Source organism: Petromyzon marinus, chromosome 51, assembly GCF_048934315.1.
Source record: "Petromyzon marinus isolate PM22_M1 ecotype Great Lakes invasive population chromosome 51, UKy_Petmar_22M1.pri1.0, whole genome shotgun sequence".
Classification (NCBI taxonomy): Eukaryota; Metazoa; Chordata; class Hyperoartia; order Petromyzontiformes; family Petromyzontidae; genus Petromyzon; species Petromyzon marinus.
In genome coordinates, this window is record NC_133717.1 from 802,064 (window position 1) to 945,436 (window position 143,373).

The 143,373-nt window shown below is 52.4% G+C and overlaps 3 protein-coding genes across 7 annotated transcripts; 1 reads left to right on the plus strand and 2 right to left on the minus strand.

Annotated features, from left to right (window-relative positions):
- Positions 1-27,460: 27,460 nt before the first annotated feature.
- TMEM181 (transmembrane protein 181) lies at positions 27,461-49,127 on the minus strand. 3 transcript variants are annotated; one of them, XM_032973363.2, is made up of 18 exons: positions 48,973-49,127; positions 48,349-48,453; positions 45,282-45,385; positions 44,446-44,513; positions 43,979-44,072; positions 43,154-43,272; positions 42,435-42,557; positions 40,498-40,578; positions 39,883-39,982; positions 39,106-39,236; positions 38,883-38,974; positions 38,189-38,246; positions 37,510-37,612; positions 33,716-33,767; positions 33,477-33,559; positions 32,329-32,418; positions 31,677-31,743; positions 27,461-31,104 (listed from the first exon to the last, which is right to left on the minus strand). In XM_032973363.2, exons 2-18 carry the CDS (start codon positions 48,360-48,362, stop codon positions 31,026-31,028), a joined length of 1,458 nt encoding a protein of 485 aa, XP_032829254.1. In that variant the 5' UTR covers positions 48,363-48,453; positions 48,973-49,127; the 3' UTR covers positions 27,461-31,025. The 3 variants fall into 3 exon arrangements, with proteins under 3 accessions (XP_032829254.1, XP_032829256.1, XP_032829258.1); XM_032973365.2 differs by having other exon boundaries at positions 48,957-49,127; XM_032973367.2 differs by having other exon boundaries at positions 42,435-42,554; positions 48,973-49,125.
- A 3,058-nt stretch (positions 49,128-52,185) lies between these two features.
- Positions 52,186-101,075, minus strand: TULP4 (TUB like protein 4). 3 transcript variants are annotated; one of them, XR_012947216.1, is made up of 18 exons: positions 100,780-101,075; positions 80,360-80,613; positions 79,403-79,531; positions 75,320-75,484; positions 75,009-75,192; positions 72,867-73,004; positions 72,094-72,272; positions 71,285-71,509; positions 69,402-69,636; positions 68,535-68,679; positions 68,172-68,316; positions 67,417-67,513; positions 66,776-66,919; positions 61,712-66,142; positions 60,420-60,800; positions 59,977-60,212; positions 55,308-59,415; positions 52,186-55,216 (listed from the first exon to the last, which is right to left on the minus strand). XR_012947216.1 is itself a non-coding variant. In XM_076074895.1 (17 exons), exons 2-17 carry the CDS (start codon positions 80,609-80,611, stop codon positions 59,299-59,301), a joined length of 7,200 nt encoding a protein of 2,399 aa, XP_075931010.1. In that variant the 5' UTR covers positions 80,612-80,613; positions 100,780-101,075; the 3' UTR covers positions 52,186-59,298. The 3 variants fall into 3 exon arrangements, 2 of the variants coding, with proteins under 2 accessions (XP_075931010.1, XP_075931009.1); XM_076074895.1 differs by having other exon boundaries at positions 52,186-59,415; positions 67,417-67,510; XM_076074894.1 differs by having other exon boundaries at positions 52,186-59,415.
- A 76-nt stretch (positions 101,076-101,151) lies between these two features.
- Positions 101,152-120,906, plus strand: LOC116953358 (uncharacterized). Its single transcript, XM_032973498.2, has 2 exons — positions 101,152-101,467; positions 115,766-120,906. The coding sequence occupies exon 2, from the start codon at positions 118,626-118,628 to the stop codon at positions 120,015-120,017; it is 1,392 nt and encodes a 463-aa protein (XP_032829389.2). The 5' UTR covers positions 101,152-101,467; positions 115,766-118,625; the 3' UTR covers positions 120,018-120,906.
- The last annotated feature ends 22,467 nt before the right edge of the window (positions 120,907-143,373 follow it).

The window sequence follows — 143,373 nt, forward strand, 5'->3', positions numbered from 1 at the left end:
TATGGTAACGAGAACTCGACTTCTATGGTAACGAGAACTCGGCTTCTATGGTAATGAGAACTCGGCTTCTATGGTAACCAGTACTGGGCTTCTATGGTAACCAGAACTCAGCTTCTATAGTAACGAGAACTCGGCTTCTATGGTAACGAGAACTCTGCTTCTATGGTAATGAGAACTCGGCTTCTATGGCAACCAGAACTCGGCTTCTATGGTAATGAGAAGTGGGCTTCTATGGTAACAAGAACTCGGCTTCTATGGTAACGAGAACTCGGCTTCTATGGCAACAAGAACTGGGCTTCTATGGTAATGAGAACTCGGCTTCTATGGTAAAGAGAACTCGACTTCTATGGTAACGAGAACTCGGCTTCTATGGTAACGAGAACTCGGCTTCTATGGTAACGAGAACTCGGCTTCTATGCTAACCAGAACTCGGCTTCTATGGTAACCAGAACTGGGCTTCTATGGTAACGAGAACTCGGCTTCTATGGTAATGAGAACTCGGCTTCTATGGTAACGAGAACTCGGCTTCTATGGTAACGAGAACTCGGCTTCTATGGTAACGAGAACTCGGCTTCTATGGTAACGAGAACTCGGCTTCTATGGTAACCAGAACTCGGCTTCTATGGTAATGAGTACTCGGCTTCTATGGCAACGAGAACTGGGCTTCTATGGTAACGACAACTCGGCTTCTATGGTAACGAGAACTCGGCTTCTATGGTAACGAGAACTCGGCTTCTATGGTAATGAGAACTGGGCTTCTATGGTAACGAGAACTCGGCTTCTATGGTAACGAGAACTCGGCTTCTATGGTCATGAGAACTCGGCTTCTATGGTAACCAGTACTCGGCTTCTATGGTAACCAGAACTCGGCTTCCTTGGTAACGAGAACTCGGCTTCTATGGTAATGAGAACTCGGCTTCTATCGTAACAAGAACTCGGCGTCTATGGTAACGAGAACTCGGCTTCTATGGCAACGAGAACTGGGCATCTATGGTAACGAGAACTCGGCTTCTATGGTAACGAGAACTCGACTTCTATGGTAACGAGAACTCGGCTTCTATGGTAATGAGAACTCGGCTTCTATGGTAACCAGTACTGGGCTTCTATGGTAACCAGAACTCAGCTTCTATAGTAACGAGAACTCGGCTTCTATGGTAACGAGAACTCTGCTTCTATGGTAATGAGAACTCGGCTTCTATGGCAACCAGAACTCGGCTTCTATGGTAATGAGAAGTGGGCTTCTATGGTAACAAGAACTCGGCTTCTATGGTAACGAGAACTCGGCTTCTATGGCAACAAGAACTGGGCTTCTATGGTAATGAGAACTCGGCTTCTATGGTAAAGAGAACTCGACTTCTATGGTAACGAGAACTCGGCTTCTATGGTAACGAGAACTCGGCTTCTATGGTAACGAGAACTCGGCTTCTATGCTAACCAGAACTCGGCTTCTATGGTAACCAGAACTGGGCTTCTATGGTAACGAGAACTCGGCTTCTATGGTAATGAGAACTCGGCTTCTATGGTAACGAGAACTCGGCTTCTATGGTAACGAGAACTCGGCTTCTATGGTAACCAGAACTCGGCTTCTATGGTAATGAGTACTCGGCTTCTATGGCAACGAGAACTGGGCTTCTATGGTAACGACAACTCGGCTTCTATGGTAACGAGAACTCGACTTCTATGGTAGCGAGAACTCGGCTTCTATGGTAACGAGAACTCTGCTTCTATGGTAACGAGAACTCGGCTTCTATGGTAATGAGAACTCGGCTTTTATGGTAACGAGAACTCGGCTTCTATGGTAACGAGAACTCGGCTTCTATGGTAAAAGAAACTCGGCTTCTTTGGTAACGAGAACTCGGCTTCTATGGTAACGATAACTCGGCTTCTATGGTAACAAGAACTCGGCTTCTATGGTAACGAAAACTCAGCTTCTATGGCAACGAGAACTGGGCTTCTATGGTAACGAGAACTCGGCTTCTATGGTAAAGAGAACTCGACTTCTATGGTAACGAGAACTCGGCTTCTATGGTAATGAGAACTCGGCTTCTATGGTAACCAGTACTGGGCTTCTATGGTAACCAGAACTCAGCTTCTATGGTAACGAGAACTCGGCATCTATGGTAACGAGAACTCTGCTTCTATGGTAACGAGAACTCGTCTTCTATGGTAACCAGAACTCGGCTTCTTTGGTAACGAGAACTCGGCTTCTATGGTAATGAGAACTGGGCTTCTATGGTAACAAGAACTCGGCTTCTATCGTAACGAGAACTCGGCTTCTATGGCAACGAGAACTGGGCTTCTATGGTAATGATAACTCGGCTTCTATGGTAACGAGAACTCGACCTCTATGGTAACGAGAACTCAGCTTCTATGGTAACGAGAACTCGGCTTCTATGGTAACGAGAACTCGGCTTCTATGGTAACGAGAACTCTGCTTCTATGGTAACGAGAACTCGGCTTCTATGGTAACCAGAACTCGGCTTCTATGGTAATGAGAACTGGGCTTCTATGGTAATGAGAACTCGGCTTATATGGTAATGAGAACTCGCCTTATATGGTAATGAGAACTCGGCTTCTATGGTAACGAAAACTCGGCTTCTATGGCAACGAGAACTGGGCTTCTATGGTAACGAGAACTCGGCTTCTATGGTAACGAGAACTCGACTTCTATGGTAATGAGAACTCGGCTTCTATGGTAATGAGAACTCGGCTTCTATGGTGACCAGTACTGGGCTTCTATGGTAACGAGAACTCTGCTTCTATGGTAACGAGAACTCGGTTTCTATGGCAACCAGAACTCGGCTTCTATGGTAATGAGAAGTGGGCTTCTATGGTAACAAGAACTCGGCTTCTATGGTAACGAGAACTCCGCTTCTATGGCAACAAGAACTGGGCTTCTATGGTAACGAGAACTCGGCTTCTATGGTAACGAGAACTCGACTTCTATGGTAACGAGAACTCGGCTTCTATGGTAACGAGAACTCGGCTTCTATGGTTACGAGAACTCGGCTTCTATGCTAACCAGAACTCGGCTTCTATGGTAACCAGAACTGGGCTTCTATGGTAACGAGAACTCGGCTTCTATGGTAATGAGAACTCGGCTTCTATGGTAACGAGAACTCGGCTTCTATGGTAACGAGAACTCGGCTTCTATGGTAAGGAGAACTCTGCTTCTATGGTAACGAGAACTCGGCTTCTATGGTAATGAGAACTCGGCTTTTATGGTAACGAGAACTCGGCTTCTATGGTAACGAGAACTCGGCTTCTATGGTAACAAGAACTCGGCTTCTATGGTAACGAAAACTCGGCTTCTATGGCAACGAGAACTGGGCTTCTATGGTAACGAGAACTCGGCTTCTATGGTAAAGAGAACTCGACTTCTATGGTAACGAGAACTCGGCTTCTATGGTAATGAGAACTCGGCTTCTATGGTAACCAGTACTGGGCTTCTATGGTAACCAGAACTCGGCTTCTATGCTAACCAGAACTCAGCTTCTATGGTAACGAGAACTCGGCTTCTATGGTAATGAGAACTCGGCTTCTATGGTAACGAGAACTCGGCTTCTATGGTAACGAGAACTCGGCTTCTATGCTAACCAGAACTCAGCTTCTATGGTAACGAGAACTCGGCTTCTTTGGGAACGAGAACTCGGCTTCTATGGTAACGAGAATTCGGCTTCTATGGCAACCAGACCTCGGCTTCTATGGTAACGAGAACTCGGCTTCTATTGCAACGAGAACTGGGCTTCTATGGCAACGAGAACTGGGCTTCTATGGTAATGACAACTCGGCTTCTATGGTAACGAGATCTCGACTTCTGTGGTAATGAGAACTCGGCTTCTATGGTAACGAGAACTCTGCTTCTATGGTAACGAGAACTCGGCTTCTATGGTCATGAGAACTCGGCTTTTATGGTAACGAGAACTCGGCTTCTATGGTAACGAGAACTCGGCTTCTATGGTAAAAGAAACTCGGCTTCTTTGGTAACGAGAACTCGGCTTCTATGGTAACGAGAACTCGGCTTCTATGGTAACAAGAACTCGGCTTCTATGGTAACGAAAACTCGGCTTCTATGGCAACGAGAACTGGGCTTCTATGGTAACGAGAACTCGGCTTCTATGGTAAAGAGAACTCGACTTCTATGGTAACGAGAACTCGGCTTCTATGGTAATGAGAACTCGGCTTCTATGGTAACCAGTACTGCGCTTCTATGGTAACCAGAACTCAGCTTCTATGGTAACGAGAACTCGTCTTCTATGGTAACCAGAACTCGGCTTCTTTGGTAACGAGAACTCGGCTTCTATGGTAATGAGAACTGGGCTTCTATGGTAACAAGAACTCGGCTTCTATGGTAACGAGAATTCGGCTTCTATGGCAACGAGAACTGGGCTTCTATGGTAATGATAACTCGGCTTCTATGGTAACGAGAACTCAGCTTCTATGGTAACGAGAACTCGGCTTCTATGGTAATGAGAACTCGGCTTCTATGGTAACGAGAACTCGGCTTCTATGGTAACGAGAACTCGGCTTCTATGCTAACCAGAACTCAGCTTCTATGGTAACGAGAACTCGGCTTCTTTGGGAACGAGAACTCGGCTTCTATGGTAACGAGAATTCGGCTTCTATGGTAACCAGACCTCGGCTTCTATGGTAATGAGAACTGGGCTTCTATGGTAACGAGAACTCGGATTCTATGGTAACGAGAACTCGGCTTCTATGGTAACGAGAACTCGGCTTCTATGGTAACGAGAACTCGGCTTCTATGGTAACGAGAACTCGGCTTCTATGGTAATGAGAACTGGGCTTCTATGGTAACGAGAACTCGGCTTCTATGGTAACGAGAACTCGGCTTCTATGGTAATGAGAACTCGGCTTCTATGGTAACCAGTACTCGGCTTCTATGGTAACCAGAACTCGGCTTCTTTGGTAACGAGAACTCGGCTTCTATGGTAATGAGAACTCGGCTTCTATCGTAACAAGAACTCGGCTTCTATGGTAACGAGAACTCGGCTTCTATGGCAACGAGAACTGGGCATCTATGGTAACGAGAACTCGGCTTCTATGGTAACGAGAACTCGACTTCTATGGTAACGAGAACTCGGCTTCTATGGTAATGAGAACTCGGCTTCTATGGTAACCAGTACTGGGCTTCTATGGTAACCAGAACTCAGCTTCTATGGTAACGAGAACTCGGCTTCTATGGTAACGAGAACTCTGCTTCTATGGTAATGAGAACTCGGCTTCTATGGCAACCAGAACTCGGCTTCTATGGTAATGAGAAGTGGGCTTCTATGGTAACAAGAACTCGGCTTCTATGGTAACGAGAACTCGGCTTCTATGGCAACAAGAACTGGGCTTCTATGGTAATGAGAACTCGGCTTCTATGGTAACGAGAACTCGACTTCTATGGTAACGAGAACTCGGCTTCTATGGTAACGAGAACTCGGCTTCTATGGTAACGAGAACTCGGCTTCTATGCTAACCAGAACTAGGCTTCTATGGTAACCAGAACTGGGCTTCTATGGTAACGAGAACTCGGCTTCTATGGTAATGAGAACTCGGCTTCTATGGTAACGAGAACTCGGCTTCTATGGTAACGAGAACTCGGCTTCTATGGTAACCAGAACTCGGCTTCTATGGTAATGAGTACTCGGCTTCTATGGCAACGAGAACTGGGCTTCTATGGTAACGACAACTCGGCTTCTATGGTAACGAGAACTCGACTTCTATGGTAGCGAGAACTCGGCTTCTATGGTAACGAGAACTCTGCTTCTATGGTAACGAGAACTCGGCTTCTATGGTAATGAGAACTCGGCTTTTATGGTAACGAGAACTCGGCTTCTATGGTAACGAGAACTCGGCTTCTATGGTAAAAGAAACTCGGCTTCTTTGGTAACGAGAACTCGGCTTCTATGGTAACGAGAACTCGGCTTCTATGGTAACAAGAACTCGGCTTCTATGGTAACGAAAACTCAGCTTCTATGGCAACGAGAACTGGGCTTCTATGGTAACGAGAACTCGGCTTCTATGGTAAAGAGAACTCGACTTCTATGGTAACGAGAACTCGGCTTCTATGGTAATGAGAACTCGGCTTCTATGGTAACCAGTACTGGGCTTCTATGGTAACCAGAACTCAGCTTCTATGGTAACGAGAACTCGGCATCTATGGTAACGAGAACTCTGCTTCTATGGTAACGAGAACTCGTCTTCTATGGTAACCAGAACTCGGCTTCTTTGGTAACGAGAACTCGGCTTCTATGGTAATGAGAACTGGGCTTCTATGGTAACAAGAACTCGGCTTCTATGGTAACGAGAATTCGGCTTCTATGGCAACGAGAACTGGGCTTCTATGGTAATGATAACTCGGCTTCTATGGTAACGAGAACTCGACCTCTATGGTAACGAGAACTCAGCTTCTATGGTAACGAGAACTCGGCTTCTATGGTAATGAGAACTCGGCTTCTATGGTAACGAGAACTCGGCTTCTATGGTAACGAGAACTCGGCTTCTATGCTAACCAGAACTCAGCTTCTATGGTAACGAGAACTCGGCTTCTTTGGGAACGAGAACTCGGCTTCTATGGTAACGAGAATTCGGCTTCTATGGTAACCAGACCTCGGCTTCTATGGTAATGAGAACTGGGCTTCTATGGTAACGAGAACTCGGATTCTATGGTAACGAGAACTCGGCTTCTATGGTAACGAGAACTCGGCTTCTATGGTAACGAGAACTCGGCTTCTATGGTAATGAGAACTCGGCTTCTATGGTAACCAGTACTGGGCTTCTATGGTAACGAGAACTCTGCTTCTATGGTAACGAGAACTTGGTTTCTATGGCAACCAGAACTCGGCTTCTATGGTAATGAGAAGTGGGCTTCTATGGTAACAAGAACTCGGCTTCTATGGTAACGAGAACTCCGCTTCTATGGCAACAAGAACTGGGCTTCTATGGTAACGAGAACTCGGCTTCTATGGTAACGAGAACTCAACTTCTATGGTAACGAGAACTCGGCTTCTATGGTAACGAGAACTCGGCTTCTATGGTTACGAGAACTCGGCTTCTATGCTAACCAGAACTCGGCTTCTATGGTAACCAGAACTGGGCTTCTATGGTAACGAGAACTCGGCTTCTATGGTAATGAGAACTCGGCTTCTATGGTAACGAGAACTCGGCTTCTATGGTAACGAGAACTCGGCTTCTATGGTAACGAGAACTCTGCTTCTATGGTAACGAGAACTCGGCTTCTATGGTAATGAGAACTCGGCTTTTATGGTAACGAGAACTCGGCTTCTATGGTAACGAGAACTCGGCTTCTATGGTAACAAGAACTCGGCTTCTATGGTAACGAAAACTCGGCTTCTATGGCAACGAGAACTGGGCTTCTATGGTAACGAGAACTCGGCTTCTATGGTAAAGAGAACTCGACTTCTATGGTAACGAGAACTCGGCTTCTATGGTAATGAGAACTCGGCTTCTATGGTAACCAGTACTGGGCTTCTATGGTAACCAGAACTCGGCTTCTATGCTAACCAGAACTCAGCTTCTATGGTAACGAGAACTCGGCTTCTATGGTAATGAGAACTCGGCTTCTATGGTAACGAGAACTCGGCTTCTATGGTAACGAGAACTCGGCTTCTATGCTAACCAGAACTTAGCTTCTATGGTAACGAGAACTCGGCTTCTTTGGGAACGAGAACTCGGCTTCTATGGTAACGAGAATTCGGCTTCTATGGTAACCAGACCTCGGCTTCTATGGTAACGAGAACTCGGCTTCTATGGCAACGAGAACTGGGCTTCTATGGTAACGAGAACTCGGCTTCTATGGTAACAAGAACTCGACTTCTATGGTAACGAGAACTCGGCTTCTATGGTAACGAGAACTCGGTTTCTATGGTAACGAGAACTCGGCTTCTATGCTAACCAGAACTCGGCTTCTATGGTAACCAGAACTGGGCTTCTATGGTAACGAGAACTCGGCTTCTATGGTAATGAGAACTCGGCTTCTATGGTAACGAGAACTCGGCTTCTATGGTAACGAGAACTCGGCTTCTATGGTAACCAGAACTCGGCTTCTATGGTAATGAGTACTCGGCTTCTATGGCAACGAGAACTGGGCTTCTATGGTAATGACAACTCGGCTTCTATGGTAACGAGAACTCGACTTCTATGGTAACGAGAACTCGGCTTCTATGGTAACGAGAACTCTGCTTCTATGGTAACGAGAACTCGGCTTCTATGGTAATGAGAACTCGGCTTTTATGGTAACGAGAACTCGGCTTCTATGGTAACGAGAACTCGGCTTCTATGGTAAAAGAAACTCGGCTTCTTTGGTAACGAGAACTTGGCTTCTATGGTAACGAGAACTCGGCTTCTATGGTAACAAGAACTCGGCTTCTATGGTAACGAAAACTCGGCTTCTATGGCAACGAGAACTGGGCTTCTATGGTAACGAGAACTCGGCTTCTATGGTAAAGAGAACTCGACTTCTATGGTAACGAGAACTCGGCTTCTATGGTAATGAGAACTCGGCTTCTATGGTAACCAGTATTGGGCTTCTATGGTAACCAGAACTCAGCTTCTATGGTAACGAGAACTCGGCATCTATGGTAACGAGAACTCTGCTTCTATGGTAACGAGAACTCGTCTTCTATGGTAACCAGAACTCGGCTTCTTTGGTAACGACAACTCGGCTTCTATGGTAATGAGAACTGGGCTTCTATGGTAACAAGAACTCGGCTTCTATGGTAACGAGAATTCGGCTTCTATGGCAACGAGAACTGGGCTTCTATGGTAATGATAACTCGGCTTCTATGGTAACGAGAACTCGACCTCTATGGTAACGAGAACTCAGCTTCTATGGTAACGAGAACTCGGCTTCTATGGTAATGAGAACTCGGCTTCTATGGTAACGAGAACTCGGCTTCTATGGTAACGAGAACTCGGCTTCTATGCTAACCAGAACTCAGCTTCTATGGTAACGAGAACTCGGCTTCTTTGGGAACGAGAACTCGGCTTCTATGGTAACGAGAATTCGGCTTCTATGGTAACCAGACCTCGGCTTCTATGGTAACGAGAACTCGGCTTCTATGGCAACGAGAACTGGGCTTCTATGGTAACGAGAACTCGGCTTCTATGGTAACGAGAACTCGACTTCTATGGTAACGAATACTCGGCTTCTATGGTAACGAGAACTCGGCTTCTATGGTAACGAGAACACGGCTTCTATGCTAACCAGAACTCGGCTTCTATGGCTAGGAGAACTCGGCTTCATTGGTAACGAGAACTCGGCTTCTATGGTAACGAGAACTCGGCTTCTATGGTAATGAGAACTGGGCTTCTATGGTAACGAGAACTCGGATTCTATGGTAACGAGAACTCGGCTTCTATGGTAACGAGAACTCGGCTTCTATGGTAACGAGAACTCGGCTTCTATGGTAACGAGAACTCGGCTTCTATGGTAATGAGAACTGGGCTTCTATGGTAACGAGAACTCGGCTTCTATGGTAACGAGAACTCGGCTTCTATGGTAATGAGAACTCGGCTTCTATGGTAACCAGTACTCGGCTTCTATGGTAACCAGAACTCGGCTTCTTTGGTAACGAGAACTCGGCTTCTATGGTAATGAGAACTCGGCTTCTATCGTAACAAGAACTCGGCTTCTATGGTAACGAGAACTCGGCTTCTATGGCAACGAGAACTGGGCATCTATGGTAACGAGAACTCGGCTTCTATGGTAACGAGAACTCGACTTCTATGGTAACGAGAACTCGGCTTCTATGGTAATGAGAACTCGGCTTCTATGGTAACCAGTACTGGGCTTCTATGGTAACCAGAACTCAGCTTCTATGGTAACGAGAACTCGGCTTCTATGGTAACGAGAACTCTGCTTCTATGGTAATGAGAACTCGGCTTCTATGGCAACCAGAACTCGGCTTCTATGGTAATGAGAAGTGGGCTTCTATGGTAACAAGAACTCGGCTTCTATGGTAACGAGAACTCGGCTTCTATGGCAACAAGAACTGGGCTTCTATGGTAATGAGAACTCGGCTTCTATGGTAACGAGAACTCGACTTCTATGGTAACGAGAACTCGGCTTCTATGGTAACGAGAACTCGGCTTCTATGGTAACGAGAACTCGGCTTCTATGCTAACCAAAACTCGGCTTCTATGGTAACCAGAACTGGGCTTCTATGGTAACGAGAACTCGGCTTCTATGGTAATGAGAACTCGGCTTCTATGGTAACGAGAACTCGGCTTCTATGGTAACGAAAACTCGGCTTCTATGGCAACGAGAACTGGGCTTCTATGGTAACGAGAACTCGGCTTCTATGGTAAAGAGAACTCGACTTCTATGGTAACGAGAACTCGGCTTCTATGGTAATGAGAACTCGGCTTCTATGGTAACCAGTATTGGGCTTCTATGGTAACCAGAACTCAGCTTCTATGGTAACGAGAACTCGGCATCTATGGTAACGAGAACTCTGCTTCTATGGTAACGAGAACTCGTCTTCTATGGTAACCAGAACTCGGCTTCTTTGGTAACGACAACTCAGCTTCTATGGTAATGAGAACTGGGCTTCTATGGTAACAAGAACTCGGCTTCTATGGTAACGAGAATTCGGCTTCTATGGCAACGAGAACTGGGCTTCTATGGTAATGATAACTCGGCTTCTATGGTAACGAGAACTCGACCTCTATGGTAACGAGAACTCAGCTTCTATGGTAACGAGAACTCGGCTTCTATGGTAATGAGAACTCGGCTTCTATGGTAACGAGAACTCGGCTTCTATGGTAACGAGAACTCGGCTTCTATGCTAATCAGAACTCAGCTTCTATGGTAACGAGAACTCGGCTTCTTTGGGAACGAGAACTCGGCTTCTATGGTAACGAGAATTCGGCTTCTATGGTAACCAGACCTCGGCTTCTATGGTAACGAGAACTCGGCTTCTATGGCAACGAGAACTGGGCTTCTATGGTAACGAGAACTCGGCTTCTATGGTAACGAGAACTCGACTTCTATGGTAACGAATACTCGGCTTCTATGGTAACGAGAACTCGGCTTCTATGGTAACGAGAACACGGCTTCTATGCTAACCAGAACTCGGCTTCTTTGGCTAGGAGAACTCGGCTTCATTGGTAACGAGAACTCGGCTTCTATGATAACGAGAACTCGGCTTCTATGGTAATGAGAACTGGGCTTCTATGGTAACGAGAACTCGGATTCTATGGTAACGAGAACTCGGCTTCTATGGTAACGAGAACTCGGCTTCTATGGTAACGAGAACTCGGCTTCTATGGTAACGAGAACTCGGCTTCTATGGTAATGAGAACTGGGCTTCTATGGTAACGAGAACTCGGCTTCTATGGTAACGAGAACTCGGCTTCTATGGTAATGAGAACTCGGCTTCTATGGTAACCAGTACTCGGCTTCTATGGTAACCAGAACTAGGCTTCTTTGGTAACGAGAACTCGGCTTCTATGGTAATGAGAACTCGGCTTCTATCGTAACAAGAACTCGGCTTCTATGGTAACGAGAACTCGGCTTCTATGGCAACGAGAACTGGGCATCTATGGTAACGAGAACTCGGCTTCTATGGTAACGAGAACTCGACTTCTATGGTAACGAGAACTCGGCTTCTATGGTAATGAGAACTCGGCTTCTATGGTAACCAGTACTGGGCTTCTATGGTAACCAGAACTCAGCTTCTATGGTAACGAGAACTCGGCTTCTATGGTAACGAGAACTCTGCTTCTATGGTAATGAGAACTCGGCTTCTATGGCAACCAGAACTCGGCTTCTATGGTAATGAGAAGTGGGCTTCTATGGTAACAAGAACTCGGCTTCTATGGTAACGAGAACTCGGCTTCTATGGCAACAAGAACTGGGCTTCTATGGTAATGAGAACTCGGCTTCTATGGTAACGAGAACTCGACTTCTATGGTAACGAGAACTCGGCTTCTATGGTAACGAGAACTCGGCTTCTATGGTAACGAGAACTCGGCTTCTATGCTAACCAAAACTCGGCTTCTATGGTAACCAGAACTGGGCTTCTATGGTAACGAAAACTCGGCTTCTATGGTAATGAGAACTCGGCTTCTATGGTAACGAGAACTCGGCTTCTATGGTAACGAGAACTCGGCTTCTATGGTAACCAGAACTCGGCTTCTATGGTAATGAGTACTCGGCTTCTATGGCAACGAGAACTGGGCTTCTATGGTAACAACAACTCGGCTTCTATGGTAACGAGAACTCGACTTCTATGGTCGCGAGAACTCGGCTTCTATGGTAACGAGAACTCTGCTTCTATGGTAACGAGAACTCGGCTTCTATGGTAATGAGAACTCGGCTTTTATGGTAACGAGAACTCGGCTTCTATGGTAACGAGAACTCGGCTTCTATGGTAAAAGAAACTCGGCTTCTTTGGTAACGAGAACTCGGCTTCTATGGTAACGAGAACTCGGCTTCTATGGTAACAAGAACTCGGCTTCTATGGTAACGAAAACTCAGCTTCTATGGCAACGAGAACTGGGCTTCTATGGTAACGAGAACTCGGCTTCTATGGTAAAGAGAACTCGACTTCTATGGTAACGAGAACTCGGCTTCTATGGTAATGAGAACTCGGCTTCTATGGTAACCAGTACTGGGCTTCTATGGTAACCAGAACTCAGCTTCTATGGTAACGAGAACTCGGCATCTATGGTAACGAGAACTCTGCTTCTATGGTAACGAGAACTCGTCTTCTATGGTAACCAGAACTCGGCTTCTTTGGTAACGAGAACTCGGCTTCTATGGTAATGAGAACTGGACTTCTATGGTAACAAGAACTCGGCTTCTATGGTAACGAGAACTCGGCTTCTATGGCAACGGGAGCTGGGCTTCTATGGTAATGATAACTCGGCTTCTATGGTAACGAGAACTCGACCTCTATGGTAACGAGAACTCAGCTTCTATGGTAACGAGAACTCGGCTTTTATGGTAACGAGAACTCGGCTTCTATGGCAACGAGAACTCTGCTTCTATGGTAACGAGAACTCGGCTTCTATGGTAACCAGAACTCGGCTTCTATGGTAATGAGAACTGGGCTTCTATGGTAATGAGAACTCGGCTTATATGGTAATGAGAACTCGCCTTATATGGTAATGAGAACTCGGCTTCTATGGTAACGAAAACTCGGCTTCTATGGCAACGAGAACTGGGCTTCTATGGTAACGAGAACTCGGCTTCTATGGTAACGAGAACTCGACTTCTATGGTAACGAGAACTCGGCTTCTATGGTAATGAGAACTCGGCTTCTATGGTAACCAGTACTGGGCTTCTATGGTAACGAGAACTCTGCTTCTATGGTAACGAGAACTCGGTCTCTATGGCAACCAGAACTCGGCTTCTATGGTAATGAGAAGTGGGCTTCTATGGTAACAAGAACTCGGCTTCTATGGTAACGAGAACTCCGCTTCTATGGCAACAAGAACTGGGCTTCTATGGTAACGAGAACTCGGCTTCTATGGTAACGAGAACTCGACTTCTATGGTAACGAGAACTCGGCTTCTATGGTAACGAGAACTCGGCTTCTATGGTAACGAGAACTCGGCTTCTATGCTAACCAGAACTCGGCTTCTATGGTAACCAGAACTGGGCTTCTATGGTAACGAGAACTCGGCTTCTATGGTAATGAGAACTCGGCTTCTATGGTAACGAGAACTCGGCTTCTATGGTAATGAGAACTCGGCTTCTATGGTAACCAGAACTCGGCTTCTATGGTAATGAGTACTCGGCTTCTATGGTAATGAGAACTCGGCTTCTATGGTAACCAGTACTGGGCTTCTATGGTAACCAGAACTCAGCTTCTATGGTAACGAGAACTCGGCATCTATGGTAACGAGAACTCTGCTTCTATGGTAACGAGAACTCGTCTTCTATGGTAACCAGAACTCGGCTTCTTTGGTAACGAGAACTCGGCTTCTATGGTAATGAGAACTGGACTTCTATGGTAACAAGAACTCGGCTTCTATGGTAACGAGAACTCGGCTTCTATGGCAACGGGAACTGGGCTTCTATGGTAATGATAACTCGGCTTCTATGGTAACGAGAACTCGACCTCTATGGTGACGAGAACTCAGCTTCTATGGTAACGAGAACTCGGCTTCTATGGTAACGAGAACTCGGCTTCTATGGTAACGAGAACTCTGCTTCTATGGTAACGAGAACTCGGCTTCTATGGTAACCAGAACTCGGCTTCTATGGTAATGAGAACTGGGCTTCTATGGTAATGAGAACTCGGCTTATATGGTAACGAAAACTCGGCTTCTATGGCAACGAGAACTGGGCTTCTATGGTAACGAGAACTCGGCTTCTATGGTAACGATAACTCGACTTCTATGGTAACGAGAACTCGGCTTCTATGGTAATGAGAACTCGGCTTCTATGGTAACGAGAACTCTGCTTCTATGGTAACGAGAACTCGGCTTCTATGGTAACCAGAACTCGGCTTCTATGGTAATGAGAACTCGCCTTATATGGTAATGAGAACTCGGCTTCTATGGTAACGAAAACTCGGCTTCTATGGCAACGAGAACTGGGCTTCTATGGTAACGAGAACTCGGCTTCTATGGTAACGATAACTCGACTTCTATGGTAACGAGAACTCGGCTTCTATGGTAATGAGAACTCGGCTTCTATGGTAACCAGTACTGGGCTTCTATGGTAACGAGAACTCTGCTTCTATGGTAACGAGAACTCGGTTTCTATGGCAACCAGAACTCGGCTTCTATGGTAATGAGAAGTGGGCTTCTATGGTAACAAGAACTCGGCTTCTATGGTAACGAGAACTCCGCTTCTATGGCAACAAGAACTGGGCTTCTATGGTAACGAGAACTCGGCTTCTATGGTAACGAGAACTCGACTTCTATGGTAACGAGAACTCGGCTTCTATGGTAACGAGAACTCGGCTTCTATGGTAACGAGAACTCGGCTTCTATGCTAACCAGAACTCGGCTTCTATGGTAACCAGAACTGGGCTTCTATGGTAACGAGAACTCGGCTTCTATGGTAATGAGAACTCGGCTTCTATGGTAACGAGAACTCGGCTTCTATGGTAATGAGAACTCGGCTTCTATGGTAACCAGAACTCGGCTTCTATGGTAATGAGTACTCGGCTTCTATGGCAACGAGAACTGGGCTTCTATGGTAACGAGAACTCGGTTTCTATGGTAATGAGAACTCGGCTTTTATGGTAACGAGAACTCGGCTTCTATGGTAACGAGAACTCGGCTTCTATGGTAACGAGAACTCGGCTTCTATGGTAACGAGAACTCGGCTTCTATGGTAACGAGAACTGGGCTTCTATGCTAACGAGAACTCGGCTTCTATGGTAACGAGAACTCGGCTTCTATGGTAACGAGAACTCGGCTTCTATGGTAACGAGAACTGGACTTCTATGCTAAGGAGAACTCGGCTTCTATGGCAACGAGAACTGGGCTTCTATGTTAATGAGAACTCGGCTTCTATGGTAACGAGAACTCGGCTTCTATGGTAATGAGAACTCTGCTTCTATGGTAACGAGAACTGGGCTTCTATGGTAACGAGAACTCGGCTTCTATGGTAACTAGAAATCGGCTTCCATGATAACTAGAACTCGGCTTCTTTCGTAACGAGAACTCGGCTTCTATGGTAACTAGAACTCGGCTTCTATGGTAACGAGAACTGGGCTTCTATGGTAACGAGAACTCGGCTTCTATGGTAATGAGAACTCGGCTTCTATGGTAACGAGAACTGGGCTTCTATGCTAACGAGAACTCGGCTCCTATGGTAACGAGAACTCGGCTTCTATGGTAACGAGAACTCGGCTTCTATGGTAACGAGAACTGGACTTCTATGCTAAGGAGAACTCGGCTTCTATGGCAACGAGAACTGGGCTTCTATGATAATGAGAACTCGGCTTCTATGGTAACGAGAACTCGGCTTCTATGGTAACGAGAACTGGGCTTCTATGGTAACGAGAACTCGGCTTCTATGGTAATGAGAACTCGGCTTCTATGGTAACGAGAACTCGGCTTCTATGGTAACGAGAACTCGGCTTCTATGGCAACGAGAATTCGGCTTCTATGGTAACGAGAACTCGGCTTCCATGGTAACGAGAACTCGGCTTCTATGGTAACGAGAACTCGGCTTCTATGGTAACCAGAACTCAGCTTCTTTGGTAACGAGAACTCGGCTTCTATGGTAATGAGAACTCGGCTTCTATGGTAACGAGAACTCGGCTTCTATGGCAACCAGAACTCGGCTTCTATTGTAACGAGAACTCGGCTTCTATGGTAACGAGAACTCGGCTTCTATGGTAACGAGAACTCGGCTTCTATGGTAACCATAACTCGGCTTCTATGGTAACGAGAACTCGGCTTCTATGGTAACGAGAACTCGGCTTCTATGGTAACGAGAACTGGGCTTCTATGCTAACGAGAACTCGGCTTCTATGGTAACGAGAACTCGGCTTCTATGGTAACGAGAACTCGGCTTCTATGGTAACGAGAACTGGACTTCTATGCTAAGGAGAACTCGGCTTCTATGGCAACGAGAACTGGGCTTCTATATTAATGAGAACTCGGCTTCTATGGTAACGAGAACTCGGCTTCTATGGTAATGAGAACTCGGCTTCTATGGTAACGAGAACTGGGCTTCTATGGTAACGAGAACTCGGCTTCTATGGTAACTAGAAATCGGCTTCCATGATAACTAGAACTCGGCTTCTTTCGTAACGAGAACTCGGCTTCTATGGTAACTAGAACTCGGCTTCTATGGTAACGAGAACTGGGCTTCTATGGTAACGAGAACTCGGCTTCTATGGTAATGAGAACTCGGCTTCTATGGTAACGAGAACTGGGCTTCTATGCTAACGAGAACTCGGCTCCTATGGTAACGAGAACTCGGCTTCTATGGTAACGAGAACTCGGCTTCTATGGTAACGAGAACTGGACTTCTATGCTAAGGAGAACTCGGCTTCTATGGCAACGAGAACTGGGCTTCTATGATAATGAGAACTCGGCTTCTATGGTAACGAGAACCCGGCTTCTATGGTAACGAGAACTGGGCTTCTATGGTAACGAGAACTCGGCTTCTATGGTAATGAGAACTCGGCTTCTATGGTAACGAGAACTCGGCTTCTATGGTAACGAGAACTCGGCTTCTATGGCAACGAGAATTCGGCTTCTATGGTAACGAGAACTCGGCTTCCATGGTAACGAGAACTCGGCTTCTATGGTAACGAGAACTCGGCTTCTATGGTAACCAGAACTCAGCTTCTTTGGTAACGAGAACTCGGCTTCTATGGTAATGAGAACTCGGCTTCTATGGTAACGAGAACTCGGCTTCTATGGCAACCAGAACTCGGCTTCTATTGTAACGAGAACTCGGCTTCTATGGTAACGAGAACTCGGCTTCTATGGTAACGAGAACTCGGCTTCTATGGTAACCATAACTCGGCTTCTTTGGAAACGAGAACTCGGCTTCTATGGTAACGAGAACTCGGCTTCTATGCTAACTAGAACTCGGCTTCTATGGTAACTAGAACTCGGCTTCTATGGTAACGAGAACTCGGCTTCTATGGTAATGAGAACTCGGCTTCTATGCTAACCAGAACTCGGCTTCTATGGTAACCAGAACTCGGCTTCTATGGTAATGAGAACTGGGCTTCTATGGTAATGAGAACTGGGCTTCTATGGTAACGAGAACTCGACTTCTATGGTAACTAGGACTCGGCTTCTATGGTAACCAGAACTCGGCTTCTATGGTAACCAAAACTCATCTTCTAGCCCAATGGATGAAAGTGGCACCGATGATAAACGCAGACACGGATAGAGAAACTTCCCAGGCAGCGAGAGGAGTGAGGCGAGGATGGGGGGGGGGGGGGTCGGATATTTCATTTCAAGCTCTAAAAAAGGTTTCTACGTTAATAATAATAAAAAAACCAATTCCATGTATTTTCTGATGAGTGTCGATAAAATACCAATTTTCTGGGTCTCAGGGAAGAGAGAGGGGGGGGGTCGCCCCTTACACCCCCGCCGGACCCGACACCGCGTTACACCACGTGACAATTTTACTTTGGCTCAGTTGAGTCGGGTGGAAGAGGGTTTACACCACACAGATTAAACCACTTAATTTCGTGACATCGCACACAAAAAGGCGAATCTTCGCTGTCCTTCCCCCGCACCTCCGATTAGCGCGGTTGGCTACGATAGAAGTTCTACATACAAGGGCTGGAAAGCCTACGCGTTGCGCTGTGTACACGAGGCTCGGCGTACGACAGGGAAGCTTCTTTGCCCGAAATCGTCGCCAATTTGATTTACACTACATATTAATATTAAAGCCACAGTGTTATTGACGAATGGGTTTGAGTTTTGTTTATTTGGGTTGTTAATCGTACCGCACTTGTTTGTGCCCCACTGCAAACTCAGCAGCAGCAGCTTCACCCCGGGTGCCCAGTGTCTCCCCCATGGGATATCAAGTGGCTACCGAGCCGCGAGTTCAATAAGGCGGCTTAGGAGACGGGGTCCGCCGCGAGGATAGCCTCGGTTATAATTGAATAATAACAATAATAATGCGTGATGCTATTACACGGCTGTGTTGCTACTGCCACTGATTGCTGTGACCTTGCGCGAGACGATGCCCGTCACTGCACCTGGGTAGCGCACGCGGCCAGAGCATCATCATTGTGAGGCGCACATTGCCGATGCGGGCTCCGTTCACAGCGGTCTGGGACGGATGGCGGCAACCCTAGGTGCGTGAGTGGGTGAGTGGGTGAGCGAACGAATGAGTGGGTGAATGAGTGGATGGGTGAGTGAGTGAGTGAGTAAATGGGTGGGTGAGTAGGTTAGTGAGTGTGTGGATGAGTGAGTGGGTGAGTGGATGGGGAGTAAAGTGAGTGGGTGAGTGAGTGTGTGGGTAGGTGAATGAGTGGGTGGATGAGTGAGTGGATGGGTGAGTGGATAGGTGGGTGAGTGAGTGGGTGAGTGAGTGGGTGGGTAGGTGAATGAGTGGGTGGATGAGTGAGTTCATGGGTGGAAGAGTGGATGGGTGGGTGAGTGAGTGGATGAGTAGGAGAGAGTGAATTAATGAGTGGGTGAGTAAATGGGCGGACTAACGAGTGGTGGGATGGGTAAGCGGGTGAGTGAGTTGTCAACTTTTACACGGACCGGCCACACCTCTCAGTCTAAGCTGTGACGCTCTACTGCTACAATGAAGTTCAACACAATGCCAGTCGCACATTTAGGTTAAAATCGATTTCTGCCACCACCCGCCACGGAATCCTTCCGGAATCATCCCGCGGCGCAGCACGCAGGGGGTCGGCCCCCTGCGCGACCACCGTCTTCAGGTGAGAAAATGATCTGCTGTTGTGGCCTTATATAGGCACAGATCATTTTCTCACCTGAAGACGGACGCTTGTGTGCGACCGAAACGTCTCATTTTCTTTTGTTATTGTTTCTATCTACGTGACTTTACCCAAAGAACCAGAGAGTATGGATTCCTGCAGTCACGAAAGCTTCTAATAAAGACTGAATGCAAGACATCTGTAGTCACACTTCTAGGATGCCGCTTTATCGACGAGGCGTCGCCCCTCGCGAGGGCCAATTGACCCGAGACCCCGGGCTTGACTAAAGCAACCCGGGCCGAGCAGGGACGATCGATGGCCACGTGTCGGGGGCCGCCTCGCCCATCAACGCCGACGCGACCTTGCCCGGTGCCAAGCCAAGGGCAGAGACCCGGTGCTCACCATCTCTCATCACCGCTCACCATCTCTCATCAACCGCTCACCGTCTCTCATCACCGCTCACCGTCTCTCATCACCGCTGACCGCCTCTCATCACCACTCACCGCCTCTCATCATCGCTCACCGTCTCTCATCACCACTCAACGTCTCTCATCACCACTCAACATCTCTCATCACCGCTCACCGCCTCTCATCACCGCTCACCACCTCTCATCACCACTCAACGTCTCTCATCACCACTCACCGTCTCTCATCACCACTCACCGCCTCTCATCACCACTCACCGCCTCTCATCATCGCTCACCGCCTCTCATCACCGCTCACCGCCTCTCATCACCACTCACCGCCTCTCATCATCGCTCACCGTCTCTCATCACCACTCAACGTCTCTCATCACCACTCAACGTCTCTCATCACCACTCACCGCCTCTCATCACCGCTCACCGCCTCTCATCACCACTCAACGTCTCTCATCACCGCTCAACGTCTCTCACCACCACTCATCGCCTCTCATCACCGCTCACCGTCTCTCATCACCACTCAACGTCTCTCATCACCACTCACCGCCTCTCATCATCGCTCACCGCCTCTCATCACTGCTCACCGCCTCTCATCACCACTCACCGCCTCTCATCATCGCTCACCGTCTCTCATCACCACTCAACGTCTCTCATCACCACTCAACGTCTCTCATCACCGCTCACCGCCTCTCATCACCGCTCACCGCCTCTCATCACCACTCAACGTCTCTCATCACCGCTCAACGTCTCTCATCACCACTCACCGTCTCTCATCACCACTCACAGGCTCTCATCACCACTCACCGCCTCTCATCATCGCTCACCGCCCCTCATCACCACTCAACGTCTCTCATCACCGCTCAACGTCTCTCATCACCGCTCAACGCCTCTCGTCACCGCTCAACGCCACCTGGCAATTCCACTTGGCAATGAGACCTGGCAATGCCACCTGGCAATGAGACCTGGCTATCCCACCTGGCAATGAGATCTGGCAATGTGACCTGGCAATGCCACCTGGCAGTCCTGGCAATGCCACCTGACAATACCATCTGGCAATGAGACCTGGCAACGAGACCTGGCAATGCCACCTGGCACGAGACCTGGCAATGAGACCTGGCAATGAGACCTGGCAATGCCACCTGGCAACGAGACCTGGCTATGCCACGTGGCAATGAGACCTGGCAATGCCACTTGGAAATGAGACCTGGCTATGCCACCTGGTAATGAGATCTGGCAATGTGACCTGGAAATGCCACCTTGCAATTAGTCCTGGCAATGCCACCTGACAATACCATCTGCCAATGAGACCTGGCAACGAGACCTGGCAATGCCACCTGGCACGAGACCTGGCAATGAGACTTGGCAATGAGACCTGGCAATGCCACCTGGCAATGAGTCCTGGCAATGTCACCTGGCAATGCCACCTGGCAATGCCTCCTGGCAATGAGTCTTGGCAATTCCACTTGGCAATGAGACCTGGCAATGCCACCTGGCAATGAAACCTGGCTATCCCACCTGGCAATGATATCTGGCAATGTGACCTGGCAATGCCACCTGGCAGTCCTGGCAATGCCACCTGACAATACCATCTGGCAATGAGACCTGGCAACGAGACCTGGCAATGCCACCTGGCACGAGACCTGGCAATGAGACCTGGCAATGAGACCTGGCAATGCCACCTGGCAACGAGACCTGGATATGCCACGTGGCAATGAGACCTGGCAATGCCACTTGGAAATGAGACCTGTCTATGCCACCTGGCAATGAGATCTGGCAATGTGACCTGGCAATGCCACCTTGCAATGAGTCCTGGCAATGCCACCTGACAATACCATCTGGCAATGAGACCTGGCAACGAGACCTGGCAATGCCACCTGGCACGAGACCTGGCAATGAGACCTGGCAATGAGACCTGGCAATGCCACCTGGCAACGAGACCTGGCAATGTCACCTGGCAATCAGACCTGGCAATGAGACCTTGCTATCTCACCTGGAAATGAGACCTGGAAATGCCACCTGGCAATGAGACCTGGCAATGAGACTTTGCCATCTCACCTGGCAACGAGACCTGGCAATGCCATCTCATAATGCCACCTGGCAATGAGACCTGGCAATACCACCTGGCAATGAGACCTGGCTATGACACCTGGCAATTAGACCTGGCAATGCCACCTGGAAATGAGACCTGGCAATGCCACCTGGCAATGAGACCTGTCAACGAGACCTGACAATGCCACCTGACAATGCTGCCTGGCAAAGAGACCTGGCAATGAGACCTGGCAATGCCACCTGGCAATGAGACCTGGCAATGGGACCTGGCAATGAGACTTGGAAATGAGACCTGGCAATGCCACCTGGCAAAGAGACCTCACAACGAGACCTGACAATGACACCTGGCAATGCCACCTGGCAATGAGACTTGGCAATGAGACCTGGCAATGAGACCTGGCAATGCCACCTGGCAATTCCACCTGGCAATGAGACCTGACTATCTCACATGGCAATGAGACCTGACAATGCCACCTGGCAATACCACCTGACAATGAGACCTGGCAATGAGACCTGGCAATGAGACCTGGCAATGCCACCTGGCAATTCCACCTGGCAATGAGACCTGACTATCTCACATGGCAATGAGACCTGACAATGCCACCTGGCAATACCACCTGACAATGAGACCTGGCAATGAGACCTGGCTATCTCACATGGCTCACCACCTCCCGTGGCTCCGCGTGGCAGGGGACACCGAGGCAGCAAGGAGGGAGTCGGGGTACGCAGCCTGGGACTGTGCTGGCGACGCTGGGAAGACGACGTGGAGTGAGGCAGCTGCTGCCCCGTGTGGCCTCGCTCCAGGCAATCCTCGCCGAGGAGCCTCCTGCAAGTCTTGAGACGCGGCTTGAGGCGTCGCCGGGTAAAACAGGCGGGAGACGAGATCCTGGTGACTGCGGCACCCCTCGTGTTTGCCGGGTGAGGCCACGCGACTCTCCTGCAGTGAACGCGACACTGTCCACGAGCCAACCGGCTGGCTCCAGTCACCCGCTCGGCCAGTTGCCTGCTTATCGCTCCCCAACATCTACTGCCGTGGTCAACTTGCATCGGGGACGTCTGCTCAGCGACAAGGAGCTGCTCCCCGCCTCCCCCCCCCCCCATGTTGGCCGCTATCTCGACCCTGCTCCGTTCAACGCGGTTCACACCGAGCACCGCACTGTGGAACCGATAATTTTTTGTATAATTTTTGTAAAAAAAAATTATTGATCCAATCACGGACGAGTGGGGGGGGCAAGCGGGATAGGCGGCTCGGAGACATTTTGGATACGTGGAGTGGGCGAATCGTTTCGTGACGCAGCATTGAGCTCGTTGCTGTTGTTTCCAGGGCCGTTGACAAGAGGCTTGGACGCAGAGACCCCGAGATGGTAACCTCGACAACCCACGGTTTGGGAGTCTCACGTCCGTCAGTCCGTGTGTGATCCAACTACCCTCGTTGCTGCCAGCACGGTCCGAGGTAACAGGCAAGTTACCTGCGCCCCACTCCACGTGCGGTCCATTCCAGCAGCAGGGACGGCTCGGATCCAGCCGGCCGCCCTGGTAAACATTGCGTGCCGCCCCCTCCACTCGCACGCAGTGGGGACGTGGAAGATCCCGTGACGTCGTGGCAAACGAGCAAGGCAGCGAGTGCCGGCGTCACGGCCCCAAACATTTTGAGAACTCACAAGGCAAGTTACTCGACTGGGATCGCACTCCTGCTGCGACAAAGAAAAAACCTGGCAGGACCCTCCTGCAAACACAAAGAGTCCTGAGACTCGGCGAAGCTTGCGTGGTAACAACGCAAGTAAGGAATCGAACCTCCCGCGGGAGCCGCCAGCGACACGTTCGGTGTTGCGACTCACAAACAGCAGCGCGGAGTGACGGGCGGAGCGGTGCTGTGCGTTGTCAATTACCGCGCGATTACCGCGCCGTCCCCACTCCCGCGCACTCTACTCAGAATGTCAAATGAGTCATCCGCTCCTCACTCGGCAGACGGAATTATGCCGGCTCTCGCTTAATATCACCCATCCACTTTAAGCGCTCGGGTCTCAACGCTTTCTCTCCACGTGCAGAGCACGGAGCTACCTTGAAGGCCCCGTCCGGAGTGCCCCGTCTGCCGAGAGACGGGGCGAGGTGGGGGTCTATGCGTGGGTGGCGCTGATGACCCTGGCTGACCCCCACCTCCACTCCATTGTCCTGCCGCAGCGTGCATCAGCGGCACGACGCATTCCCCGAGCGCCGCAAACCCTCAGCCTCGTCCGGAGGCCGCTCGCCACCCACCCACCGCATCCATCATCCCTCCAGCGCGCGGCCACCGCACGTCTCCGACGACATCCGCGAGTCACACGTGCGGATCCAGTTTCATGGCGAGCAGGCGATGCCATTCTGTTGCGCCGGACGATGCCAGCAGCGATGTCATTCAAGAGTTCGATGCCCTGCTGCTGCTGGCCACGACTAGAGGGCTTCGGCACAGAGTTCGTGTCACCGCTCCTTGTTCTCCGTTGAATGAGCACAGACCACAGTGGGTTGACTGTGCGGTCCGTAGTGCGGGTTGTGGCCACAATGGCACCAGTGGCTCGTCTTTAATGCATCTGTCTCTGTTTATACCTGTCTCTATGCATCTCTATGCGTCTCTATGTATATATGTGTCTCTATTAAGCTTACAGTCCACAGTTTTGGTTTGCACGGCCACAATTGCACTGACTGTGGACTTTGTCTCGAGTATGACATTCATGGAGACGTGCGCGCCTCGGCCTGGTGACAATTCTGGTGCGGTCGGTGCGGCTGAAAGCCGGAGCCGGTGGATCCCAGCGGTGCGGGCCCAGCCTCGTGAGCGCCAGGAGGCGCCAGGGCCGCCTAGCCGACGCCTTGTGCGAAGATTCAGCGCAGCGCGAGCCCCTCCCCCCACCTCCCGTGGGATTATTTTGTAAACACCGCGCGCAGCCACTGAACGTCCCAGGTCTCGGACCCCGTGGAATTCCCGCGGGGCCGAGGAACCCTACCGAGGCGAGAATCCCTCTCGCAATTTGTGCTCTACAATGACGGCTCCCGGGCCACGATGAGGGAATTCCCCTTGGGGGGCCGCGAGACATCGCCAGAAACCCGGGAAGATTCAACCCTCGACGTGGATATTCAACCCACGATAGCATTCCAACCCCCCCTCCCCGTCTGCGGGGATGAACACAACCCCGCGTCTCAGCTCACGCCGAGCGGCAGGGTAGTGGGCAGCGCAAGTTGTAACCCGGGTGCCTCGCAACACCTGGGGTCTCGGTTCGATTCCCGACTGAGAGGTCGGTACGTTATCGTCCCCTGTTCGGCACCAGTTTCCTCCGAGTGTGCTGGTGTCCTCCCATAGCTAAACTAAACAGTGTAACTGGTATTGGTCAAACATCCCAAGGGTGACAAATGACCTGAAAATTACTCAAATGGGATTACAAAGGCAAATACCCCCCTATAGCCTGTTAGTGTGCACCTACAGTGAAAGAAAAAAGTATTTGATCCCCTGCTGATTTTGTACGTTTGCCCACTGACAAATAAATGATCAGTCTATACTTTAATGGTACATTTATTTGAACAGTGAGAGACAGAATAACAACAAAAAATCCAGAAAAACGCATGTCAAAAATGTTATAAATTGATTTGCATTTTAATGAGGGAAATAAGTATTTGACCCCTCTGCAAAACAAAACCCTTGCTGGAAATCACAGAGGTCAGACGTTTCTTGTAATTGGCCAACAGGTTTGCACACATCTCAGGAGGGATTTTGTCGCACTCCTCTTTGCAGATCTTCTCCAAGTCATTAAGGTTTCGAGGCTGACGTTTGGCAACTCGAACCTTCAGCTCCCTCCACAGATTTTCTATGGGATCAAGGTCTGGAGACTGGCTAGGCCACTCCAGGACCTTAATGTGCTTCTTCTTGAGCCACTCCTTTGTTGCCTTGGCCGTGTGTTTTGGGTCATTGTCATGCTGGAATACCCATCCACGACCCATTTTCAATGCCCTGGCTGAGAGAAGGAGGTTCTCACCCAATATTTGACGGTACATGGCCCCGTCCATCGTCCCTTTCATGCGGTGCAGTTGTCCTGTCCCCTTAGCAGAAAAACACCCCCAAAGCATGTTTCCACCTCCATGTTTGACGGTGGGGATGGTGTTCTTGGGGTCATAGGCAGCATTCCTCCTCCAAACACGGCGAGTTGAGTTGATGCCAAAGAGCTCCATTTCGTTCTCATCTGACCACAACACTTTCACCCAGTTGTCCTCTGAATCATTCAGATGTTCATTGGCAAACTTCAGACGGGCATGTATATGTGCTTTGAGTAGGGGGGCCTTGCGGGCGCTGCAGGATTTATGTCCTTCACGGTGTAGTGTGTTACCAATTGTTTTCTTGGTGACTATGGTCCCAGCTGCCTTGAGATCATTGACAAGTTCCTCCCGTGTAGTTCTGGGCTGATTCCTCACCGTTCTCATGATCATTGCAACTCCACGAGGTGAGATCTTGCATGGAGCCCCAGGCCGAGGGAGATTGACAGTTCTTCTGTTTCTTCCATTTGCGAATAATCGCACCAACTGTTGTCACCTTCTCACCAAACTGCTTGCCAATGGTTTTGTAGCCCATTCCGGCCTTGTGTATGTCTACAATCTTGTCCCTGACATCCTTGGAGAGCTTTTTGGTCTTGGCCATGGTGGAGAGTTTGGAATCTGATTGATTGCTTCTGTGGACAGGTGTCTTTTATACAGGTGATAAGCCGAGATTAGGAGCACTCCCTTTAAGAGTGTGCTCCTAATCTCAGCTCGTTACCTGTATAAAATACACCTGGGAGCCAGAAATCGTTCTGATTGAGAGGGGGTCAAATACTTATTTCCCTCATTAAAATGCAAATCAATTTATAACATTTTTGACATGCGTTTTTCTGGATTTTGTTGTTGTTATTCTGTCTCTCACTGTTAAAATAAACCTACCATTAAAATTATAGACTGAACATTTCTTTGTCAGTGGGCAAACGTACAAAATCAGCAGATCAAATACTTTTTTCCCTCACTGTATGAAGACCCGCAGAGCACACGAGAGGGTGGGTGACCAGCACCACGCCACCCACACCGCCGCACTCTACTCAGGAAGAAGCCCGAGTCAGGAATCGAACCAAGGCACTTCTTGCTGTGAGGCACGCTGGGTGTCGCCGCTGCGCCGCTGCCTCCGTCACCTCCCCGGCCGCACCAAGTAGTCGGTGTGAAGCGGACCCCGTAGTCTCCGTAGTCCCCGTGGTCCCTGCGGTCCCCGTGGTCCCAGTGGGCCCCCTCCGGACCCCGTAGTCCCCGCGGTCCCCGCGGTCCCAGTGGGCCCCCTCCGGACCCCGTAGTCCCTGCGGTCCCCCCGGTCCCAGTGGGCCCCCTCCGGACCCCGTAGTCCCTGCGGTCCCCCCTGTCCCAGTGGGCCCTGTGGATCCCGTAGTCCCTGCGGTCCCCACGGACCTCACGGTCCCAGTAGTCCCCGTGGTCCCCACGGCCCCCGCGGTTCCTGTAATCTCCGTGGTTCCCGTCTTCCAAGTAGACCCGGTTGGCCCCGCGGCCCCCGCGGCCACTCCGGCGCACGTCAAACCCGAGTCGGAAGTGGAAAATTTGACAGCGAATTAAAAAAAAAGTGAACACGCGGTGCGGTCAATAGAGAAACCGAATCCCTTTATCACAAACACCACGACGCTAACAGAAAGACGACAGAATTGCACCCCTACGGAACACGAAAGGCGCGTCACCCAACGGCACGGCGCACCCTGCACACGAGTAGCGTAAACACAACCACGCTGGGGGACGGTGTCAAGACGTCGCCCTGACCCCCCCGGCGCGGAGACGGAACGCATCGAAGACCCAGAAACCCTCCCCACAGCCACGCACGCCGTGGACACCGACACGCGGGCCGGCGGGAAACCACACGGCCCAAAGAGCCATGCTCACAACCACGAGGGGGAAATCAAAGTGCCTGCCGCCCTCGTGTTGACACGTTGAAGCCGTTTTTAACGATGCACGGTATAGATGCCATGAGAATGGAGGTGACACTCCGGCGCTGACTCGTCCGTGCGTGTTTACCCAAACGTGGTTTTGTTGCACCCCTCGGTGCCTTCGCGGTGTCTTGGAAATGAGAAGAGCAGAGTGATGTTTGAGAGTGAGCTGTGTTTGCAGGAGAAATGCTGTGTAATCTGCCAGTGATTTTTCAGCAATAGGGTTGTTTTGGCCAATACCGGTTACATTGTACGGTCTGTTTGTTTGTATAACCATGGGATGAAACCAGAGAGACCGGAGAAAACCCACGTGGGAGAAAGTACACACACACGGAACGTACACACACAGATGACACACACACACGGAGGGTACACACACACAGAGGGGACACACACACAGAATGTAAACATACACACAGAACGTACACACAGACACAGAACGTACACACACAGACCGTAGACACACACAAAGGTACACATACACACATAACGTACTCACTCCACAAAGAACCGCGCCCCAGTAGGGAACCCAACCCCAGGGCTTGTTGCTGCGAGGTGCGAGCGTCGCTAACCAAGCCACCCAGCAGGGCCACCCTCGGAACGTGAAAGGGGACCGGGAAGCGTCAAGCCGCCGTTCCAAGGGTCAGCAGCCAGGACCGCGGTGTCCGAGGATCGATTTTCTGGCCACCTTTAGCGATTAAAATACATTAACTCATAACCACGCACATCACCGTCGCTATTAAATCAAAACCGCCCCCTCTCCACGCATTGTAATTGTACCACTCTGCTAAACACGGCAATACATGACAGGGACACGGCGAGTCGAGAAAGATTCTGGTCGAGTTTAGAGAAAATTCTATATAATTATATTTAACTACACGTGTCCCCAGGCTGCATGGCTACACCCTAGCTCCATCATCCCTCGCCCAGCCTGGCTACAGCCTCATCACCCAGCCTGGCTCCAGCCTCATCACCCAGCCTGGCTCCAGCCTCATCACCCAGCCTGGCTCCAGCCTCATCACCCAGCCTGGCTCCAGCCTCATCACCCAGCCTGGCTCCAGCCTCATCACCCAGCCACCCACACGAGGATTCCCACCTTTCCCCCAGGCGTATTTCTTCATTGGCCAAGGTGTATGAAACAGTGCAGACCATTGCTGCATGAGTAAAGTTGAACACCACTCCGTTATCAGATATTCCAAATAAATTCCTGCCACACCGCATCTGTGGTCTGGGAAGTAGCATCTGTTTAGACAGTAACTTGCAATTATGGCTAAGACAAGAGAGGGGTTAGGCTATAAATTGTAATTGTATGTACAGATTATTTACAAGAGATATAATTACACTCCAGCCTCAAAGCAAAGTGCCCAGTTCTCTCAGCCCCAGTGCCGTCTCATTTAGCGGGGATGAACAAGGGGTTGCCGTGCATGCGGGGGGGGGGGGGATGCTAGCGTTGCCAACCGGCTCTGAGCGCGAGATCCTCAGGTCATCGGTGGCCAAAAGCCGGTGATGCCACCATCACCGCCGCCACACACCTCCAATTCGTAGGGTAGGCTAAGCACGGTGTGAAAGAAGTTCAACATACATATATACAGCACCACCACCACGACATCGTGCTACCAATGCTTCCCCCCCCAACTACCACCATCGCCTCCAGGCTGAATTGCACACGACGAGCATATCTGTGGTTTTGACACACACAGCATAAATCCGTGCATTGCTACTATGATTACTACAGCGGAAATGAGACGCGCCCGCCTGCACCCAATGCGGTTCGCATTGAGTGCAGGCCACTGCTGGTTAACACCGCAGGGCGGCGCCAACCGTGAAATAATACGCGCCGTTCATGGTCACTCTCGGTGGACGTCGAAGAATTCTCCCGACGTGACGGCCGTCGTTGTGTGTGGCCGCGCATCCCGGTTCAAATTTGACTGACCAATTGCCCCGCGAATCACTTGGCTCGGGATTCCGGAGTAACAAGATCATCAAACCTTCAACCCCGACCGCAAAACCATGGGCGGCTGCGTTGGCGAAACGCAGCGGTGGTGCCTCGCCTGCGTGACGGCCGCCCCGTGCAATGAGAATGACGGCACCCCACCCCAAACGTGCCGACATAAAATGAAGCGGACAGCTACAGCAACGTGCAAGCGCGAGATCCAAGCTGATCACCCCATGCCCCACAGCAATGGTCGCCGCATGGTTCATTCTGAAGCAAATTTACTTTTGTGTTTGGCCATATCATGATCTGGCCAAATGTGTGTTCGTTAAGAACCCTCCACCACCCGACGCAAAATTAAATTGTCAAGTAGCGTACGACCATTTAACGGTGCGCCTATTATCATTACGCGCACCGGTGAGCTGAAGAGGAACCCAGTAAGTCGCACACACACGGTACACACACACACGTGGTACACACACGGTACACACCCGATATACACACACACGCAGTACACAAACGGGACACACACACACGATACACTGTGTATGCACACACACACATGGTGTATGCACACACACACGGTGTATTCTGCCACTTGGCAACCTCTAACCCACAAACGTGTTGTACGAAAGTTAACAATGAAAATGGGAAAAAAATGAATGAGCCGCGATCGCCATCTAGGTGTATGCTATGAAACAGTTTCATTCTAACAAACAGTGTTCTGACGTCACGTCCCTGGCTATGTTATTGCTGCTTACGGTTCTCACCTTGGGCGACCGCGTTGGACGACGCGCTGGGGGTGGCGTTTGCCAGAAGACAAAAGCAACGGAATCGAAGTGCGGTTACAAATCCCCACTAAGTACTGGCGGATTCAATTCACATTCACGCTCCCATCTTCCGTTTTGCGTTGCCCACGACACCACCGATGCCGCCGCCGCCTTGCAATCGCACGGTGGCCCTGCGGGGGAGGGGGGGGAGGGCGAACTTGCGTTGGGACTGCCCAGAGGGAAAAGTTCCAAGGCACAAGCACGGCACCGTCAACGTCTCGGGCCAGCACGTGCTTGCGCCCCCAAACCCGCTCTCCCTCTGCCTCCGCCCCCACGCTTTGCGGGCCCGAGGACTAGCCCCGGCTCCGCGCTCGGCCGATTCTCATCCCCCCCCCCCCCGAGTCGCTGGGCAGGCAGTTGGGCGAGCCGCTGCCCACGGCCAGGAGGAGAGGGCCTCGTGCGGTGGTGGTGGTGGCGGTGGTGGCGGAGGTGCGGGGAGTGGCGGAGGGAGGGTGGCGGGGTGGTTAGTCCGAGTCGGAACCGTCGTGGTATGAGGTCCGCATGGACCTGCCGTTCTGCAGAGGCAGCTCCTCGTGGTCCGTGCTGTGCGATAAAGGCAAAGACAAAGGTCCACCGTGTAGCTTTTAACAAACTGTTGGGGAAAGTGTTGTTCGTGAACAACCTGTGCTTATGCGGATACACAGACACACGTTATGTGTGTAGGTGCTGTTACCATTGCACATACATGCTACCACGTGTTACATGTCACCGGAGACGCATGAAATAAACATGTCACTACCAAAGTCACACATGGGACTACGGTGCACACACATACACGTTACATGTCATGAAAGAGAAAGATCCCCCGTATAGCCTTAACAGACTGTAGGAGCAAGTACTGTTAGGGAACACCTATGAAAACCGGCACGGCACACGAGAGGGTGAGTGGCCAGCACCATGCCCGGCCGCCGTTGTCTCCCCAATGACAATTATTTTACAGACCACACCAGGTACTCATACGTGTGTGTGAGTTGACATAGGGGAGGCCCAGGATAGGTTCCGATAATCGTCACTGGTGTTGGCCGTGAGCGTGCGTGTCATGTCACGACATGAGAGGCGTCGAATCTCTGCTCAGGGTGAAGGTTCGGCGCGCCGGGTGGCTGCGTATCTCTCACCCGTATATGACGTCGTCGTCCGAGTCGTTGAGCATGGAGAATGTGGGGTTGTCTTTGAGCTGGGACTCTGCGGCACAGAGACATGCACACGTCGCACCCCCCTCGGGTAAGCACGGGGCAGGGACTCGCTCGCTCGCTCGCTAGCCCGCCCGCCCACTCCCCAGCCCTGCGCGTGGCCACTGTGCATGGTTTCATGGTTCGAATCTGGCAGGCCGCCCTGGTTAATGCTGCGGTATGTATGAACCGCAATTACACTACGCGTGCTTTCTGCTTCGCTCGCATGGGCGGCCGTCGGTGTGCCCGGCGTCACGCGATCCAAACTCGCGATTTAAAAATTTACACCACAAAACGAGGCAATCGGCATCGCATGCAACGGCAACGTCGCCTCCCGCCCCCGCTCCACCCCCCGCCGCTCCACCACCACATGTTGCGTCTGTGAAACACCGTGCCACGAGAACGGATGGCGGCCAACAACCATGCGAGCTAAATTATCAATATTATCGTTATCATTCTGCCGCAGCATTTTACGCTCGCTCGTTGGACCAAACGTCCGTAAAAGTCAAGTAAGCAAAGTGGGGAGCGAGTTCCGGCTCAAAATGAGCATCGAGGCACCGGCATAGCGGCGGCGATGGCACCAGCGTGCGGTGTTTACCGTAGACCGCGTTCTTGGAGGGCGAGTAGACGAACGCCAGCGTGTAGAGGTAGAAGTTGAGAAGCCCGTAGAAGGAGAGGAACTCGGCCGGTGAGGCGGGGAGTCAGGGAGCAATCGCACGCGGAGCCGCGACCTTGCCTAGCGCCGAGTCATAAATCAAAGCGCCGTGACGTCGCGCGGTTTACGAGAGCCATCAATTCCACGACGCAAGCGGCGCCCCCTTCCGGGATAAACTTCCCCTGCACCTTTCATACCGCAGCGGTTCACACGGGGACGCTGCTCACGGTGAGATTTTCACCGCAACAAACGCCGGTGGGTCCCCGCGATGCTTGGTTGGGATTGCGCACGGCAGACTAACACTCGCTCGCTCGCGGGCTGCCGAGTCACCGCGTGCCACGCAGTGGTCAGCTGCCACTGGGGGTGCCCCCCCCCCCCGTTTAAATGCGTTGAGACGCGAGGATTCGCGAGTAGCTCATCGCGTGCAAAGCGCTCCGCAACACGTATACAAAAGGCGGCGTAGCCCAACGCACCTCGCCGCTGTCATCGTTAAGGCTGGGGCGGGCCTACTATGGAGCACTGGCGAGGGCTCACGTCCCCACCAGGGGACAGAGGAGGCTCCCCGGTGCCAGGGGACCGTCAAGGAACGAGCGCCGCACTCGGCGTCCGCGTGGGCCCCCGACCACGTGATGCTCCGCGGTCGTGAAATGAAGAGGTCGGAGTGCGGCCTTGCCGTTGCCACGAGGCGACCCGTCAAGGGACTCGCTGCGACGAACCCACGTTCGCCGCCGCCGCTGCTACTGCGCGTACAGCAGCCGTGAACGTGGGGGATCGGAGAAACCTGCACCGTCGTGCCGGGAAGACGAACCGGCGACCTCCGCACAGCGAGTCAAGCGCGCTGCTGACCGTCACAACACCACCATCGGTGGTGGCAGCAGCAGACACGTAATGTTTAGTGTGAGATATTCCTCTGTGTGCGAAAAGAACGTTAACTGGGTTGTATAACCGGTTATTTTGAAGCGCCCGAGTTCCCTTTGCAGCTGCGCGGAGCGGTGGCTCAGCAGCGATGGTGCGGCCTGACCACGTCCGCCGAGCTGCTGACTGCTGCCCTACCACCGAGGCAGCTTCAGGGCCGCCAGGCTGGAGGATATAGTTCTGGTAGTGGGTGGACAGCTGGGAGATGAAGTTGTCCTGCAGAACTTGAGATCCGAACCTCAGGAACAAGATGGTGATGCTGCGAGACACGAACAGAGGATAAGGGGTGGACATTTGTGAAAAAAGAGCTTTACAAGCTCATCCGATTCTTCCAGGAAAAAAATATTCTGATACACTGCACGCACGCACACACGCCGCGGGGTCTGAGCGGCGAGCCGGCACTGCCCGGCTTTACCTGATCACGAGCACCATCAGCGTGAGCACCGTGAGGAACTTGAGCCGCAGGTCTAGGGGAGACACGTACGGACGCACGCATAAACACATTGCCACAGACATACGTGGACAAACACAAAGATCCCCCGTATAGCTTGAACAGATTGTTGGGGCAAGTGGTGTTATCGAGCACCTACAAAAGCCGGCACAGTACACAAAGGAGTGGTAGCCAGCACCACACCTTACCGCCTTTGTCTCACCAGTGGTGATGTTTACTCACCACACCAGATATTCAATTAAGGCTGAGTCGACCTAAGGGTGGCCCAGGACCGGTTCATATATTCGTCACTGGTGTTGACCGTGAGTGGGAATCCAACTTGTGTTGCTGGGTCTGTAGCACAGTGCGCTAACTGCTATACTACCACTCTCCACTCATCCATATATGTTTTTATACAACAGACGCCATTCACCACTAAGTGACAGTGACGTCACCATGGCGCCTGTGCCAGGCAAAGTGCACGTTTGAGGCCACGTGAAGTGTCACTGACAGGAGGTCACGAGACAGACCCAGGTGCCATGGGTTGACTGAGATGACTGGCAGATGATGCACCAGCTGTGCCCCTACTGTGCCAACTTGCTGCATTTTAGCCACCCGATGCTCCGCCCGTTGTTGTGAGCATCGCAACTGCCTCCAACTGCCGAGTTGCGTCTTTCACGAGCCTGCTCCGTAGATGGCGATCTTGACACCGCTGGTACTAGTCTTCGGCAAGTCCACTCAGCTCTACATCTTCCTGCACCGCATCACTCCATCTATTTTCAGGCCTGTGTCATGCCCGTTTAGTCCCCGCTATACGGCCAAAAAGAAGCTGCATGGGAATGCAGTGGCTGGGCATGCGGGCTAAATGACCCAGCCAACGCACCCCTACCTGCCGGAGAACTTAACTGATGGAAATGTGTCCAGATCTGCTTAAACTCAGGATGGATCGTAGGTACGCCAGCCTGAATGATTCTAACCAGCACAGATGTTCCATTAGAGAGGTTCAGGTTTCGTAAACATATAGAAGGGAGGGCATGACTGTGGTTGCGAAGACCCGAAGCTTCGTGTTGGAGCAACAGACCATGTAGCTTCAACACAGCATTACCCAGCCGATGAAAAGATAATGCTGCCCGAATGATTCGGAGTGAGACCTTTGCTGTCAAACAGGAGCTGGTTATAAGCACACTGCCCAGGTATGTAAAACTCTCCACTCTCTTCACAACTGCTCCATTACCAATGGGGGTCTGTATGAATGCATGTAGAACTTCTTTCGTACCGTACGTGGCCAACTGTGCTAATCGGAGGTGCAGGGGAAGGACAACAAACAAAATACCCAAGCAGGTTCTTAGTTTTGGTGGCATGCTCCAGTTTCAGCAGCAGCACCTCAAACTCTTCCTCTGAGTGAGCAGCAATCATCAGATCATTAGCATACATATCTTGGTTGAGCAATAGGCAGCCATCCCTTGACCGCACCTGGGCATCAATCAGCCTCCCATTCTATCTGTACCAAATGGAAATTCCTCCGGTACAGCCATGGAAAGCTTCTTGAACTACGTGGTCAAAGATGATATGAAATATGGGAGCCAGAGGACATCCCTGTCGCACTGCAAGGTGTACAGGGAATGGCTCTGACTCCTGGCCATTTAGCTTTAACCGGGCCTGCCTACCATCATGAAGGCCTTTAATGATTGTGAGCAGAGAGCCAGGGAATCTGAAAGGCCTTGACCAGGTCAATAAAGCAGAGATGTAGGTCTTTTTGAAATTCTCTATACCTCTGCTGCAGCAGACGGACAGAAAATATAGCATCCGTGCAGACCGCCTTGGTCTGAAACCACATTGAAATTCTCTATGCCTCTGCTGCAGCAGCCGGACAGAAAATATAGCATCCGTGCAGACCGCCTTGGTCTGAAACCACATTGAGGCTCTGCAAGCCTCTCCTCAGTGTGCCTGGCAAGGCGATGTTGAATAATCCTTGCCAGGACCTTTCCCGGCACACTGAGAAGAGATATCCTCCTGTAGCTATTACAATCTATTCGGTCCCCCTTCTTAAAAGAGGGGGACTACCATGACATCCTTCCAATCCTGCGGAACCTGTCCTGTGCTCCAGACAGTTGTGATGATGTCATGTAGGGCAGTCTGCACACAGACACCACCCCCTCCCTCAGCATTTCACTTCAGAGAACAACTCTACCCGGCACTTTTCCTGGTTTCGACTCCGGAATGCCCCTCACACTACCTCCACAGATGGCACCTCAGCCAACTACTCAGAAGGGGTATATACTTCTGCCAATATTTGAGGCACGGCAGCCCCAGCAGGATCATCCCCACCTTGTCCATGATATTGTTCTGGGCTACAGGATTTCCCTTCACCCAATACCTCATAGAAATGCTCTGCAAATCTGTAGACCAGTTCCTGAGTGTTGGAGATCGGATCACCGTTCTTTACCTTGATGGTGATAGATGAGGTGCTGCAAGTTACTTCTGAGATGGAATAAGTGACATGTGATCGTGGGCTACTGAGGCAGATTCCATCTGCTCAGCAACCCACGCCCATGCCACTCATGGCAGTAAGGCGCCACACGGCTCTCCGAACCTCCGAGGAAGACTCTGGCTAACCTAATTCTTCGTTGGAACACCTCCTCTTTCAGCCAGAGTATCTGGGGAGGTCTGGACCACACACTCAATGCAGCAATTGCAGTTGCATGAGCCACAGTCCTGAACCTCACCCATTTCTCCTCAGCATCAGGATGTGGGGACGATGCCAACCCCAACTGCAAGCGATTTTTAAACTCCTGCTTGCAACTATCCTCAGCTAGCCGAGGCCAGGTTGCTGTGGGTTTGAATGAGGTCTTCGATGGACACCCACCATTGGAATGGAAGAATGGTAGGCGCATCTTACAAGTGTCTGCGTCATTACCCACTCTAGCATTAAAGTCACCCAACAGGATGACTCGATCCCAAGGGGCCACTTTAGCTTGCACCTGGAACAGAAGGTTATACAAGGCGTCTGACTCATGTACACGCATGTACGTACACACACACCCACATATTTACAAACAAACACACGCATGAGGCAAAAGTTTGGCCAGGACCGGCTGCCTTTGTCTCCCCAATGCTGATATTTAGCTACTGATAAGGGAGCTGGAGGGAGCGGAGCGAGGGAGGGAGGGAACAGAGCGGGGAAGGGAGCGAGGGAGGGAGCGAGGGAGAGTGAGAGGAAGGATGCGAGGGAGGGAGGGACCGAGCGAGCGAGGCAGTGAGGGAGTGAGGAAGAGAGCGAGGGAAGGAGGGTGTGAGGGAGTGAGCGAGCAAGCGAGCGAGCGAGGGAGGGAGCGAGGGAGAGAGGGAGGGAGGGAGGGAGAGTGTGAGGGAGCGAGCGAGCGAGGGAGGGCGAGTGTGAGGGAGTGAGGGAGTGAGGGAGTGAGGGAGGGAGGGCGAGTGTGAGGGAGTGAGGGAGGGAGCGAGGGAGAAAGGGAGGGAGGGAGCGAGGGAGGGCGAGTGTGAGGGAGTGAGTGAGTGAGCGGGCAAGCGAGCGAGCGAGCGAGGGAGGGAGCGAGGGAGAGAGGGAGGGAGGGAGCGAGGGAGAGAGGGAGGGAGGGCGAGTGTGAGGGAGTGAGGGAGCGAGGGAGGGAGAGTATGAGGGAGTGAGGGAGCGAGGGAGGGAGAGTGTGAGGGAGTGAGGGAGCGAGGGAGGGAGGGCGAGTGTGAGGGAGAGAGCGAGCGAGGGAGGGAGAGTGTGAGGGAGTGAGGGAGCGAGGGAGGGAGGGCGAGTGACGCACCGAAGTAGGGCATGTTGCGCAGCTCAGTGCAGGCGCGCACGATGAGGAAGACGAGGTAGAGGATGTACATGGCGCCCACAACAAAGAAGAAGATCTTCATACCCTGCGAGGCGGCAGTGCGAACCATCACAATCATGGCTCTCCAGCAGCAGCAGCAGCGTCTCCATGCATCATTAGGTTCACATGACGCTCGCTAAAGTGTTTCAACAACCGAAGCGGACGGCATGGAGTGTTTTTACAGTCCGTACACCCGCCGGCAGTATCAATCAGGGAAGTCTGCTGAATTGGAACCACAAAGTGGCAACGGGCCCCCTACTGTAAAACAACAACAGACTAACGGCCGTGAAATACTGCGGCGGCCTCCTGTACAACGACAATGGCCCTGCGCCAGGAGAACGTTGCGAAAAAAGCTGTTTGTTGAAAGAAGCGCGGTTCAGGATTATATTCTGAAATATAATTTGGAAATATGTAAATATATAAGAATGCGTAGTTCGCAGCCCTTTGTCAAACCGCTGATGCATGAAGGCTTCCTCGCATTGTGTCGGGGGATGGTCACGCGGCGGAGGGGCGGGAGGGGCGGGAGGGAGGGACGGGGGGGTGGGGTGGTGGGGGGGGGCGGGGGGGGGTTGTTGACCGTACTTCACCACGTCACTGGAACGCGGCGCATTCGGTACGATACCTCGAAGTTCCCCGTGTCGACGCGGTACTGGAATGTCGGGTCCTGCAGCTCGTTCATCCTGCATGAAGAGAGGAGCAGGCACGGCGATGTCACATGGTGTGCAGCGGGAGGTGGGGGGAGGGGTGGGGGGTGCCACGTGACTCCGCCACGTCGGTTACGCCGCCTTTCGCGCTGCCGGGCCGGCCGGCGGCGCCCGCGACGGGCGTCGTCGCTCTGCCTGGCTGTGCTGGCGTCCGGACGTTTCCGGGAAGCCGCTGTTCTGGCACGGATCCGGGTCGGTGGCGCGACGCCGCTCATTGCAGCGGTTCGTGGATCCAATCCGGCAAACCGCCACCAGTTAATGACGCCGCATCAGCCACAAAATTCTAGGCGCCCTCTGTTTCACAGCTGCCATTAAGGAGGCCACATGTGCCGGCGTCACGGTCCAAATTTTGCCAAATTAGAAAAATTACATCTCAAAGCGCTCCGATTGGGATTACGGACACACAGAAACGACATCGACCTTCACTGGCAGAAAACAAAATCTGGTTTGCAGGCCAGATACCACCGGGGTTGACCATTCAATTGGCTGAAATGTGCTGTGAGGAGCTAATCGCGTGCGACGCCCTCTGCGATGCTGGCAGCAGCGCCCGCTATGAGAGGCCGGGGCACTGGCAGGACGCGGTGGGGGGGCGCTGTAGCCGGCGCTGCTTACGTCTGCCAGATTCCAAGAGTGACGGCCGCGACCCAGAGCAGCCCCACGATGAGCAGCTTGGGCAGGTAAAAAGTGAAGAACCTGCGATTGGACTGAGAGCAAAACACAACAACAGCTCTACACACACAGTGCGGGTCGGTGCGGTACCTGCGTGTGGTTTTGTGCCAGTGAGTGTGGGTGGGTGTGGTACCTGCGTGCAGGTCGGTGCGGGTCGGTGCGTTACCTGCGTACGGATGCCATGGTAGACGCAGAGCCAAAACAGCAGCAGGGCGCTGAGAAAGGAGGCCTGGAAGATGGCGTCCAGCAGGCCCGGCACCCACGAGTTGACGAGGAACGACAGCGGGAAGATGGGGTCTGCTCGCACGCCCACACACGCCGCAGACACGTCATACCCAACACCGTTATCCGGTAATCCCATCTCATCACATCCACATACGGCATGCCTGAGCCTTTGAGCGGCAGGGTGGCAGCGCAGAAGTCAGGCTCGCAACCCACAGCGAGAAGTGCCCGGGGGTTCGATTCCCGACTTATCTGCGTAGAGCCTGTATGTTCCGCATGGGCTTCTTCCGGGTTCTCAGGCTTCCTAACCGTGGCTAAATAAATAAGCAATTCGCATTGGACGAAACATCCTAATGCTGAAAGATTACCTGCAAATTGCTCGATTGGGACGCCACACGGCAGTTTCTTTAAAAACAGCAGCGTACGCAGTCTCGAGACTCGGCGAGGCTCTCGTGAGTGTGAACGAGCAATCTAGGTGCCCTCCCACGAGCCAGAGACTTGCCGTCGCATCGGCGTAGCCGCGGCCGGAAGAAACCAAGGCCGGCATCGGCGAGAAAGGTCGGAGAAATCGCCTCTCTGCGACGTTCCGGGCTCCGCGCTTTAGGGATTTATGGCCGGGTGCCGCACGCCGACGATTAACGCAAAAACTGGGGGAGGGGGGCGGAGCGGTTAACGAGTGGAGGGGTGGTGGCGGTCCGGGGCGAGCGCCCTGGCTTCCCACCGTTGTAGAGCAGCAGCAGGGGAAGCAGAATGGCCATCCACTTCTGCTCGATGGCCCAGTCCCGCATGGAGAACTTGCGCAGGGAGTGAGCGAAGAGGCACTGCGCAGCAACACGGGGCGGTACGCGTGTTTCGGTACGTGCGCAGCAGCACACACGTATAGCAGCACACACGCACAGCAGCAGCACACACGCACAGCAGCAGCACACACGCACAGCAGCAGCACACACGCACAGCAGCACACACAGGCACAGCAGCAGCACACACGCACAGCAGCAGCACACACGCACAGCAGCAGCACACACGCACAGCAGCAACACAGACAAAGCAGTACACGCACAGCAGCACACACAGGCACAGCAGCACAAACACGCACGGCACATGCAGCAGCACACATGGACACAGCAGCTCATGCTGCAGCACACGCCAACACTAAGCAACCACTGCCATTTAAACGCAATCAGAGTTATTACCCCGACTGGACAACTGCTAATCCCGTCTCGTCGAGTCCCAGCTGTTTCATGAGCCAAGCGATTACAATAATCCTCGTGGGCGGCCGCCCCCCACCCACGCCTCCCACCACTACCTCGCCAACGTGCCACGGGCTGGCACTGACCGTAACGAGGAAGGTGAGCAGCAGGAAGACGAAGCGGAACCAGATCTCCACCTGCGTGAAGGCCGCGTTGTACACCTTGAACTGTGGGGAGAGGAGGGCAGGCGCCGTCGCAAGCGGTGTGAGCCACGTCGCCGTAAGACAATAATATTTAAGTATTATTATTTGAACAAGTAAGACCCACTAAGCTATAGAGCTCTTTTTCAGAAGTGACCTGGCCACAACTGATAGCCCAACGAAGTGACTTATCGTGTGAAAATGTACAGCAGCCAAATACTTTAAACGCGCGACGTTGCTTCTAAATGTGGAGAGAAAAACCGGAGGACCCGGAGAAAAAGCCAAAACACCATGGGGAAGAGAGAGACACGCAAACTCCAAATATAGAGGCGTCGGGGTCGGGATCAAACCCACGACATCATGCATACCGGGCAAGGAAGTTAACATGTTGCCACTGCGATGCTTGATTGTTATTGTTGGTGCGCTGGTTCACCCAAAAAGTCTCACCGAGTCTCAAGACTCTTTTTTAGGAGGGTCCTGCCAAATGTTGTTGCTGTGTGATCCCAATGGTGTAATTTGCAGGTCATGTTTCAGCATTAGGAATGTTTTGCCCCAATACCGATTACACTATATTTTTTTTAAGCTATGGGAGCAAACTGGAGAACCCAGAGGAAACACACGGAGAACAGGGGGAGAGAGAGAGAAAGAACACACAGAGACTCCACACACGCAGGAAGGTGCCCGAGTCGGGAATCGAACCCGGTCGCTTCTCGCTGTGCGGCGCGAGCATCAACCATGGGCTGCCACCCTGCTGCCCACATTTGTAAAGGCGTCCACATTAATTCCCTTAATCTGCAACGCAAACAGTGATGCGTGCCTCTCACACACGCACACACGCGCACGTGCACAGTAAGCCCCACCGCTCCCGAGCGGAGTCAGTGGCGTGGAACGCTGCACAAGCCAGGGGCTTAGCGTCGGCCGCCAGAAAACAAATTGTGAAGATCATCGCCATCTTCTTTGCATTCATATCGCGCCGCTCGCTTAAACGCCGCGGCAACTCAAAGCGCCTGAACATCTCATCACGAACGTTCGAAGGGCGCCCCCAAGTGGCAGCTGTCCCGGTGTAGCGCAAGGCGACTCGGCGACGGCCTTCGGTCTGCCAGTTGGGGGCGACGACTGCTGCTGCGCACGATCCCAGTTGTGTCGTTTTGCGGTGTAATTTTTGGCATGTCGGTAAATTCGCACCGTGGAGCCAGCATGGTAAACACTGACAGCCTCATTGTTTTGAATGAAGTCACGAGATCTTTAATGTCCGTGAAACAGATGGCGCATTGTGTGGATGTGGTTAATACGCACACGGCGGTATTAACCAAGGCAGCTTTCCAGATATTTGAACCGCAAAATTCTGCAACAGAACCGCTGGGCTGCAACACCGCCCTACTTTTATGCTCATGTTGATTTATGCCAGGCCAGGTGTGCTTTGAGCCCAAGTGAAGTGTCGAAGGCTCGCTGACAGGAGGTCATGGGACAGACCCAGGAGCCATGGGTTGATTGAGATGGCTGGTAGATGCACCAGCTGTGCACCCTACTGTGCCAACTTACTGCCTTTTAGCCAACCGACGCTCCGCTCGTCGTGAGCGTCGCTCCTCTGCCCTCCGTTGTTGCTGGAGGGCGATGGCCTCCAACTGCCCAGTAGCGTCCTTCACGAGCCTCCTCCATCGAGGCCGATCTTGACACCGCTGGTACCAGTCTTCGGCAAGTCCATTCAGCTCCACATCCTCCCATACAGCATCAGTTCATCTCTTTTCCAGTCCAAGTAATGTCTGTTTAGCCCCCTCTATCCGGCCAAACATATACGCTAGTTCCCACGACCTCATGGCACCGGCTGTGGCCAGTTGTACCGACCACGGGGCCCGTCATTTCCACCACAAGGCCCGTCGTACCGTGAAGTTGACCTCTTGGATGAGGTGCACAATCTGCTCCAGGCCCTGGAACTGCACTCGCACCAGGTACTTGGTGTAGTCCAGGAAGCCCAGGTGCAGTACGATGATCTCGTCGCATTTCTGCTGCGGCCACGCGAATACAATACGCATAACATAGATACAACACACACTCTATTATACGCTCCCCTGAACGGACTTATGGGAGATCTCATTATTCGCCTACGGGCTGATAATGGGATGTATATATTTTGTATTTATTGGGATGTTTCACCTGGAGAATCCCTCGGGACAGAGCGTCCCGCGTGCAATGGCGTTGAGTGACGCGCACACATACACACACGCACGCATGTGCAGAAACAAACACGCGACAACGACGCACGCACCCAAGACGCGCAACTTATGCCATGCGCACTCGCGTAGTGAACGTCGCACCCAGACCAGCGCACAAACAACTCGGTCACAAATCATCGTCGTTTTCCGGGCAGCAGCAGCAGCCTCGCGCTGCCGGGCTCGTCCTGCTCTCCGCGCGTGACCAGAGAGACGGTCGCGCCGGACGAGTCGCCATTTCCGTAGAGACGCACGTGGCGTTACGGGCACGTTCTCCGGAGGCCGCGTCGAGCCACGTTAGGCCGCGCGGTGTAACACGGCCTCCGCCGTGGTCTGCCTGGCGAAGCTCCGCGTGGTGCAGTTGGTGAGGGGGGTGGGGCGGACCGCTTTACCTGGGAGCAGCGCAAGCAGCGGCTGCGGTTGTAGGAGACGGTGTTCACCATGACCATGCTGGCGTCACGCTCCCGGCCCGTGATGGCCACCGAGAGGTTGAAGTTCTGCTCAAAGGCGCCTGGGGTGCGGCGAGGAGAGATGGCGACGAGGCGAGAGGGACGGAAGATGGGCGCAGAGATGCACGCACCATGCCGTGAGCAACCGGGCCACGAGGGCCGCCCACACTCTCGCTCCTCTCAACACTCACAGACCACAATCGCAGACCACAAGTGCTATTAGCGCTGTCATCCCGATAGCGCAAGGTGTGGACGTGGCACGACGCTGCTAGGTTCTGGCAGTAGCTTCACAGTCAGGCGCGATTTTGCCATGTGTAGCCGTGTGTAAATCCAACTGACCAATCTAAGGTGTAATTTTCTGTATTCGGCAAAACGCGGACCGTGACGCCGGCGACACAGCAATGGCTTACTCCTTCGCTTCCAATAGCGCCGCGGGATCCCTTTTAACGTCCACCGTGAAGCAGACGGCGCTCGGTCCCCACACAGGAGACCACACTGCTGCAGTAATAACCATGGCGGGCGGCCTGGTGGATTTCGAATGGCTATCCTCGACCAACGAGCGGCGAATGAGCCATGGGCTGGGCCGCGTCGCCCAAACAGTGAATGGAACCAAGCGCGCCAATGAAAGCGCCTCCTCCCGAACAGGAGTTTTGAGCCTCAGCGAGGACTGCCTGGGCAAGTAAATTGGCATTTGGCGCCGAATCCAAATGGCAGGGCAGCTGTTGCCATCTGTGCTACCGCGGATCCGCGGGACGCCGTGGGCCGTACCGTTGCTGCGCTCCGCCAGTTCGATCTCGCACATGAGCCACAGCTGCTGGTTGAAGGTGGAAAGGGTCGGCGACGTCAGCTGGAAGGGACCCACCTGGACACGGGAGGGCAACGTCAAACCGCCGTCACCACCACCGTCACTGTCACATAACCACCACTGTCTCACCGCCGCTACTACCGTCACACCACCGCTATCACATCACCGCTACCACCGTCACACCACCGCCATCACCGTTACATCACCACCACTGTCACACCACCGCTACCACTGTCACATCCCCACCATCACACCACGGCTACCACCATCACACCACCACCGTCACACTGCCAATGACATCACACCACCACCATCACGCCACCGCTACCACCATCACACCGCCACCACCGATGTCACACCGCCGTCATAAAACCACCATCAAGGTCACACCGCAAGCACGTGTGGTGCAGCGCACGTCAAGTGGAGTCACCTTCAAGTCCGGGGGCTTCATGGAGAGATGCGTGGCCTGCTCCACAGTTGCGTTGATGACGCTCGGGCCTACAACAAAACCAGTGATTGCACCACCACCACAACTGCCACCACTGAGTTCCCTACATCACGGCTTCCTGCTGGTCCGTGGTTCCTCCTGTGTTGACGGCACGTTACAGGTTGCCATCATCATTGCTAAAAGCGTAGCGGCGTGCCGTCAAGGGTCAAAGCGCTTCCTCGGTGCGAAAACCTCGCAATCACCAGCTCAAATGCCGGGTTCAACTGACGCTTCGACCATGCCCGTTCCATCACACCTCGGGCCTCCGGCGTCGTGCTGTGGACCACGGGGGTGGCTTCCATTTGGTGGCCACGCGGGGGAGGGGCGCTGTAATATAGTGATGAAATCGGACACCCGACGAAATCACCGATAAAAGATTTTGGCCAACTAGTATGGAAGAAAGTGGGCGTAGTGTTGGCCGAAGGGGGCGTGGTCATTGTGGCTCATGAATCGAGGGTTTATTTGTATCTATTCAGCTCAGTCAATCCGGCACCCAGCTCACAGTTGATCGGGTAGCCATCTTGAAAATGTCAATTTATTGCAATTCATTGGCAATCGATTACTTGGCAAGCGATATTCGGATCGAATATCGCTTGCCATACGGCAAGATCTGGGATTCCTGTCGCAGTCCGCTTTTATTATACCATGGAGCCGTATCCTGGCTCCCCGGGACCTCCCCCTGCGACCGTCCCCTGCGACCTCCAGTCGCATTCACACGGGGAGCGAGGGGGGGGGGAGAGGGGGGAACAACGACGGAGTATGGGGGGGGCGCTACCTACCGGCCACACCGATGAGCAGCGTGAGCCCGAAGCAGGCGAAGAAGGTGGCGAACACCAGCACAAAGTGGCGCTTGGACATGGTGTAGAGGCGCATCTGCACCGACCTGCAGGCGGCAACAGAGACAAACGGGGGCCCCCGTGTACCCTGATCGGACTGTTGGGGCAAGTGCTGTTAGCGAACATCTACTACTGCCGGAAAGGCACATGAGTGGGTGGGTGGTCAGCACCACGCCTGGCCCATGAACTGCGTCTCGCTGGTGCTGATATTTACAGACCGCAACAGGTACTCATTTGAGACCGAGTTGACCTAGACGAGGCCCAGGACCAGTTCACATATGTTACCGTTGGCCGTGAGCGGGACTCAAACTCGGGTCATTGGGTTCGTGGGGAAGTGTGCTAACCACCACGTGCCGCCGCTCCCCATAGACACACGCACAATGGTGCACATGCACAGACAGAAGCACACATCAGGGGACACAACCACTGCACACAGCGAACATCGTCCTCCTACTGCCAGACAAACGGCCACTTGCAGGCCAGGTGCCGAGTCGTGATATGCCCCACAGGGACGGCTGCTACAGGGGGTGCCCCTTTCAAGCGTTCAAGACGAGACTCCAGTCGGCCATCGCAAGCGAGCCGCTGACAGAGGAGGCCGCTGCGACGAGGCCACGAGCGACCACTCGTCCACGCGTCTCGCGCTGCCTGCGCAGCATCAGCGGCAGCAGCAGCGGTAGTGGCGTCGTCCCCATGCTGCCGCTCGCTACGGGTACTCGGGGAGCTATGCGCCCGTGCGGTCGCAGGTAATCCAAACACTTTCACAGCTGCTCCCAATCGCAGCCTTCACTGCGTGCGTATACAGAGCGTAATTCACTCACTCACACTCGCTCACACTCTCTCACACTCGCTCACACTCTCACACATTCGCTCACACTCTCACACTTGCTTACTCACATGCTCACATTCGCTCAATCGCTCACACGTGCTCACACTTGCTCACTCACACTCATATTCGTTCAATCACTCACACACTCGTTCAATCACTCATACTCGCACACTCGCTCAGGAATGCGCACACCGCACCCTCCGGTGCTTTGCCACGCTCGAGCCTGGGGCGCGAGGCGTGGTCCTGCATGGGTGCCATGCTGGGACAGTGCCGGGTTTTTGCCGACATCCGCGCGTTCAGTTCGCGAGGCTCCTCGACGCGGCCGCCCGTTTTCTCTAAGAGTCACGGTAGAGGCCCGGCGATGGGCGGGTGCCGTCCCGAGTCTGGGACGTGCTGCCCATTCTGAGGTAAGCCGAGAAATCCCAACGTGGAGGGCGCAGACCGAGCTTCCGGTGAAGCGAATGAGACGGACTCGTGGCCTCAGGCGCAGCGCACGGCCGCTTCCAGCCGCTTCCAGCGACTTTAAAATGCCAGCCACCACCGCTCACCCCGGCTCACGAGGGCAGCTCCTCCTCCTTCTCCTCCTCTGCCGCTGCTGCCGCTTAAAGTTTGCATTTCGTAATTGGGGCTGTGAGCTTAAGGAAAATCATGCGTGCGAGACTGAAACTAAACAAATATTAATGAGCCACGTTGGCAGCCCAGAAATGGGTGGGTGAGTGAATGGGTGGGCGGGTGGGTGGGTGAGTGAATGGGTGGGCGGGTGGGTGGGTGGGTGAGTGAATGGGTGGGCGGGTGGGTGGGTGAGCGGATGAGAGGGTGGGTGGGCGAGTGATTGAGTGTTGAGGGAGGAAGTGGGAGTGACTGGGTGTAACTGTGGGTAGGTGAGTGAGTGGGTAAAAGTGCAATTTCGGTAAGTAGAAAAGCTACTGTGTCACTGAGCAGGTATTCTGATCTATTCAATGACTGAGTTATTCCCCCAGGTGAGACTGCGATGGCCCCGTTATTAGACGGGAATGTGATGAGAGCGATTGCGTTGTAGTCTTGTGCTTGGCAGCCAGGAGGCTGCGACGCACGATTCTGGTTTTGCATGGTGCGTCTGCAGCTTCACTCAGGATGGATAAAATCCGCATTACAACCACAGTGACAGCCCAATGACCCCCCCCCTCCCCAAAAACACACACACAAGTCTTCTTCATACACCACAAAGAAAAATCCTTCAGCCTTAACATAATGTTGGGGCTAGAGCTGTTAGCAAGCGCCTATGAAGACCGACATGGACGATGGGTGGATGTGTCTACTGAGTGGCAATGTTTAAACACCGCGCCAGGTAGTGAACTCATTTGAGGCTGGATTAACCTAGGGGAGGCCCAGGACCTGGAGTTGGCCGCGAGCGGGAATCGAACTCGAGTGGCCGGGTTGGTAGCGCAGCACGCTGCCGCTACACTTCCGCTCCCCACCCCACTCACTCACCCCACTCACTCACCCCACTCACCCCACTCAAACACCCCACTTACCCCACTCACCCCACTCAAACACCCCACCCAAACACCCCACTCACTCACCCCACTCACTCACCCCACTCACTCACCCCACTCACTCACCCCACTCACTCACCCCACTCAAACACCCCACCCAAACACCCCACCCAAACACCCCACTCACTCACCCCACTCACTCACCCCACCCAAACACCCCACTCACTAACCCCATTCAAACACCCCACTCACTCACCCCACTCAAACACTCGGGACAACAGAACGAGATTCCTGTGCGGGGTGCGGTACAGGTGGAGCCACGTGTTCACCCAAGACACACACGACTCCCGCGACGACTCGGTGTGGCGAGGGAGCACTGCGACACCACGCTGAGTGGACAGCGCTGCTCCCTCAAGGGACCTCACACCCAGTCCACTTCATCACCGTGACACGATGTGACTCACAGGCACGCACACACGCACGACTGCTCCAACACAGCACGACACACATAGGACCCCACAACACACACCATCACACACTACTACACACTACATCACAATGCAAACACAGCATCACTCCCATCACAGCATCACCCCACCACACCCCACCACCACCACACCCCACCACCACCACACAACACCCCACCACCACCACACAACACCCCACCACCACCACACAACACACCCCACCACCACCACACGGGGCTCACAGTTCGTGCTCCATCGCGGCCACCGTGGAGCAGCTGACGGGGCGATGATCTCGGCCTGCTGTGCTTCAGCTTCAGTCGGGTGTCCGGTCGAGTGCAGTCCGTGCGCTAGGGAGCACACACGGTAGGGACTGAGCTAGAGAGTACTGTAGAGAGTACACAATGTAGAGAGTACTGTAGAGAGTACTGTAGAGAGTACTCACTGTAGAGTACTCACTGTAGAGAGTACTGTAGAGTACTCACTGTACAGGGTACTCACTGTAGAGAGTACTCACTGTAGAGAGTACTCACTGTAGAGAGTACTCACTGTAGAGAGTACTCACTGTAGAGAGTACTCACTGTAGAGAGTACTGTACAGGGTACTCACTGTACAGGGTACTCACTGTACAGGGTACTCACTGTACAGGGTACTCACTGTACAGGGTACTCACTGTACAGGGTACTCACTGTACAGGGTACTCACTGTACAGGGTACTCACTGTAGAGAGTACTCACTGTAGAGAGTACTCACTGTAGAGAGTACTCACTGTAGAGAGTACTCACTGTAGAGTACAGTAGAGAGTACTCACTGTAGAGAGTACTCACTGTAGAGTACAGTAGAGAGTACTCACTGTACAGGGTACTCACTGTAGAGGGGGCCGCTGTCTACTTTCTCGATCTGCTCGTCCACAAGGCCACGTCACCCGCGCCGCTTCCGGGTGACGTCACTCGGCATCAGCGGAGCCGCGTTCGGTAACTCCACCCCCAAGACGGGTTTACAGAGGGCGCGCGTTCGGTAACTCCACCCCCAGGGCGTGTCTACAGAGAGAGCGCGCGTTCGGTAACTCCAGTAAGAATGAGTTTATTTTAAAGACCGCGTTCGGAAACGCCACTTACCAGAGCAACTTGTCGGAGAGCGCTGAGAATATCAGAGTAGACATCTGCGAGATAATGAGAAATTATTATACATTTTCAGGCCCATATATGGGAGTAATTGAGGGTGGCTTTGCCAAAATACGGGTTTTGGGGTGTGGTCGTTGCCCAAAGGATTTATTTATTTACGGGAATCGACGATTTATAACGATCCAAAGCCTGATCAATGCTCCACCATTTCTCGATTACTGCTCGATCACATAGACACGTATTCAATGTCAATACTTGCGTCTATGGGATCGAGCAGTGATTCAGCTATGACATTTTTAGTACATATTTTGTATCAGGTAGAGCAGTAATTGAGCTGACATTTTGAATACGTGTCTATGGAAACAAGAAGTGATCGAGCAGAGGCAATTGTATAAATCCGTAAAGTGACCCCGGTCACATGAATTCTGGATCGAAAGAGACGATGTGTGGATTGAAAAAGCCCACTGGTGAAATGTTTGGCCGTTAGCCCATCCATTGACGCCGAGCATTAACATTCATTCCGACGCGGAGTCGTTCGATCCTGTTAAAACGTGGCCGTGGGAACTGCGCCCTCATTGGTTCTACAGAGCGCGCTCGATTAGAGGCCATCCATTGCGGAGCGACGCAAGAATCTGAGATCACTTGTCAGTAGCCCCCCCCCCCCATACACAGGCGTTTGTTCACCCCATTCCCCTCTCCCTGGAGGCACGCGATCCTTTTACACCCCCCCACCCCACCCCCCGAATCCTATAGAACGGACGATATTTAATCCACGCAGAAACGACCAAGGATTAATAATATTAACGTGTTTAAGCAAACAGATAGTCTACTGCCGGACTATCTAACCCATTTGAAGGCCAATGTAGACAAATTATTATCGAGGCTTCACCCCCCCCCCCCATTTCCTATGCACGCACATTGTCAGTAGACCCCCCCCCGCCCCAATACACAGGCGTTTGGGTTCACCTCCATCCGTACCGGCTAAATGGATGTCCCCACAGAGTCGGGGCAGTCATCGAGTTACGAGCTGGTTGCGTGCGTTCATGAGCGGTTCGTAAGTCGGAACAAATTAATGTACTGTATTTAAATGCGCATAGGTCGGTGTTATCAAATGTGTTACGGTTCAACAAAAAAGGGATGCATTTGTTAAACTCAGAAATACGACGAAGCATTGTACACGTGGGACCTCTGCGTTTAGTTAGTTTTTAGTTTATTTATTTTGGTATAGCCCTGTGAGCCATTCGGCTCTTGAATCGGGTGCAACCACAACAAACAAAAACACGAACAAGAAAACATCTTAAAGTGACTTTGTGTGACTGTGCAAACAGAAAATCCAGGAAAAAACAGCAAAATATTCTTGAAAAAAGCACCGTACACCAACGCTGTGCAAAAAATCCCAGTGGGATGCAAGTCAAACAACAACCACAAGAAAACTTAGATTAAGGCCATCAGTCTAACCCCGTACTACAACAAAACAAACATGTCCAAACCAAAACACTTTTCGAAATCACCAAAAAATAAAGCCATAATTGCAACGTAACAGTGATCACAGGGACTGTGACCGAATTTGTACAATAAACTACATAAATAACATGTAACACCAAAATCCTAGAGTCATAGCTGGCTGCATGAGTTACTCCACAACAGAAGCATCGGTCAGAGTATCAAATTTTTCAATGCACCTTTAAGATCAGCACGCTAAATCAAAATACAGATAATACTTTGCAGCGTCAGCCGGAGCGAAACATTTTATTTTATTTTACGCCAATGAATAGCAGTGGCAGCTCGGGGTGTACAACTCGTCTAGAGCAGGATGGCGAACGTGTTAATCTCGCTCCCCTCCACCTCGTCACAGCCACGCCGTCGCCCACCCCCCACCGCTTCTCGTGGCGTCATCAGCCCCGATCCTCACCACCCCCGCCAAGGCGGCTCTATATAGCGTGACGTCATCGCCCCTCCGCTTCAAATTCACCAGTGTCGCGTGACGTCATCACCCATCCCGCCTCCTCGCGACATTGTTTCGTGACGTCATCGCCCCCTCAATCTAGGGTGACGGCATCAGCCCTCTGTTCCACTCACCAGTGTCGCGTGACGTCGATAACTCTGAAGTCATCAGCCCCTCCCCTCCACCTCAACAGCGAGGCGTCATAACCCCCACCCTCCCCCCGGGGCTGGCGTTACAGACAAGCGTCTTATTATTATTGTGATGTTTCTATTGGCGTGTAGCGTAATGCAAACTGTATAGTAGATAACACACAATGTAACAAATATAATAAAAACCCCATCTGTTTTATCTGCACTTACTGAGAGTCCTGATTGCCGGTTTGCTTGTCGGAAGAGGCGCAAAGAGTCACCGCAACTGCACACACGCACGTGCACGCGCACAGCCACACAAAGATCCCCCGTGTAGCCTGTTACAGACTGGAGGGGCAAGTGCTGTTAGCGAGCGCCTATGACGGCCGGCACGGCACACGAGGTGGTGGGTGGCCAGCACCACGCCCGGCCGCCTTTGTCTCCCCAGTGGCGATGTTTACTACACACCGCACCAGGTACTCATTTGAGGCTGAGTTGTCCTAGGGAGGCCCAGGACCCATTCAGATAATCGTCACCGGTCTTGGTTGTGAGCGGGAATGGAACTCGGGTCACCGAGTGAGGAGCGCTACCATTGCACTGCCGCTCCACGCGCGCGTGCTCTCACTTTCACACACAACACAAATATCCCCGTATAGCCTCAGCAGACTGTTGAGCCAAGTGCTGTTAGCGGGATGCTGTGACTCATTACATCTCAGATGATCGGTCCGCTGAACAAAATAGTTCCGCGGTTCAGTTCGCAGCTTGCGAGTTCGCAAGTCGATGTAAGAAAAATGTATTCCATGGAAGCTGGCTCGCCCATGTGGATGATGTTCGTAGAGCACAACGTCGAGCAGGTAAACTCACTCGGGAGACGTCAGCAACGAGTTGATGAAACATTGAGGCTTTTTTATTTTATTATTTCAGCGACTGGAACCACGCGCTACTCACTGGGCACACAAACGCACGCGGGCGCAGCCCCCATCGAGACGGCCACGGGACACGAACCCACGGGGGACACCGACTAACAGCGCGGGGCAAGGCGCTTCCCTTCGGGTTTCCGGGCTGGGTAGTAAGCGAACGAGCGTGACACACGACGCACACACACGACACGGTCAGTCTACGTCTAACGCTGTCCGCCACTGCGGCAGGAACAGCACCCTTGGGGTGCTCGTGGCGCCTCCGAGGCAAGCGGCCGGACCCCCCCCCCCCTGCCCCCAGGGCAATGCGGGCCAAACAACGTGGGTGACTGGGCGGGGGCGTGCACCCTCACCACAAAGTCACCAAGGGGACACCACATGGAGTCACACTCAGGGACTGTGCATGCGTGAAAATGTAAAGGGACAGTGTTTATTTCTGCTCGCAAGGGAGTAGGTGTCGAGCACCGCGCGTAACTTACCACGTGATACGGATTCCCCACAATCCCTGGGAATGCTTTTGAGGGACATCAGCCACGACTTCCATGGCCTCGACCACAGTTTGAATGAACGTCGAAAAATTTGAGCCGCTTCGTCGTGCGTGGCGCTCTTCAGCACGCCACATTTCAGTGCATCGCCCCCCCCCCCAACACAGCCAGTGGCACAGCAGAGAACCCCATCGGGAGCAGCAGAGGGGTCTGGGTGAAATGGGGAGGTCCGAAGTTAACTCTGATTTGCCAAGGACTGCCCCCTTTAAAGATAGGAAGTTTAATCGCAATGGGCCGATCGTGTTTGAACGGAGTCCTGCAGGACAGGGATCGTCCCCATCGATAGCAAGCATCAGAAATGGCAAACACTGCACGTGGCCGGGGCAGGCAGCCAGGCGCCATCATCAGCCGAAGGATGAATTTCAGCCTCGTCGGACTGAACACCAGATTACTGTCGGAGTGAACACCAGATTACTGTCGGAGTGAACACCAGATTACTGTCGAGAGTAAACACCAGATTACTGTCGAGTGAACACCAGATTACTGTCGAGTGAACACCAGATTACTGTCGAGTGAACACCAGATTACTGTCGGAGTGAACACCAGATTACTGTCGAGTGAACACCAGATTACTGTCGGAGTAAACACCAGATTACTGTCGGGAGTAAACACCAGATTACTGTCAAGTGAACACCAGATTACTGTCGAGTGAACACCAGATTACTGTCGGAGTGAACACCAGATTACTGTCGAGTGAACACCAGATTACTGTCGGAGTAAACACCAGATTACTGTCGAGTGAACACCAGATTACTGTCGAGTGAACACCAGATTACTGTCGGGAGTGAACACCAGATTACTGTCGAGTGAACAGCAGATTACTGTCAGAGTGAACACCAGATTACTGTCGGAGTAAACACCAGATTACTGTCGAGTGAACACCAGATTACTGTCGGAGTGAACACCAGATTACTGTCGGAGTGAACACCAGATTACTGTCGGGAGTAAACACCAGATTACTGTCAGAGTGAACACCAGATTACTGTCGGAGTAAACACCAGATTACTGTCGGAGTAAACACCAGATTACTGTTGGAGTGAACACCAGATTACTGTCGGGAGTAAACACCAGATTACTGTCGGGAGTAAACACCAGATTACTGTCGAGAGTGAACACCAGATTACTGTCGGAGTGAACACCAGATTACTGTCGAGTAAACACCAGATTACTGTCGAGTGAACACCAGATTACTGTCGGGAGTAAACACCAGATTACTGTCGGGAGTGAACACCAGATTACTGTCGGAGTGAACACCAGATTACTGTCGAGTAAACACCAGATTACTGTCGAGTGAACACCAGATGACTGTCGGAGTAAACACCAGATTACTGTCGGAGTGAACACCAGATTACTGTCGGAGTGAACACCAGATTACTGTCGGGAGTAAACACCAGATTACTGTCGGAGTGAACACCAGATTACTGTCGGAGTGAACACCAGATTACTGTCGGAGTGAAGACCAGATTACTTTCGAGTGAACACCAGATTACTGTCGGAGTGAACACCAGATTACTGTCGGAGTGAACACCTGATTACTGTCGGAGTGAACACCATATTACTGTCGGGAGTAAACACCAGATTACTGTCGGAGTGAACACCAGATTACTGTCGGAGTGAACACCAGATTACTGTCGGAGTAAACACCAGATTACTGTCGGAGTGAACACCAGATTACTGTCGGGAGTAAACACCAGATTACTGTCGGAGTGAACACCAGATTACTGTCTGGACTAAACACCAGATTACTGTCGAGTGAACACCAGATTACTGTCGAGTGAACACCAGATTACTGTCGGAGTGAACACCAGATTACTGTCGGAGTGAACACCAGATTACTGTCGGAGTGAACACCAGATTACTGTCGGAGTAAACACCAGATTACTGTCGGGAGTAAACACCAGATTACTGTCGGAGTGAACACCAGATTACTGTCGGGAGTAAACACCAGATTACTGTCGGAGTAAACACCAGAGTACTGTCAGAGTGAACACCAGATTACTGTCGGAGTGAACACCAGATTACTGTCGGAGTGAACACCAGATTACTGTCGGAGTAAACACCAGATTACTGTCGGGAGTAAACACCAGATTACTGTTGGGAGTAAACACCAGATTACTGTCGAGTGAACACCAGATTACTGTCGGAGTGAACACCAGATTACTGTCGAGTGAACACCAGATTACTGTCGGGAGTGAACACCAGATTACTGTCGGAGTGAACACCAGATTACTGTCGGGAGTAAACACCAGATTACTGTCGAGTGAACACCTAATTACTGTCGGAGTGAACACCAGATTACTGTCTGAGTGAACACCATATTACTGTCGGGAGTAAACACCAGATTACTGTCGGAGTGAACACCAGATTACTGTCGGGAGTAAACACCAGATTACTGTCGGAGTAAACACCAGATTACTGTCGGGAGTAAACACCAGATTACTGTCGAGTGAACACCTAATTACTGTCGGAGTGAACACCAGATTACTGTCTGAGTGAACACCAGATTACTGTCGGAATGAACACCAGATTCCTGTCGAGTGAACACCAGATTACTGTCGGAGTGAACACCAGATTACTGTCGAGTGAACACCAGATTACTGTCGGAGTGAACACCAGATTACTGTCGGGAGTGAACACCAGATTACTGTCGGAGTGAACACCAGATTACTGTCGGGAGTGAACACCAGATTACTGAGCCTTCCTTGTCCGCCAACTCTGTGTTACGACGCCGCCCGCCGTGCCACTGGCTTCACTTATTGCACTCAATTCAAGCGGAATATCGCGGTGGATTTGTTCCGATACTCGTGCAGCGCGGTAGTAGCCCCTCGAGGCAAGCGACGTTGTTCTAACGGCCGTACAGACACGCGCATGGACGCACGCGTATTACAATACAGTACACGATACAGTATACAGAAGTTATAATAAATAACGCACGGGTGAGCACACACAGAGTCGACACCCGCATAAGTGGGGGTCGTGTCTGTAAACTAGAACGTAGGACGAGTAGAACCAGGCAGGCCCCACGGCGCGCTTCAGTGGAACGGGCTGGACTGGGCAGCTACGCAGGGCGACAGCCAACCTCAAGCCAGAAATACTGCAACACGCAACGCTACGGGGAACACGCGTGTAACACGACACGGGGACACGCGTGTAACACATTACCTACGGAGCCCATATCACTTTAAAAAGCATGCAGCTATCACTCAGCATGCGACATGACGGTGTCATGGCTCGGCAGGATGAAGCCTCATGTTCGATGCCAACCCTAAACATATAAATATATACACGAGGTGCCAACCTACACACAGAGAGTGGTAATAACACATACACACAGAGTGGTACTAACACACACAGAGTGGTACTCACACACACACACGAGTCGTACTAACACACACACACGAGTCGTACTAACACACACAGAGTGGTACTAACAGAGTAATACTAAAACACACAAAGTGGTACTAACACACACGAGTCGTACTAACACACGCACACGTCGTACTAACACACGCACACGAGTCGTACTAACACACACAGTCGTACTAATACACACACAGTCGTACTAACACACACACACAGTCGTACTAACACACACACGGTGCCAACCCATATGGAAACTGGCCTACAACTGCGACACCATTATCATTTTGTACCGGCGTCACAGACCATTCCACCATTTCACTACGGTGTTCAGGCCATTACGATGACACTAATCATTATCATAATACTTTACCATTCTCTCAAGGTACAAAGACCAAACGAGCTCAACAACAAGATTGGCAGTCAACGGCAGGTAAGAGACAGCGATCGGATTGGCATGCGGCGTGAGGAACATGGGTGAGAGCCAGTGGGGAAATCGCGGCGTGAGCGACTGCGTCCGGACAGAAGGGCGTCAACGGAGCTGCCACGGTACTCGAACGGTGGCAGACGCAAGAGTCTCACAGCACCCTCCCATTGGCCAGAATGGAGCCCAAACGCAGCGTGAGCTTCTCAGGAGTCGATTTTTCCCACTCGCGGCGATCAGCTCGCTCGGCCAGCGGACCAAAGAGAGCCGTCCCCCCGTCCTCCTCCTTCGCGATTGCTGCGCCAGGCCGCGGCAACGCGTCGGGGCCTCCGCGTTGCGCCGCGACGCACGGGCAGCGCCAAGCTCCCGGCCACGGCTCGAGGCAGCCAGGGCAGTCCGCGATGCTCGCGTGCGGGGGACAGCGCCGCATCTGCCAGCTGACTCCCGCGGTGGCTGCACAATGTGACGTTGAGCTAAAGAGCAGGCCTACCGAGGGACGCGTGCTTGAATTAGAAACGCATGCTGGCCTAGTGGCTATGGCCTGAAGGAGACTTGCGGAAAGCTCCACAAGGTGCGACGCGGTCCACCGCGCCGTTGCTGGGAGTGCGCGCGCCTCCACGCGCGGTTGACGCGGCGGGTGAGGCCGACGCGCACGAGCGGTCAACATCACACAAATCGATCCCCGCGAGGGTGGTTCGCGATGAAGGCAGGTTCAGAATACTGGAAACAATCCACTGCTGGAACGCGAGAGGCTCACGTCCGCAAACACCGTTCAACAGCTCGAGGTCTGGCAATGAATTAAGCGACTGGGCCAACTTCAAGTCGAGCAACGGGGTCGGCTCCCATCATCGGCCCCGCCGAAGCTGCCGTTTTTCCACAGCACTGATAATGCACGCACACTTGCCTGCTCGCCGCGGCCGTCCGGGACCCGTGTCTTCGAATGAGATGCAGAACTGAGCAGGCTTGCGTGGCCATGTCCCACACAGCGCATCATCACAACAAGGCTGCACCTGCCGCCGACGCCCCGCGCCTGTACTCAACGAATGCCCTCCTCATGGCGGTACGTGCCGCGTTATACTGCGCACGTCCACGAGCTCTTGGTCGAAGTCGTGCTTCAGCCGATTTTGCATTCTAATTGTTACCGCGCAGCTGGGCAGAAACATCGCTGGCTGACCTGTCCAAGAATGACCGACGCTATGCTTGCACAGAGGCCTCCTGGTTAATCCAGGGGCCAGCTCTACTGCCGTGCCTGCCTGGTCAGGGGTCGGCGTTTGCATTCCCACTCCCATGGACGTGGTCATGGCTAAGGGTCGCAGTTAGGGGTCGCTGCTAGGGGTCACGGCTAATGGTGGCGGCTAGAGGTCATGGCTAGGAGTCGCCATAGGAAACACGCGTAGGCAAGCACCTTGGACATGGAGCCCCGTGTGGCGATACCGCCGGGCATCGAGCTGTGTATAACGATGCCACTGCCGCTCATGAACGCTGGGAACATGGCGGCTTGCTGGCTTTTGGCAAGGACGAACACAATGGACGCACACCTAGGGTCTACAGCGACATCGTTTTTTCCTTTAAGCATTTGGTGATCGCATTGGTAGCGCGCACGTTAGTTTGAACGCCCTGTTGCAGTTCAGGCTAAACCTCTCTCCCACGACTACATCCACGACTACATCCACACCCTTCCGTCTCCATCTCCACCATCTACCCACGCCTCGACATGTGCTCACAGTGCTGTGCCAAATTTTAGAATACTGCGCCCTCTGCCATCGTTCTCTTGGCCATTCACTTGTGAATATATAATACTTAATATTGTTGGCGAGAGCAAAGCGACGACGCCTTAACATTATTCACCAACCGTGTCGGGTGCCTGGAGACGTACAACGGGGCTCCTCTGCAGGCGGACGCAGCCCGCGAGCACAACACTCGCACGCGCCACAGGGGAAACAAACGATCTGCCGCAGAAGCTGAGGACCGTACGCGACTGCAGAAGTAGCTCCGAAATCGACTCGCCAGCTGAGTGCGACGTTCGCGGCTGTGGAGGGCGCGGATTGGATGAGACATGCGCACCACGCACGGCGTCCTCGCATGAGCCACCCGTCCACGTTGCCACACCACCCGGGCCCCGGCGATTGGTCCCCGCTCGGCGACGGAACAGATCCCACGTCTCACCCCCCTCGCCGCCCCGGCAGGCGCCTTGACCGACCGAATGCAACAACTTCGTCCCTTACGGCCGCCTCTGCCAGGCTCCATTTGGCGAGAGGGCGGTGGAGAGACGCTCAGTTTGCTTGTAAATACTTTAACATTTTCATTAAAGAGACGACATGAGACATGCGGCAACAAACTACACGCTACATCTCGCCGCACGGTGCGGCTAGGCCCCCCCGCTGAGGGGTCGCGCGGCTTGGAGCACGTTAAGCACCGAGGAAATGTAAGCAAGATAAACACTTTTTTTTTACGGACTTGTTCATCCCGGGGGGGGCCTAGTCGGCTCCGCTGTCTGAACGCCACATAACAACCACCGATCGCCGATCGCAAAGGCTTCCGCGGTTCACGGCAGGAGCGCTCTGCTTAAAATTTTTTAACAAAGCCTGGGCCATCGGACCAATGCTCAGATTTCCAAACGTCATGGCTGCTTCCAAACTTTCAGGTCGGGCTTCGAGCTAAACAGCAGCGTAGAGTCTTTTGCACGCGCATCCCTTGGGTTCTCAGCTCGGTGTCATGGCCGTCAGAGCGCGGTGTCGGCGGAGGCTCGAGGTCACTTCAGGCGCTGGGTGACGTTGGCCAGAGCCACGGCAAAGGCCTGCACGGCCGAGAACGGGGACTGGAAGTCGAGGATGTAGGCGTTCCCGTCGATCCTGCCGAACTGCATCACCTGCGGCGGCACCGCGGAGCAGCGCGTCAGCGTCGCTTCCCCCCCAGCCCCTCGCACGACGCCACTCCTGTCCGCGAGTCACGCAGAGATATGAACGAGTGTGCGAGCGTGCGGGATCGCAAACGTGAACGGGCGTGTGCACGTGAGCACGCGTTTGAGAGTGTAATTGCTTGTATGAGAACATGTGATCGCGTGTGATCATATGTGATAGTGTGTGATCGCGTGTGACAACGTGTGATCGCGTGTGATAGCTTGTGATAACGTGATCGCATGTAATAACGTGTGATAGCATGTGATAACGTGTGATTCCCTGTGATAACGTGTTTGATAACGTGACCGCATGTGGTAACGTGTGTGATAATGTATGATCGCGTGTGATAACCCGTGTCATAACGTGTGCGATCACGTGTGACCACGTCTGATAATGCGTGTGATAATGTGTGATAATGTGTGATAATGTGTGATGTGTGATATTGTGTGATGTGTGATAATGTGTGATAATGTGTGATAATGTGTGATCGCGTGTACGAGTGAACGCGTGCGTGAGCGGGCGGCGCCGACCAGTTTCCCGTCGAGCTCGATCTGGAAGTTCTTGGCCGACTCCTGGGTGACGCGGCCCCCGAAGTCGAGCTGGTAGACCTGCGTGGCCTCGTTCCACAGCGGCTGCTTGTTGGCCATGACGTAGACGAAGCCCTGCGTGCCACCGCCGCCGCCACCGCCGCCGCTTCCGCCGCCAACCCCGGCCCCGCTGCCGCTTCCTGCCGGGCGGCCCCCGTCCTCCCTGTCGCTGCGCCGGCCTGCACGGTAAAACGCACGGCACTTACCAGGGAGCTCCCGACGGGGGGAGGGAGGGGAAAGGAGGGGGCAGCAGGGACGAGAGGGATAGGGAGGGGCGGGGGAGAGGCATGGGAGGGCTGGGAAGGACAGGAGGGAAAGAGGGACAGGAGGGAGGGAGAGACAAGAAGGAGGGAGGGATGGGTAGGAGGGAGGGAGGTTGCCGCTACCTTTGGCCTCGTCTGCCTCCATGCCACCCGCTCCCCGTGCCCCCCGCTTGCCCTTCCAGCCCTTGCGGAATGCGGGGCCCTGGCTCGAGGTGAACTCGTCCCCGCTCACCACCACCTCGTGCTCGCTCTCCGAGCTGTCCTGGAACTCCCCGCCGCCCCCGCTCAGGCTGCCACTGCCCCCGCCACCGCTGCCACCGCCGCCGCCCTTTGACAGCATCTTCTTGCTGGACGGGGCCTTGGCGACGGCGCCAGCCAGCGGCTCCCGGCCTAGCGGGCCCTTGCTGCTGCCTCCGCCACCCTTCTTCTTGTCCCCACGGCCGGCCTTGGGACTCGCGAGCAGTGAGTTGAGGTCAGTAAGCAGACGTGTGTCCTTGCGTGCGCCTGCATCCCCCGCAGACGCACAGCACGGTTTGTCAAGAGGTGGGAACGAAGCGGAGATCCCCCCGCGTAGCCCTTAATTGACCATTGGGGCAAGTTCTGTTAGAAAGTGCCTATTAAGGCCTAGGTGCGGTGGTGTGGCCAGTACCAAACCGGCTGCCTTTGTCAACTCCACACCAGGTACTCATTAAGGCTGAGTCGACCTGGGGGGGCACATGTTGGAATATTCCAAAGCTCGTGTAGCCGAAGAGGCCATGAGGGTGGTGTCGCTATCAATGGGAGACCGTGCCCAACAAAAGCGGCTGTGATTCTATCACCACCTGGGAGTTTTAATCTTTGCCAAGTTCTACAAATGCAACTGTCAGCAGTGCCGACACCACGGCCTCTGGCAATGTCACAGTCCCCCCATCTCCAAGGACGAGAGTTGGCAGCCGAAACCCTAAGCTACGTTATGACGTGTGGTGTTCTCTGGGAGCCGCCACGCTAGCCCAGGGAAAAGTTAAACGTTGTGATAGTGATGATAGAGCCTCCGTCTCACGGCATTGTTTGGTCTGCAGGCTCTGAGACAATGCAGTCACGGCACTAAAAACTAGATTTTAGTACTCACGTTAAATTCTGGGGTCACCGACACACTCCGGCCAAGATACAATTTAACTCCATCCCTGTGCTGGGCACCCAGGGACTTAGCAAATATTTAATATTTTAATTGATAAATGCCCAGGTGCCTGGCACATTGTGTCTGAGCCAGAGCGTTTCGGTGAGCACCGTACGAACAAAACCACAATGCCTAAGTGACCAGCGCTCTAACGCAGCGGGGTTGCGATGGCACATCAGGTGACAAAACCTTCCGTGTCCTCTCATTGGTGAACCTGGACGATGTCAGGTTGCCCCCGCAAGCTTCCACGCCTTCTTACCTGGCTTGTCAACCCGGCAGGAGCTGGCACAATCCGCTGGCATCATCTCCCCGTAGCTGGGGTCGGGAACCCGCGCCCCACCGCACACGGCCTCGGCCCCTGCCAGGCCCATGATGGTGCCGCCGGCCGCGGCATCAGCCCCTGCAGAACCTTGGTGATGCTGCTGCTGCTGATGCTGCTGCTGATGGGGATGATGCTGCTGATGCGGCGCCGGCTGTCCCCGCTCTCCGGCATGCGCTGCCCGGGCAATGGTGGCGTAACGCTGCGCCAGGTCCGTGTATGACGGCTGCACGCTCACGCTCGCCCGTGGCTCTCCGGTCACCAAGATGTTGGGCCGAGGCAGTGTGGCGTAGTGGCCGGCCGCCGGGAGGCATACGGCCGCGGCGGCAGTGGGCGGGTAGTTCATGGCGAGCGCCTGCCGCGGCACCGTCACGCCATCACCGTACTGCACCGGCAGCCCGCTGGCGTCTCTGCCGGTGTAGGCCACGGGCACGGCGGCGTGGCGCGTGGCGGCACCGCCGCTACCACTGTAGTTGTGCTGGTATCGGGCCATGTTGGTGGGTCTCATGGTGGCATAATATTGGGCATTGCCACCGCTGAGCGCACCGCGAGGGCTGTTCTGGGATCGTTGTGCTGCGGCAGCTACCGCTGCCGGGAGAAAGTTTCCGGCGTGCTTGGCCTGCGCTTGGTGTGACGTCGGAATCATAGTTCCATAGTGCCCGGCTACAGACTTGGCCCTGCCGCCCTGCTGCAGCCACTGGTCTCGCGATGGGTTCAGCGTCTGCACGTCCCTATAGCACTGAGCGGGCTTGCTCACCGCGGAGCCGCCGTCTCGGCCGGGAATTTGCGCGGACTTCGGTAAGGCCGGAACGCTGGAGACCTCTCTCTTCAGCGTGTCCGTGCCCATCTCTCTCGTGGCTCCGCGATAGCTCTGAGCAACTTTGGTGGGCGCGGCCGCAGGCATCTCTCCCGACGAGGCCCTGCGACCCTCCGATGGTTTGGGGGAACTGGTGATCGGCACGGATGGTCCATCCGTCTGGCACTCCGCCGGCTTCTTGGCCTCCACACTCCCTTCTTTGCCGGCCTCTTTGTGATGGCCCGGGTCCGCTTTGGCCACCACTGCTGTTGCTGCTGCGGCCGCATTTTCTTTCTTAAAGGATTTTTCAGATGCGTCATCCTCAGAGAACGCCCCGTTCACGTACTCGGTCTGGTCGCGGCAGGGGTCGGCCGGGCTCAGCAAGCTGTACGAGGACTGTGAGCTCAGTGGCGAGATGCTCACAGAGTGCACGATCACAGTGCTCTGCTTCTGCTGCTGCGGCTGTTGTTGCTGCTGCTGTATTTGTGGTGGCTGTGTCTGCTGTTGTTGAATCTGCTGTTGCTGCGTCTGCTGTTGTTGCTGAATCTGTTGTTGTATTTGCTGCTGCTGAATCTGCTGTTTCTGCTGTTGCAACTGTTGCTGCTGTTGTAATTGCTGTTGCTGAATCTGCTGCTGTTGCAATTGTTGTTGTTGCAATTGCTGTTGTTGCTGCTGTTGCAATTGCTGTTGTTGTAATTGTTGTTGCTGCTGTTGCTGAATCTGCTGTTGCTGCATCTGTTGCTGTTGTTGAATCTGCTGCTGCATATGGTGCTGTTGCTGTTGCTGCTGCAGAATACTTTGCTGCTGCTGTATTTGTTGTTGTTGTTGCTGCGATGGCTGATGCTGCTGCTGCAGCTGGTGTTGCTGCTGCTGCATCAGCTGATGCTGCTGCGGTTGCAATTGCTGTTGCTGCATCTGTTGCTGTTGCTGCTGATGCATATGCTGCTGCTGTTGTTGTTTCAGCTGCTGCTGATGCAGCTGCTGCAGCTGCTGCTGCTGATGGATATGCTGCTGCAGCGCTTGTATTTGCTGCTGGTGAATCTGGTGCTGCTGAATCTGTTGCTGGATTTGCCGTGTGCTCGAGTGCTCCATCGTTTTGGTAGCCGTGGCACCGGCACTTTGCCCCACATAGGCACCGTGATGGCCGCCGTTTCCCGGCAGTCTGGCCTGCTGCTGCTGCTGGTACCCCTCCCCCTTCTGTTGCTGCTGCTGCTGCAGCTGCGGCTGGGCCTGAGCGTGCTGCCCCTGCTGCGGTCTCAGCTGACAGGGGCAGGTCTCTGCGGAGAAGGCCGCGTTGGGAGCCTTCGCCTGCGCCGTGACTCTCTGGCCGTCGCTCAGCCTCACCGACTGCCCCGAGCTTTTCGAGGGCAGCGTGTTGGAGGCGACTCTCTGCACTGGGTTGGCGGCCCGCGCGTACTGCGCTGACTGGCCCTGCAGGTTAAACGCTACGGGCGCCATTGCCGGCTTCTCGCTGCCCGACTTCACGAGTTCCGCACTCCCTCTTTTCACCGTGCTAACCCCCGGCTGCTGCTGTGGTGGCGGCACCACCGGCTGCTTGCCGCCATCGTGGAACTGAGCCTGATGGAGGGCGGCGACGTTGCCCCCCTGGTATCCGGCGCCGGCGGCTTGGAAGGCGGCATTGGCGTGCTGGTAGGACACCCCCGAAGGCTGGTGGCCAAGCGTCGCCGACTGGTAGCTGGCGACGGCGGGCGGGTGCGGCGGCGCCAGTGGCGCCGTGGCCACGCTCGGGTGCGCCGCCGCCACTGGCGCCGCCGCCGCCAGCCCCGTCGGCTGGGCGGGCGCCTGCGACGTTTGGCCAAAGGGAGAGACGGGAGCCTGGGAGGAGGAGAAGGGAGGCGTGGGCGGCTGTGCGGAGAACGGGGACTGCGGGGCCTGCGGGGAGAATGGGGACTGCGGGGAGCTGGGAGCGGGCCCCGGGCTACGCAGGCCGTACATGCTCTGGCTGGTGCGCACCCCCGCGACCCCCGCTCCAGAAGTGCTCCCCGTGGAGGCGCGGGGGCGGCACACCTCCTGGACATTGCCGCTGCTGTCGAACGTGGTGATGCGCTCGTAGCCCAAGCTGGCAAGCGGAGGGCACGTGCAGGCCAGCCCTGCCATTTGTTGCTGCTGGGGTTGTTGCTGCTGCTGTTGCTGAGGCTGCACAAGGTGCTGCTGCTGCTGCTGCTGCACCTGTTGCTGGGGTGGATGCTGCTGTGGTTGCTGTTGTGAGTGCTGTTGTTGGTGCTGTAGTAAATGCTGCTGCTGTGCATGCTGCTGCTGCTGTGCATGCTGCTGCTGCGCATGTTGCTGCTGCTGCTGTTGATCCTGCAGACTCTGGGGAGTGAACGTGGTGGCGGCGCTGGCTGCAGAGGGCAGCCGCAGCGCCTCCCCTCCCTTGCGGATGTGAGCCACGGCCACGTTGTGGTCGCTGGTGAAGCCCAGCGCATCGCGATCTGACAGCTGCTGCTGCTGCTGGTACTGCCGCGACAGCAGCTCGCTCTTGGCGGCCGTCTCCTTCTCCCGGGCCGAGGCCGAGGCCGCCGCCGGGACGTGTGACTGCATGGCCTGCTGGCTGTATGCCGTCAGCTGGATGAACTGCGTCTGCTGTATGTGCGTTGTCTGCTGGCCGGCCTGCGAGTGGAGCGCCTGCTGGTTGAACTGCGTCTGCTGGCTATGCAGCATGGCCTGGGCAGTGAGCTGCATCTGGTGGAGCATCTGCTGGTTGGGGAATGGCGTGTGCTGCACATGCGGAGGCGGAGCTGGCTGCTGGGCATACGCCGGTGCCGAGCCACTGGTCCTGCCGGGGTGGTCCGCTCCCCCGAAGATGGCCTGCCCTGGCGCGGGGTTGGAGTTGCGCTTCAGTGTGCTGTAGTGCTCCGCCTCGCCGCGCTCCGACGCCGAGGCCACCGCCGCAGCCGCCACCGCCGCCTGGTTGGTGATGACGTCGAGTGGCCCCACGTGACCGCTCGCCCCGCCGATGGACGTGCGGGGATTGGCCAGCATCTCCCGCTGGGCGCTCTGATTGGCCAACTGGGCCTGCACCGCGGCCCTCTGATTGGCCAGAATGTCCAGCTGGGTGTTTTGGTTGGCCAGAACTGTCTGCACCGCCCTCTGGTTGGTGAGCTTCTCTCCCGGCACCGACTGGTTCACCATGTGCGCGTGCGCCGCCTTCTGATTGGCCAGCACGTCCATGTGCGGGAACTGACCCCCGAGCACCGCCTGGGCCACCCTCTGATTGGCCAGCGTGTAATCGACCTGCGCATTATGATTGGACAGATTCTGCTGCGCTAGTCTCTGGCCACCCAGGGCGTCGTACTGCACATTCTGAGCCACCTGAGACAGCCGCTGATTGGTCGGGACTTCCAGCTGCTGTGGACTGTGGTTGGAGGCCGCAGGCTGGCCCGGCCTCTGGCTGGTCAGGATGTCGAGCTGCACATTCTGATTGGCAAGCAGGCTCTGTGCCAAGCCGATGTTCTGCGTGGGAGAGATCGACTGGGCCGAGCTGAAGATGGGGGCGATGGGGATGTTCATGGAGCACGGAGGACTTGGCTCACGCTGGCCTGAGGCCCCGGCCACTGCACAGAGACACGGGGAGCAGAGATCAGGAGGGGGTGAGATAGAGAGGCGGGTTCAAATTGAAGCACACAGCACTCGTACACATGGCACACGCAGCATGATTACACGCAGCACGTGTAAACACAGCACACAGCACGTGTACACATGGCACGTGTACACACAGCACACAAGTGTATACATTGCACGTGTACACACAACACAGGTGAGACACAACACATGAAGAGCAGCAGCCATGAGGCAGGCAGGGCACAGCATCGCGCGTGACACACAGGACCTATGTATGCAGCAAATATTAGTTCAGTTCTCAAGTTAAATTGTTTAACCATGTCAGAACTCGAGAGATTAGAGGATGGGTTTCATTTACAAGAGTGACCTGGGTCACTCAAATGACAAAATAAATAAAAACAAATTCCAGCAGTGTAGCAAACAGAGCTACTACCATTTAATACACCTGCAGCAATAACCGGGCCGGCCTGCCGGATTATAATCGCGAACTTCTGGAACAGACGGCGAAAGCGCCACCACTAAGCCGCATCACCTCCCTGAGAGGAGGGGCTCCGAGGAGATAGCAGCGGGAGCCTGGGGGGCTGGGTGGAGGAGGCATGGGGGGGGGGGGTGGGGGGCAGCTGTACCTGCGCCCTCGTCCTCATCATCGCTAAAGACCCCCGGCGTGAAGGCCGCCACCGACACATAGCCCTGGGTCTGCTTGCGCACCTCCGGCAGGTAGATGGTCATCTGGCGAGGCTGCAGGTGTAGTAGGCTCGTCTTGTAGATCACTGCACGGAAGGTGGCCGACAGAGCAACGAGATTCACACAGCCCCGCCAAGAGCACACGCACACAGAAACAATGCTGTGCGACAACATGGCAACCCTTCCATACGACAACACTACAACACACGAAAACATAGCAACACACGACCGCACACAAACACAGCAACACTTCCACACAAGAGCACACAAACATAAGGTGGTGGAGTTAGGTCATGAGGCGTTAGGTTGCTGTGTTAGATCATTGCGTTAGGTCATTGCATCAGGCCACTTGGCGTCAGGTTGCATGGTGTTAGACGGTGGCGTTAGATGGTGGCGTAAGGGCCGTGTTGTGTCAGGTCATGTGGTGTCAGACCATGTGGCGCCAGGTCATGTGGTGTAAGGCCGTGTCGTGTTAGGTCATGTGGTGCGAGGTCATGCGGCTTTAGGTCATGTGGTGTCAGGTCGTGTGGCCTTAGGCCATGCGTTGAGGTCGTGCGGCGTGATGCGTGGTTGTGCTTCTCACCGGCGCCCAGGTTGGCCGGAAGGAAGGGGGCGAGCCCCACGATCTTGAACTTGGTTCCCCAGATGTTGGACGTCACTTGAGCCAAGTAGTTGTGCTGCTGGGGACAGCACGTTGCTAAACAACCACCTCACAGCCCTCACTCCCCACCGCTCTTCCCCAGACCCAGAAAGGGTCCTTGTCTACGAGCATCTGGCAGTTCACTCGCATTGGTTAAAGCGAACCTGACTGCTGAGTCAGAGTTTTCTTGAGCTGAACGAATACTGATGACGAAAAAAACCTCCCAAAAGGCCGTGTGGGGGAGAGGCGGTGGCCGTGTGGAGGGGGGGAGGAGAGGTGGTGGCAGTGTCAGGGTGGAGGAGAGGTGGTGGCCGTGTGGGGGTGGGGGAGAGGCGGTGGCCGTGTGGGGGTGGAGGAGAGGCGGTGGCAGTGTCAGGGTGGGAGAGAGGTGGTGGCAGTGTCAGGGTGGGGGAGAGGCAGTGGCCGTGTGGGGGTGGAGGAGAGGCGGTGGCAGTGTCAGGGTGGAGGAGAGGCGGTGGCAGTGTCAGGGTGGGGGAGAGGCGGTGGCCGTGTGGGAGTGGAGGAGAGGCGGTGGCAGTGTCAGGGTGGAGGAGAGGCGGTGGCAGTGTCAGGGTGGGGGAGAGGTGGTGGCCATGTGGGGGTGGAGGAGAGGTGGTGGCAGTGTCAGGGTGGAGGAGAGGCAGTTGCCATATGGGGGGGAGGAGAGGTGGGGGTAGTGATGGGAGGCCACGTCTCACCTGAAGGCCGTCGTCCAGGTAGAGATCACGGCGGCCCAGGCTCGGCGACCCCAGCGAGGGCTTGCGGATGGGAAGGCGCGGGGATTTGGCGCCCTCCTGGCTGCACCGTGTCAGCTTAGGTGAGCGCCGCGACTCCATGTTTATCCTGCGGCCGCGCCACACAGAGCAAGATGGGGACATGGGCTCCGCAATCGGTGTGAGGAGCGTGGGTGAGTAGGAGCAAGGGTGAGGAGCGAGGGTGAGGAGTGAGGGTGCGGGAATTAGGGGCGAGGGTGAGGAGTGAGGGGCGAGGATGAGGAACGAGGAGCGAGGGTGAGGAGCCAGCGGATTAGGGGCAAGGGTGAGGAGCAAAGGGTGAGGTACCTTGGGAGGCGGGGTGAGCGGCTCGCCCGCGAGGTCTTGGGCGACTTGCGAGCGAGGGCCTCCTCGCCCAGCTCAATGTCGCTTGCGTCCGAGCAGTTGCAGCTGTCGAACACGGAGCAGGCAGCACCGCAAACACCCACCTCATCTGCAGCGACACGGCAACACGCGGTTACCGGCGCTGCAAAGCACGGTGACCAGCGCTGCAACGCACAGCAACCGGCATGCGTTCACACAGTAACCAGCGCATGTCATGTGGTTAATTCAGCAGAGACACACTCATGTATGTGTCTGCACTGTGTTTCTGTGTCTCCCTGTCCACGTCCCCGTGCCCACATCGCCCTCCCCGTGTCTCCCCTTCTGTGTCTCCTCTTTTTGCGTCTCCCTCCCTGTGTCTAACTCCCCACGTCTCCCTCCCTGTGGATCCCTGCCCATATCTCTCTCCCCGTATCTCCCTCCACGTGTCTCCCTCCCCACGTCTCCCTGCCCGTGTCTCCCTCCCCGTGTCTCCCTGCCCGTGTCTCCCTGCCCATGTCTCCCTCCCCGTGTCTCCCTCCCCGTGTCTCCCTCCCCGTGTCTGCCTCCCCACGTCTCCCTGCCCGTGTCTCCCTCCCCGTGTCTCCCTCCCCGTGTCTGCCTCCCCACGTCTCCCTGCCAGTGTGTCCCTTCCCGTGTCTGCCTCCCCACGTCTCCCTGCCCATGTGTCCCTACCCGTGTTTCCCTCTCCACGTCTTCCTCCCATGTCTCCCTCCCCACGTCTCCCTGCCCGCGTGTCCCTCCCCGTGTCTGCCTCCCCACACTCAGGGCCCCCTTCCCTCATGTCTCCCTCCCCGTGTCTCCCCTCCGTCCCCCGAGTCTCCCTGCCCGCACCGAGCCGCCCGTCGGTCTTGGGGTCGAGTATGACAAACTCGGGCCGCAGCTTGCTGACGCGTCGGCCCTTGAGGATGGGCACGAGGCCGCCCAGGTGCTCCAGGAAGAGCACGTAGGAGGGTCCACCGCCCTCGGGGTCTTCGTCCACACGGCGGATCGTGCAGTGCAGGCGCTCCTTGCCACCCGGCGGGTAGCTCACAAAGTCACGTAGGTTGCTGGGGTCTGGGATCGGGGGCTGAGATGGCGAAACGCGCCGCTGGATTCAAGTCGTGCCAAGCATGAGGGTGCAACGGCGTTTCTTGAATAGAGCGAGGTTGTTGGGATCCTTGGATGAAACGCCCCTTACAAATGTAAATTATTATTAAGAGCTTGGGGAAAGTGATAGAGATGATGGGTAGAGGTGATTCCGAATGTGGAACAGTGCAAGGGAAGATGCAGAAAGATAATTGATGTGACTTGCAGTGTGGTGAGAGGGTGAGTGAGTGGGTGAGCAGGTGGACAAGTGGTTGTTGAGTGAGTGAGTTAGTGAGTTGGTGAGTGAGTGGGTGAGTCAGGGCATTGTTATGACCTGCATTGTAGTGAGAGAGTGAGTGAGCAGGTGAGTGGGTGAGTGCGAGTGTTGTTGTGACCTGCAGTGTGGTGAGTGGGTGAGTGGGGGTGTTGTTGTGACCTGCAGTGTGGTGAGTGGGTGAGTGAACGGGTGAGTGGAGGTGTTGTTGTGACCTGCAGTGTGGTGAGAGGGTGAGTGAGTGGGTGAGTGGGGGTGTTGCGACCTGCAAAACACTATGGGTGAATGAATCGACGAGTGAAGTTCAGGGGAACGGTAACCATAACGCTAGCGATAGAAGCGTGACGAGGAGGCGACTAACCACTGGTGAGCAAGAGTCTGGAGTGAATCGGCGGCTGCTGGATCATCAATCACCCCGACCGCTCTACGGTGAACTCTACGGAGTGCAGTGAGGCGGGAGCTCGGTGTTCCACCCCTCATGTGGCAACAGTGGCCCAAGTTAGTTCTTTGTACAGCAGTGGTCATCCTTGAGGCTTAAAGGCACATGGCTCCAACGCGTCTACACTGGGCCCACGCTCACCAAGTTGGCAACGTTACTGGCGTGGACGAGAGGGCCGAGCGTCCAGCAGAGGGCGCTAGGCCACCTTCAAGTCTCGGCCAAATGACACTTTCCCTGCATCGTGGCACCATTACAACCCGCACTTGGCAGCGGCTGGCAGGGAGCGCTTGGGTGCCTGGGTGAGCGCTCGGGTGCCTGGATGAGCGCTTGGGTGTCTGGGTGAGCGCTCGGGTGTCTGTGTGAAAGGTGATGGAGCGTTGTCCGTGCCCAATCATTGTCCAGGCTGGCTCACAAACCAGGTAAGGCCCCACTGAGCAAAACGGTTCTTTTCAGAAGTGACCTGGCCACGAAGTGGCTTATCATCACGTGGAAATTTATCGCAGTCAAATACTCTGAACACGTGACGTTGATTCTAAATGTGGAGGGGAAAACCAGAGGACCCAGAGAAAAATCCACACGATCATGAGGAGAGAAAGACAAATATACAGGCGTCAGAATTGGGATTAAACCCACGACCTCCTGCATACCAGACGAGGCAGTTAACATCTCCAAGCCACCGTGGCACTCTGCCCATGTGGCAGCTACACGAGTGTCAATTGGGCTGTTCGTCCCAGCACTCGCCCGCAGCGATGTACAGGCGAGGACCCCGGCGAAGCGCGCCAAAAACACCAGCACTGGGGGGGACAAGGGGGTTGGGGCCGGGTGTGACAATGGCCACCTCCTCGTGCGCCGCACCGGCTTCCATTGCCGCTCGCTCGCAGCGATTGCCCCGCCCCCAAGCGTCCGTTCGGGGGGGATTGCACGGCGCGCAATTACCTTGATGGTGGGCGTGAAGGCGGAGAGCAGGTACCCGGCGAGGCGCGACGGCAGCGCCAACTTGGCGACGGCCTTATCGTCACGCAGGGCGGCCGCCAGCACCTGCTGGCACAGCAGCTGCAGCGTGGCGACGCCCACCTCCACGCGCGCCACCTGCAGCGCCGGCCCCGCCGTCACGAAGAGGCGCGTGTCGCGGTGGCCCCAGCACAGAGACGAAATGGGGTGCTGGGCGCCAGGGACGGGGGGACGAGATGAGACGGAGACGTTTGGGTGAATGGTAATAGAGTACGCGGAGGTGCTGATGCTGTCGTTCCTATGGCGCAGCACGGGCGATCGTCACGCGGAAAGGCGCTGCTGTGCTTCACAGGTACAGCCAGCTGTAGTTTCGCAGTAGGGGAGGGGGCGACGTTGCTGCTACGTGAAGTCCAAATTGAGTAATTTGCAGTACATTTTCAATATCAGGATGTTTGGCCAATACCAGTAACATTGCGTGTGTTTTTAGCTATGGGAGGAAACCCATGCAGAACAGGGGGAGAGAGAACATACAAACGCCACTCACTCACACTGTCACACACCATGCAGAACAGAGGGAGAGAACATAGAAACGCCACAAGATGCCCGAGTCAGGAATTGAACCCAGACAAGGCACGAGCGTTTCTACTGCACTGCGCCTTGCCCACCACCACGCTGCCACCCTGGGCCAGGGTTTGTCATCGATACAGGATTTATATGCATGTATTCAAATAAATATAATGTAGGAATTCATTTATAACATAGATAAGATGACGGTGGTGGTGGTAGGGAGGCACCTGCGTGGCCACGTCCAACGTGTAGATGAGGAACCCAGCCGCATTGTAGAACTTGACGGCGTGGCTCCGTGAGAGCGAGAAGAGCCCCGGCGGCTCGGCGGGGAGCCCCTGGCTGGGCTGCTTCTCCTGCCCGGCCACGGCCAGGATGTCCCCCGCCGAGTTCCACTGCGCCGTCACGTCTACACGCAAGCACACGCGCACACACACGCGCACACACACGCGTGCACGCACACACACACACACACACGCACACACGCGCGCACACACGCGCGCACACACGCGCGCGTGTGGATCCCACCGAAACTCATGGGCCACTTGGCGCACTTAATAGGCACCACGGTGGCCAAGATGTTGACGACCTCGCCTGGTATGCAGGAGGTCGTGGGTTCGATCCAAACCCTGACGCCTCCTGTATATTTGTTTGTATGTTCTCCCCGTGGTCATGTGGATTTTCTCCGGGTCATCCGGTTTTTCCCTCCACATTTAGAATCAACGTGAGTTTAACAGTATTTGGTTGCTTTAAAATGACATACGATAAGCCACTTCCTTGAGCTATCATGGCCAGGTCGCTTCTGAAAAAGCTATACAGCTAAGTGGGCCTTACTTGGTAAAATATAAATAGTTTTAGCAAAGTTTAGTTTTCATGAAGGCCAAAAGGGGGCACGGGAGGGTGGTGTGGCTAGCAACGCACCAGGCCACCTTTTATTTCCACGGTGCTTCTGTCACACCCCAAGGCTCGCAGAAGAAAACCCCGCACAGAGAATGTGCCACACCTTTGAGGGCGGTCTTGACGAGTGTGGGCGTCATGTCGTCATAGTTGTTCATGAGGCCCACGTCACCCGAGCCGAACATGACGGTGAGCAGTGTGCGTGGGCCCTGCAGGGGGGCGCTCCACTCGCCCGATGGCCCGTCTGGTTGGATACGCGGCGAGATGCGGGTGAGACATGGGGGAGACACGGAGAGACACGGTGGACACACGGGGGGACACGTGGCAAGATGCAGCGAGATGCGGAGAGAAGGGAGGAGACAGGGAGACACGGGGAAACATTGCAAAGTCAATACAGGCACAAACAGACCACACAAAGTCATGAGGACACATGGACATGGGGAGAAACAGGAAAACACAGATGTAGTGTGTGCAAGTGTGAGTGTGTCCATGTATGCCCTGTTGGACCCCCTCTTTAAGAAGGGGGACTGCATAGACTGTAACAACGACAGGGGCATCTCCCTCAGTGTGCAGGGAAGGTCCTGGCAAGGAATATTCAACATCGCCTTGCCAGGCATGCTGAGGAGAGGCTTGTGGAGCCCCAATGTGGTTTCAGGCCAGGGAGGTCCTGCACAGATACCATATTTTCTGACCATCTGCTACAGCAGAGGTGCAGGGAATTCCAACAAGACCTGCATCTCTGCTTTATTGATCTCGTCAAGCCCTATAATACCATCAATAGGCCTGGGATCTTGGTTGTTCTTCGTGCTTTCGGAGTCCTGACTCTGCTCACAATCATTAAGGACCTTCATGATGGTGGGCAGGCCCAGGTAAAACTCTGGGGCCGGGAGTCACAGCCATTCCCTGTTCACCTTGGGGTGGGACAGAGATGTCCTCTGGGTTCCACATTATTTAACATATTTTTCGACACATAGTTGGTCAAGCCTTCTGTGGCTGTACCGGAGGAATTTCCATCTGGTACAGATACAATGGGAGGCTGATGCCCGGGTGCAGTCAAGGGATGGCTCCCTATTGGTCAACCATGTTATGTATGCTGATGATCTGGTAATTGCTGCTCACTCAAAGGAGGAGTCAGAGGCACTGCTGATGAATCTGGAGAGTGTCACTAAAGAGGTGACGCCTTATCATCAGCCCCACCAAAAGTAAACTCCTGCCTGGGTATTTTGTGCCATCAAACACTCCACCCCCTCAACTCCCCATTGGTGATCGAGCAGTTGTGGAGAGAGTGGACCATTTTCCATACTGGAGCAGTGTGCTTATGACCAAGCCAGTTTAAATCAGTCAGGCAGCATTATATTTTCATTAGCAGCGTAATGCTGTGTGGAAGCTACCCGATCTGTTGCTCCACACAAAGCTTTGGGTCTTCTTGGCCACGGTCATGCTATACCTTTCTATGCTTGCGAAATGTGGACCCCCGAAATGGAACATCTTTACTGGTTAGAAACATTTAAGCTTGCCTGCCTACGATCTAGCCTAGGTTTAACTAGGCTGCATTGTGTGAGGAGCTCACAAATCCTTGAAAGATCTGGACAAAATCTCATTGGTGAGCTCCTCCAGCAGGCAAGGCTGTGTTATCTTGGTCATGTAGCCGGCATGCCCAGCCACCGCATGCCCAAGCGGCTTCTGTTCAACCGGATATATGGGGCTAAACAGGCGCACCACAGGCAAGATCAACGATGGAGTGATGTGGTACAGAAGGACGTGGAGCTGAGTGGACTTGCCGATGACTGGTACCAGCGGTGTCAAGATCGGCCTCTGTGGAGGAGGCTCGTGAAGGATGCTACTGGGCAGTTGGAGGCAGTCGCCCTCCAACAACAACGGAGGGCGGAGGTGCGACGCTCACAACAACGAGCGGAGCGCCGGGTGGCTAAAGCACAGCAGGTTGGCACAGTAGGGGACACAGGTGGTGCATCAGCCAGTCATCTCAGTCAGTCGACCCGTGGCACCTGAGTTTGCCCGGTGACCTCCTGCCAGCGGGCGTTCGACACTTCACGTGGCCTCAGGGTGCACATAACCTGGCACAAGCGTCGTGGTGACGTCACCGCCACTTAGTGGCGAATGGCGGTTGTTGTTGTGCGTGGTGTACATGCATGAGTGTGTGCGTGCGTGCGTAAGTGTGCACGTCTGTGCATGCGTGTGTGTGAGTGTGCGCGTGAGTGTGCGCGTGAGTGTGCGCGTGTGCGCGTGCCCTGAGCGAGCGTGGTGCCCTCGTCCCCGTCGGACTCGCTCTCGCTTGAGTCCTCCACCAGGAAGTCCGGGCAGTTCCAGGTGAGTGCCTGAACGCTGTCAAACTCGTGCAGCACCACCTGCGCCAACATGCGCCCATGGCAGTCCATGGCAATCACCTGCCCGTCTGACGTCCCAAATAGCACCTGCATGCGCCGCAGCCAACGACAGCACAACGGCAGAGCACACGCTGGAGGTGACGCGCACACGGGACGCGGCACGTGTACACACGATGCAATGCTCGGAGCTGGGTGCTCGGAGGTGGATGCACACCTGTTGGTCGTCGGGGGTCCACACCCCGCACAGGATGTGGCTGTCATCCAGGCTGATCTCCGAGGACCAGTGGCGCTGGCCGCTCACGGAGCCCACGAGCACGAAGCCGTCGCGGTACGAGATGAGCGCCTGCGTGCCGTCGTGACTCCATGTGAAGTCGCTCACCTGGCACCGGCCCAGTGTGCACCACGCACCCCACAAACACCACACGCAGATGTACCACACACAAGGTTGGCCAAAGCACACACACACAGTAAGCACGCCAACAACAGTGACACCAGAAACCCTCTCTCATGCGGTGACCGGTGCTCCGCTCTAAACCCACTGCACTTCCCTCACAGGGGCTAAGAGGCGCCCGCTAGGTGGCTCGTGAGTCAGAGCTCTGAGCCGGTGAGGGCCTGGATTTGATATGGATTTCTGCCATTTGTATGTATATATGTTCAACTTCTTTCGTGCCGTACACAGCCAATTATGCTAATAGGAGGTGCCTGTGATGAAACCCGGGTTCTCAAGCGGAGTGAGCTGACAGTCTTCGCTCCATCATGAATAGCCGCGCAAAGTAACCGCCCATCACGTGACATCTGCAGGGTTTTTTTGTGGCAATGCTTTGCCACACCGTCATGTGACAAAACATTGCTTCCAAAGTGAGCCACGTGCATAGGTGTGTGGATAACACACGTCACTTGACAGGTATCTCGGACGAAGCTCTTGCACAATCCGCTTCTGCGGTCATTCCTTTACGCGCGGGGTGATGAGGCTTGCCCCCATCAACAGTAGAAATTAAATTGAACAGCCTGCGTGTTTCGCATCAGAACCTGCACCGGCGGAGTACCTTATCAGCTGTTATCAGACATTCGAAAAATCCACGGCAGACTATTGTGGCCCAAAATTAACCCCGCCAATCGCAAGCTAACTAAGGTTATGTGAATATTTAATCGGGACAGGATGTTCTTGCGGCATGAATCCCACGCTGTCACCCACGCACCCGCACCAATCGCACGCAGTGCAGCACCCCGTGCTCCCTCTCTGTGGTGGAGTTGGTGTGGGTGGCATGAGTCAAACGTCGCAGATAAGCACTGTTGTTCTTTTCCGCTTATCCTTGGCCTGATGAGAAAAATATGCAGTGGGTTGTACGTTTGTCAATAATGATAAATTTTATTATGAGTAGTAAGTGCCTGCCGAGTCCCAAGACTCTTTTTCAGGAGGGTCCTGCCAAGTTTTCACAGTATGGGGGGGCGATGTCGCTGCTGTATGTAATCCTAATGGGAGTAATGTGCAGGTCATTTTTTCAGCATTGCGATATTTTGGGCAATACCAGTTACGTCACACATGCGCGTTTAGCTATGGGAGGAAACTTAAAGAACCCGGAGCAAACCCATGCAGAACAGGGGGAGTATAACTTACAAACCCAACTCACTCGCACACCCTGCAGTACAGGACGGAGTATAACTTACAAACCCAACTCACTCGCACACCCTGCAGAACAGGGGGAGTATAACTTACAAACCCTGCTCACACTCTTACACACCGTGCAGAACATGGGGAGTATAACTTACAAACCCCACTCACTCACACTCTCTCACACCGTGCAGAACATGGGGAGTATAACTTACAAACCCTACGCACTCACACTCTTACACACCGTGCAGAACAGGGGGAGGAGAACTTACAAACCCCACTCACTCACACTCTCTCACACCGTGCAGAACATGGGGAGTAGAACTTACAAACCCTACTCACACTCTTACACACCGTGCAGAACAGGGGGAGGAGAACTTACAAACCCCACTCACTCACTCTCTCACACTCTGTAGAACATGGGGAGTAGAACTTACAAACCCCACTCACACTCTGTCACACCCTGTAGAACAGGGGGAGTATAACTTACAAACCCTACTCACACTCTTACACACCGTGCAGAACATGGGGAGTAGAACTTACAAACCCTACTCACACTCTCTCACACCGTGCAGAACATGGGGAGTAGAACTTACAAACCCTGCTCATATTCTTAGCTCTTTCGGTAAAGTCACGTTGAAGGGAAACAATAAAATAATAAAATATATATAAAACAATAAAAATTCTCACGACGTTTTGACCATAACACAAACGGTCATCATCAGGTGTGAAAAACCAACTGCAAGAAACATTTGAAAGAAGTGTGGGTTCGCATCTATTTATTTTTGGGCGGTGTTTTTATATTTATAAAAAACCGTTAGCACCACGGGCAGCGATTTGGAAGTTTATTTAGAAGGACGAGTCCATCTATGTTCTGAAAAGAGGAGGGGGGAGACGAAAAATTAATGTATGCTGTCTGAAAGCCACCGTAAGCGTGAACAATCAATTAAGACCTGAAATGGTTTATCAAATCCTTCCAATGATTGCAAAGCCAGAATACATCTTCTCGGTTGAAATTGTCTCTGTGCTTGTATATGTGGATAGCCTCATGAACGAATCTCTCATGGTAGCCAGATGGCTTACAAAGAACCTCTGTCTTGGAGAAGTCAATGTCATGTGAGCCTACTGAATTATAACAATGATCTGCCACGGCCGAGGTGTTGGTCCTACCGTGTTTAAGGTCTGCTTTGTGTTCACGAATACGGTCCGAGACATGGCGTTTGGTTTCTCCAATGTAACTACTACCACAGAGGCAACTTAGTTTGTAGACACCAGGGTACTGTATGTCCGGAATCACATCTTTTACAGACGGAACCAGATCACGGATTTTATGTAATGTGTTGAAACGGACCTGGATCTTGTGTTTATTCAAGATTTTGGAGATCTTTTGTGATCCCCGCAATGTAGGGTAAAGTGATGGTTTTGAAAGGCTCCTCAAGAGGGTTCTTCTTCATAGTTTGAGTGATAGCTTTGCGGATTGTATAGTCGGAGTAACCATTAGCCTGCTCACTCACACTCTTACACACCCTGCAGAACATGGGGAGTATAACTTACAAACCCCACTCACACTCTCACACCCTGCAGAAGATGTGGAGAACTTCCAAACCCTACTCCCTCACATTCTTACACGGTGCAGAACAGGGGGAGGAGAACTTACAAACCCTACGCACTCACACTCTCACACACCGTGCAGAACATTGGGAGGAGAACTTACAAACCCTACTCACTCACACTCTCACACACTGTGCAGAACAGGGGGAGTAGAACATAAAAAACTCCACGCATAGAGGCGCACAAGTTGGGAATCGAACCCAGAGGCTTCTTGCTGCTAGGCGCGAGCGTTACCACCGCTCCGCTAAACCACCCAGCCACCCAAAGAGGAGGGCGGCGGTGGTGACAAGTCTCACACGATGAGGAGCATGGCCAAAATTTACACAAGCCGGAATTCCAGGGTAGGGGAAAGGGGGGTGTCTGTGTTAAAGGCGCACAACACGGCTTCCACCGTGCCCCGCTACTGAATGGAGCCTGACACGCCATCACAGTTTGAGTCGCGTGCCGGCGATCATGTAGAAAAACGTGCCCAGGTCCGAACTTGTTTCATGTGGCTGATAGCAACGTGAAGTCTCAGCAAGAACCACCTTTAGAAAGTTAATATGCATTGGTGGACCAAGCCAATAGCCATTGCCAAAATCCATTGCCAAAAATACTGAACCGTTATATGGCAGCGCAGCAGACGAATGTATCACTCCCGCTGACCTGCAAACGACTGTCATCCAGGGGTATGTATATATGTATGTTGAACTCTTCTTTCACACCATACGTAGCCAACTCTGCTAATCGGAGGTGTGGGTAGCATGAGGAGCTGTGGGGGTCACTCAGGGGTAGCATGAGGAGCTGTGAGGGTCACTCAGGGGTAGCATGAGGAGCTGTGAGGGTCACTCAGGGGTAGCATGAGGAGCTGTGGGGGTCACTCAGGGGTAGCATGAGGAGCTGTGAGGGTCACTCAGGGGTAGCATGAGGAGCTGTGAGGGTCACTCAGGGGTAGCATGAGGAGCTGTGAGGGTCACTCAGGGGTAGCATGAGGAGCTGTGAGGGTCACTCAGGGGTAGCATGAGGAGCTGTGAGGGTCACTCAGGGGTAGCATGAGGAGCTGTGAGGGTCACTCAGGGGTAGCCGAGGGTGCACCTGGGCCCCGCGGTCATTCACGAGCTCGACAGACCAGCGCCCCTCATACAGGATCCACACGAAGATGCCTCCATCCGCGTCGCATGTCGCCAGCTTCTGGTATGGCTCGTTCCAGCGCACAAGCACAACCTGCGCACGCATATGCACGCATGCACACACACAGGTACACACGTATGCACATGTACACATACAAATGCACATGTGTACACGCACAACTGCACATGTGTACATGCACAACAAGGATTTTGAGCTCCTCACTGTTTCTAACCGGCACAGATGTTCAATTAGAGGTCCAAGTTTCGCAAGCATAGAGAAGGGAGGGCATGACTGTGGTTGAGAAGACCCAAAGCTTTGTGTGAAGCTACAGACCATGTAGTTTCCACGCCGCCCAACTGATTCGGAGTGAGACCTCTGCTGTCAAACCGTATCTGGTCGTAAACACACTGCCCAGGAATGGAAAACTCTCCACTCTCTCCCCAACTGCTCCATGACCAACTGGGGAGTTGAGGGGGTGGAGCATTTGATAGCATAAAATACACAGCCAAGTGCTTAGTTTTGGTGGGGCTGATGGTAAGATCCCACTTCTTAGTGGCACACTCCAGGTTGAGCAGCAGCACATGCACACACATGCACGCGCATACATGTACAGACATGCACACACGCACATACATACACACGCACACCACACAAACCATACGCACACTAAGCACACTCAATAGTAAGGGTGTGGGTGCTAGTGAGGCTATTGGTGAAGTTGTGGGTGAGCGCGTTGCGTGGTTGCAGCGTGACTGTGCTAGTGGTCTTGAGTGTGCTGGTGTGGGCGTCTGTGCCGGGTCAAGGTGCTGATGAGGGTGTAGATAAGCGCGCTGTGTGGCTGTGGTTTGGCCGTGAAGGTGCCGGTGAGCGTGCCAGTGAGCACGCCGGTCGACGGCGAGCGTGGTCTCCGCCGCTGCTCACCTCGCTGTTGTGGCCTCGCAGGTTGAAGTTGACGCGCTGCGGGGTGGGACGCTCGCGCCGGCAGTGAGAGCTGCAGAAGGTGACGCCCACCACACCGTGCGCATTGCCCAGCGCGAGCCAGCCTTCCTGGTAGCATCGGCGCCGGCACACGGGCCGCTCTCGCTCGCTGTGCGGCACGCGACCCTTCCATGATGCGCACAGCAGGTTCGAGTCGCTGTAGAGCACTGGGGACTGCTCCAGGGCGGCAAACATGGCTACGAGCGTCGGGGGGGAATGGCAGAGGGAGGAGGAATGGTGGCGGCGGTGTCAGTCGCCGGTGACGGGAAACCGCTGCTCCACCGTGCCCGCCCGCGCGCGGAGAACGGGTCCACGTTTAAAAAAAAAAAAAGAGATGGAACGGCAAATTTAAATGATCCGTGTCAGTCTCATTTGCGCCTTCAGCTCTTTCGGGCGGCAGCGCAGCAGCAATGCTTGCGCCTCGCAACAAGTGGCCTGGGTTAAATTCCCGACTCGGGTACACTTTCTTCGTGGAGTTTGTACGTTCTCTCCCCCTGTTTTCTGCAGGTTCTCCAGTTTCACCCCATCTTACCTATGAACGTAATTTTTTGTCTGTCTGTCCGTCTGTCTTTGGACGCGCACTTGCGAAGGATTTGGCTCGCAAACCGTGGGGTTTACATGTAAAAAAAAGTAGCCGGGTACCACGTCGTATGCCCCGTGGTGAGCCAGCGCTATTCCGTTTTCCCATCCGTAAACTTAAAAGTAGTTAAATTAACAATTTAGTGCAATATTTTTAATACTTAATTATTTCTTACGCCGCTCAGAGCGCGACACAGCACGAATTTTCGCATGCGCGAAACACTGACAGGGGTTGCACCTAGCAATGCACACACGATGGGGAAACATTTTCATTAGCGTAAAAAATTTAAAAAAATACACAAAACGCGGAGGTAAATTCTTCACAGTGTGATGTCCTCTTCTCCCCCCCCACCACCCCAATGTGTGCAGTTATCACTATACAGTCGGTAGATGCTACGACTATAGGCCATATATATGACTGTAGAGCGGGCGGGGGGGATCATGGGTGCGGGGGGGGGGGGTAGCGGCCCAGCCCCCAGCCTGCCAAGGTGCCACCTCGGCCGGCTGGGCAATCTAGGTGAGGCCGGGGGCTCTGCGCGGGACTAGGCCTCACCATGACAATGTTAAGTACTATTTTCTTGCTTCTTTCGCTAAACTCACGTAGATAGAAACCTATTATTTAAATAATCACTTTGCAATTATTACATTTATTGTGTTTGTGTGCAGAAAACTAATATTTATATTTCTTGCTTCTTTCGCTAAACTCACGTACATAGAAACCTATTATTTTAATAATCACCTTGGAAATATTAAAATATTAATGTTTGTGTGCTGACAACTAATATTTCAAAATTTACTTGGTTAATATTAATATATTTATTATTTTATTTAAACCTTTCGTGACTGCAGGGATTCATATTCTTGGTTCTTTCGGTAAAGTCACGTAGAAGGGAAACAATAAAATAAGAAAAATATAAAACAATAAAAATCTCACGACGTTTCGACTGCAACACAAGCAATCATCATCGGGTGTGAAAACCACAGCAAGAAAATTTGAAAAAAGTGGCGGGTTTTTTTAACGTTAGCACCACGGAGAGCGATTTGGCAGTTATTCAGATGGACGAGTCCATCTATGTTCGGAAAATAGGAGGGGGGAAACGAAAATAATGGATGCGGTCTGAAAGCCACCATAAGCGTGAACAATCAATTAAGACCCGAAATGGTTTATCAAATCCTTCCAATGATTGCTAAGCCAGAATCCATCTTCTCGGTTGAAATTGTCTCTGTGTTTGTATATGTGGATAGCCTCATGAACGAATCTCTCATGGTAGCCAGATGGCTTGCAAAGAACCTCTGTCTTGGAGATGTCAATGTCATGTGAACCCACTGAATAATAACAGTGATCTGCCACGGCGGAGGTGTTGGTCCTACCGTGTTTTAGGTCTCCTTTGTGTTCATGAATGGTAGTAGATACATTGGAGAAACCAAACGACATGTCTCGGACCGCATTCGTGAACACAAAGGAGACCTAAAACACGGTAGGACCAACACCTCGGCCGTGGCAGATCACTGTTATAATTCAGTGGGTTCACATGACATTGACTTCTCCAAGACAGAGGTTCTTTGCAAGCCATCTGGCTACCATGAGAGATTCGTTCATGAGGCTATCCACATATACAAACACAGAGACAATTTCAACCGAGAAGATGGATTCTGGCTTAGCAATCATATTTATTATTGTTTATTATTAATTAGTATTGTGTCCAAGTCCTTGTGTACATGTGAGTCCATGTGCGTATCTGCGACGATGTTAGTGCGTGTGTTTCCCCATGTGTGTCAGTCGATGTGTGTATCAGTCGATGTGTGTGTGTGTGTGTGAGTCGATGTGTGTGTGTGGTGTGTGTAGACAACTAACATTTACAAATTATATTAGTAAATGAAAAAATAATAATGTGTCTAAGTCCATGTGTGTGTGTGTGAGTCGATGTGTGTGTGTGGGTCGATGTGTGTGTGTGGGAGTCGATGTGTGTGTGTGAGTCGATGTTGAGTCGATGTGTGTGTGGGTCGATGTGTGTAAGTCCATGTGTGTATGTGTCAGTCCATGTGTGTATGTGTAAGTCCATGTGTGCATAAGTGCATGTGTATGTGTGTCTAAGTCACTGTGTGTGTAAGTCGATGTGTGTGTGCGTTAGTGGATGTGCGTTAGTGGATGTGTGTGTCTAAGTCGATGTGTGTGTGTCAGTCGATGTGTGTGTGTCAGTCGATGTGTATGTGTCAGTCAATGTGTCTGTGCATGAGAGTCGATGTGCGTGAGTCGATATATGTTTGTCCATGTGTGTGTAAGTCCATATGCGTGTGTGTGTTTTGATGTGCGTGTGTGTCGATGTGTATGTGTAAGTCGAAGTGTGTGCGTAAGTCGAAGTGTGTGCGTAAGTCCATGTGTGTGTGCGAGTCGATGTGTGTGTGTGTGATGTGTGTGAGTCAATGTGTGTGTATCAGAGTCCATGTGTTTGTGTGTGTAAGTCGATGTGTGTGTGTCTGAGTCGATGGGTGTGAGTGTGATTACTGATATAGTGTCAGCAGATACTGCTATAGACAGCAGATACTAAAATAAAGTTAATAGTTACTACTGTCAGTTGATACTACTATACAGTCAATAAATTCTACTATAGATTCAGTTGGCACTACTATAGTAATTTGATACTACTGCAGAGCCAGTAGTTACTACTATAGAGTTGGTTTATACTACCATAGAGTTGATAGATACTACTATAGTCAGTAGATAACACTACAGTTAGTAGATTCCACTACATTCAGTATATACTGCTGCAGTTAGTAGATACAACTATAGAGTCAATAGATACTGCTATAGAGTCAGCAGATACTGCAATAGAGTTAAACAACTTTGGTTCGTTCGGTAAAGTCATGTAGATAGATAAATAAAAATAAAGTGAATAAAAAATATAAATAAAACAAAAACCACAACGTTTCGATCACAACACAAGCGATCATCTCTTTCCTCCTGAAGACGATCGCTTGTGCTGTGCTCGAATAGTCGTGGTTTTTGTTTCATTGACTATTTTTATTTACTTCATTTTAATCTTTATTTTTCTATCTACGTGACTTTACCGAAAGAACCAAATAATACTATAGAGTTAGTAGTTACAACTATAGAGTCAGTAGATACTACTGTAGGGTCAGTAGATACTACTGTAGGGTCAGTAGATACTACTGTAAGGTTAGTAGATACTACTACAGTCAATTTTAACTACTACAGTCAGTAGTAACTACTATACAGTCGGTAGCTACTACTGCGTTCAGTAGATAACTACCGTACAGTCAGTAGATATAACTACAGAGTCAGCAGATACTACTGTAGAGCCAGATACTACTATAGAGCCAGATACTACCACAGAGTCACTAGATACTACTCACTCTATTGTATATAGGGTGTGTAGGTATTTATGTCTACGGGGGGGTAAAAATATATTTTTTAATTTTGTTAACGGACAAATGAACAGACAAACGGCAAGCCCGGCTTTCACAATAGCTTTCTATTTGTGTACATATATGTCATGTTTTGAAGACATTTTTAAAATATATTTTCCCCCCGGGGCAATGCCAGGTACTTCCCGCGAGTAGTTAATAAAAAAAGCATGCAATGTAACTGGTATTTGCCCAAGAACCCATTGCTAAAAATTTGCTTTCAACTTATTCATTTGGCGATTAAATGATTTATGACAAAGGGGAAAGTCTTACTCTTTGGTTCTTTCAGTAAAGTCACGTAGTCGGTAGAAAAATAATAGTATCTTGAATACCGGCAAAACATTTTCATTGTTACTCATATGATATCACGCACAGCAGCAACATCGCTTTCTCCGACTGCAAAAAAACATGCCATACCACCTGCCCACTAGGGGAGAGCAGAAGATTGAATTTTTCCAGATTTGGGAAACTTAAGATTGTTTTGCGATGGAGGGCGGCTTGGCAACCATTGCCACATACGATTGCCACCGGAAATTGTTCCTTGTACATCACGGCCTTGAGGCAGGAGGCAGTGAAGGACGCGGCAAGAACACGGCCGGGCCAGCGCGCACCACGGGGCCACGCTGCTCAGCCCCGTGGCCCATGCCGGAACGCTGACTCAGCGCACGGTAATCCCCTGGGAAAGGTCGAGTTCATCGGGAGAAGCCGTCACTGAGAAACAGGGAGTCAATCTTCAGTAGCCCTCAATCTGAGCCCTCTACGATTTGACCGCATCCCGATGTCAAGATCTCACCCACCCCGTCGAACAGCTGCAATCGCAGCTGCCGCCTCGACGCTGAGAAATTCACGATGAGAATGAAGGCAGCTTGAGAAAACAAAGCGATATAGGATTTACAGCGTTTAGAATAGAAATGCAGGCGCATCAACTCAAGACCTGTCATAGTCATGACAGGATAAGATACTTTAGGATTTTAATAATGTACACAGATATCCATTTACACACCGGGTCGACCCAAACGTTAAACGTAACTCGGTGTTTATCGTTCACGTAACGTTACTCAATCCCCGGCGCAGCTGCGGTCAACGCAACGGGGGGGGGGGGGGTGGGAGCTGAGCGAGGGTTTCTCCTTCAAGGAAACTCGCTGTTCCACGCCGTCGCCGCGTTGCCCTCAGTGGCTCACCACTCCTGGAGGTGGGGACTGGAAGCCACTGTGGGCCAGATAAAAGCAATCGATGCACTGCATTACATTACCACCAAACACAAGCAGCACGTGTACACTTGTGCCCGCAAGTAAAAGCAAACTCAACTATTTTAGTTAGCAGTTAAATCCCACTGGGCAACTCGCTCTTTTTCAGAAGCGACCTGCCCACACGTGATAGCTCATCAAAGTGGATTATATCATCACACATAGGATTTTATAGGACCAGCCAAATAGTCTAAACGCATGTTTCTAAACATGGAGGACAATGTCGAAGATCCCGGGAAAAAAAAATCTATGTGCCCACAAGAAGAGAGATTTCTCAAAGCCCAAATTGTATGTATGTTGAACTTATTTCGCACCGTACGTAGCCAACCGTGCTAATCAGAGGTGTGGGGGAAGGACACAACACGAAACACAAAATATACAACAGGCATCAGGGTCAGGGTCAAAACCCAGTGCTCCTGCATTCCAGGCGAGGGAGATAACATCGCCTCACCACCACAGTACCCGGAACCTCTAACTCTTTGTTTGGACATAAAAATTTGATGTGTCTCCGTATTTTACGCTCCCCTTTACATTTGAAATGGCAGTTATTATTATTATTACTTCGCCGCTTGTTCATCTGGGAAAGCCTCACTGAGTGTCAGGATTTTTTTCCCAGGAGAGTACTGCCAAGTTTTCCGCAGTAGGCGGGCCATATTGCTTGCTGTGTGCAACTCAAGTAACTTTTCAGCATTGGGATGTTTTGGTCAATACCGGGTGTGTGTGTTTCTTTATTTATATAAATGGAAGGAAATTGGAGAACCCGGAGGAAACCCTACGCAGAACAGGGAGAAACGTACAAGCCTCAGACAGGAAGGTGACTGAGTCAGGAATCGAACCTAGACCATTCTTGCTGAGGCACGAGGGTTACCACTGCTCTGCCGCAGTGCCCATGGCTGACAGTCACGATGTTGGCATTTGCGCCGAAGGGATGATGGCACGACACGTGATGTATGTATGTGATGTTGTTGCCATTGGATTTAAAGAGGCTGAAAACGGATGTAAATTTATCAGCAAGCTTTGGTCAACCCTTGGGTACATTTCCCTGGTTGCCTACAAGGTAAGCCCCCTTTAAATGGCAACACAAACTTTTCTAAATAAAATTGTATTTGTGTCGTATCATCTTCACACAAGGTGTTGTGACCGCCCCGCTACAGACCGATGGATGGACTATTATATTACCACTCCTAATCTTAGCTGGAAAGTGCTCAGAATTGGGCATCACCACGAGTGGTTCAGGTGAGAGGTCCTGCACGGGCACGGGAAATGGCCCACACCAAGAAAAGCATTGGGGTCCATCAAAATCGCTGTCAAAAGGCACAAAGCTACCACAACCGATCCCATAATCATGCATCACACGGCTCATCTAGAGTGCGCAAAATGGCGCTGGGGAACCTTTGAACGGCGTGCCCCACGAGTCCTATAACTGCCCGCAAGAAGAAAGGCCTCATGGGCAAACGGCCACCTGCACAAGCGCGCGAGGAGCCATGGCCGTAGACACGTGCCGTTCCGAGTGCAACGTGGCCAACACTGGGGGGAGGGGCCGCAACCGAGAGATTTCTCATAAGGGGAAAGCCGCACCGGCCACGAGGCATCGATAGCACACACATTGAATAAATAACGCCAGCGTCAGGGATAATGTAATGTTCATTGGCTGAGGCCTCACCGGAGCGAAGGGAGAAAGACATTGCTATGAAAAGTCTTTCTGATCTTCTTTGGTTCTTTCCGTAAAGTCACGTAGAATGATAATAAAATAATAAATTGATAAAATAAAATAACACAATAATATTCTCATGACGTTTCGGCCACAACACAAGCGGCCTTCATCAGGTGAAGGGACGAGACTGTCTGGTAGGACAGCGCTGGAGTGTCCAGCGCTGGAGTGTCCAGCGCTGTCCTACCAGACAGTCTCGTCCCTTCACCTGATGAAGGCCGCTTGTGTTGTGGCCAAAACGTCATGAGAATATTATTGTGTTATTTTATTTTATCAATTTATTATTTTATTCTCATTCTACGTGACTTTACCGAAAGAACCAAAGAAGATGAATCATTGCAGTCACGAAAGCTTTAAATCGAAGTCTTTCTGATGTCACGGAGTCAATTTAGGGGGCAATGCACTCGCGTTCGACGCATTCAATGTGTACCCTCGCGATGAGGAATTTATCACTACCACTGCACCAGAGCATCCCGTTTTCATTCCAAAAAAGTTCACGTATTGCGCCACCGGCATTGGATATCCCGCAATACCCAGCCTGCTAAATACCCAATTGTGTTCGAAGCGCATTGGATCTCCCTTTGAATAATCGCATCCTTGTGCACATTCTAAGACTGAAAGTTATGCCACCATGCTTCAAAATGTGATTATGACAGTCGCGATTGCGAGAAATGACCGATCGTGAAACGTCCTTGCCGAGGTGCAAACGTGTGAATAAATGTGTCCCAAGTGCCGTGCTCTGGCTCAGGCGAAGTGGCCTGGCAGATTCCATTCCCATCGACCAGACCGGACAAGCATCATTCCACGATGATGTAATTATCTAACGGCACGAAATATTGTGGCGCAGGTGCCAGAAAACAGGAACTTTCCCTCCTGCGAAACCCTTTGTTAAACTCAATGCCAAATGATTCGTCGGTCCTGCGCACGCGACACCGCAAGGCCCGTCAGTTCCAGAAATCCGTTCTGGTGCTGAGCAAACCACTCGGTGTCACGAATTTCAGCATTGACGTGGTGGCGGCACCGCACTCAACATTTTCTGCTGTAGAGGTAGCACCAAAGGGTTGGTGGATCACACAAACACCGGTGTGAAACTCACTCCCTCCCTACCCGCAAAAAAACTGCGCATGAGACAAATTGAAGGGCCCTAACATCAACAGCTGGAGGCTGGGCTCAGCAATACATTGACTTTCACCATGGCCTCGTGCTTGCAACAAGGGAGCACATTTCACCATCGTTGACAGCTGTGATGACCATGGCAATGCCCGCTGGAATGTTCGTGTGGTGGGCACAAGGGCATTGCAGCAGAAGGCCCGGCGGTGCAGAAGTGTGAGACGCACAAAACGTCAAGAAGGATAATTACCCTCCTTGCATGTAGCTCCGCGAGGCCGGGTAGAACATAAGCTGGAAATAATGGCAGTTAAATATTTTCCAAAAGAACGGAGGCACAAGAACCACACAGCCACACCTAACCGCACAAAAGTGCACAATAATCCTGTGGTAGATACCGCTAATGAGTGTTACAGTGAAACAGGGCCATGATAAGTCCAGTGAGTGCGTGTGTGCTTGTGCGCGAGTGCGCGCGACATTCGAAATGTAGCTGCGTCACGTAGCAGACAGACAGGCAGCCAGGAAGCATTTCGTGTGTTTTTTCTTCCACTCTGGTTATGATGATTAATCTCCGTTTAATGCGTGAGGAGTGATACCGCGTTATCCCAAACCAATCAGGTGGGCGTTCACAATCTCCTCCTTAGCAACGGGAATGAAAGTTGAGGTCAGGAGACGCTCTGAAAATGTTTGGGCAACGGTCCCCGGGAATTGTCACTGGAAACCACATCTACTATGAGCAGCTATGGCTACAGCAATGGCACGGAATGATTGAGTTCTGTCTGACTAATGAAAAAGAAGAGTTTGTTCAACATTGTTTTGATAGGTGATTGGTCGACACGGCACAAGACCTCGGCGGAGTTATGTGATCAACTTTGGGCGACTAATAGCAACAGTTGCCCTGGAACCGGCCAAGCAACAGGACGACTGTTATTGAGTAATGTGAGGGTTTGTAAAACTGTCATTCCCACTGAGCTCGTCCATTTCCGGGAACCACTGATACATTTAAAATTGTGTTTCGGGTAAATTACCTGTCCAAAATTAGCTTTGGGCCAGATGTTGATCTGTGTAAATAACGTTAATTATTGACACAGATACATAAGGAAAAAAACGTTTTGTAATGCTTAATATCTCGTTTAAATCCGATTGTTCTTGTGATGTCATAACACCTATTTAAGAATCTGGGCCAGGTGACGCGGTTATTTGGACTTCCTGAATCTTGTCCTGAAGATGCTTGACACAGAGTTAAGCGAAACATTGTTTGACTGTGTCGGATGGTGGTGGTGTAATAATGTTCACATTCAACATGTGGGCTATTCTACCAGCAAACAATAGAAAATCACAAATGACAATAGCACAGTTGTTAAACGGTCCCCCGACAGCAAGATCACACTTTAGCAATGCCCACTGAGCTAAATCTCAGCAGAAGATGACAAGAATTGAACTAATAATTGTGCCCAGTCCCCTGCGGGTGCACACGCTGATAACTGGGCCATACACAAGTGAGTGGATATACAAGTTATATGCTATAAGTAATCAATAATAATTTACAGACGTTTGACAATCCGCTGCTGGATGAAGCCTTCTCCACACCGTGTCGGCCATGTTGTTGTAAATACATGGGCACCTGGCTAAACGCCGATCTAAATGTTAGCGTGCATACACATCACCTTGGAAAATAAATCCAAGGTTGGTGAAGGTAGGGAGCATACAGTGAGGGAAAAAAGTATTTGATCCCCTGCTGATTTTGTACGTTTGCCCACTGACAAAGAAATGATCAGTCTTTAATTTTAATGGTAGGTTTATTTGAACAGTGAGAGACAGAATAACAACAATAACATCCAGAAAAACGCATGTCAAAAATGTTATAAATTTATTTGCATTTTAATGAGGGAAATAAGCATTTGACCCCCTCTCAATCAGAAAGATTTCTGGCTCCCAGGTGTCTTTTATACAGGTAACGAGCTGAGATTAGGAGCAAACTCTTAAAGGGAGTGCTCCTAATCTCAGCTTGTTACCTGTATAAAAGACACCTGTCCACAGAAGCAATCAATCAGATTCCAAACTCTCCACCATGGCCAAGACCAAAGAGCTCTCCAAGGATGTCAGGGGCAAGATTGTAGACCTACACAAGGCTGGAATGGGCTACAAGACCATTGCCAAGCAGCTTGGTGAGAAGGTGACAACAGTTAGTGCGATTATTCGCAAATGGAAGAAACACAAAAGAACTGTCAATCTCCCTCGGCCTGGGGCTCCATGCAAGATCTCACCTCGTGGAGTTGCAATGATCATGAGAACGGTGAGGAATCAGCCCAGAACTACACGGGAGGATCTTGTCAATGATCTCAAGGCAGCTGGGACCATAGTCACTAAGAAAACAATTGGTAACACACTACACCGTGAAGGACTGAAATCCTGCAGCACCCGCAAGGTCCCCCTGCTCAAGAAAGCACATATACATGCCCGTCTGAAGTTTGCCAATGAACATCTGAATGATTCAGTGGACAACTGGATGAAAGTGGTCAGATGAGACCAAAATGGAGCTCTTTGGCATCAACTCAACTCGCCGTGTTTGAAGTAGGAGGAATGCTGCCTATGACCCCAAGAACACCATCCCCACCGTCAAACATGGAGGTGGAAACTTTATGCTTTGGGGGTGTTTTTCTGCTAAGGGGACAGGACAACTTCACCGCATCAAAGGGACGATGGACAGGGCCATGTACCGTCAAATCTTTGGTGAGAACCTCCTTCCCTCAGCCAGGGCATTGAAAATGGGTCGTGGATGGGTATTCCAGTATGACAATGACCCAAAACACACGGCCAAGGCAACAAAGGAGTGGCTCAAAAATAAGCACATTAAGGTCCCGGAGTGGCCTAGCCAGTCTCCAGACCTTAATCCCATAGAAAATCTGTGGAAGGAGCTGAAGGTTCGAGTTGCCAAACGTCAGCCTCGAAACCTTAATGACTTGGAGAAGATCTGCAAAGAGGAGTGGGACAAAATCCCTCCTGAGATGTGCGCAAACCTGGTGGCCAACTACAAGAAACGTCTGACCTCTGTGATTTCCAACAAGGGTTTTGCCACCAAGTACTAAGGCATGTTTTGCAGAGGGGTCAAATACTTATTTCCCTCATTAAAATGCAAATCAATTCATAACATTTTTGACATGCGTTTTTCTGGATTTTTTTGCTGTTATTCTGTATCTCAGTGTTCAAATAAACCTACCATTCAAATTATAGACTGATCATTTATTTGTCAGTAGGCAAACGTACAAAATCAGCAGGGGATCAAATACTTTTTTTCCCTCACTGTAGGGGAGCATACAGGTGCAGTACAACTATGGACTTTGCTGCAAAGCCCTCTGGTGCCCACCATTTAGTTCCACAGCCTACAAAACCTAGCATGCAAGGTGGTCACACCCATACAAGCACCATTCAGGCTCAAAATTGTATGACAACTTTTGTCACAGGAAAATTAGTTAATTAAATATTGATGCATGTCTGTGCAATGTATTCTATCGCTTCTGTAACGCAGTTTATTTTTCTCTGATTTCCATTTGGTTGTTTTTGCTCTGATTTATATTTTCTGGCAGTGCTGTACTTGGGTTTATGTATTTCTTTTGTCATATTGGTGACCGAGCTCACTCACTCTTGCAAATGAGAACTCTGCTTAGTTTCCAAGATCGCACAAGCGCATTGCGGGCCGTGTAGTCAGAGGCTCGTTACATGTAGTCGTGCACAACATCTCTGTTCTGCACTGCGGGTGCCTCCTCCCGTTTACCGGGGAGGGGGGGTGTGGCGATGCTGTGTCTCACTGCACACGGCTCTGTCCGGAGCGTGGATGATGATCCGTGCCATTTTCTCTGTCAGGGGCCGTGTGTATAACAACAACCGTCGTGCACCACTAAGTGGCGGTGACGTCACCATGGCGCTTGTGCCATGCTAGGTGCACTTTGAGGCCATGTGAAGTGTCGAAGGCTCGCTGGCAGGAGGTCACGGAACAGACCCAGGTGCCATGGGTTGACTGAGTTGACTGGCAGATGTACAACTGTGCTCCCCACTGTGCCAACTCTCTTCGTTTTAGCTGGCTGGCACGCCGCTCATTGTTCTGAAAATCGGTCCCTCTGCCCTCCATTGTTGCTGGAGGCAACTGCCTCCAACTCCCCAGCAGAGTCCTGCACGAACCTTCTCCACAGAGGCTGATCTTGACACTTCTGGCACCAGTAATCGGCAAGTCCAATCAACTCCACATCCTTCTGTACCGCATCAGTCTATCATTTCTCTTGCCCGTGGTGCGCCCGTTTAGCTCCATATATCCGGTCGAACAGCCGCTTTGGGCATGCAATGGCTGGGCATGCAGGCCAAATTTGACCGTTTGTATGATCCCTCCCTGTGCCACAGTAGGCAAAGCAAATCATCTCACCTCCCTTCTTCAGGCACATTACCAGGACCTGCTCTGACAGTACAACCAGTCGGGGAGCCCACAGGTTGCAAAAGCCCTGCTAGAGTCTTTGGACTTAGCCGGAAGTCAGCGGTGGATTTAGTGCATTGAAGACCTAGACTTCACACACTCCAGCTGCTGTGCCTGGGTCCTAATATGACGCCTGGATGCTGATTATTCAAAAGAATACTGGACTGCAAGGGTCCTGCCCAATTCTAAAGCCTCCAAACTAGTGTAGAACAGAAAAGGCCCGCTCAACAAAAACATCAAGTGAGAGATCCATCGCCAATTACACCGGAAAATAGCCTCAATTGATTCACAAGACCCCACCGCCATCAGCACAGATGAAGCGAGGGTCTGGCTGCAATTAAGAAAGGCAAGGCTGCCGGCAGAGATGGTATCTATCCCCCCCCTCCCCAGAATTTCTCCATCACTTAGGCCCGAGGGGACTCCAATGGCTGGCAAAACTGTACCCTAAAACCATGAAAACCGGATGCATCCCAAAAGTATAGTGGGAGGTGATGGTCATTGCCATACCCAAACCGGGCAAGCCAACCAACGACCTGGGAAGCTATAGGCCGATATCACTCCTATGCACGACCTATAAAGTCAGGGATCCCCGGCACAGATGCAACTGCTTTGATCAAGTTTTGGCCCTTCTGATACTTATCGAGGCTCGATTCCAGAAGAAATCCAAGACCGACACAGCCTTTGTGGATTTGGCATTGGTCTACAACACCAGTCGTAGGCCAATGACGTTGAAGCTCCTGCCTCAAAACAATATACCTGATTTGTCGATGCTGAGCAATTGGCGACTGTGTGTCTATATGGGCGACAAATCCAGCTCACCCAAGTTCCTCAAAAATGGATTGTCACAAGGTTCAGTACTCGCGCCAACGCACTTCAATGTCTATACGAGCGACATGCCGCCAACTGGGTCATGCAAACTTGTTTATGCGGATTACCTTGCCCTGGAAACGCAAGCAGCCACTTTAAACGACAACGAATCCACTCTGAACCAAGACTGAAACACCATGGGGGAATATTTCTGGAAATGGAGGCTCAAGCCAAATCTCCACAAAGCAACAGTCACTGCATTTCAACTTGATAATAGTAGTGCCAAGCACACTCTGAAAGTGACCTTCTGCAGTAACACTGTACGATATGACCCCACAACAACTTATCTCGAAATGAAGCTGGACTGTACGCAAAACTTTCACGACCAACTGAAAAAGGTAGCCGCCAAGTCCAACACAAGGGTCAACCTGGTTCAAAAACTGGCAAACAAGCTGGGGTGTTTCAGCACCAGTGCTACGGACATCAACAATGGCTCGTGTCCATAAGAGTTTTTTTTGGGTTAGATCATAAAATTATGTGTCGTTAAACCTGCCACTACCTGACACAGCCAATTAGTTAGGTTTATCACGTGAACAAAACATACCAATGAGTTATTAGTTCAGCACACCGATGTGTTGGAAAGTAAACCCACGAGAATTTACAATTAGAGGACTGGGTTTACCTCCAACACACCGGTGTGCTGAACTCGAAACTAATTGGCATGTTTTGTTACGTCACAAATGTTACTCATTGGCTGTGTCGAGTGGTGGCAGGTTAAACGACATTTATATTCACCCAAAAAAACCCCCAAAAACCCTCACAAATGTATAATATTGGTCGTGAAAGCCGATGTGTTAAATGACCCTTATGTACTCTGTAGCCAAGTACTGTGTACCAGTATGGACCAGAAGTAGTCACCACTCGACTTGTTGATATCCAACTGAACACTGCAATTCGGTGTATCACCGGAACCCTCCAGTCAACCCCAACACCCTGGCTGCCCGTGCTGTCACCACATCTCTCTCCCACCCATCCGCCGCAACGCTGAAACCCTCCGGGACACCCTGCAAATTGAGGAAAATAGTCGCCTTCCCATTCATCAGGACCTCAATAACGTCCCTCGTTAGCGCTTGAAGTGACATAAGCCCTTTTGGACCCATGCGCTTAACCATCAACAATGCGAGTTCAACCCCAATGAAGCTTGGAGAGCTGAATGGAGTTCGAAAGAACTCACAAACACCTTGTTTTAGACCCAACGTAGAAGATCCCTGGGTTTGATCTTCCACAAAGCTCATGGTACATCTTAAACATCATCCGTACAAACCATGGCAGATGCACAAATTTTAAATGATAAACTATCCAATGTGCGACTGTGGTGATCCAGAACAGACCATATAACTTATAACGACGCAATGCCTGATCCAAATATATGGAGATATTGGTGATACACTCCACTGCTCCTGAGGAGGTTATCTGGCTTGACTACCTGAATGTGACAATTGTAGTTGTTGCACTGCATCTACATCAGCCATACGAAAGTATGAGACCACTTCTTACCCCTAACCGTAACCAAAAGCATTCCGCCTAGCGGAGACTCTCCTCTTCAAAATATTCTTCTTCTACAGCTGATGTTGATTAAGAGCAACAGCTGTTATTTTACATTGAGACGGTTAAGCCAGATACTTGAATCAAGAGAAGCAGAATGTGTAACTACTGTGGTGATGTCTCCTTCGTGTTTGTGAATCGGGCACTGAGTCGGTATATGCTCCATGGGCTCTTATGGGTGACCACAGTTGAACACTGAAGAAGTTATTTTTTTATTTTTGCACTTGTGCATCAAGTACCCGCATCTGCCATGGTTGATCTGGATGTGCTTCGTGGAAGATCAAAGTCAGGGATATGCTGCGTCAAGTCTTTCCTGAGTTGTTGTGACTTCTTGGGAACTCTATTTAGCTTTCCAAGAAGATTGCAGCCTCCACGCGACATACTCTGGTCAGTGAAAAATCCCACCTAATGCCATCATCAACCCGTTGACCGAATATTGATCTCCAGGGCAACAACTCTTCAAAATGAAGGGTCGTGACTCAATGGGGCACATGGCCACTATTGTGTCTCACAACTGAAGCTCACAACAGTGCTCATGAAAGGCAAATAAACCCCATATTGAGATTGATCCAGACTCTGTGTCTCCCCACGCAGTGTTGTATTCATTGAATATCCTGTATTTATCCTGATGAGAGCCCATTAATATCTTTGCTGAAATGGTTAAACCTACTTCTCTAAAACCAGGATGGGATTTGAGACTGGACATGTGCAAATTGCAACACGCTCTTACCAATAATGTAGATTTGTTTGAATAAGAGGTCCCTGCAAGGTGGGCTAGTAGGACAAGTCTCTGCACTGTCTATTGCTGATCTTACACCCAACAGCACGAGATTTCACTTCGTTAAAGTATTGAAAGGGGACGGACGGACGCATTAATCTATTGCAGACTGGTACACTCAGTTTACAACTTCGTTCCTACCAGTATTAATCCGATGCTGTACAAAGGCCTCCCCAACATGCCGTGTTAGTCATGGGGGTTGTTTGAGCACATGTAACCATGCAGATCAGCGTGGGATAGTGAAGTGGGGCAGTGACGAGGATTGGTTTAGATATCACTCATCACTGATACTGGGAATCAAACATAACCGGTGCGTGAACACCCACGCCCAATACAATGAGACATATCATGTTACTGGGCTTTATCTGGTTATGGTTTCATTAGAAATCACCAGGCACGTGCAGGAATTGAGCCGTTGGCTGTGGGAACTGGCCGGGTAGGGAGCACAATGGCCACTGGACTGTCCTTGTGCACGCAATGCGAGCGGGTGATTTACGGCGATACAGTGCAAGCGGGCCAGCCACATATCGGTATGAGCTATATTAAGTAATGCAGATTTAAAACGCAGACTGACCCAACGGCTAGCGCGCCGACCGCCAAAAGCTCCAAAACCACCCGGTAACTTCCGACGGCATCCAAAACCGTATCCAAAACGGTATTCATCTTCATACGACGAACGACGATTCCTGCAAGGTCTTAGACATCACCGATTGAGCGCCCTTGACCGTGCAACAGAAGCAGGTGCAATGCGTTGTTTTATGGCCGTTTCCTCATCTCCCAGTTGCACGAGGCAAGGGACAGTGAGAGAGTGCACAGAGGGCTGCTGCCACCACCCGCACTGGTTGACCGACTCTGGCACCACGCCTGGATTCAAATCTCATCTCAGCAGCCGTCACACACCGGTGGCTCCTGCCACTCTGTCCCAAACCTGCAAGTCGCATTGTGAGACGCCGGGACGAGTATGGGCAGGGATCCAATAATGAAATCCCCTTTCTACATCACGCAAGTCTCACAATGACGTTAATTTCATCCACTCAGGCTTATTTTTCACGACATGCCGTGATTGTTTTATGGCTTTCACAGCTCCAGTAGGCCACAGTCCCTCGCATAGATTTCCTGCCTGGGCTGTGTGAGTGCCTGGCCTGGGACGTGCAGGCGAGGAGGGAGGGAGGGAGATTGGCGCATGAGATGCTGGCGTCTGGCATGGGGCTGGTGTGAAATTTCACAGGCAACGTCTACCCTTCATCGACTCACAATGAAGACTTAAAAGAGCATTAAACACACACAACGTATTACCATGGCAGCTACAACTCCTAAACATATTTGTCCATGCAAAATTAAAATATTAAAATAGCTGGAGATTGTTGAAATGAATTTGGGCTACACAAATACGGCTGGTATTTATCCAAGGAATCCTCAATGAGTCTCAGGACTCTTAATCTTGAGGATCATGCACGAAGCCCATTTTTCCAATTGCATTCTAAGCAGTGTTTGTGCACGGGAAGAAAACGGGAGAACCTAGGTGAAACCCAGGGAATACAACACTCACCGGCCCACAGGAACGGGGTGACAGAGGACAGTAAATCCTGCTTTTAACTGGGCGACAGCCCTCCAACACGGTGCCTCATCTACAGAGGTGCAGTGAATAAAAAGGAATGTAAGCGCGTGGTGTGCAGCAAGCACAGGATTCGGTGCTTTCAGAAGGCAGGAGAGGCTTAATTCACAGTGATGCAGCATGCACACATCCTTCACACACGCGATGTACATGGAAGCATCCCACATATGCTAATAAGCACAGCACCAATTGCACAAAGATAACGGTGTTGTGTGTTATGACCGTCTCCCCGTCATAACAACACTGTACGTGCATTGATGAGCCTCTAGCCTTGCTGGGCGTACGATGCTCGAGCATGAGCAGAGGCCCCTGCCACGGGGCTTCATCTGGGATTCCACTGGCATGCACTGGCCTGTGCTCTACTGATACGGACGGCCTTCTGGAGAGATGCAGCATCCCACATAAATATCGGACCGTACGCCACCAGTACACACTGGCCGGGTGGCTTCTTGGCAGTAGGGTGAGTGGCTCACAATCGGAAGGTTACGAGTTAAAATCCTGATTGGGGGGGGGTTGACACAGACCATTATCCCTTCCTCTGGGGTTCATAAAACAAGTGGGGAAGTCAATAGCAGTTGTCGAATGGATTAGACTCGCCCCTACCACAGGAATGTGGAACTTCACCACTGCCTTCAGAGCCGTGAACAGGAGATGAGCAGCAATGACCTAGACGCTTATTTGAGCAGCAGGAATTATCTGTGGCCTGACACCAGTACGGACGCCGTGCATGGGGTGGCACGAAAGGTCAGCGTGAGGTCACGGGTGAGTGGGTCATTTGCTGGGTAGCAGCATAGGAACGTCCACACACGAGGTCACGTTGTGGGAGAGCGACTTCAAAAACATTAATGTGATTGAAGCCTATTGCGAAAAAAAAACGCACTGAAGAATCTAGCAATGGCTGATAATACAGGAAAGTAACTCATGTCCTTCATATAAAACCGTTGTAACTTTTGGTGACCAGGCCACTCTTGAAAATTAGACTACTACCCTGGTCTCTTGAGTTATCATCACGTGGTTAAACAAAATGAACAATACATTTTACAACAGGAGAGCTCACTGAGATCTGCGATTACTGTTAGAAGGCCAAGCTGGGTGACTCAGGAACAACAGAGATGGGATGCTGCTGTAAATTAGTCACTACTCTGCTGTCATTGTTGGCATGGGCAGAGAGCATCAAAATCGTGAAGTCTGCACACATACTCCAACAGTGCTGCCACAAGTAAACACTGCAATGATGAAAAACACGGCGGTATTATGTGCTATAGAACATGAGTTGGATTGAACTCTCATAAATTAGGGTTGGCTTAACCCAAACCTACATTACAAACCGAAACCTCCCTAACCCTGACACCCCTCCTAGCCCTGACCATGACACGACTCTTAGCCCTGACACCACTCCTAGCCCTGACAAAACTCCTAGCCCTTATACAAATCCTAGCCCTGACACCACTGCTAGCCCTGACCATGGACACCACTCCTAGCCTTGACACCACTCCTAGCCCTCATACAACTCCTAGCCCTAACACCACTCCTAGCCCAGACACCACACCCAACCCTGACACCACTCCTAGCCCTGACCCTGACACCGCTTCTAGCCCTGACACCACTTCTAGCCCTGACACCACTCCTAGCCCAGACACCACTCCTAGCCCTGAAACCACTCCTAGCCCTGACCCTGACACCACTTCTAGCACTGACACCACTCCTAGCCCTGACACCACTCCTAGCCCTGACCCTGACAACGCCCGTGACCCTGACAACGCCCCTGACCCTGACAGCACTCCTAGCCCTAACCCTGACACCACTCCTTGCCCTGACAACACTCCTAGCCCTGACCCTGACACCACTCCTAGCCCTGACACCACTCCTAGCCCAGACACCACACCTAACCCTGACACCACACCTAACCCTGACCCTGACACCACTCCTAGCCCTGACACCACTCCTAGCCCTGACCCTGACACCACTCCTAGCCCTGACACCACTCCTAGCCCTGACCCTGACACCACTTCTAGCCCTGACACCACTCCTAGCCCAGACACCACACCTAACCCTGACACCACACCTAACCCTGACCCTGACACCACTCCTAGCCCTGACACCACTCCTAGTCCTGACCCTGACACCACTCCTAGCCCTGACACCACTCCTAGCCCTGACACCACTTCTAGCCCTGACACCACTCCTAGCCCAGACACCACTCTTAGCCCTGACCCTGACAACGCCCGTGACCCTGACAACGCCCCTGACCCTGACAGCACTCCTAGCCCTGACCCTGACACCACTCCTTGCCCTGACACCACTCCTAGCCCTAACCCTGACACCACTCCTAGCCCTGACACCACTCCTAGCCCTGACACCACTCCGAGGTCTGTCACGTGTAACGCATGCCTCTGTTTGAGATGAGGGGTGTCTCACCACTACTGTAAGGGTCAACTCTGTGTGCGTGATGAGGGGTGAGTGTCTCACCGCTACTGTAAGGGTCGACTCTGTGTGTGATGAGGGGTGAGTGTCTCACCACTACTGTAAGGGTCGACTCTGTGTGTGATGAGAGGTGAGTGTCTCACCACTACTGTAAGGGTCGACTCTGTGTGTGTGATGAGGGGTGAGTGTCTCACCGCTACTGTAAGGGTCGACTCTGTGTGTGATGAGGGGTGAGTGTCTCACCGCTACTGTAAGGGTCGACTCTGCGTGTGTGATGAGGGGTGAGTGTCTCACCGCTACTGTAAGGGTCGACTGCTGTGTGTGTGATGAGGGGTGAGTGTCTCACCACTACTGTAAGGGTCGACTCTGTGTGTGTGATGAGGGGTGAGTGTCTCACCGCTACTGTAAGGGTCGACTCTGTGTGTGTGATGAGGGGTGAGTGTCTCACCGCTACTGTGAGGGTCGACTCTGTGTGTGTGTGATGAGGAGTGTCTCACCGCTACTGTAAGGGTCGACTCTGTGTGTGTGATGAGGGGTGAGTGTCTCACCACTACTGTAAGGGTCGACTCTGTGTGTGTGATGAGGGGTGAGTGTCTCGCCTCTGGACGGGGTGCGGGGCCGTGGTCACGCAGCGCAGGGCCACCTCCTCCACCTCCTCCCCGCGCCCGCTAAACGCGAACACCACGAGGGCGATGGGCGGCGAGACGATGGAGACGCTGTGGGAGTAGGGGAAGATGGAGGAGGCGAGGATGGAGGCGAGGATGGAGGATGCCGGCTCTCGCCTCCTCGCATGGCCGCGATCCCCGCACGGCCAGAACCGCGGCCCGGGGGCTCGGAGACAACGAGACGAGGCCCGCGTCTCCCCCCCCGCCCAGTCGCTGTGGCCACCCCCTACCACCCCCTACCCCCTACCACCACCTACCCCCTACCACCTACTACCCCCTACCCCCTACCACCCCCTACCACCTACCACCCCCTACCACCCCCTCCTCTCCCGCCGACTCCTCGAATCTCAGCGTCTCTCAGGATGTTCCCCTATCTCTGCGTCTCCCCATGTCTCCGCCCCGTGTCCGCGTGTTTGTCTCTGTCTCGGCGTCTCCCCGCGTCTCTGTCTCCTCCTCGTCGTCCTGCCCGTGGTGATGCGGCGGCCCCGAACCCTGCATGAGGGTGGGGGTGGCGGCGTCGGCGTCTGGATGCGCGAGAGGAGCGCGGGGGGAGGCGCCCTGCAGGGGGCGGGCCCGGAGGAGCGAGCGGGGCGAGGGCGACAGGCGGGGGACGCGCTGAGGGGTGAGGAGTGAGGGGAGTGAGGAGTGAGGTGTGAGTGAGGTGTGAGTGAGGAGTGAGGGGAGTGAGGGGTGAGGGGAGTGAGGAGTGAGGTGTGAGTGATGAGTGAGTGAGGTGTGAGTGAGGTGTGAGTGAGGAGTGAGGTGTGAGTGAGGAGTGAGGGGAGTGAGGTGTGAGTGAGGTGTGAGTGATGAGTGAGGTGTGAGTGAGGAGTGAGGGGAGTGAGGAGTGAGGGGAGTGAGGAGTGAGGGGAGTGAGGTGTGAGGAGTGAGGTGTGAGTGACGTGTGAGGGGAGTGAGGTGTGAGTGAGGTGTGAGGAGAGTGAGGAGTGAGTGAGGTGTGAGTGAGGAGTGAGGTGTGACTGAGGTGTGAGGGGAGTGAGGTGTGAGGGGAGTGAGGTGTGAGTGAGGAGTGAGGTGTGAGTGAGGTGTGAGTGAGGAGTGAGGTGTGAGTGAGGAGTGAGGGGAGTGAGGTGTGAGTGAGGAGTGAAGGGAGTGAGGTGTGAGTGAGGTGTGAGGGGAGTGAGGTGTGAGTGAGGTGTGAGTGAGGAGTGAGGTGTGAGTGAGGAGTGAGGTGTGAGTGAGGTGTGAGTGAGGTGTGAGTGAGGTGTGAGGGGAGTGAGGTGTGAGTGAGGAGTGAGGTGTGAGTGAGGAGTGAGGTGTGAGGGGAGTGAGGTGTGAGTGAGGAGTGAGTGAGGTGTGAGTGAGGAGTGAGGTGTGAGGGGAGTGAGGTGTGTGTGAGGTATGAGGGGAGTGAGATGTGAGTGAGGAGTGAGGTGTGAGTGAGGAGTGAGGGGAGTGAGGAGTGAGTGAGGTGTGAGTGAGGAGTGAGGTGTGAGAGGAGTGAGGTGTGAGGGGAGTGAGTGAGGAGTGAGATGTGACTGAGGTGTGAGGGGAGTGAGGTGTGAGGGGAGTGAGGAGTGAGTGAGGTGTGAGTGAGGAGTGAGGTGTGAGGGGAGTGAGGTGTGAGTGAGGAGTGAGGTGTGAGGGGAGTGAGGTGTGAGTGAGGTGTGAGGGGAGTGAGGAGTGAGTGAGGTGTGAGTGAGGAGTGAGGTGTGAGGGGAGCGAGGTGTGAGTGAGGAGTGAGAGGAGTGAGGTGTGAATGAGGAGTGAGGTGTGAGGGGAGTGAGGAGTGAGTGAGGTGTGAGTGAGGAGTGAGGTGTGAGGGGAGTGAGGTGTGAGTGAGGAGTGAGGTGTGAGGGGAGTGAGGTGTGAGTGAGGTGTGAGGGGAGTGAGGAGTGAGTGAGGTGTGAGTGAGGAGTGAGGTGTGAGGGGAGCGAGGTGTGAGTGAGGAGTGAGAGGAGTGAGGTGTGAATGAGGAGTGAGGTGTGAGGGGAGTGAGGTGTGAATGAGGTGTGAGGGGAGTGAGGAGTGAGTGAGGTGTGAGTGAGGAGTGAGGTGTGAGGGAATGAGGTGTGAGTGAGGAGTGAGGGGAGTGAGGAGTGAGGTGTGAGTGAGGAGTGGGGTGTGAGAGGAGTGAGGTGTGAGTGAGGAGTGAGGTGTAAGTGAGGAGTGAGTGAGGAGTGAGGAGTGAGGGGAGTGAGGTGTGAGTGAGGAGTGAGGGAGTGAGGTGCGAGTGAAGAGTGAGGTGTGAGTGAGGAGTGAGGAGAGTGAGGAGTGAGGTGTGAGTGAGGTGTGAGTGAGGAGTGAGGTGTGAGGGGAGTGAGGTGTGAGTGAGGAGTGAGTGAGGGGTGCGTGAGGAGTGAGGTGTGAGTGAGGTGTGAGTGAGGTGTGAGGGGAGTGAGGTGTGAGTGAGGTGTGAGTGAGGAGTGAGGGGAGTGAGGTGTGAGTGAGTAGTGAGGTGTGTGTGAGGTGTGAGTGAGATGTGAGGGAGTGAGGTGTGAGTGAGGTGTGAGGTGTGAGTGAGGTGTGAGTGAGGTGTGAGGGGAGTGAGGTGTGAGTGAGGAGTGAGGTGTGAGTGAGGAGTGAGGTGTGAGTGAGGAGTGAGGTGTGAGTGAGGTGTGAGTGAGGAGTGAGGTGTGAGTGAGGTGTGAGTGAGGATGAGTGAGGGTGAGCGGAGTGAGGTGTAAGTGAGGTGAGTGAGGAGTGAGGGGAGTGAGGTGGGAGTGAGGTGTGAGTGATGAGTGAGGGTGTGATGAGGAGTGAGTGAGGTGTGAGTGAGGTGTGAGCGGAGTGAGGTGTGAGTGAGGAGTGAGGTGTGAGTGGGGTGTGAGGGTAGTGAGGTGTGAGTGAGGTGTGAGTGAGGAGTGAGGAGTGAGGTGTGAGGGGAGTGAGGTGTGAGTGAGGAGTGAGGAGTGAGGTGTGAGGGGAGTAAGGGGAGTGAGGAGTGAGGTGTTAGGGGAGTGAGGTGTGAGTGAGGAGTGAGTGAGGAGTGAGGGGAGTGAGGAGTGAGTGAGGTGTGCGTGAGGAGTGAGGTGTGAGTGAGGAGTGAGGGGCGTTAGGTGTGAGTGAGGAGTGAGGGGAGTGAGGTGTGAGTGAGGAGTGAGGGGAGTGAGGTGTGAGTGAGGTGTGAGTGAGTTGTGAGGTGTGAGTGAGGAGTGAGGTGTGAGTGAGGAGTGAGGTGTGAGTGAGGAGTGAGGTGTGAGTGAGGTGTGAGGTGTGAGTGAGGAGTGAGGGGAGTGAGGTGTGAGTGAGGAGTGAGGTGTGAGTGAGGAGTGAGGTGTGAGTGAGGTGTGAGGGGAGTGAGGTTTGAGTGAAGAGTGAGGTGTGAGTGAGGTGTGAGTGAGGAGTGAGGTGTGAGGGGAGGGTGTGAGTGAGGTGTGAGTGAGGAGTGAGGGGAGTTGAGGTGTGAGTGAGGTGTGAGTGAGGTGTGAGTGAGGTGTGTGAGGGGTGAGTGAGGGTGAGGTGTGAGTGAATAGTGAGGTGTGAGTGAGGTGTGATTGAGGAGTGAGGGGAGTGAGGTGTGAGTGATGAGTGAGGAGGGAGGGGAGTGAGGTGTGAGTGAGGTGTGAGTGTGGAGTGAGTGAGGAGTGAGGGGAGTGAGGTGTGAGTGATGAGTGAGGTGTGAGTGAGGAGTTGGGGGAGTGAGGTGTAAGTGACGAGTGAGGGGAGTGAGGTGTGTGTGAGGAGTGAGGTGAGTGAGAGAAGTGAGGTGTGAGTGAGGAGTGGTGGAGTGAGGAGTGAGGTGTGAGTGAGGAGTGAGGAGTGAGGGGAGTGAGTTGTGAGTGAGGTGTGAGTGAGGAGTGAGGTGTGAGTGAGGAGTGAGGGAAAGGGGAGTGAGGTGTGAGTGAGGAGGAGGTTTGAGTGAGGTGTGGTGAGGAGTGAGGTGTGATTGTGGGAGTGAGGTGTGGGTGAGGTGTGAGGGAGTGAGGTGTGAGTGAGGTGTGAGTGAGAGTGAGGAGTGAGGTGTGAGGAGGAGTGAGGTGTGAGTGAGGAGTGAGGTGTGAGGGGAGTGGGTGTGAGGTGAGGAGTGAGGGGAGTGAGGTGTGGTGAGTGAGTGAGGAGGAGGGAGGGAGTGAGGTGTGAGTGAGGTGTGAGTGTGGAGTGAGTGAGGAGTGAGGGGAGTGAGGTGTGAGTGATGAGTGAGGTGTGAGTGAGGAGTTGGGGGAGTGAGGTGTAAGTGACGAGTGAGGGGAGTGAGGTGTGTGTGAGGAGTGAGGTGTGAGTGAGAAGTGAGGTGTGAGTGAGGAGTGAGGGAGTGAGGAGTGAGGTGTGAGTGAGGAGTGAGGAGTGAGGGGGAGTGGTTTGTGAGTGAGGTGTGATTGAGAGTGAGGTGTGAGTGAGAAGTGAGGAGAAAGGGGAGTGAGGTGTGAGTGAGGAGTGAGGTTTGAGTGAGGTGTGAGTGAGGAGTGAGGTGTGATGAGGAGTGAGGTGTGGGTGAGGTGTGAGGGGAGTGAGGTGTGAGTGTGTTGTGAGTGAGGAGTGAGGGGAGTGAGGTGTGAGTGAGGAGTGAGGTGTGAGTGAGGAGTAAGGTGTGAGGGAGGTTAGGTGTGAGTGAGGAGTGAGGAGAGTGAGGTGTGAGTGAAGAGTGAGGTGTGAGTGAAGAGTGAGGTGTGAGTGATGAGTGAGGTGTGAGGGAGGGTGAGGTGTGAGTGCTGTGTGTGAGGTGTGAGGAGAGTGAGGTGTGAGTGAGGTGTGAGTGAGGAGTGAGGTGTGATTGAGGTGTGAGTGAGGTGTGAGGGGAGTGAGGTGTTAGTGAGGCGTGTGAGGGGTGAGTGAGGAGTGAGGTGTGTGAGGAGTGTGAGGTGTGAGTGAGGAGTGAGGTGTGAGTGAGGAGTGAGGTGTGAGTGAGATGTGAGTGAGGGGAGTGAGGTGTGAGTGAGGAGTGAGGGGAGTGAGGTGTGAGTGAGGGAGTGAAGGGAGTGAGGTGTGAGTGAGGTGTGAGTGAGTTGTGAGGTGTGAGTGAGGTGTGAGTGAGGAGCGAGGTGAGGTGTGAGTGAGGAGTGAGGTGTGAGTGAGGAGTGAGGTGTGAGGTGAGGTGTGAGGTGTGAGTGAGGAGTGAGGGGAGTGAGGTGTGAGTGAGGAGTGAGGTTGAGTGAGGAGTGAGGTGTGAGTGGGTGTGAGGGGTGAGGTTTGAGTGAAGAGTGAGGTGTGAGTGAGGAGTGAGGTGTGAGTGGAGTGAGGTGGAGGGGAGAGTGGTGTGAGTGAGGTGTGAGGTGTGAGTGAGGAGTGAGGGGAGTGAGGTGTGAGTGAGGTGTGAGTGAGGTGTGTGAGGGGTGAGTGAGGAGTGAGGTGTGAGTGAAGAGTGAGGTGTGAGTGAGGTGTGATTGAGGAGTGAGGGGAGTGAGGTGTGAGTGAGGAGTGAGGAGGGAGGGGAGTGAGGTGTGAGTGAGGTGTGAGTGTGGAGTGAGTGAGGAGTGAGGGGAGTGAGGTGTGAGTGATGAGTGAGGTGTGAGTGAGGAGTTGGGGAGTGAGGTGTAAGTGACGAGTGAGGGGAGTGTGGTGTGTGAGGAGTGAGGTGTGAGTGAGAAGTGAGGTGTGAGTGAGGAGTGAGGGGAGTGAGGAGTGAGGTGTGAGTGAGGAGTGAGGGGGTGGGTGTGAGTGAGGAGTGAGGTGTGAGTGAGGAGTGAGGTGTGAGGGGAGTGAGGTGGTGAGTGAGGAGTGAGGAGAGTGAGGTGTGAGTGAAGAGTGAGGTGTGAGTGAAGAGTGAGGTTTGAGTGATGAGTGAGGTGTGAGGGGAGTGAGGTGTGAGTGCTGTGTGTGAGGTGTGAGGAGAGTGAGGTGTGAGTGAGGTGTGAGGTGTGAGTGAGGAGTGAGGTGTGATTGATGTGTTGTGAGGTGTGAGGGGAGTGAGGTGTTAGTGAGGCGGTGTGAGGGGTGAGTGAGGAGTGAGGTGTGTGAGGAGTGTGAGGTGTGAGTGAGGAGTGAGTGTGAGTGAGGAGTGTAGGTGTGAGTGAGATGTGAGTGAGGGGAGTGAGGTGTGAGTGAGGAGTGAGGAGTGAGGGGAGTGAGGTGTGAGTGAGGTGTGAGTGAGGAGTGAGGTGTGAGTGAGGTGTGGAGGGGAGTGAGGTGTGAGTGAGGAGTGAGTGAGGGGAGTGAGGTGTGAGTGAGGTGTGCGTGATGAGTGAGGTGTGAGTGAGGAGTGAGGGGAGTGAGGTGTGAGTGAGGAGTGAGTGAGGAGTGTGGGAAGTGAGGTGAGTGAGGTGGGAGTGGAGGAGTGAGGGGAGTGAGGTGTGATTGAGGAGTGAGGTGTGAGTGAGGAGTGAGGGAAGTGAGGTGAGTGAGGTGGGAGTGAGGTGTGGTGAGGAGTGAGGTGTGAGTGAGGAGTGAGGGTGTGAGTGAGGAGTGAGGTGAGAGTGAGGTGTGAGTGAGGTGTGACGGGAGTGAGGTGTGAGTGAGGTGTGAGCGAGGTGTGAGTGAGGAGTGAGGGGAGTGAGGTGTGAGTGAGTAGTGAGGTGTGAGTGAGGTGTGAGTGAGGAGTGAGGGGAGTGAGTTGTGAGTGAGGAGTGAGTGAGGAGTGAGGTGTGAGTGAGGTGTGAGTGAGGAGTGAATGAGGTGTGAGTGAGGTGGGGTGGGGAGTGAGGTGTGAATGAGGTGTGAGTGAGGAGTGAGGGGAGTGAGATGTGAGTGCTTTGTGTGAGGTGTGAGGAGAGTGAGGTGTGAGTGAGGTGTGAGTGAGGAGTGAGGTGTGAGTGAGGTGTAAGTGAGGTGTGAGGGGAGTGAGGTGTTAGTGAGGCGTGTGAGGGGTGAGTGAGGAGTGAGGTGTGTGAGGAGTGTGAGGTGTGAGTGAGGAGTGAGGTGTGAGTGAGGAATGAGGTGTGAGTGAGGTGTGAGTGAGGGGATTGAGGTGTGAGTGAGGAGTGAGGATTGAGGGGAGTGAGGTGTGTGTGAGGTGTGAGTGAGGAGTGAGGTTTGAGTGAGGTGTGAGGGGAGTGAGGTGTGAGTGAGAGGTGAGTGAGGAGTGAGGGGAGTGAGGTGTGAGTGAGGTGTGCGTGATGAGTGAGGTGTGAGTGAGGAGTGAGGGGAGGGAGGTGTGAGTGAGGTGTGATTGAGGAGTGAGGGAAGTTAGGTGAGTGAGGTGGGAGTGAGGAGTGAGGTGTGAGTGAGGTGTGCGTGAGGAGTGAGGTGTGAGTGAGGAGTGAGGTGTGAGTGAGGTGAGAGTGAGGTGTGAGTGAGGTGTGAGGTGAGTGAGGTGTGAGTGAGGTGTGAGCGAGGTGTGAGTGAGTAGTGAGGTGTGAGTGAGGTGTGAGTGAGGAGTGAGGGGAGTGAGGTGTGAGTGAGGAGTGAGTGAGGAGTGAGGTGTGAGTGAGGTGTGAGTGAGGAGTGAATGAGGTGTGAGTGAGGAGTGAGGTGTGAGGGGAGTGAGGTGTGAATGAGGTGTGAGTGAGGAGTGAGGTGTGAGGGGAGTGATGTGTGAGTGAGGGGAGTGAGGTGTGAGTGAGGAGTGAGGGGAGTGAGGTGTGAGTGAGGAGTGAGGTGTGAGTGAGGTGTTTGAGGGGTGAGTGAGGAGTGAGGTGTGAGTGAGAAGTAAGGTGTGCGGTGTGAGTGAGGAGTGTGAGGTGTGAGTGAGGAGTGAGGTGTGAGTGAGGAGTGAGGTGTGAGGTGTGAGTGAGGAGTGTGAGGAGTGAGGTGTGAGTGAGGAGTGAGGTGTTAGGTGTGAGTGAGGTGTAAGTGAGGATTGAAGTGTGAGTGAGGTGTGAGTGAGGAGTGAGGTGTGAGTGAGGAGTGAGGTGTGAGGGGAGTGAGGTGTGAGGGGAGTGAGGTGTGAGTGAGGAGTGAGGTGTGAGTGAGGAGTGAGGTGTAAGTGAGGAGTGAGTTGTGAGTGAGGTGTGAGTGAGGTGTGTGAGGGGAGTGAGGTGTGAGTGTGAGTGAGGAGTGAGATGTGTGAGGTGTATGAGGTGTCAGTGAGGTGTTTGAGGGGAGTGAGAAGTGAGGTGTTGAGTGAGGTGTGATTGAGGAGTGAGGGAAGTTAGGTGAGTGAGGTGGGAGTGAGGAGTGAGGTGTGAGTGAGGTGTGCGTGAGGAGTGAGGTGTGAGTGAGGAGTGAGGAGTGAGGTGAGAGTGAGGTGTGAGTGAGGTGTGAGGTGAGTGAGGTGTGAGTGAGGTGTGAGCGAGGTGTGAGTGAGTAGTGAGGTGTGAGTGAGGTGTGAGTGAGGAGTGAGGGGAGTGAGGTGTGAGTGAGGAGTGAGTGAGGTGTGAGTGAGGTGTGAGTGAGGAGTGAATGAGGTGTGAGTGAGGAGTGAGGTGTGAGGGGAGTGAGGTGTGAATGAGGTGTGAGTGAGGAGTGAGGTGTGAGGGGAGTGATGTGTGAGTGAGGGGAGTGAGGTGTGAGTGAGGAGTGAGGGGAGTGAGGTGTGAGTGAGGAGTGAGGTGTGAGTGAGGTGTTTGAGGGGTGAGTGAGGAGTGAGGTGTGAGTGAGAAGTAAGGTGTGAGGTGTGAGTGAGGAGTGTGAGGTGTGAGTGAGGAGTGAGGTGTGAGTGAGGAGTGAGGTGTGAGGTGTGAGTGAGGAGTGAGTGAGGAGTGAGGTGTGAGTGAGGAGTGAGGTGTTAGGTGTGAGTGAGGTGTAAGTGAGGATTGAAGTGTGAGTGAGGTGTGAGTGAGGAGTGAGGTGTGAGTGAGGAGTTAGGTGTGAGGGGAGTGAGGTGTGAGGGGAGTGAGGTGTGAGTGAGGAGTGAGGTGTGAGTGAGGAGTGAGGTGTAAGTGAGGAGTGAGTTGTGAGTGAGGTGTGAGTGAGGTGTGTGAGGGGAGTGAGGTGTGAGTGTGAGTGAGGAGTGAGATGTGTGAGGTGTATGAGGTGTCAGTGAGGTGTTTGAGGGGAGTGAGAAGTGAGGTGTTGAGTGAGGTGTGAGTGAGGGGTGAGGTGTGAGTGAGGTGTGAGTGCTGTGTGTGAGGTGTGAGTGAGGGGTAAGGTGTGAGGTTTGAGTGAGGTGTGAGTGACGTGTGAGTGCGGTGTGAGGGGAGTGAGGTGTGAGTGAGGGGTGAGGTGTGAGGAGTGAGGTGTGTGTGCTGTGAGTGAGGTGTGAGTGAGGGGGGAGTGAGGGGTGAGTGAGGTGTGAATGAGGTGTGAGTGAGGAGTGAGATGTGAGTGATGAGTGAGGTGTGATTGAGGTGTGTGAGGGGAGTGAGGTGTGAGTGTGAGTGAGGAGTGAGATGTCAGTGAGGTGTATGAGGCGTCTGAGTGAGGTGGAGTGCTATTTATGAGGGGAGTGAGGTGTGAGTGGGGTCTGAGTGAGGTGTGACGTGTAAGTGGGGTCTGAGTGAGTTGTGAGTGGGGTGTGTGAGTGGAGTGAGGTGTGAGTGGGGTGTGAGGGATAAGTAAGGTGTGAGTGATGTGTGTGAGGGGAGTGAGCAGTAAGGTGTGAGTGAGGAGTGAGGTGTGAGTGAGATGTATGAAGTGTGAGTGAGGTGTGAGTGAGGTGTGAGTGAGGTGTGTGAGGGGAGTGACGAGTTTGGTGTGAGTGAGGAGTGAGGTGTGAGTGAGGAGTGAGGTGTATGAGGTGTGAGTGAGGTGTAAGGAGTGAGTGAGGTGTGAGTGGGGTGTGAGGTGTGAGTGAGGAGTGAGGTGTGAGTGAGGAGTGAGGTGTGAGTGAGGGGTGAGGTGTGATTTAGGTGTGAGTGGGGTGTGTGAGTGGTGTGAGGGATAAGTGAGCTGTGAGATATGAGTGAGGTGTGAGTGAGGTGTGAGTGAAGTGTAGGTGAGGAGTGAAGTGTGAGTGAGGAGTGAGGTGTGAGTGAGGTATGAGGGGAGTGAGGTGTGAGTGAGGTGTGAGTGAGGAGTGAGTGAGGAGTGAGGGGAGTGAGGTGTGAGGAGTGACGTGTGAGTGAGGTGTGAGTGAGGAGTGAGGGGAGTGAGGTGTGAGTGAGGAGTGACGTGTGAGGAGTGAGGTGTGAATGAGGTGTGAGTGAGGAGTGAGGTGTGAGGGAGTGAGGTGTGAATGAGGTGTGAGTGAGGAGTGAGGTGAGGAGAGTGAGGTGTGAGTGAGGAGTGAGGGGAGTGAGGAGTGAGTGAGGAGTGAAGTGTGAGTGAGGAGTGAGGTGTGAGTGAGGAGTGAGGTGTGAGTAAGGAGTGAGGTGTGAGGTGTGAGTGAGGTGTGAGTGAGGAGTGAGGTGTGAGTGAGGAGTGAGATGTGAGTGAGGTATGAGTGAGGAGTGAGTTGTGAGTGATGAGTGAGGTGTGAGTGAGTTGTGTGAGGGGAGTGAGGTGTGAGTGTGAGTGAGGAGTGAGATGTGAGTGAGGTGTATGAGGTGTGAGTGAGGTGTGTGAGGGGAGTGAGGAGTGAGGTGTTGAGTGAGGAGTGAGGTGTGAGTGAGGGGTGAGGTGTGAGTGAGGTGTGAGTGCTCTGTGTGTGGTGTGAGTGAGGGGTAAGGTGTGAGGTGTGAGTGACGTGTGAGTGCGGTTTGAGGGGAGTGAGGTGTGAGTGAGGGGTGAAGTGTGAGGAGTGAGGTGTGTGTGCTGTGAGTGAGGTGTGAGTGAGGGGTGAGTGAGGTGTGTGTGGGGTGTGAGGGATAAGTGAGGTGTGAGATGTGAGTGAGGTGTATGAGGCGTCTGAGTGAGGTGGAGTGCTGTTTATGAGGGGAGTGAGGTGTGAGTGGGGTCTGAGTGAGGTGTGAGGTGTGAGTGGGGTCTGAGTGAGTTGTGAGTGGGGTGTGTGAGGGGAGTGAGGTGTGAGTGGGGTTTGAGGGATAAGTGAGGTGTGAGTGATGTGTGTGAGGGGAGTGAGGAGTGAGGTGTGAGTGAGGAGTGAGGTGTGAATGAGGTGTATGAGGTGTGAGTGAGGTTTGAGTGAGGTGTGTGAGGGGAGTGAGGGGAGTGAGGTGTGAGTGAGGAGTGACGTGTGAGTGAGGTGTGAGTGAGGAGTGAGGTATGAATGAGGTGTGAGTGAGGAGTGAGGTGTGAGGGGAGTGCGAAGTGAGTGAGGTGTGAGTGAGGAGTGAGGTGTGAGGGGAGTGAGGAGTGAGTGAGCAGTGTGAGGTCTGAGTGAGGTGTGAGTGAGGTGTGAGTGAGGAGTGAGGGGTGAGGTGTGAGGTGTGAGTGAGGTGTGAGTGAGGAGTGAGGTGTGAGTGAGGTATGAGTGAGGAGTGAGTTGTGAGTGATGAGTGAGGTGTGAGTGAGGTGTGAGTGAGGTGTGTGAGGGGAGTGAGGTGTGAGTTTGAGTGAGGAGTGAGATGTGAGTGAGGTGTATGAGGTGTGAGTGAGGTGTGTGAGGGGAGTGAGGAGTTGAGTGAGGTGTGAGTGAGGGGGAGGTGTGAGTGAGGTGTGAGTGCTGTGTGTGTGGTGTGAGTGAGGGGTAAGGTGTGTCGTGTGAGTGCGGTTTGAGGGGAGTGAGGTGTGAGTGAGGGGTGAAGTGTGACGAGTGAGGTGTGTGTACTGTGAGTGAGGTGTGAGTGAGGGGTGAGTGAGGTGTGTGTGGGGTGTGAGGGATAAGTGAGGTGTGAGATGTCAGTGAGGTGTATGAGGCGTCTCAGTGAGGTGGAGTGCTGTTTATGAGGGGAGTGAGGTGTGAGTGGGGTCTGAGTGAGGTGTGAGGTGTGAGTGGGGTCTGAGTGAGTTGTGAGTGGGGTGTGTGAGGCGAGTGAGGTGTGAATGGGGTGTGAGGGATAAGTGAGGTGTGAGTGATGTGTGTGAGGGGAGTGAGGTGTGAGTGAGGAGTGAGGTGTTAATGAGGTGTATGAGGTGTGAGTGAGGTGTGAGTGAGATGTGTGAGGGGAGTGATGGGAGTGAGGTGTGAGTGAGGAGTGAGGTGTGAGGGGAGTGAGGTGTGAGTGAGGAGTGAGGGGAGTGAGGTGTGAGTGATGTGTGTGAGGGGAGTGAGGAGTGAGGTGTGAGTGAGGAGTGAGGTGTGAATGAGGTGTATGAGGTGTGAGTGAGGTGTGATTGAGGTGTGTGAGGGGAGTGAGGAGTGAGGTGTGAGTGAGGAGTGAGGTGTGAGTGGCGTGTTGAGGGAGTGAGGAGTGAGGTGTGAGTGAGGAGTGAGGTGTGTGAGGTGTGAGTGAGGTGTGAGTGAGGAGTGAGGTGTGAGTGAGGAGTGAGGTGTGAGTAAGGAGTGAGTGAGGTGTAAGTGGGGTGTGAGGTGTGAGTGAGGTGTGAGTGAGGAGTGAGGTGTGAGTGCTGTGTGTGACGGGTGTGAGCGATAAGTGAGGTGTGAGATGTGAGTGAGGTGTGAGTGAAGTGTACGTGAGGAGTGAAGTGTGAGTGAGGAGTGTGGTGTGTGTGAGGAGTGAGGTGTGAGTGAGGGGTGAGTGAGGAGTGAGATGTGAGTGAGGTGTGAGTTAGGGGTGAGGTGTGAGTGAGGAGTGATGTGTGAGTGCTGTGTGTGAGGTGTGAGTGGGGAGTGAGGTGTGAGTGAGGTGTGAGTGAGGTGTAGGTGAGGTGTGAGTGAGGAGTGAGGTGTGTGTGAAGTGTGAGTGAGGTGTGTGTGAGGGGTGAGTGAGGAGTGAGGTGTGAGTGAGGGGTGAGGTGTGAGTGAGGAGTGAGGTGTGAGTGGGGTCTGAGTGGGGTGTGTGAGGAGAGTGAGGTGTGAGTGGGGTGTGAGGGATACGTGGGGTGTGATTGACGTGTGTAATGGGATTGAGGAGTGACGTGTTAGTGAGGTGTGAGTGCTGTGTGAGGAGAGTGAGGTGTGAGTGGTGTGTGAGGGATAAGTGAGGAGTGAGTGATGTGTGTGAGGTGTGAGTGAGGTGTGAGTGGGGTTTGAGGGGAGTGAGGAGTGAGGTGTGAGTGAGGAGTGAGGTGTGAATGCTCTGTGTGAGGGGTGAGGTGTGTGAGGGGTGTGAGGGATAAGTGAGGTGTGAGATGTGAGTGAGGTGTGGGTGAGGTGTGAGTGAGGTGTGAGTGAGGTGTGTGAGGGGAGTGAGGAGTGAGGTGTGAGTGAGGTGTATCAGTGGTCTGAGTGAGGTGTGAGTAAGGAGTGAGTGATTTGTGAGTGAGGTGTGTGTTACCCTGTGTATGAGGTGTGTGTGTGTGAGTGAGGTGTATCAGGTGTGCGTGGGGTGTGTGTGACGCAAGGCCGTAATTATAATATATATTCAAATATGCTCAAAATGTCCCCCCCCCCCAATATTATGCTATAAAAAAACCATTGCTATGCTACGTAAATTAAACAACAATTTGCTAAACCTTGGCCACAATATCTGGACTTGTCTTCATATAAATAAATGCTCATAGATTTCTGTTTATATGATTGTGGTTATGGTTGTACTTTATTAATCCCTAATCTCTGCCATTACATACAATGAAACATGAAATGGTAAAAAAGTAAAAACAGAGCAATGTAATACAATACACTATTAGACATTATTGTAAAAAATAAATAAAAAGTCCATCCCATGTGTTAGTGAATTTTTTTATATTTATGCAGGAAATAGCAGGAGATGAGTTTTCAAATGTAGATATTTTTCTGGGTTGGGACCCCCAGACACCCTGGAAGATTTGGTCCCCCCAATGTTGACTCCATGGCTACGGCCTTGGTGTGAGGGGTGAGTGAGGTGAGTGTTATACTGGTAGGAACGAAGTTGTAAACTGAGTGTACCAGCCTGCAATAGATTAATGTGTCCGTCCGTCCGTCCCCTTTCAATACTTTAACGAAGTGAAATCTCGTGCTGTTGGGTGTAAAATCAGCAATAGACAGCGCAGAGACTTGTCCTACCAGCCCACTCTGCAGGGACCTGTTTCTCTTTTTTTCAAAGGAAACCAAGTCGCGCCTGTCGGCCACATGAACAGCGAGTCGTGCGGGACTCCACTCTGCTCGTGTCGCTTTCCCGTCCTCTGCTGGCGAGCCATGGCACAGCACGTTTAACATCCCTAATCAGCGCTTGAATTCACGCAAGGCCCTTTCGGACCCATGCGCTTTACCTTAAACAATGCGAAATCAACCCCAATTAAACTTGGAGAGTTGAATAAAGTTCAAAAGACCTCACAAACAAATACTTTGTGAAGTTTCCAACGCAGCAGATTCCTAGGTTTTTATATTTCACAGCAATAAACTGATGAGTTCGATTCCCAACTCAGTGTGGAGTTTGTATGTTATCCCCCTGTTCTACATGGGTTTACTCCGGATTATCTGGTTTTCTGCGATAGCTAAACAAAAAGTACAATGTAACTGGTATTAGCCAAACATCCCAATGCTGAAAACCTACAATGTAAATGAACTCAATTGGGATCGCACAGCAGTGACATCGCTCCCTACTGCAATACACTTGGCAGGACCCTCCTGAGCGAGGGTTTGCTGGGTGTAAATAAGCGCAGTGTTGGTGAATTGGCAGCGGTGGTGCCTCTGTCATCTGTAGTGACGGGCAGCTCTGGTAGCTTCTTCTGAGCGTGCTGTTGTAACCTCTCTCCGCGATGGCTTTGGTATGGAGATAAAACTTGGTTCCGTCCCTGGATGCTCCCCAGAGCAGCTCATACATCCCAAATAGAAACTCAGAATAGAGTCTGTAATAAAGGGTTTTTTTGGGTGAGATCTCGTAAATATTAAATATGTCGTTAATTGGCACGTTTTGTTTACGTGACAAAAACCTTACTAATTGCACTCTGGCGGGCTAGTCAGAGGTGAAGGCGCTACGAGCGCTTCCCACAGTTCTTGACGACCATTCCTTGCCTTATGCCATCCCACCGGCTGCAAGGGACATGCTACCGCGAGTCTTCGCTGAAATGGCGGCTATTTACGATCCGCCGTCCACCGTCCGACACAGGTTCACCACACGGAAGCGAGGGGAGGCCGAGATGCCCCTTGCTTTCCGCAGCACCCTAGTGTCGTTGGCACAGGCAGCGTACCCCAAGATGGACCAAGCAGGGGTCGATTCGTTGGTGCTTGAATGGCTGCTTGCGCTGGCGCAGGAGCTTGACGTCGTCTTGCCGATGACAGAAGAGGACGATTTGTCGTCCCTGCGGATCACGCGGTGCATACAGGCGCACCTCCACCAGAAACGATGTGCTGGGATGTTGGCGTGCGCTGCTCCTACAGGGATGCTGAACGTGCGCAAGGACAACAAGCCCGCGCAGGCCTGCGCGTCGGTGACCGACAGGAGCTGGCGATCGGGTGACACGGAGCGACGAGGGAGGTGCGACCCTGGAAGGAGAACCTTCCCTCGCCCGGAGAGTGGTCAAGTCATCTGCTACCGTTGCAGACTGCCGGGACACATCTCTCTTGGTTGCCATGCCACACGGGGGACAACACGCCAGACTGCCATCGCCGTCGTCTTCCCCTCGGCCAAGCCCATCTCTGCAAGTGTCCCCAAACAAGTCGCGGCACACCTCACACTCGGTCCTTGCAGTCACTTAACTCATCACGCTCGGGCGTCAGTTCGTGTTCGTCCGGCGTTCACTCTCGTCGGGTTGCACAGCGGGAGAGTCGGGTGTTGCTGAATTAAGGATGTCCTCTACGACCTGTTCAGAGGTCGGAATTGACCCATCGTGTCATTGCCGCGGCGGTGGGATCGTCGGCTGTAATTTTGACAATACAGGGGGTGGAGGTACGCATGCTAATTGACACAGGAGCATCCGCTACCATCATTTCTGCTACGATTTTTTATATTTTTCCCCTGAAATCTCGCGCCCTGTCTCTTGTTAACATTCCATGTTTAGCCGTGAATGGCGGATCATTGGGAATTGTGGGTTAAATTTCGGTGATGGTGGGTATTGGGGACATCCAGTTGACAGGACTGGTTCTCGTTTCGGAATCCCTGGCCGTACCCTGTCTACTGGGTATGGATTTTTTTGGCTAAGATGCCCCTAAAAATCCTCGTAGACCATTGTTGTATTGAATTTCCCTCTGGCCGTAGTATGGCATTTTTATCTTCCCCCACCCGGTTGCGCACGGCACACACCATGGTTCAGGCGCTGGCGAGCAGAACGGTTGTTATTCTGCCTAGCGTGCAAATGTTGGTGCGGCTGCGTAAGCAGTTCGACAAGGTGGACACCGCCGGGAGGATCCTGTTAGGCCCCTCGAATACAGCGACCTGGGGTTTAACATTTCTGGGTGCGCAAACACTCGTTTCCAACGACCGGGAGCCCTTTATCCAAGTCCTTAACGCAGGGTTAGGCGCATCCGTGATACAGGAGGGCACCGTCCTGGCCCACACGTCGGCTGCGGGTTGCGACGGGCTCATTGTCGGGGGTGTGAAGGTTGGGTCGACCCCGGAGAAAGGATCCGAGGGTGGGGAGAAGTGGGTTGAGGATCCCTGCTCCGAGAATCCCGAATTGTCCGACATGCAGAGGGCTGAGTTACGTTCACTCTTGCTAGAGTTCTCTGACATTTTCAGTAAAAACAAATACGACGTGGGCCGTACTACCCTTTTGAGCCACCACATTGATACGGGAAACACGGCTCCAGGTTAAGCCCCAAGGAAAAGGAACATGTGCATCAGGCGGTCGACGATATGTTGGCTGCTGACATCATTGGCCCTTCTAACAGCCCGTAGGGTGCTCCCATTGTTCTGGTGAAAAAACACGACGGAAGTTTGCGTTTCGGCATTGACATTCGCAGACTTAACAAAATCTCTGTGGCTGACACGTACCCCCTACCACGTATATATGACTCGTTTGATGTTCTGTCGGGGGCGAGGTTCTTTTCCCTGCTTGATCTGCTGTCAGGATTTGGCAACTACCCCTAGATGACAGCTCAAGGCCCAAAACTGCGTTCCGTACGCCACTAGGGCTTTTCAAGTTTAACCGGCTTCCGATGGGTCTCCGCTCGGCTCCAGCTACATTCCAAAGGCTCATGGAGTTGGTATTCACGGGGCTCCAGTGGGATTCCTATTTAATATTCTTGGACGATGTCATTGTCTTTGGTCGCACGTTTGGAGAACATCTACAGTGATTGCGAGCGGTCTTTCTTAAAATGCGGGCCGACAACCTAAAATTTTAACCCCAGAAGTGCCACCTGCTCCAGAAGTCAGTTCGATACCTGGGCTACATTGTAAGTGAAACGGGGATAGCTACCGATCCCCATAAGACCGCGTGCATACGAACATGGCCGACCCCGAAATCTGTAGGGGAGGTGCAAAGTTTTGTTGGATTCGCCTCCTACTACCGTCGGTTTGTGCCCGGATTCACTGCCACTGTGAAACCCCTCCACGCTCTCACGACCAAAGGGCAAACATTTCACTGGGGGGATGAGGAGGAGGCAACATTTCTTGCGCTCTGAGACGGGTTGGTTAACGCACCTCCCCCGCTTAGATACCCCGGATTTTCACTGCCCTTTCTTCTTGATACAGACGCCAGCAATACCGGCATCGGTGCCGTGCTATCGCAGATAGTGGACGGGGTAATGAGCGTAGTAGCGTATGGCAGCAGAGTCCTTTCACCGGCCGAGCAGCGCTATTGCTTCACGCGATGGGAGCTGCTGGCCATGGTACCGTCCGTACCTTTATGGCAGGGCCTTTAAGGTACGCACAGACCATGCCGCTCTTCAGTATGCGTTGCGTATTGAACAGCCATCCGACCAGTTGTCCTAATGGTTAGACATCCTGCAGGACTACTTGTTTATAGTTTCCTACCGGAAGGGTGCTCGGCATGTATATGCGGATGCGCTGTCGCGACTGCCGCCGGGTGACGGGTGCGCGTGTCTCATTGGATCGGGCCACTGTAAACCGGCTTTGGAGGTGTCATCTCCCTCCTTTGTGGCGTCAGCGGATGTTCCACCGCCCGACTGTTCAGATGCTCCGGAAGCATGCGATTCCTCCATTGGGTTGTCCCATGCTGATTGGGGGGCGCCTCCAGGCGGAGGATGCCTCCCTGTTAAAATTGTGACGCCGCGTCGTGGATGCCAGGAACGGGGGGGACTGCCACGGAGTAGCCCGCTCATTCTTAAGGGGGGTCTGTTGATGCGCTGGGATGGCGGGTTGCGCTGCTATAGTATCGTTGTTCACAAGGAGCTGATGGGTAAATTAATTGTGGCGATGCACGAATGCCTAATGCACCTGGGTGTTTGTAAGACCCTAGCAACCCTCAGGTTAGACTTATTTTGGCCTGGAATGTCAGGTGATGTGTACAATGTTCTGAAGGGGTGTACACAATGCGCTCGGCAGAAACCACCGCTAAAAATGTGCTGCTGGCCCTTACAATCTATTCGGGTTTCCCGGATTAAAGAGCTCGTCACGCTTGACGTCCTTGGACCTTTTCGACCACTAGTGGGCGTCGAATATTTCTCTCGTTGGCCTATGGCCTGGCTGATTCCCAACCAGTCAGCGGCGGTTATTACGGAGGCGTTCCTTCACGGGTACGTGTTGGATAAGGGGGCCCCGGAGCGCCTCCTTACTGATCAGGGCAAAACATTTTCTTTGAAATTACTTAAGGAGGTATGTGACCTATTGGGCACCAAAAAGGTCCGTACGTCGCCCTACCACCCCCAGACCGATGAGATGGTAGAGCGTCTACACAGGACCCTGACTTCTATGCTGAGTCAGCAGGTCAGCAAGTCCCAGGGCGATTGGGATTTACATATCCCCGGGGTGCTCGCAGCCTACAGAACGGCCCCTCATGCGTCTACTGGGTTCTCGCCATTTTTTTGTATGTACGGCAGAGAGCAGGACCCGCCAATTGAGTCCAACTTAAGACGGGGCCGAGTAAGTCTAAGGTCAACATGTCCGAGCACATGCGCCTTACCCTGCCAGGCTTCCAGGCATAATTCTGCCTCATGGCAGTGGGCAAACGAAAGGTTGAGGCGACTCCGTGTGTCGGGCAGGACATGGGCTCCAGGTGACAAGGCTTGGCTGCACTGTCCTCAAGTGCCGGTGGGTACTTCCCCAAAATTGTACAAACCTTGGAGAGGTCCGGTCGACGTGATACAGGCCGACAGGCCTCAATGTGTGAAAATTCAGTTCGGCCGATGGTCCTGGTTTGTTCACCCGTCACGACTCAAACCGTTTGTTGCTCCGAGAGTGTCCCCTTTATCTCCTTTACCCAAGGGCCGAGTGTCCGGTGTGCCCGAGGAGCTGAGAAAGGCATCTGCTGAGGTCGTACCTCAGGGGAATTCTGTGCCGCCCACAGGACCGAAGCGTCTGACATCCTCGCCGGATGAGTCAACCACGGACGCTCAGCATGGAGCGGATCGCCCGTCAAAGAGCCGTTCTCCGCCGACTGTTGTGTCTTCTCGAGCGGGGCCGCGCCCATTAGGCCATGTTCAAATTCCCACCAGGTCTCCCAGGGAGCCCAGACCCACCTCACCTGGGGGCCCGGCTACACGGACTCGTTCGAGGACTGCCAGATTCAAGTAACTCCCCTACACCGTGCAGTGTTCCCATGTAGTTTTGCTGCTTGTCGCACTCCTGAGTCGATCGGGTCATTGGCTGAACCTGGTCCTTCTCGTACTCAGGGGTGCTGTCACACACAGGGCGGGGATATGCTTTTGGGGTGGGGGGGAGCTGGGGTGCTGTACATTGGCAATGTTTTTTTTTATTGTGTTATTGTTGTCCTCTCTCTCCTCCATCTCTCTTTCTTTCCCCCCCCTTTTTTTCTAAATGTCTATACATTTTGTATATATAGTGTTTATTGCGCGGTCTGCGGTTATTTATTGATGTTAATGGTTGGGAGGCACATCCTTGCGTTGGCATTTTTGAGAGCCGGGACGGCTGTGTTTTAAGGATGGGGGGGGGGGGATGGGGGATGATGTGGTGGCCTCGAGGGGACCACCGCGGTGTAGAGACAGTGCCGTGTGAGGGGTGGTACTGGAAGGGCGGAGCCCGGGTGTCGCTGAGAAGGGGGTCGCGTCAGGACGTGACCACGAGGTGAACCCAGGAGGACACGTGACCGGACGAGAGGAGGCAGGGAGGCCCCAGTCGGGGGTGAGAGGATCATGTGATGGAGATCCAGAGTCCCCACGAGAGTTCTGGAAGGGGGGCGTGGCCATGGGCGGAGCCAGCCAGGCCAGGGGAGTTATAAGCGGGGTCCCGAGAGGGATCGCGGCGCTCAACTCTGGGAATGAAGTCGCCATCCTCGATCCTCGGTCTCCGGTCTCCACGTGTGGACCAGGCAGCCGTTAGCTGTCCGGGTCCAGCTATAGAATTGTCTCTCCGAGTGTCAGTTTAGTTAGCCGTGGTGGTCACCACCCTATGCTGTTATCCTGTTAGAGTTACCCGTTGTGTTCAATAAACGTTTTGCCTACAAGTACAAGTGTGCGCCTAAGTTAACACACTACAATAGTATATTGTAGTGTATAGTCATGTATAGTGTAGTGTATAGTCGTGTATAGTGTAGTTGTGTATAGTGTAGTAGTGTATAGTAGTGTGCAGTGTATAGTAATCTTGTTTTAGAGTCTGTCGCCAGGGAAAGAGAGGTCTGGACCGCCTTACTTAACGTGCTGTCGCCATGACCCTCACCAGAACAAGCGAACTGAGGAACGAAGTTAAAACAATTGTACAACCCCCTAGTGGCCAGGTGGCTGCTCAGTGGTAGAGCGAGTGGCTCACAAGGTTCCGAGTTCAAATTTTGATTGTGGAGGGATTGGCTGAGCCCACACATCTCTCTGGGGTCGATAAAATGAACACCACTTATGCGGAGGAAGCCAGCAAAGCAAGGGCTTGTTCGATAGAGGGACTCGGCCCCTGCCATATGGCTGTGTCGTTTTGACCACTGGTTTGGGGTGCAAACAGGAGATCAGCACCAATGCCTCAATGATCACTTGAACAGGAGAGATGTTTTTTTTTTCACTGACCAGCGTGGCTTTGCAAAGGCTGCAGATGAGTGTCTTCATCATCATCATCATGTGTTTAACATGGGGGCATCATTCTCAGCTCAGTATTTTTGAGCTGCTGCTATTTGCAGTGTCTGCACAAATACACACACAAGCCAAAGTCGATGCGAGATGTTTTGAAAAAAGGCTACCCGTCCGATACTTTTGTAGTGTCGTGTAGAATCACTCAATCGGACACGTTGTTCCAAGTCACCTGCTTACACTTTATTAACTCTCTCTCGTACCGGTTGGAGGCACTCCTATCTCTGTCCATGCGGTCACTTTGTTAACCAACTTCCCCTATCTACTTTACACCTCGCTGACCTGCCTGCGGCAGCTCTTCCTCTCAGCAGCTCCGCACTCACAGCTCCGCACACAGACAGCAGCTCACACAGAGCTTGCACACAGTCGTGCTCACACAGAGCTTGCACACAGTCGTGCTCACACACAGCTTGCACACAGCAGCGCTCACACAGAGCTTGCACACAGTCGTGCTCACACAGAGCTTGCACACAGCAGCGCTCACACAGAGCTTGCACACAGCAGTGCTCACACAGAGCTTGCACACAGTCGTGCTCACACAGAGCTTGCACACAGTCGTGCTCACACAGAGCTTGCACACAGTCGTGCTCACACAGAGCTTGCACACAGCAGCGCTCACACAGAGCTTGCACACAGTCGTGCTCACACAGAGCTTGCACACAGCAGCGCTCACACAGAGCTTGCACACAGCAGCGCTCACACAGAGCTTGCACACAGTCGTGCTCACACAGAGCTTGCACCCAGCCGCTCTTCCTCTGCGCCGCTGCCTTCGCCTACATTCCCTCAGACCCACTCACTCGTCCTATCCGGGCGGGGGGATCAACCATCACCCGCCCTGCGACTCGTGAGGGTTGAGGTCCGTCCCTGGCTTGAGCGGCAGCGGCGAGATGTCTTCACCTTGGTCCCAGAACCCGAACTCCCGCTCCGCTCTCACACACCCCCTTATATCCTCCTCCCAATTATCCAGCTCCTCCCTTGTGTCTCGTTTGGGCCCGACAGGCTAGCGCCTGACAGACCATCAATCACTCCTTATCGCACGTCTCCAAGGCAACACCTCCGATGTCAGCGTACGACCCTGGACCGACCCCGCTTGCAACCGAATCTCCCGTTAACGAGGTGGCGGTTTGCACGGGCAACCTTCCGTTGCACACGCGCACCTGCCTGCCCTCGGTTGCCCTCGTGTAGCAGTGCGCACCGCGTATTTTACCACACTACACTTTTATTTTCGTAGCATGTCTCACAATGTCTGAGATAATTGATTTGACATATGACAAAGCAGTAGAGTACTTTGTAAACATCACCTTGGGCCAGATTTGTTGGTGGGAATTGGCATCTGTGTTCGGGTGGGAGGAATTGACGTGTACTAAGATCTGCTACCGGTATTTGCTTGTTGAACTTTATTACAGTAGACTGCACAGTTTTGACAGACCTAGGCCGATTGAGAAACATGTCTGGTGGAGGCCCTACCACTGACTCACTCATTCACTCAATGATTCACTCGATCACCCATTCACCCACTCACTCAACAACTCACTCGCTCACCCATTCGCTCATCTACTCACTCACTCAACAACTCAGTCGCTCAATCGCTCACTCATCCTCTGTCCAGGTTTGACCCAGACAATTTGGGGAATTGCCATCTGTGTTCGGGTGGCAAGGTATTGATTTGTACCGATATCTCGTACAGGTGTTGTGTGTAACTTTATGACAATATTTTGCAGTCTTGATAGACTTGGGCCAATTGACAAATCTGTTTCGATTTCAAAATCTTTATTTAGACTGGAGGAATTTGATGAGTTATGAAACTCTTTTTCAACGTTTTTATTCAACGGTTTTATTTAACTTGACTCCTATGTTTGTCGTGGTCAAATCTTGTAATCAAAATTTCGTCCACTTCCCGTTATCCAATCGATCCCAAATTTTGCACACGTACTCAGATCCGGAGACAATGCATGCCTGAATCAAAATCGGCATCAATTCATCAATTAATTGTCTCTGTTAAAGCAATTAATATTTTGTATGGAAGCCTTATTGGACGAGTGATTTGCGAACAGGTTTTGTGAAATGTTATTTTAATACCAACGTAGGAGTCGAGAGTTCGAAACTCGCCCGGAACATATTTGTTTTTACTATTTTTTGTATTTGTCCTTTTTTAAGGTAAAGAGTCACATGAAATGCTTCGGTGTCTTTACAAAAGTTGTTTATTATGATGTACAGTGAGGGAAAAAAGTATTTGATCCCCTGCTGATTTTGTACGTTTGCCCACTGACAAAGAAATTATCAGTCTATAATTTTAATGGTAGGTTTATTTGAACAGTGAGAGACAGAATAGCAACTAAATCCAGAAAAACGCATGTCAACAATGTTATAAATTGATTTGCATTTTAATGAGGGAAATAAGTATTTGACCCCTCTGCAAAACATGACTTAGTACTTGGTAGCAAAACCCTTGTTGGCAATCACAGAGGTCAAACGTTTCTTGTAGTTGGCCACCAGGTTTGCACACATCTCAGGAGGGATTTTGTCCCACTCCTCTTTGCAGATCTTCTCCAAGTCATTAAGGTTTCGAGGCTGACGTTTGGCAACTCGAACCTTCAGCTCCCTCTACAGATTTTCTATGGGATTAAGGTCTGGAGACTGGCTAGGCCACTCCAGGACCTTAATGTGCTTCTTCTTGAGCCACTCCTTTGTTGCCTTGGCCGTGTGTTTTGGGTCATTGTCATGCTGGAATACCCATCCACGACCCATTTTCAATGCCCTGGCTGAGAGAAGGAGGTTCTCACCCAATATTTGACGGTACATGACCCCGTCCATCGTCCCTTTCATGCGGTGCAGTTGTCCTGTCCCCTTAGCAGAAAAACACCCCCAAAGCATGTTTCCACCTCCATGTTTGACGGTGGGGATGGTGTTCTTGGGGTCATAGGCAGCATTCCTCCTCCTCCAAACACGGCGAGTTGAGTTGATGCCAAAGAGCTCCATTTTGGTCTCATCTGACACAACACTTTCACCCAGTTGTCCTCTGAATCATTCAGATGTTCATTGGCAAACTTCAGACGGGCATGTATATGTGCTTTCTTGAGTAGGGGGGCCTTGCGGGCGCTGCAGGATTTATGTCCTTCACGGCGTAGTGTGTTACCAATTGTTTTCTTGGTGACTATGGTCCCAGCTGCCTTGAGATCATTGACAAGATCCTCCCGTGTAGTTCTGGGCTTATTCCTCACCGTTCTCATGATCATTGCAACTCCACGAGGTGAGATCTTGCATGGAGCCCCAGGCCGAGGGAGATTGACAGTTCTTCTGTGTTTCTTCCATTTGCGAATAATCGCACCAACTGTTGTCACTTTCTCACCAAGCTGCTTGGCAATGGTCTTGTAGCCCATTCCAGCCTTGTGTAGGTCTACAATCTTGTCCCTGACATCCTTGGATAGCTCTTTGGTCATGGCCATGGTGGAGAGTTTGGAAACTGATAGATTGATTGCTTCTGTGGACACGTGTTTTTATACAGGTGTAGAGGAGTAGAATGGGGAAGTGGCATCACTTGTGCTGTCCAGGGCGATGACGTGACGTCATGTGCTCGGGGCAGCAGAGTGACGTCACGGCTCCTCAAGGATAAAAAGGGGACCCCGTGATGTAAGCGGGGTCGTAGCTGGAGAGTAGGGTCTGAGAAGGGTGGAACGGGGAGCCAGGGGCAAGAGGGTAGGGATAGGGGAGAGCACAGTGCCAGGCTAGATGTGGCTGTGCTCCTCGGTCAGCCGTGTTGGTTGATCCCACGGCCGGGGCAGAGGAGACAGCACAGGGCAGCCGGCTGTGTCGGGACCTAGCCCCGGACCCCTAACCCCTGGGGAGTTGTTCACCCCTGTGTATTGTTAAAGATTTGTAATAAAACCTTGGCAGAAGCCCTTACCTTACCTTAGCCTCCGAGTGAGTCGTCGGGAACTCCTTTACAACTGGTGTCAGGCGTGGTTACGGTGCCGTCGCTATGCCTAAATCGGGCGAGCGGCGTAAGAATCCACCGGCGGGACGCCGGGAGAGTGCTGACGACGTCGGGGAGGCTCCGGCTGCGACCCCGGGGCAGTCCGTCGCCATGGAGATGGACTCGGCGGGGTAGGTGGTGTCGGCGGCTGGGGGTCCCAGCGCACCACCGCCGGTGGCGGGGGGCGATGCCGAGGAGCGGTCGCAGCTGCTCCTGTGAGCGATCGAGCAGCTCACCGCCGCCCTTACAGAGGTGGGAGCGCGGACGCACCCACCCGGCCCACACTCCGCGTGGCACCGGCAGATTCCCGCCGCTTTGCCGCCCGCCAATTTGGAAGTTGGCGCCATTTTTCATGCGCCGCCGGAGGTGGCGACCATGTTGGTGGGGGAGCCGCAAGCGGACGTAATTTCCGCTGTGACGCCGGAAGCGGCAGCCATTGTTGCGGCCGTGGCGGCCGCGGATGCGGCTGCAGATGCCTCCGCGGATTCGCACCTCGCCGTGGCTGCGAGCTTGGCCGCGGAGGCTGCCGCACATGTCGCTGCCGCAGATGTCGCTGCCGCGCCTCCTCACCTCGCCGCGTCTGCGGCGTGGCCCACGGAGGCCGCAGCGCCGCCGGCCCTCGTCACGTCTGTGGGAGGGGCCGCGGGGGCTGCCGCAGCTCAGCACGCGGGCGGGGCCGCGGGGCTGGCCGTTGGCGATGCCGCGGGCCCGCACCTCGTCGCGCCTTCAAGGTGGGTCACGGGCGCTAGTGCGCCTCCGCATCCTGCCACGCCGGCGGGGTTGGCGGCGGCCGCTGCTGCACCTCCGCACCTCGCCGCGTCTACGGCGTGGAGCACAGGGGCCGCAACGCTGCCGCACCACGCCGCGTCGCGGGAGGATGCCGTGGATGCGGAGGCCGCCGCAGGCACGCACGCCGGCACTGCGGCTCCATACGGCACCGCAGACAGGTGGGTTGCGGGTGCTGTGGCGCCTCCACACCTCACCGCGTCTACGGCGTGGCCCGGGGAGGCCGCAACGCCGCCGCCCCTTGCCGCATCGCGGGAGGTTGCTGTGGCTGCGGCTGCAGATCGATCCGTCGCCGCACCTGCGGGGTGGCCCGCAGGGGCCACCGCGGGGCCGTGTTATACCGCCGCGTCTCCGGCGTGGCCTACGGGGGCCGCAGCGCCACCGCACCTTGCCACGTCTTCGGCGTGGCCTATGGGGGCCGCAACTCTGCCGCCACCCACCACGTCTCCGGCGTGGCCTACGGGGGCCGCAGCGCCACCGCACCTTGCCGCGTCTTCGGCGTGGCCTATGGGGGCCGCAGCGCCACCGCACCTTGCTGCATCTTCGGCGTGGCCTATGGGGGCCACAACGCTGCCGCACCACGCCGTGGTTGCAGGTTGGCCCGCAGGAGTCGGGGGGCTTCCATACCTCGCCGCACCGCGCGGCCAGGGGCTGCGCCGGTTACCCCACATCGCGCCGTTTGTCACGAAAGTGGGCGACTGGTTGGCCTTCCGGGACCGGTTCGACGCGGCGTATATGTCGGTCGGCTGGTCCATGGAGGAGGCGTTGGGGGCCCTTCTGACCTACCTGGACGAGAAGGCGATGCAGGTCTTCAAGTCCATTCCCCCGGCCGATAAGGCTACGCTTCCGACAGTGTACCTCCGGATAGCCGATGTACTCGAGCCGCCGTCCAGGGCACGCCAGAAGTTTTCACTACGGCGGCGGGAGGAGGGGGAATCTCCATTGGTTTTCCGCTGCTCGCTCCTGGCCTTGGCACAGGCCGCATACCCTGATATACAGGGCAGGGTGCTGGACTCGATGGCCCTGGAACGGCTACTCGACCTGGCACGTGAGCTGGGGATCGCTTTGTCCATAAATAGCGATCGCCAGATCACGTCGTTGGCGGTGGCCGAAAACATCCAGGCGCACCTCTCCCTCCGCCAACAGCCCCGGATGGCGGAGTGCGCGGGGATCCCGGCGCCAGAAGAGGAGGCCGCCTCTCAGGGTGTGGACACCCTCGCGGCCCTGGCGATGCCCGGTCATCGCGGGAGGGGGGCGGGTGGTCGCCGTCCGGAGCAGCGGGGGCAGACGGGACCTTCCCGCCCGCAGGACACTGCCACGGTGACCTGCTTCCGCTTTGGTCAGCAGGGCCACATTGAGCAGGGGTGTAGGAATGCCCCGGGGGCCTTCAGCAAGGGGGCTACAACTCCTCCCGGACCTTCATCGGCATCGAGCCCAGGGCCCCAGGCGAGTCGCGATGCATCACCCGCGCGGCCGCCCCCCTCACCTCATGCATCTAGCGGGGCTAGGGTTCATCGTCAGGGGGTTGTCCTCGAGGGGTCGGGTGCACCACCATTGTCACCCACTGGATGGCCCAGGCTGACCCGCCACTGGAACGCGCTGGCGCATCGGATGGTGGCGGCAGCTGCTGACTCCTCAGCGTTGGCGGGTTGCGTGCAGGGGGTGCGAGTTCGCCTCTTGGTGGATACGGGGGCGTCTGCCACCATTATTTCAGAGGCCATTTTCAAGCTCCTACCCCGCAGCGTCGGTCCGTTAGGGCCGATTCGTGGGGCTTGTGTCGCCGCGAACGGCAGCAGTTTGGGCATATTGGGCCAATTTATAGCGTCGGTTCGGGTGGACGAGATTGAGTTGGCCGGACCTATTTTGGTCTCCAAGACCTTGGCAGTTCCATGCCTCTTGGGGACCGACTTTTTGTCTAGAATGCCCATTCGAATTCTCGTTGACCAGGGCTGTGTGGAATTGCCATCAGGGAGGCGGCTGCAATTCCTACAATCGCCTACCATCCTGTCTCCCTTGGTTGCCAGTGTGCGGGCCTTGAATAGGGCGGCGGTGACCGTGCCGCCGGCATTACAAATCTTGCTACCCCTTAGGTTGCGTAGACCGCTCGAAGGGGGCTCCACGGAGACAGGTATCCTCCTGTCCCCGTCGAGTTACTTTTCAAGGACGATGGGATTGGTTGGCGCCTTGACGGCCGTGTCGGGGGACCAGGACCTTTTTCTACAGGTCCTCAATTCGGGGGGCACGCCGATCGTAATCCTGGCCGGTGCCGTCCTGGCGCACGTGACCCCGGCTCCCCCACCCGAGAGCGCTGCCCCGGATGGAGGAGTCGTGGCGGGCGTGATGCATGCGGGGGACTCCGACGCATCGTGGATCGCCACATTGTGCGACCAGAATGCCTCGTTGTCCACCGGGGAGTGTCAGCAACTCCGCGAACTCATCGAGAGGTTCACCGATGTGTTTAGCCAAAGTAAGTTTGATCTGGGTCACACTATTCTTTTGGAACACCACATAGATACGGGCGACTCAGCCCCTATTTGGCTTAATTCCCACCACTTTAGCCCTGCGGAAAAAGAGCATGTCCGCTTGGCTGTCGACGAAATGTTGGCGGCGGACATCGTCTCCCCTTCCACTAGCCCGTGGGGTGCCCCCATTGTGCTAGTCAAGAAACGGGACGGTAGTCTCCGGTTCTGCGTTGATTTCTGTAAATTGAACAAAATCTCGGTGGCTAACGCATATCCATTGCCTCGCATGGATGATTCCCTGGACGCCCTCTCGGGCACGCGGTTCTTTTCGACTCTAGATTTGCTCTCCGGCTTCTGGCAATTGCCGCTGGACGAAGCCTCTAGACCCAAGACAGCGTTCCGCACGCCCCAGGGGCTGTTCGAGTTCAATCGGCTTCCAATGGGTCTTCATTCGGCCCCAGCCACCTTCCAGCGTCTCATGGAGATGGTTTTGGCGGGGCTGCAGTGGGAGTCTTGTTTAATCTACTTGGACGACGTTATTGTTTTTGGGCGTACGTTTGACGAGGACTTGCAACGCCTCGAGGCTGTGTTCGTCAAAGTGCGCACTGCGGGCTTGAAATTTAAACCCCAGAAATGTCATTTGCTACAACCATCAGTGAAATATTTGGGACACATCGTTAGTGCGTCAGGTGTCACCACGGACCCGGAGAAAACGGCTTGTGTCCGGACGTGGCCGACTCCCACATCTGTCGCGGAGGTGCGTAGCTTCGTCGGCTTCGCATCGTACTATCGCCGGTTTGTCCGCGATTTTGCGACGATTGCGAAGCTGCTGCACGCCCTCTCCGCCAAAGGCCAAAGGTTTTACTGGGGCGCGGAGGAGGAGGCTGCTTTTGCGATGCTTCGCACGGCCTTGGCGGATGCGCCGCCCTTGGGGTACCCCGATTTCTCGAAGCCCTTTCTGCTTGACACCGATGCCAGCGACATGGGCATTGGGGCAGTCCTGGCACAGGTGGTCGACGGGGTGGAGAGGGTGGTAGCCTACGGCAGTCGGGTTCTGTCTTTAACGGAACAGCGATACTGCGTGACTCGGAGGGAGCTTTTGGCCATAGTTTTTTTTGTTCAATTGTATAGGCCCTACTTGTACGGTAGGCGGCTTACAGTCCGAACCGACCACGCGGCCCTGCAATATTCGCTGAGGATTGGTCAGCCCTCGGGTCAGCTGTTCCGCTGGCTCGAGGTGCTCCAGGATTACCCCTTTGACGTAATCCACAGGAAGGGGCCACTGCATGGAAATGCGGACGGTTTGTCCAGATTGCCGGCAGGCGGCGGGTGTGCTTGCGCCCTGGGCTCTAGCCGTTGCAAGGCCCCAGGGGACGTCGCAGCCCAGTTGGTCGCGTCGGCCGCGACGGCCACCCCCTCGGGTGCGGCGACATCCGCGGATTTCGGCCTGGGACTCCCCCGGGAGGTATGATCCAGCTTGCAGATGGAGGATTCCTCCCTGCTGAAGCTACGGCGACGCGTCGGACGTACGGCCCGGGGTTCAGCTTCGTCGGTGGCCCCAGCGATCGCCGTGCATGACGGACTCCTCATGCGTTGGGATGCCCAATTGGAACGCTATTGCGTGGTTGTGCCCACTAGCCTGCATGGTAAATTAACCCAAGCCATTCACGAGAAGCTTATGCACCTTGGCTACCACAAGACCCTATTGACCCTTAAGCGGGACTATTACTGGCCAGGTGTGGAGGGTGACGTGGCACTGATTTTGAAGGGTTGCCACGACTGCGTGCGGAGGAAGGCCCCAGTGGTCCAGGATCGGGCCCCGCTGCAGTCCATCCGGGTTTCTCGTGTTAATGAACTCGTGGCGCTCGACAACTTGGGCCCATTTCCTGCATCCCAACGGGGCCATAAATACCTCTTGGTGGGCGTTGAGTACCTCACACGTTGGCCTGTGGCATGGCCTTTGGTCTATCAGTCGGCCTCTTCTATCACCGAGGCGTTCGTCCAGGGGTACGTGTTGGACAAGGGTGCGCCGGAACAATTGTTGATGGATCAGGGGCGGAATTTCTCGTCTAAGCTGCTCAAGGAGGTGTGTGACCTCCTTGGCACCAAGAAAATCCGCACCTCGCCCTACCACCCCCAATCGGACGGGATGGTAGAGCGTTTGAACCGCACCCTCACTTCCATGCTGTGCCACCATGTGAACACGTCTCAATCGGACTGGGATCTGTTCATCCCGGGGATCTTGGCAACGTATCGGTTGGCTCCTCACGCCTCAACGAGATTTTCGCCTTTTTCTTTAATGTACGGGAGGGAGCCGGAGCCCCCGGTGCACGTCCAACTGGACGTGGGGTCCTCCAGGAAGGGGTCGGCTGTGCCGGTCCCTTTGAAAGTCGCGCTTGACCGGCTGCGCGAGGCACGGCAGGCCGCTGCTGAGAATTCCGCCGGCCGGCAGGCGGCTAATGAGCAGCTGCCTAAACACCAGGCAGCGGGCCTCCCGTGGGTAGCGGGCCAGAAAGCGTGGCTGCATTGTCCCCAGGTCCCGGTTGGCACATCTGCCAAATTGCACCGCCCTTGGCAGGGTCCGTTTGAGGTCGTGGAAGTCCCCCGGCCGCAGTCCGTCCGGATTCGGTTCGGACGCCGGCGGTGGATAGTGCACCCGTCCCGGCTCAAACGCTATATTCCATCTACCCTGGGGGATCCACCCCCAACTCCGGGGAGGCCGGCGGCTGATGCGTCCGTCGTGCCTGTCCGGCCGGGTCCTGTTGACGGGGGCAGCGTTCACCCTGTTTGTGTGCCCCCAGGGCCCTTCCAAGTAGCGCCGGTGGGGTCCCCCCGGCCACCGGAGGCTACGGCGGTGGGCCTGTTGCCTGCGGACAGCCTACCTGCACCGGCGGCGGACGCCACACGAGGAAGCGGGCCGGCAGCGCATACCCGTTCAAGGGGGATGCGGCTCCGGTGATGGCCTGGGCGGCCGTTCGTCGGACCCAGCCCCGGCGCCCGCTCGGCACTGCCGGCCGGAAGAAGCCATCTTACTTTTTTCCCTTTCATTTGGTTGTTGTTATTGTGATGCCTGGGATGCCGTGCTGCCCTAAGGTTGGGGTTTTCTTGCAGCCGGGTTGGCTGTTTTTTTTCACAGGGGGGGGTAATGTAGAGGAGTAGAATGGGGAAGTGGCATCACTTGTGCTGTCCAGGGCGATGACGTGACATCATGCGCTCGGGGCAGCAGAGTGACGTCACGGCTCCTCAAGGATAAAAAGGGGACCCCGTGACGTAAGCGGGGTCGTAGCTGGAGAGTAGGGTCTGAGAAGGGTGGAACGGGGAGCCAGGGGCAAGAGGGTAGGGATAGGGGAGAGCACAGTGCCAGGCTAGACGTGGCTGTGCTCCTCGGTCGGCCGTGTTGGTTGATCCCACGGCCGGGGCAGAGGAGACAGCACAGGGCAGCCGGCTGTGTCGGGACCTAGCCCGGGACCCCTAATCCCTGGGGAGTTGTTCACCCCTGTGTATTGTTAAAGATTTGTAATAAAACCTTGGCGGAAGCCCTTACCTTACCTTAGCCTCCGAGTGAGTCGTCGGGAACTCCTTTACACAGGTAACAATCTGAGATTAGGAGCACTCCCTTTAAGAGTGTGCTCCTAATCTCAGCTCGTTACCTGTATAAAAGACACCTGGGAGCCAGAAATCTTCCTGATTGAGAGGGGGTCAAATACTTATTTCCCTCATTAAAATTCAAATCAATTTATAACATATTTGACATGCGTTTTTCTGGATTTTGTTGTTATTATTCTGTCTCTCACTGTTCAAATAAACCTACCATTAAAATTATAGACTGATCATTTCTTTGTCATTGGGCAAACGTACAAAATCAGCAGGGGATCAAATACTTTTTTCCCTCACTGTAGTGTCGCCGAATGGGACAATGCATGGATAGGGTCAGTGACGTAATTTTTGCACTAACCCCATTTAAAGTGAACTTTTAACATTCATATAGACGTTTTATCCATTAAAATTATTAAATTAAGTTGGTTGTGGTGGACAAATCGGTTGAGTGTTGGCCTTTCGATCTAAAGCTGGAAAGCTCAATTCTCGGGTATGAATTTTTTTATTAAGATTTTTTTTATTTATATAAAGGTTTTATTCATTTAAATTTTAACATTAAGTTGGTTGTGGTGGACAAATCGGTTAGGTGTTGGCCTTTCGATCTTAAGGTCAAAAGTTAAATTCTCGGGTATGAATTTATTTTTTTACTTTTTGGAGGTTTCAACTGTACCATATTTAAGAGTGAGTTGGCTGTGCTTGATAAGTTGGTTGAGGTTTGGAAATTTGAGTTTTATATTAAAATTTTCAACTCTCAGGTTCATGAGTTCAAGCCCCGCTTATCAAAAATTGCCAGCCACTCTTTCACCCAACGTCAAGGTGAGTACGTGCCGAGGACTGAATCTCATGAGGGTGGTTAAAAATGTCATGTCGCTAACGTACACTACCCAACGTCAAGGTGAGTACAGTACGTGCCGACTACTGAATGGCATTAGGGTAGTAAATAATGCCATGTCGCTAACGTAGCATCATCGGTGCACCGGGCACACCACGTTGTATAAGAGCCACACTTCTCTACAAGGACCTCTGAGGGGGGCGGACCGTTATTTGTCCTATACTCGTGGGAACAAAAATTTTAACCAACAAATCAAACAAAAATTAAGGAACTATGGTTACGACAAATGCTAAACAAACAACGGATCATGGGAACGGAAATTGAAAAGAAACTGCAACGAAAGCGACGGTTAGAAAAGGCTCGGCAAAAGTACCAAGAAAAGCGTGCACATGAAGATGAAGAGGCATAGCGTGCCAGACTTGAGAAACGACGTGATCGTTTGAATGATGAAACACCAGAAGCTCGTGATGCTCGATTGCAACGAGATCGTGAATATCACTCACAATCAGAAGATGGAGAAACACCAGAAGCACGTAACGTCCGACTGCAACGAGACCGTGAACATCACATACAATCAAGAAATCAAGAAACACCAGAAGGTCGTGATGCTCGATTGCAATCTGTGCGTGAACACATGTCACAATTAAGAGTTGCAGAAACACCTGAAGCACGTGATGTCATTAAAACGAAATCGTGAATATCAATCGCAACGTCTTCAAGCATTCAATGCTAACATGACAACATTCTACAATGCAATCAATACATTCTGCGATCGAATCTGTGAAGTCTGCACCAAACGATGCTATTCAAATCAGATTTACAGAGTACGACGTAATGAAAATTCATTGCACTATCTACCAACCGAATTGTCATCAAAGCAAACAATGCAGGTGTGTTCACGTTGCAAGACACACATCACCAGTAACAAAAGAGCTGCACCGCCAAAAGCTCACTGGAATAATTTGGATCCTGGTGAAATCACAGATGTGATGCGAGTCTTAACACAGCCAGAACAACGTCTATTATCAAGAGTGATACCATTTGTGAAGATCATCAAATTCTGTGGAGTCTTCGGTCAATATGGCTTCCGTGGACAGCCAGTGCCCTTCGCAATGGACATCTTTGAAGTTAGTGACACACTTCCACGAGCAATGGATAATACTGGAATGGTTGTCATCACAGAACATCTTGAGAATCTCAACATCACACGTGAATTATCTATATATTGTGAACGAGTTTACAATGCACTCAACTGGCTAATTCGAAACAATTCACTTTATCGGGATGTAATAATCAATGAAGAAGCAAACATCACTGATGTACATTCAGTTGCTATTTCCTGCGCAACAATCAGTGGAGCAAAATCAGCTGCAAGAACCTGCAAATGCTTGCATGCCAATCAGTGAAAGATCTAGAATTGGTCGCGCTGCATGGCAGCAAGCAAATGAAGATGTGTTTAAATGGGGCAATGCAGGTGTTCAATGTTGTTTAATGGTGTTGGCAAATATTGTAAGAGCTGCTATACTGCCACTAAGCATATGGACCACAAACACATTGAACGTGAACTTGATTGCAGGTGATGAAATGTATGAAACCATTCGATTGGCCAAACTTGAGAATGTAGGATATCCAATGACAGCAAATGGATATCTGGAAGTCAAACATTTCAATATCATAAGAAACGACTTCATTATGTTCAACAACTCATTCTCAATAGCCTATGATGAGCAAACACTACTCGTTGGAACTCTACAAGACTCAGTCAATGAAGGCGATTCACAAGGAATAACTTTGGGCGATGCATTTAATCAATCTTTCACAAATCATCAGGCTGGCGTACTAATAACAGGATCCAAATCACTCGGAATTATGCATTACGATGACAAATACTATTTCACTGCTTCACATTTATGTGGTCAGAAAGGTGCACCGGCAGGCAATGGCAGAGCATGCATAATTGAGTGTCACACAATTGAAGAACTTGAACGAATCTGTAGATGATCAACAGGATCAAGAAATGTTCAATTCACCATCAACTTCATCGATGTTCATCCGAAAAATGACATCGTCGATCCAGGAATGCGAGAAGAAGAATCATCACCACATCTGCGAGAGCCAATGCAAGAAAATATGGCAGCACAAGTTGAATCGATGCCTGTACAAGCATCAGTCATTGCTTTGATAGATTGTGATCAGTCAAATGTGGAGGATGAATACGAAGTCTCTGATAATACTCACGAAATAAGGCATAAAACAACCAACAACATTGTGAACGAAGCACATTAATTGAAAGCTCAAGAGTTTGCATGGTTCTACCTCTTCCCAAAAGAAATCAATGGACTCAAATAAGTAAGACCTGTGAGAATAATTTCATTGGACTACTTTCAATTCAAAATTCTGGGTAGTGATACACGATTTCAACAAAACGACTACCTCTTCTACGCATGATCAATGTTCGAGGATTATTGCATCAAATCTAACATCTCAGCTTGTGGACAGAAGGTTCAAGGACAAGATGGTAGAAGATCTTCACCTCTACCTTAAGAACCTTCGAGGATAAGCTGCATATTGGAAAACAGTGCTGAAATATTGATCAGACAAATACGTTCAATAGGACCACCAACATACTTCGTGATATTCAGTTGCAATGATTTTAATTGGCTTCATATGTGCAAGGCACTTTCAATAGCTGATGGAAGCAGCCGATGAAGATCCAAATGAACTGAACATATATGCCACACAACGATTGTCATCGTCGCTCGACACTTCATGATTTGATTGAACACACTTATTACATTTTTTGAGAAATAATCATGAAGTGTTTGGCGGTCGATTGAAGGATTACTGGTGGCGAATCGAGTTTCAGAATCGTGAAGTCCACATCTACACATGCTAGTGTGGATAGAAGATCATCCCTCAATTCAATTACCCCTGAGGGAATCAATCAAATTGATCGTGTGCACAGCAAAAAATCCGGACGAGAGTTATGAGCTATATGAGCTCGTGAAAAAGTGCCAGGTTCACCATCATACAAACACATACACGAAGAATGATGAGGACTCATCAATAGCGTGCTGCTTCAAATTTCCACGACAAGTTTGTGTTGAAACCCGCACCGTCTCTGAAACATCTGATGACTTCATTAGCAATGGTGGTGGAATATGCTTGCTGAAGTGAAGATACGAAGACCGGTGGATTAACAATTACAATCCTACGCTACTCAAGCTCTGGAAAGGAAATATGGACATCCATCCATGTGGATCAAATGAGTCAATCGTGTACTACATTGCAAAGTACATTGCAAAATCTACAGAGCTTTCCCCAGGAATCAGACAAGTAATACAGCAAATTTGACGTGAAGAAAATGACATGTCACACAAACTGTTCAAGATCTGCATGAGAATAATGAAGGAGTGACAGGTTTCAGCTAGTGAATGTGTATTCCGATTATGTCATCTCAACCTTCAAGTGAGTTCAAGAAAATGTGTCTTCCTCAATACTCTAAAACCCGAGCAGTGATACAGAGTGTTGAAATTCAATGAACAAGGTCAAGCATCTGGATATTGTTGGGAACATCTTTGAACGATACGAAAAGCGTTCTTTGTAATAGCAAGATATGTGCTTGGTAGAGTTTACAATGTTGTTTGAACCACATTACGCAAAAGCACAAGACGATCTTTAAGTTAATATCAATGAAGATGCATATGAAGAAGTAAAGAACTCTGCAAGAGGAAGAGAGATGATTAAGCTCACTGATAGAACAAAAATGGTCAAAAGAAATGTTCTGGCAGTTGTTAGTGCCATACTTTGTGGTTGCAACAGATCGTGAAAACTACTATTATAGCTCTTTGGTTCTTTCGGTAAAGTCACGTAGGTAGGAAAAATAATATATCATGACGTTTCGATCGCAACACAAGCAATCATCATCAGGTGGGACAACCACAGCAAGAAAAACTGCTGAAGTAGGCGAGAGATCTGCCGTGGCATGAGGTTAATTTGGCCTCGGCAGTAGGGGGGGAGAGAGGAGGGGTGGGGAAGGAGGCGGGGCAGAAAGTAGACCCCGCTGTAGACCCTGCAGTAGCACCCGGGTCACTGGAGTAAAGTGGGCCACCGCAGCAGCACTGGAGAGGTTGGCTGCAGGGGGGGAGAGAGAAGGGGGGGGGGGGGGCAGCACAGAGAGAGAGAGAGAAAGACACACAGAGAGTCGGAAATAACAGCTGACATGGGCAGGTAGGATGGAGACATCACAGTCAGTTGACTTTACCTGGTTAATAACGTCCTTACAATGATTGCTCAGTTTTTACCCATCTTCTCGGTTGAAGTTGTGTCTGTGTTTATATATCTGGATGGCTTCGTGAACAAATCTCTGAAAATAGCCGGTGGGTTTGCACAGTACCTTCATCTTGGAAAAGTCAATTTCATGTGAGCCCACTGCGTTAAAACAATGATCAGCAACGGCAGAGGTATTGTTCCTTCCGTGTTTCAGATCTGCCTTGTGTTCGCGAACACAGTCCAAGACATGTCGTTTCGTTTCCCCAATGTAACTGCTGCCACAGCCACAACTCAGTTTGTAAACACCCGATTATTGCATATCAGGAATCACATCCTTTACAGATGGGATCAAATCACGGATTTTGTGTTCTGTGTTGAAACGAACCTGGATCTTGTGTTTGTTTAAGATTTTGGAAATATTTTTGGTAACCCCTGCTATGTATGGCAAAGTGATGGTATTGCGGATTGTACGGTCAGAATATCCATTCATCCTGAGGACTTGGTGTACGTGCTCCAGCTCACTGGCTAGGTGATGCTGGTTGGAGATGCAACGGGCCCTATGGCGTAGTGTTTTGATGAGGGAATTCTTATGGGCTGGATGGTGGTGGGAGTCAGGCTTTAGATCGGCATCCGTCTGGGTGGCTTTCCTGTAGGCAGAGTGTCCCAACGAGCCATCAGGTCCTTTCTCGATCAAAACATCCAGGAATGGTAGCTTGCCATCCTTTTCAACTTCCATGGTGAATTTGATAAATGGGTGTATGGAATTGATGTGGTTGAGAAATTGGTTCAGTGCTGACAGGCCATGTGGCCAGATGACGAACGTGTCATCTACGTATCTCTTCCACAAGGAAGGACGTGGGGGGGGGGGGGGGGGATCTGGATGGCATCTGTCTCAAATTTCTCCATGAAAACATTCGCTACCACTGGCGATAAGGGAGAACCCATTGGGGTACCCTCATTTTGTTTGTAGAATGTACCATTCCAGGTGAAGTAAGTGTTGGGAAGGCAGTGTCTTACCAAAGTTGGTACATCTGGATTCAGTCCCTGTTGGACCAGGTCTTCAATGATTGCAATGGTATCAGGTACAGGTACCTTGGTGAATAGGAAGACTGCATCAAAACTAACAAGTAAATCATCTGGAGACAGTGAGATGTCCTTGATTAGAGAAACCAAGTGAGCTGAGTTAAGTACAGCTGAGGTGATCTTGCCCGTGAAAGGAAGCAGGGTCTCAGACAGAAAGCGGGCCAGTTTGTAGGTGGGTGAGTTAATGGTGGAGACGATAGGATGGAGCGGGGTACCTTCTTTGTGGATCTTTGGAAGGCCATAAAATTTGGGTGGTCTAGTAGCCGAAGGTTTTAGAGAGCGCTGCTTGTTCGAATCGATAAGAGAAGTCGAATTAGTGATGATATTCTTGGTTTTTGTAGCTAGACAGTTGGTGGGGTCTCTGTTGATTTTGGTATAGCTGCCATCATTCAGAAGGTCCTGAATTTTGTTGCTGTAAGTGGTTTTATCCTTGATGACAGTGGCATCATTGCCCTTGTCGGCTGAGAGGATGACTATGTCATCTCGGCAGATCTCTCGCCTACTTCAGCAGTTTTTTCTTGCTGTGGTTGTCCCACCTGCTGACGATTTCTTGTGTTGTGATCGACACGTCGTGATCTATTATTTTTTCTACCTACGTGACTTTACCAAAAGAACCAAAGAGTATGGATTCCTGCAGTCACGAAAGCTTCAAATCAAGATTACTATTATAGCCTTCTGGTTCAATACAAACCATACAGAATGCAGCTTCCTCCAGTTATCAGTGGATCAACTATTCATTCCACATTTAAATTGCCTGTTTAAAGAGATGGTCAAAGCACTACCATGTCACCATTTACCGGACATTACTTAAGAACCATGCGACTACAATGGAAGGACATTGAATGCATCATCATCGATGAGATATCAATGGTCTCATATCAGATGCTATGCATGATTCAAATGCGTCTTCGACAGCTGAAGAATAAGTGTGATCAATTTTTCGGTGGTATCAATGGCCTGTTCTTTGGCGATTTGATGCAGCTTCCTCCAGTTAGACCGAATAACTCAACTGTCACTCCTATATATGATCATCCAGAACATCTACACTCATCTATGGAGATTATTCACACTGTGTGAGCATAAAGAAAATATGAGACAGCAAGGTGATAATACGTTCATCAATGTATTGAATGCACTGTGAGTTGGAGAAATGAGAGCTGAGCATTTCACAGTTTGGAAAGCAGACGTCTTCAAGAACCAATTGGAGAGTTTGCTATAGATAAAGCTCTGCGATTCTATCCAACGAATAATCAAGTGAATTCTCATAATGAAGCAGTGCCTCAATACTTCAGAACTCTTAAGACCCCTATGTACACAACAACAGCACAAGATAAATTAGTGGATGCCACGAGAAATGTTGAAAATAGCGAAATGAACACAATCATTCCAAAGGACATGTTGTATATGTCAGTTATGAAAATTTGATGAAAATAATAAAACTAAATTAATTTTGGGAAACAGCGTAATTATCCGAAATAATGTTAATTGATGTAATTATGCGCATTAATTATGCTAATTCTAGAGATAATCGTATTTATTATGCGAGTGTGTGTGATTATGCTAATGCGAGCCGTTATGATAATTAGGCCCCGCCTCGCTGACGAGGGTCGGGTTATCAATCGGGATAATATCATTAATTGTATGAAGTTATGACAGTGTGATGCGAGTATGCCAGATTAAACTCGGCTTCGTTGTTTAACTTCGTATTAACGATCGGTAAAATACAATTATTCTCACTTTAACATTTACTGAGTGTATTAGTGTTTATGTCAGGTCTCCAAATTCAGATCTCAACGCAGAATACATCTCTTATGCTTGAAATTTCAGGAAAGAAACACGCAACCACTTCTGCATTAATCAATTTATTTTCTAACTAAACCTTAACTCTAAAAGATGCAACTCTCGGCTTGGAATTCCAACACAGTAACCATTAATTCCACCGCGTAACGCGAGCTCATTTGCTGAGAGAGAGAGTCGTCAAAAACATGCATGCACTGTTCTACACAAAAACCTTAACACTATAATATGCAAATTCTTATACTTTCAATTGCCCACATGTTACTGTACTCATTCATGAATCCATGTACAACCCTTAATGCAATTCTTGTCACGTTGTTAACACAGTACTCCCGGATGCATACTCTTTGGTTCTATTGGGTAAAGTCACGTAGGTGAAAATAAATTAACAAAAAATCACGACGTTTCGGCCACAACACAAGCGGCCTTCATCAGGTGAAGGGACGAGACTGTCTGGAGGACAGCGCTGGAGTGGAAGCGTGGCTTCTTCCACTCCACTCCAGCGCTGTCCTCCAGACAGTCTCGTCCCTTCACCTGATGAAGGCCGCTTGTGTTGTGGCCGAAACGTCGTGATTTTTTGTTAATTTATTTTCACCTACGTGACTTTACCCAATAGAACCAAAGAGTATGGATCCTAGCAGTCACGAAAGCTTTAAATCTAGAATACTCCCGGATGCTCATTCATTGATTCATATGTAACCAATGGAATTCTTGTCACGTTGTTAACAGGGCAGCAGGCCGATTGATAATTATGCAACGATATTCATGTGAAAAGGCAATCAAACAATTATTATTTCCCAAAAACACAAGTATCCGTCAATAGATTCGTCATGTTCATTCATGGATACATCTGCAAGATTATGCAATTTAAAAAAAAACGAACGACTCAAATACTTCTAAGTGACCGTATCCACGTAACTCAATGGCAACAATGTTCTTCACGATCAATTGATATTTAATGCACCATCTTGGAATGTCACTCTTTTTGATTGTCCCGATATGCGTGTTGTGTGTCTTCGTGAAGCAGACGCAGGATGATACGTCGTGAGGGTGAGAGTGTGGGGGAGGGTAATACAAACAGCTTGTTCTCTTGCTCGAGGCATCGGCTTGGCTGCTCGTGTTGGTAGATACAGTCTCTCTCCACTACTGGATGACTGCGCTCTCTCTGTGGAGATGCCCAAATGCTCTCTCTCTGGTTCGCTGACAGCAGGCTCTCTCCGCTGCTGGATGAGCCAAGTCGGCACACGCTCTTCTTCTTTCAGCTCTGAACTCACACGCGGTGGCACCTCGCTACCTTGCGAGTCTCGCCATCCTTTGTTGATCGCGGGGCTCGTTAGAGCCAGCCGCTCGTGCCCTCTTCCGTAGCTCGCCGGGCCGACTGACCTGTTGAACTCGCTGTGCCTTGTTGAACTCGTTTGTCGAGATGATGGTTGAACTGTTATATTCGAAACAAAAAATCTCCGCTCTGCGCAGTGGGGGGGCGTGGCCTATGTGTGTGTGTGCGTTCGTGTGTGTGTCATCCCATCAAGCCATCCTGCGTCCCCCCATTGACCACCGTACCCTCCCCAAGGTATCCCTTCACCCGGGGGATACAGATGGCTCCCTCCCTGCAACAACAAGCAATTCCTCGCTAGGGGTTAAATTCCTTTCTCGCGCTGTGGGAAGACAAAGGCGGCCGGGAGGCTCTCTCTCTGGCTGACTCTTGAGAGAGAGAAAACAAATACCCTTTATCACCGTCCTCCCGTGGCCGTCTGGAGATTTCGCAGATAATTGTTATGCTCTCTTGGCCCCGGAGTTTATTATTTCATTTTATTAATGGCCTTTTTACGATCTCCAGCTGTGGTTTGCTGATGCTTGTCGTAGTGGTTATTTTTTTTTAAACATATCTATCGGCAAATATTATTAATATAAATTTTGGAAAAAGGCTCATATATCCAACAGATATCAATAAGACTGGAGGCTTTCCACGTGAATTGATAATATTTATAGGAGCCAAAGTCATGTTAAGATCCAACATTGATGTCTCTAAAGGACTTGTAAATGGTGCAATTGGATATATCAGAAAAATAACTCGGCCTATTCCTAGTCGTGCACAATTGCACGAAAGACAAATACCTGAAATAGTTGAAATAGACTTTGGCAAGGACGGCACACACGAAATTAAGCCCAAATCAGTTCAGTTCCCTGCTAATCGTGGCTATGGTACAGCTGAACGAAGAATGCTGTCACTACTCTTTGTTTTTTTCGGTAAAGTCACGTATAAATAAGAAATAATAAAATAACATAATAGCGTACGACGTTTCGGTTGCAACACAAGCAGCCACCATCAGGTACAGAAGAGCTAAATTATGAGAGAGGGGAGACACATAACCTCAGATGTATATACAGACACCCAAGTAGGGGGAACTGACACATACAACAGGGGACACAGAGAGAGAAGCATACCAGACAAACAGGGTTTAGCAAAGTTTTTGGAAACCATATAAAGCAACACAGACGGTCGGTCAAAACACAATTAACGCATAGTCCGGTTGATCACGCTATGCGTTCATTGTGTTTTGACCAACCGTCTGTGTTGCTTTACATGGTTTCCAAAAATTTTGCTAAATCCTGTTTGTCTGGTATGCTTCTCTCTCTGTGTTCCCTGTTGTATCTGTGTCAGTTCCCCCTACTTGGGTGTCTGTATATACATCTGAGGTTATGTGTCTCCCCTCTCTCATAATTTAGCTCTTCTGTACCTGATGATAGCTGCTTGTGTTGCAACCGAAACGTCGTACGCTATTGTGTTATTTTATTATTTCTTATTTATATGTGACTTTACCGAAAAAAACAAAGAGTAATCCCTGCAGTCACGAAAGCTTCAAATCAATGCTGTCACTAATTCTATCATGGGCATCGACAGTGCACACAATGCAAGGATGTCCAGTGCATCATGCAGTCGTGTACTTGGGATCAAAGCTCTTCAAAGCAAGTCAAGCATATGTTGCCTTAAGTCGTGTTCGCTCGCTGGATGGACTTCGAATTGAAGATTTGGACAACCAAAAACTAACCGGAAAGA

Bases quoted from the DNA above. Each gene is read 5' to 3' on its own strand.
- TMEM181 (XM_032973363.2), bottom strand. The intron at 40,579-42,434 runs GTACGACGGGCC...CTCTCCCCACAG, and splicing joins TCCAAGAGGTCAACTTCACG to TTCAAGGTGTACAACGCGGC. The intron at 31,105-31,676 runs GTGAGAGATACG...TTTATCGCACAG, and splicing joins GACGACGACGTCATATACGG to CACGGACCACGAGGAGCTGC.
- TULP4 (XM_076074894.1), bottom strand. From the start codon at position 80,611: ATGTTTGCCGCCCTGGAGCAGTCCCCAGTGCTCTACAGCGACTCGAAC. The intron at 75,485-79,402 runs GTGCACCCTCGG...GGCCGGTGCCAG, and splicing joins TGAATGACCGCGGGGCCCAG to GTGAGCGACTTCACATGGAG. The intron at 60,801-61,711 runs GTAAGAAGGCGT...CGGGGGATGCAG, and splicing joins CTGCCGGGTTGACAAGCCAG to GCGCACGCAAGGACACACGT.
- LOC116953358 (XM_032973498.2), top strand. From the start codon at position 118,626: ATGCGCTGGGATGGCGGGTTGCGCTGCTATAGTATCGTTGTTCACAAG.